General features: G+C 54.0%; 3 protein-coding genes and 1 pseudogene across 7 annotated transcripts in view; 2 read left to right on the top strand and 2 right to left on the bottom strand.

Annotated features, from left to right (window-relative positions):
- Positions 1-55,281, top strand: part of FAM222A (family with sequence similarity 222 member A) — a 60,782-nt gene extending 5,501 nt beyond the window's left edge. For 2 of the 5 annotated variants that reach the window (XM_070475424.1, XM_070475426.1), the window contains 2 exons: positions 25,342-25,469; positions 52,694-55,281. In XM_070475424.1, the coding sequence (XP_070331525.1) occupies positions 25,388-25,469; positions 52,694-54,012 (1,401 nt within the window). In that variant the 5' untranslated portion in view covers positions 25,342-25,387 and the 3' untranslated portion in view covers positions 54,013-55,281. Of the gene's footprint in view, positions 1-25,341; positions 25,470-50,160; positions 50,238-50,591; positions 50,731-52,693 lie in introns of those variants that run through there. The other 3 variants (XM_070475428.1, XM_070475427.1, XM_070475429.1) reach the window with 3 other exon arrangements.
- Positions 45,940-46,498, top strand: LOC139037806 (10 kDa heat shock protein, mitochondrial pseudogene; annotated as a pseudogene).
- Positions 55,282-66,254: 10,973 nt separating the features above from the next.
- TRPV4 (transient receptor potential cation channel subfamily V member 4) lies at positions 66,255-122,448 on the bottom strand. The gene is given in 18 exon segments (XM_070475423.1): positions 66,255-66,934; positions 67,595-67,716; positions 69,923-70,050; positions 71,353-71,669; positions 73,460-73,526; positions 73,766-73,931; positions 75,036-75,109; positions 75,368-75,460; positions 75,683-75,841; positions 77,256-77,435; positions 78,269-78,567; positions 79,190-79,330; positions 80,067-80,148; positions 80,150-80,220; positions 84,513-84,685; positions 87,860-88,277; positions 107,699-107,913; positions 122,360-122,448. Coding segments are annotated over 17 exon segments (2,799 nt in total). The 5' UTR covers positions 107,850-107,913; positions 122,360-122,448; the 3' UTR covers positions 66,255-66,776.
- GLTP (glycolipid transfer protein) lies at positions 118,920-140,662 on the bottom strand. Its single transcript, XM_020907085.2, has 5 exons — positions 140,437-140,662; positions 126,421-126,479; positions 125,328-125,461; positions 122,360-122,510; positions 118,920-120,095 (listed from the first exon to the last, which is right to left on the bottom strand). Exons 1-5 carry the CDS (start codon positions 140,537-140,539, stop codon positions 119,913-119,915), a joined length of 630 nt encoding a protein of 209 aa, XP_020762744.1. The 5' UTR covers positions 140,540-140,662; the 3' UTR covers positions 118,920-119,912.
- Positions 140,663-141,094: the final 432 nt, after the last annotated feature.

The following is a 141,094-nucleotide window of genomic DNA, read 5'->3' as shown; positions in this document are numbered from 1 at the left end:
GGGAAACTGCAGCTGGTCGTGGAGGGCTTTCTGATGGAAGAGGCTTCTGCTCTGGGCCCGGAGGACTGGCTGGATCTGCCCATTGTGGAGCAAATGGGGATGTCATTGGGAGGGAGTTGGAGAATGCATGGGCATGACCAGAAGGGCAGGGAGAGCTTGTAGGGGGGTGGAGGTTAAAAGGAATTAAGCTACCAGAGTGAGCAGGGCCTCAAGTGTTGAGCTAAGTACCTGGTTTGTCCAGAGGAGCAGCCAGAAGCCGGTGAAGGTGCCTGGCGGGGAGGGGTGCAGTGTGATCTGGGTGCCCTTAGGCCAGTCTGCCAGCCTTGTTGGGCTTCGCAGACTGAGATGAACCCTGGCTCCATTTTCATTGGCTATGTGTCCTCAGACAAATCACCTCACCTCTCTGGGCCTCACTTGCTTCATCAAGGGCGTAATAGCAATTTTCTCACCGGCTTGTGGGTGGGATGAAGCTGAGTGTGTGGAAAGCTTGGGGGAGCTCAGACTGAGCCTTTCAGGGCTAGGGCTAGGTGGGCTCAGGCCCAGGCCCCAGGCAGTCCTCCTGGCCCCACAGCAAACCAGCACCCCGTCCGCAGCAGCTGTTTGGGGCCCTGGGAGCCCCTGCCATTGTGCAGAGGGCACTGGGGACAAAGGCCCGGGGGGTCAGGGGGTAAGGCCGGGGCTGGCTGTGAACAGGCTCCTGCGGATGCGGACTTAATGACTCAGGACTTAATGACCTGGAGTCTGTGGGGCGGGGCCTCCCTTGGAGGAGGAGGAGGGAGATCCAGCCACCAGCTGTCGGCTTCAGGATTCGCTGCCAAGGCAGGGGCAGCTGCCCCGCAGAGTCCAGGCCTGAGCTTGCAACTGGGAGAAGCCGAGGTGGCAGGGCCTCCTGGCTTGCAGTCCTCAGGCCTGAACTGGCGGCTCGGCTTTCCCCGTCAGCTCCCACATGACCTCAGTCTCCTCATCTGTCAGGTGGGCCAGAGGTCCACTTCGGAGGACAGCTGTGCGGCTTGGCAGGAACCGACAGCAAGTGGGCAGTAAACAGGAACTGCTATTTTGGCTTTTTACTCATCCGTTCATTCAGGGAGATTCACTGCTCTGTGCTAGGCTGCCTGCCAGGAGCTGGGGATGCACAGATGAAAAAGCCTAGTTGCCTTGAAAGGTGGTGAGGTCTCAGACACACACCATCCCAGTACAGTGGGTGGATCGCCATAATACAGGAATTCATGGTGTGCAGGCACTGTGCCAGGAGCAAGGTGACAACAGAGAACAAGGCAGATAGAGCCCCTGCCCTCTGGGGCCCTCAGCCTTCCAAAGCCCACTAGGAAATGAGAGATGGAAATAACTACTTCCAGCTTTAGTAGCCAGGGAGGCTCCCTGGAGGAGGAGGTACTCTCTGTTGCTAGCTTCGGGGACTTCTGTCTAAACACTTCACCGATTACGGGGATCATAGGACCCTGCTGGCCATCTGTTTGCCAGACAGAGCTTTCCACTTTGGCATTTTAATCCTCTTATGGTTCCAGGAAGGGTGTTTTGGTCCCTGGGTGTGTAGGTGAAGGCGCTGAGGCTCAGCAAGGTGAAGCAACCTCCCAGGACCACATGGCAGGTCAACAGACTCCCCTTCGTTAGCCACACAAGCTTTTTTATTTGTATTAAGTCTATTTTGGGGGGAAACTGCTCTGGATCCTCCTTGCTGTGTGCGTGCTTTCCCTGGTTGCGGCAAGCAGGGACTGCTTTCTGTTGCGGTGTGCAGGCTTTTCACTGTGGTGGTTTCTCTTGTTGTGGAGCATGGGCTCTACAGTGTGCAGGCTTGAATAGTTGTGGCACCTGGGCTGAGTTGCCTTATGGCATGTGAAATCTTCCCAGACCAGGGATCGAACCTGTGTCCCCTGCATAGACAGGCGGATTCTTATCCACTGGACCGTAAGGGAAGTCAGGTCGGCACAAGCTTTTACTAGTCCCCTGCTTGTGAGGGCCCTGGGCTGAGTGGGGCTGTCATGAGAGGGTCCTTGGGATCCTATTGGATCCCTTGGAAATGCAGTTCCGGGCCAGCTGTTGCTTTTATGGGCTCATGACCTTGAGCAAGTGACCTTCCAGCCTGGCCTCAGCTGTGTCCTCTGTAAAATGTCAAGGATGGCAGGTCCGTGGCAGGTCTGGCTTGCCTTAGACTGCTGTGCCCTTGGCAGACATCGCCAATCAATTGCTGCCCTCTTTCCCCCCACTGAGTTCTTCCCCTGACCTTGGGTTCTTGCCAAGGCTCAGGGCAGGCTGCACCAGTCAATCAGCAGGGGCCTATGAGCTGAATGAAGGCCGCTTGCCTGCCTGGCCTCCGTGAGCTCGAGGGGTCCCTTCCACCCATCTCTGCAGGGTTGAGAGGACCAGGGTATCAGAGCGAGGGATTTCTGGGGGAGTCTCCTGAGGATGTGGGTGGTTCTGCAACCATGAGGGCTGTGGAGGTGTGAGTCTGTCTCTTCAGCTTCCAGAGAGACCCACGTCCCTGTCTGCACATCCCAGCACACGCTCAGCGTGGAGTGTTCGAGCAGATTCAGGATGCTTTCAGTCTGGATAATAATAATGGCATTTATTGAGCTCTTCCCGAGAGTCAGGTCCTTCCTGGGCATCCTCTCATTCATCATTCCTCAGAAGCACCCACAGCGTACCTCTCAGCAGTCTTAGGAAGAAGTCTTAACCCATTTTAGACATGCAGAAACCGAGATGAAGAGCCAGTGAGTAGAGTAGGGTTATGCACCTGCTGAGTGGCTGAGCTGGCATCATCCTGATCCAGGTCTGGAAGTCCACAGCCTGGTGCTGACCAGGCAGCCTTCCTGGAGGAGGTGTCGTGAAAGGCCAGAGCCTTAAAGGTCAGTGGACTTCTGACTGGCAGAGCTAGGCCTTCTGGGCAAGGGAAGGGGTCTTTTGGGGTGGAGAGAACAGCATGAGAAGCAGCTCAGAGGCTACAGGCAGGAGTGTTTAGGTTGCGGGACTAGGTTATGGCTGGAGGTGACTGGAATGTCCGTGGGGAGGGGACTGTGGTGGCCTTGGCATTTAGACTTGGCCCTCCCATAGTCAGGAACGATGGCAACTCTTGGAGCAGAGGAAATGACCCAGTCCTAAGTTTATTTATTTAGCACCTCCACGAACCCTGGGTGAGGTCAGCCGGTGCTTGGGGCTACCTCTGGTCAGCTGGAAACTTTAGCCTAGATCGTTGCCTGGCACATAGTAGGGAGGCATCCAAGAAATGTCTGTTGAATGAATCAATGAATGAAAATGCTTGCCGTATGGAAACACTCATAGCTAGCCTCCCCAGCTGCAAGGGGGAGAGAGGCCAAGTCCCTCTCTCCAGGAAAAGCTGAACACCAGGTCTGGGGGCAAGTACCTGGGGTGGGGGCTTCCTATCCTCCCCGACCCTGCTGCCTGTCCCCAGAGCCCTCTGAGACCTTCCCGCCTGGCTGTCCGCTCTTTTCACCGCCAGGCGTGGCAGGCAGCCCGGACCCAGCGCTTATGGGGGGATAAAAGATGAAGGTTCATGACCATTTTTTAACTCAATAAAGGGAGAGACAAGCTGCAGGCTGCAGGCCGGAGATATAATTAGTTCGCAGCAGTGGCGCTTTCTTGATTTAGCTTCTAAGAGAACAAGACAAGGATGTTATACCCAATTAGCAGTAACATCCAGTCGGAGCCTCAATAGGTGAGATAACAAGCTATTTTTATGACTTTTCTTTTCCAGCTTGGATGGGGCGGGGAGGTGGGGGAAAGGGGGTATTGGGGCCTTACTTCTTTTCATCAGGGAACAATTATGAGTGAATGCAGGATTTCCCCAAGCCAAATGATGCATTTGTTAACCCAAATAAGCAGGCATGCTGGCGAGGCAGCTGGGACAGCAGGCTGGCATTTGGAGGCCGGCACTGGTGGAAGGGGTGCAGGCCCCTTACCCCCATTTTGGAAGCCCCTGGAAGAAGCTCTGCATGCAGAGAGCCCCTAGGTGTGTCAAGGGGGAGCACAGGCCCTGGAGATGTTCTGAGTGACTGCCTTGATTTTCCTACCTGCTTCAAAGAGGTACAAGAAGCCGGCACCAGGTCCCCTGGGGGTGAGGATGGAGCCAGTTCTGGCCCTTGGCACCTCTTCCTGGCACCACTCGAGACCCTCTCTGCCAACTGGGCCAGAGGTCCTGGCTCCTCAGCCTTGAACCTGGCGTTGCATTCTGCCCGCTAGACCTCCATTACGGCTTGCACTACCCGACCACCCTCCCACCTGTCCTGGGTCCCAGCCCCAGTGTCTGGCAGGGTCTTGAGGGATAATTACCTGCACTGTCTCCATCCTCATTACCCCCGCAGCCGGGGCACCCAGCACTGGCCAAATCTCTGCTGGGCAGGGAGTCCCTGCCAAGCCCCACCCCGGTTTCCTGGCCACACTCCGGCTCCTGGCGAGGGCTGGGGGATGCCCAGAGAGGGAGCTGGCATGGCCGTCTCAACACCCCGTCAGCTCGGGCCTCAAGCCCAGAGCAGGTTCCCGGGCCTCCGCGCTGTCTTGCAGAATGTGGCCCCGCCCCTGCCCCAAGTCCCATCTCCCCGGCAGTGTGGAGCCCCACGCTCGTGGCTCACACAACTGACAAATCCAGCCATGCAAAGTGGGAGTTTAATTGCAAACAGTTTTTATGGATCATGGGCCCATCTGTGCCACCATATGCAAAAGGAGAGAAAAAAAAAAAAAATCCCTGTTTAAAAAAAAAAGTGTTTCTCCCTGTCCCATCCCCCAAACAGACTCCGAAAGAAACAGTCGCTAGGGTTTTTCTGGCTGCAGGCAAGCATGGAACTGGGACCCACTGTGGGCCTGGCAAAGTCAGGGGTTGGGGCAGGGCAGGGGTGAGCTGACCCCTGGGGCCTGACTGCTAAGAGGAGGCCGCAGTGTAGGGGGGTCCTCAGTAAACTGCCGGAAGTTCCTGAACCCACTGGGTTTTCTCTGGGCGCTGGGCCTTTGCATGTGCCATGGAGCTGTCCAAGTATCTACTGTTCTTTTTCCAGCCACCCCGAGAATGCTACTTGCAGAGCAGGACTTGGCACAGAGTGGGCTGTATGTAGTGTCGATATAAATGTGGGCCTGAGTGGGGCTTATGGATGAGGCACCTCTTCTTCCATTTCTCGCCCAGGAGATATAGCTGCAGGAATTCATTTCCCCCAGGTCGCCCAGGCCTCACAGACTTCCCCTCTTCCCAGTGGTCCCGGTTTCCTGGCCTCCTGCCCTGGTACCCAGCCTGGCTGGGCAGATGAGGCCTCTCCAGGGAGTCAGCAGACCTCAGGAAAGGCTGGGTGGGCTTGGTCGTCTGAGGGCATTCGCCCCTGGGGCAGCCTGCCAGGGTCCTATCACTGCACCACCTCATCCCAACTAGGGGACATCAGATTGTTGCTTCTTCCTCTCTGTGCCTCAGTTTTCCCGTCTGTAAAATGGGAGTAAGAAATGGATGCGATACTGCATATGAAAAGCCTCTATATCTGTCATCTCTCTTGACCCAGGGAGGGTCTTTGTTCACTGATGTATTCCCAAGTTCCTAAGCAGGACACTCGACATTTAGTCAGTGAGTGAATGAGTCAGTGAATGAATGAACGCATGTGTGAGCAAGATATTTGGAAGACTCTCTGGGGGAGGGAAAGAAACACAGGCTCCCGGCCTGCCAGAAACTTAAGGGTTTTTACACCCTTTTTTTGACATCTAGAAACCACTCTGCAAACTATGGGGGTGATGAGTTCCATTCTACTGTTGGGGAAAACTGAGGCTCAGAGCGAGCCAGGGACTCTCCCAAGGTTATGCAGCTGAAAAGAGGCCTGAGGGGGAACCAGAACCCTGATCTGACCATGTCTTGGACTTTCACATTGTAGGTAAGGACGCTTAAGCCCAGAGTGGGCAAGGAGTTCAGCCAAGGCCACACAGCAAACAGCAGGCAGTGTTTGTGGGGTCCTGCCTAGTCCCTTGTAAGCTGAGGCAACTCAGCCTTTCTAGCCTCAGACCTAGAGGAGCCCTCGTGCCCCTCCCTTCCCCCCTGCCCCCCCATCTCCTGGGTCTGCCCTGGCAGCTCCAGGCCTCATGCTGGGGCGCTGATGCCCAAGGCCTCATGCTTGGTGCAGCCCTCCTGCAACAGGTGATGGGGAAAGTGGGACCTCGTGGGCAAGCATGGATCAGCCAGGCCCCTGGCAGGAGCCCAGGCCAGACACCAGGCAGCCCAGTCCCCGCCCAGCAGTGATCACCAGCTCCCGTTGTAATCATTAAAACTATTAGAAGGAAACGTTCGCTTGAAGCAAATGTCAGGCGCCGAGTTGTGCTTTGTAAACGCTCACAATTAATGCCAATCAGGCCCGGAAAAAAGCCGGCCCGGAATCCTGTCTGTTTCGTCTCATTTGTCAGCTGGTGCCGCTCAGTGTTGCACATTTTCATACAATTGCTATAAACATAAAAGGGAAACTCCACAGTGTTCCCGGGCGCCCGGATGGTGCGCGCTGGCTTAATTACTTGGGACTCGGCTGTTCACTTGGCTGCCCTGCGCTGGTGGGAGGGAGAAGGGGGAACTTTGTGCATTAGGGTGAGGGCTCCAGGGGGTCAGCCAGGGAGTTGGGTCCGGCTCCAGGCCCGGGTCTCCGGCCCTGCCCTCCACAGGCAGAGAATGACTGTGAAGCAAGAAGAAAAAAAAAAAAATCCTGCTAAAATTGATGTGCAAAGTCCTCAAGAAGAAAAGAGGGGCTCAGTGCCCACCCCACTTTGGCTGGGAGCCCCGATTCCACCTCCTAGGATGATGTGTCAGGTATAACGTTCATTGCCCGCCCACAGCATGCCAGGCCCTGAGCCACTTGCCAACTGGGCCTCAGTTTCCCTATCTGATTTGGGAGTCATAGCCCAGTAGGTCAGGATTTCAAGCTTGCTGGGGCCAGGCTATGGTCTGTAGGCACGAAGCAGGCTTTTTTTTTGGTGGGGGTGGGGGTTGGAATGGGCTACTCTGGGTCTTAGTTGTGGCATTGTGGCATCTTTAGTTGTGGAATATGGGATTTAGTTCCCTGACCAGGGATTGAACCTGACCCCCCTGCATTGGGAGCACAGAGTTTAGCCACTGGCCCACCAGGGAGGTCCCAAAGCAGGCTTTTTCTCGTTTAGTTCTTGCTGTTCAGTCGTTTAGTCATGTCCAACTGTTTGTGACCCCAGGGACTGAAGCATGCCAGGCTTCCCTGTCCTTCACTATCTTTCACAGTTTACTCAAACTCATGTCCATTGAGTCAATGACATCATCACAGGAACCTCTTGAGGGCAGGCAGCTCTTAGCAACAGGAAGCATGAGGCTCAGAGTCTCGCAGCCAGGGTCACTGGCCTGTGGAGCCCACCCTGGTATGCCCTTCCAGAATAGCTGGAGGGTCAAAAAGAGATGATGGAACTAAAAGTCCCAGCACACAGTAGTTGTTTTCATAAGCAGTGGCTGTTGTTATTCTGCTGCCTGAAGATGGGCCAGAGGCAGTCAGGGATTCCGGCTGGAGCCTGAGGGTCAGCACCAACACACGTGGACCTTTGCTGGGAGGAGAGGAGAGGAGGGGAGTGGTCTATGGGGAGGGGGAAGCTGCCTGCTCCCCCCACCCCTAATTGCCTCTAATCTGTGTCTGAGGTGCTGGGTCCACGCCAGGCTCGCATTCCTAACCAAACCCTCCACCCCCAAGACGGTGGGTGGGTTGTCGTCATTGCCCCCATTGTACAGATGAGAAAACCGAGGACCAAACTGATGTAGAGCTGCAGAGCAAGAAGGTGGGGAAGCTGGAGCCACATTCAGGTTCAGTTGCTCCAAAGCCATTTTCCTCCTGTCTAGCCCCATCCTCGCTGTGGCCTGGATGGAGGCCTGGCCAGCTCTACAAATCCACCCTTTTGAGCTTTCTAGTTCTCTGTGGATGGGGTCTTCTGAGGCCAGGCTGGCTTCACAAGGACACGCCGGCCTTTGTGTCCGGCTCGGGCCAGGCGGAGCAACCAGGGGAGTGGGGCGAGGGCGGTGCAGCCCAGCCGGCCAGGGACAAATGTTTAGAGCAGGAACAGAGGCCCCTTTGTGCGGAACTCAGTGGGGGCGGGGGTGCTGCCAGCTGCCACCCTGTGTGACCAGGGAGGCCTGAGCCCTCCACAGAGGCCTGCAGCCACCCCAGCGGACTGGCCGGGGAGCCTGCCATCTCCCTGCCACCTCCTTCTGCCATTATTTGCCTTCCTCTTGTTTCCTGGGAACCCCTGGCTGCTAGAGAAGCCAAGGTCAGCCACTAACCTGGTTTGCCATGGGCCAGTATGTGCCAGCAACAGGCAAGACAGTCCACCAGTCCTGCAGGTCAAGGGCAGTAGTCCCAGGTTACAGGTGAAGACACTGGGGCTCAGGATAGGCGACTCGCCTTAGTCACACAGCTGGTCCTGGGGCCAGTATTGGGCTGACTTCAATGCCTTGTCTTCCCCTGGAGTTGCCCTGTGTGCCCTGGGTCCAGGGCTGCAATTTGAGATGTTGCCTCAGTTGCCAGGGTGGCCTGAGAAAGGCTGCCGGCTGTCTCTGTTGCCTGGGCAACAGGGTACCAGGCATCCATCCATCTCTCCATCCTGGCCAGGGTCTGGGTTAGTGGCTGCAGCTTTAAGTGGAGACCAAGCCCAGGAACCTGTTGAGTGTTGTCCTACCCATTAAACCTTCTCTGAGCTTCCCTTCCCTTAGCTTAAAAATGAGAATGAAATAGAATCTAGCCTCGGGAGCATCAGGGATCTGGGCCGGGGAGGGGGCAGCTAACATGCTGAGCTCAGTTACCTGCATGCACCAGGCTGCACAGAGGTGGCCTGGGGTCTCTGGGCATCCTTTACCACCTCCTGGGAGAGGTGAGAGGGCAAGGGAGTGGGTGGGCGACAGGGATGTGAGGGTAACTCTTAGGAACACAAGCACGTGACGGGTTAGCTCACTGGGTCCCTGCCGTAGCCCCATTTTGCAGGTGAGCAAACTGAGGCTCAGATCACTCTGAAGTGGCCAGTCAAGGGTCCCAGGGCCCTAAGGAGCCCAGGAACACAGGGAAGGTGGCTTCCCAGAAACCCCAACTCTTAGTGGCTTCCTGGCCTCCCCCCAGCCTGCTGGACAGGTGCCCACTGCAGCCACTGAGCAAGTCCTGTCTGCCAGCCCAGCCTGTGGGAGGCCCAGCCACCCTCAAGGCCACGTGGCTTCCCTTGGCACATTCCAGGAACCTGGGACCAGCTCGCACCCGCCAGGCCACACCCTGCTCTGTGCCTTTGCTCAGACTCGGGTGCCTACGTCGAGCACCTTCCCCACCCCACGTTCATGTGGGCAGTCACGCGCCTTCTCTGCATGAGTGACTCCAACTCTTCTCTCCCCTAGAGGGACTTCGAGTCCCTCCCCTGGGCCCTGTACCCGACTCACCGATGCCAGAGCCCCGAACCTCTTTCTCTTCACTCTTGATCCACAGTGTGGCGCATAGTAGGCCTTCAGTGACGTCTAAACAGACGCAGCCCTGGCCGTCAGGCTCCGGGCCCCTGCCTGGCCTCGTGGCAGAAACAGATACAAGCAGATGGATGACGAGGCTGCGTTTCTGAGGCTGGGGTCAAGTGCAGGACACCCGGGGATCAGGCAGGGCTCACCCCAGGTCTCCCTCCTCCACCCAGGGGAGCGAACACTTCTGAGCTCTTGCGATGCTTCCTCCTGAAAGCTCAGCCACCTCGGTTTAATCCTCCCAGGGGAAGACAGGGAGTTTATGGATGAGACAGGAGGCTCCAGGCTCCAGAAGCAGGTGCGGGCTGAGGTCACACACCTTCTGTGGGCAGAGCCTCTGTTATAGCCTTGGACCATCCGACCCCAAACCCGGTGCCCTCCCCAGCCCCCCACTGGGTGGAAAACTCCGGTGCCCGCGGGGGCCAGCCAGGTGACACAATGAGCAAAGCAGCCACCACTGGGTCTTGTGGGAATGTGGGCTCCAGAGCTGCCAGTTCTCGTTAGTTTTCAAGAGAAACCAGACGACAGGAATTTTGGGTGGAATTTTAGTTCTTCTTTTCAATATTGGCAACCACATCACAGTTTCCTTTTACTGCAGCCAACAGGGCAAAGAAAAAGATGTTTGTGGGTGGCATTTACACCCTTCAGTGATACAATGTCATCTGGGTGGGGGGCTGATGGGGGTCCTAGGGTGTTCCGTACTCCCTATCCACACCCCTGCCCAGCAAGAGCCCCCCCAGAACCCAGCGGCAGCTCCACGTGCCCCTGAAGACACCCCCAGCTGCCGCCTTCACCGCCAGAGGCAGGAGGCAGGGCCCCAGCCCCACGAGGGCACCACCCAAATAGCTATAATCAGCAGCCTCGCCAAGACTTCAAACTCACCCAATTATCCTGCGAGGGAAAAAAAAACACAAAATGAAAACAAATTAACATGTTTGCATAGAAGCTGCTGCAGCAACACACACAGCCGTGCACACACACATGCTGGCGCCTGCCCCAGCGAGGCTGGGAGACGCTGCCCCTCCCCAGGCCCGGCACCCACCTGGCTGGGCTGGACTGGGCCAGACTGGGCCACTGCCCGGGGCCAACACGTGCCCTTGGCCCGACAACTCGATTGTCCCCAAACCTGGCTGGGCGCTGAGTCCACCAGCTTTCTCTGTCTTTACTTTTTTTCCTCTTTTCCAATTTAATAAACACGTGAAATTCAATGTATGCCAAAATTCAGCCTCATGAAACTTGAAGCCTGTTCTTCAGATGGGGATACTGAAGCAAGAGAGGCTAGCTGACCTGCTCGAGGCTGCACAGCCGGTGAGTGGAAGAGCTGGGCTTTGGACCTAGACCGATCAGCTCTGGCGCCCTTGCTGTAACCAGCACACCTTCTCTGTGGCTTCCTCCTGTCTGCGGGTCACATGTCAGACGCCTCAGCCTGCTGGCCTCCAAGGCCCCACCCTCCCGTCCCTCCAACCTGGGTGCATTTTCCCCTGTGTGCTGTCTCCTGCCGAGGGCTGTGGCTGTGGTGGTCATGATGGCAGAGCCAAATGGATCAATCCCTGATCCATCAGTTTCTTGCTGGATGGCTTTGGCCAAGGGGCTTTCCTGCTCTGTGCCTCAGTTTCCCCTCCTGGAAGATTGGGATGATGATAGTCCCTTCCTCAGGGAGATGAGGAGATTCAGTGAGTGAATGCCTGCAAAGTCCTACCTCTGGCATCTGCCCGTGGGATGGGGTCCCCTCCTGGCCCCACACCATTCATCTGGCTCTTCAGAGGAGCCCCAGTTGGGTGCCTCTGGGCTCCAAGCTAGACGCTGCACCCCCCGAAGCCCACAATCAAGGGGGCCCAGAGGCCTCTCTCTTCTAGGAAGCTGCTCGTCCCGGGAAACAACCCCTCTTGTCTGGGTTCCCTCGAGGCTCTGTCTGATCTGGGGATGGGGTTGCTGGGCACGTGCCTGATCGCTGCTGCTGTTTCTGATTCTTCTCCAGGTCCCTGCAGCCTGGCGCACTGCCAGTGCTCAGGCAGTTTCTGTCAGTGGAAGATTTAGTCCCCTCGACCTGAACCTGTGCACACTGAGCGCTTGTCCCTGGGAGCTGATGGAGAAGCAGTGCTGGAAGGACTTGGGGTTTAAGATCTTGGATCCCAGGGCCCCAAGACCAGGGCTGCGGACGCCTCCCAGCCCCCTCCCCCTGCCCTGCAAGACCGCAGACAGACCCCTTCCCCTCCCCAAGCCCCTTGCGGTCGTCTCTGGCCCATGACTGTGAGAGCTGGGGCTGGACATTGCCACACAGTGGGCTCCCAGTGGGCGGTAGATTTGAAGTTGCTGAGCGGGCAGCAGAGTTACCACTGCCCCCGAGTGAGTGACACGCCGATGACACACACATCACGCGACTTGGTCCTCACCATGACGGGATGAGGAAGGGGAGGTTTTAGCCCCATTTTACAGATGGAGAAACTGAGGCCCCAGGGGGTTCAGTGAGACTCGAGAGAGCCGTCCTGGCAAGTGGCAGAGCTGGGGTTCAAACGGAGCGGCTCTGGGTCGTGCTTTAGACGCCGTGCTGTTTGGTCCCTCCTGGATGCTGCTGGTCTGGAGCTGAAGGGGGATGTGCCTCGCAGGCCTGGACAGTGGGGACCGGCAGGGTGCTGTCCTGGTGGTGGTGGTGGTAGAGGGTTAACTCCATTGGCCTCAGGATGGCCCCTCCGGCATCAGCTTAGGCCTACAGTCAGGGCCAGGGTGCCCCCCCTTCCGGGGGACAGTGACCTAGTGCCCACCCCAGGAATGGCTGGTGCCCACCTGGAATCCCAGCCCTCCCTTGGCACAGCCCCATCACCAGGCTTCACACCCCGACCTTGCCATGTAGCCTTGGAGGAGCCCTCGCCCTCTGTCCCCCTGGGAGAATGGGAGGCATGGCTGCCTCTCAGGATGAAACGTGGCTCCAGCGCATCGTCGCTGCTGGAGGAAGCAGCCCTCCCCTCCATCCAGAGCCTTCCCTTGCACCTCATCCTTGGGACAAGGCTGGCGTGGCCTTCAGCTGATTCTCTGCTTACCCTCCTGCACTGATGAACACCGGCTTAGTTCTGTGGGGGCCTGGGTATTCCAGATGTGTGGAGGGGCCTGTTGGATGGAAGTGGTCAACTCTGCAGTGAAATGATGGTGGGGGAGACTCCTGGGGCCAGAGCAGACGACTGGAGAGGAGCTGGGGGGAGCCGTGAGCCCTGGGTCTGCAAGGAGTGGTCAGGAAAGAAGGGCTGCAGCGTATGGTCTGTCTGTTCAGTGTGGATTTGTTGACTATCTGCTATGTGCCTGACCTCGGAGTGGACTAGAAAGGGGTGTATGAGTCCCCAGTCTTGGCCACCTCCCTGTTGTGCACCTCTGGGCAAGCCAGGCAGTCTCTCTGGACCCAGCTTCCTCGCGGGGGGCTGTGGAGAGGGTCAAGGTAGGGTGACATTCAGCACAAGGTGGGTGAGAGCCAGGGAATCATACATTTGGAGGTCCAGACCCCCACCCCACCTCTTGGGGGTTGGTGGAAGCCACTTCCGTGGCTGTGGCAGGGGGCATAGCCCTTGACCCTGAGGGCAGAAGCCCGGAGCCAGTGGGGTTCACGAAGTGGGGAGAAAGTTTTTTCCTCCCCCACGATAGAAGTAACATCCCTCTTTTAGTCATTTTGTCATTTGGAAATGAGTCTGATGAAGAGAAATTTGACCATCACCCAGCTGCCCAGAGCTGGGGACTTGGTCTCACACTGGGGTGTAACGCCCGTGGGGAGGGCCTGACTTTGCATGGCGTGAATGGCGTCCCAGTCCAGCTGGGCTCACAAGAGTAGGTGCGCAGACACGGCCTCAGCAGTCCTGGGCCCTGCACCGATCAGCACGTTCCGGCCTCCGGCTTCTGGAGCCGCCCGCCTGCCCAGCAGCCCATTGTCTGGTGCTGGGGGGCTCGGAGCAGCCGTTGTTCTGCACACATCTGATCCCGTCTTTTCCACATCAGATCATTTGTAACCGTCACCAGGCAATCGGCCCCGTCGCTGATTCAATCTCGGCTTTGTGCTGTCACAGCCGTTTTTCTGCGCCGGGCTGATTTTGAAAGGAGGCCCATCTTCTGGGCCTGCTTTTCAGAAGCCGGGGGAGGCAGGGAGGGTCTTTGTGTGTGTGTGTGTATGTTCATGCCCCCCCCCACACACACACACAACATGTGCATAAACACACAAACCTCTGCCTCTCATCACTGAGAGTCGGATTTGAAATGAGGTAGGGGGACGAGGGCCCCAGGCTGACCCCCCCACCCCTGCCACCTGCTACCCTGAGCACCTAGTGTGTGCCCCCCTGTGCAAACCCAGAAGAGCCTGTGAACCAGTAGGGGAGACAGATGTTAAAGTATTCATCAATAAGATCATTTCAAAGTGGCCATGGCAGTGAAAGACCTACAGCAGTGACAGGATAGTGGTGGAGCCAGAGCGTTGCCAGCTTAGACCGAGTGGTCAAGGAGGGCCTCTTGGAGGAGGTGACGTTTGAGTTGAGGTTTGAATGAGGGGTTGGAGCTGGTCCAGTGAGTGCCACCCCAGCTGAGCTCTACATGTGAAATCTTCCCCAAATTTCAAAGACATGTTACCAAAAAAACCCATAAAATATCTCATTAGTCAGTTTTGAATATTGGTTATATGTTGAAGTGATACTATTTTGGATATATTGGATTAAAGGCAATATTTTATTGAACATAATTCCCCCTGTGGGTACTCGAAAGTTTATAATGACATATTTCTATTGGAGAGTCTTGGCTCTGGAACAAGGGTCCCCAACCTCCAGGCCACAGATCGGTACTCCCTGTCAGATCAGCGGCAGCATTAGATTAGAAATAAAGTGCACGATAAATATAATGTGCTTGAATCACCCCCCAAACCATCTCCCACAGTCCTTGGGAAAATTGTCTCCCATGAAACTGCACCCTGGTGCCGAAAAGGTTGAGGACCGCTGCTCTAGAGTATTTACATAGAAACTAAATGGTTATTGCAAAGGCCCGGGGGTGAGACCAAGGTTGGCCTCTTAGAGGAACAGGTGAGCCAGGGGAGTGGGGAAGGGGTCCGTGCAGGGCCTCAGAGGATACTGTCAAAGATGCCTTGAGGCCAGTGGGGGAGTTCTGAGTGGGAAAGGCGGTGATGTCCACAGGAAGGCTCCGCCTGGCCCCTGCAGGGCGTAGCGTGGCCTGAGGGGCGGCCTGGAGGTCATGGGCCGCACGGTGGGAGAGGAGTTTCTTTCTGTTTGTTTTTGCTCATAATTGTACTTACTTTGTCTGCGCTGGGTCTCCGTCGCTGTGGGCTTGTCTCCATCTGCTGTGGGCAGGCTTCTCATCGTGGTGGTGTCTCTTGTTGCAGAGCAGGGCTCTGGGGTGCGTGGGCTCCAGTGGCTGTGGCTCCCTGGCTCAGCCGCTCCACGGCATGTGGGATCTTCCCAGATCAGGGGTCGAACCCATGTCTCCTGCATTGCCAGGCGGATTCTTTTACCACTGAGCCACCAGGGAAGCCCAGGGGCTTCTTACAGAAGAGTCGTTGACAGGACCTGCTGGAAGGTTGGCTGGACCAGATATGCTTCCCTGCTTCCCGATGCTAAAGCTTACGGTGTCCGTTTGTCTGTCCCTCCACTCCTGGATTTCAAAGCTTCCGGGCCTTTCTCTCCTCCTGCTTCTCCCCCACCCCACCACCTCTACCCTCCATGGCCACTGCCCCCCTGAGCAGCTGCTCCCTGTCGAGTCTGTGAATTTACAGAGCACCCCAGCTTTGTCTCCAGGTGGTCAGTGGTTGAAATCCCTTTTGAAAATTTTCCTTTTTTAAAAAAAAAAAAAATTATTTGGCTGTGCCAGGTGTTAGTTGTGGCATGTGGGATCTAGTTCCCCGACCTGGGATTGAATGTGGGCCTCCTGCATTTGGGAGCACAGGATCTTAGCCACTGGACCACCAGGGAAGTCCCTGAAAAGTTATTTTAAAAAAAACAGAAATGATGGCCTATTTACCATAGAAAAATGAATGAATACAGGAGAAGCACAAAGAGGAAAAATCAGAGTCCCCGGGGGTGGGGGGGCACTGTGGCACAGCTAGGACTGGAACCCAGGGGGTCTGGTCACTGCACCCCAGCACGAAAATCCAGGCACCCTGTGGCCAGAGGACACGGAGGGAGCTCCCCGACCTGAGCGGGGCTTGGGGACACCGCATGCCCAGCCTCCCTCACAGAGAGGCTGGAATGGGAGACCTGGCCCATATAGGGGTGGGGTTTGCCACTTGGGGGTAATACATTTACGTCTGTGCCCAAGTGCCCTGGCCTGTTTCCCCACCCCTCTCTGGATGGCTGTACTCATCTCTGCCCCAGTCTGACCCCTAGAAGCATCTGTTGATCCTTGGCTTAAAGACTAGCCCTCAATGGCCACGTTTGATTCCCTACCATTCTTCCCCTCCCCCCAGGGTCTAATCCAAATGCCTTCCCCCCCCCCACCCCCCACAGGCCCACCTCTTCCAGCCCCTCCCGAGGAGGCTCGGGCCGCTTACCCTCATGGGTACACAGACCACGCACCAACATAGTCGGCTCTCTCCTGCTCCCGGGCCTGGGGTGGGCTAAATGAGGTGATGTCTGTAAAGTGCTGAGCCCATGGGAACACTAAACTAAAAACAAGCTCCTATTACTGCTCGGCATATTAGACTTTCTCCTTCCCTGTTGCTGGGTTAACCCTGAACTATGGATGCAGGGCCCTGGAGCAAGGGGAGGATGGCTGGGCGCACCCAGCCCATCTTGGCTCTGCACTGGGTCCTCCTCCTTCCAGACCCGTTATCCCTAGAGTCATCTGGTTACCTGTTGCTCCTCCCGGAAGGTTCCATGAGCTCCCCCCACAAAATACTGGGCTGGGGCCTTTCTGCTGGGTTCCCCCATCCCCCATGATAGCATCATAGCACTGATGACATTGGATATTGATTCCCGGCTGCAGGCCCCCCTCCACCTCACCCCACCCCCACTTGCCATTAAAGAGCCAAAGCCAGAGCTAGGAGAGGAACAAATGACTTGTAGAATCGGACCCTGCCCCTGACAACCCCCTCCCCCACTTTGGGATCTGGCTGTCAGGGAAGAGTGCTCTCAGAAAAGTTGGGTAGGGGCTTCTGAGGTTTGAGGTCTTTGTTCTCCCAGCTCAGGCTTCCTGGAGGTTCATTTGCATGAGAATGAGCACCCCCCTTTTCACTTACTGTGGTGGGGGTCTCTGGGAGAAGACTAGCCAGGCTTGTGGCTGGTGGCAGTGAGAGCCCGGCCCAGCCCATCGAGTGGGGGGTGCAACTCTCAAGCTTTTGTGAAACTGCCACTACTCATGCACCCAGCACCCACTCTTAGCCTTCCCTGCCCTAACCCAGCACTTGTCCACAGAAAACAGCTCTCCCCACCTTGAGGTCTGGGGGACCTGCCCCCATCCCCTCTGTCCTGGTGACCTGCCTGGCTGGGCACTGGTGCGATGTCTTGGTCTTCCCAGCAACCCAAAGCTGCCTCAGGTTCTCTACACTCACCAGTTCCCTCAAGTCTCCACACGCTTGCCTGTGCAATTCTCCACTTGGGACCTCCTCTCTTTGCCTTCACTTGGCCCTTTCTTACTTACCTGTTGATAATAATCCCAAACGACACTAGCAACAGCTACCACTTTAGGGAGTTACTACTGTGACCCCAGCACTTTATAGCCTCGGAGAGATGGAGGCATTTGCCCAAGGCCAGACTTAAAAGATGCGAACTGACTCATTGGAAAAGACCCTGATGGTGGGAAAGACTGAAGGCAGGAGGAGAAGGGAATGACAGAGGATGACATGATGGGATGGCATCACCGACTCAATGGACATGAGTTTGAGCAAGCTCCGGGAGTTGGTGATGGACAGGGAAGCCTGGAGTGCTGCAGTCCATGGGGTCTTAAAGAGTCGGATACGACCGAGGGACTGAAGACTTATAATAGATAAAGCTGGGATTTAGTTAAGGAACAAAGCTAAGGCATCTGGCTCTGAAACCCGGGGCACAATATGGTCACCCTCCCTATGAGGGAGTGAGGCTGCCCCTTGTCCCTGGCCTACCTCCCAGGCCAGGTGGGTTGGCTCCATCAAGGGGACACTTGTCTCCCTGCCTCGTAATTGCCCTTCTGACGCACACACCCCTCTCCTGGCATCTGCCTCAGCATCTAGCCCAAGACCTGGCACATAGTAGGTGCCAAATTTGTCAAGTCATCATCTGAAAAGGTTGGAGTGTTCCCCGAGCCAGTTAAGGCATGGTAGTTCCCGTGGCTACTGACTCCCAGGCTCCGCCCCCGCCCTTTCTCCCCGGTGCCTGCACTGGGATCTGGCCGTGGTGCTGAAAGGCCAGCAGCCCACCCCATTCCTCAGCCCTGCGTCCCGTTTGGCTGCTTCCTGAGCCCTGCATAGCCCCAGCTCCCTGGGCCAGCCCATCCTTCCTTCATGAGACGTTTTCCTGAGGGCCTGCTGTGCACAGGCTCCGTAAACCCATGGAGGAGGGATCACGGACAGCCACTTAGGACACTCCAGTGATTCATCAAACATTTATGGGGCATCTTTATGTCTCCAAAAAGCCTTTGAGGATCCTGGGCTTCAGTTGAACACCAAGTAGAATTTCAAGGGCTTCAAGCAGGAGTGACGGCATGGGCTAAGGCCTGCAGGTGTGGGGCGAGAGGCACATCTTGAGGGATGCCCGCCTCTGGACACTACTGTCCACCAACCCAAATTTGTGAGTGGCGATTCTCTCTTTGGCATCCCCTGCAGCCCAGTGGCTCCAGCGCCCTGCCGCCCAGGGTGGGGTCCAGACAAGGTGTTAGGAACTATGAGGACGAAATGGAGGGGTGCCAATCCCTAAGCAGGAGGCTCTGTCCTGGGAACAGAGGGAGCCAGGTCATGTTCTGTGGCCAGATTAGCATTTTAGAGAGACCTCTGGCCTGTGTGGGGCAAGAAGGGATGGATGTAGCAGTAATCCTGGCCATGGATGAGGCCTCCTCTTGAAGGGGCCAAAGCCGTCCCCCTCCCCCAACCTTAAAAAGAGTGAAAATCCCCTTTCTGGTGCTGCTGCAGCCCAAACAGCAGTGGGAAATAATCACTTTTCACAGGCCTCTTATCCACAGCCAAGCCCTGCTCCCGTTTAATCAGCAGTGCCAGTGTGACTTGAAGATTCCTGGGCTTGAGAGATCAGGAGAGGGGTTAAAGAAAATTACCCTCGCCTCCTCCATGCTAATGTAATCTCTAACCAGATCTGCCTAGCCGAAGCTCAAATTGCTTTTTAGATTAACATTTAATTATTAACAGGGTCCCCTGGAAGGCCTCGGGCTCGGGGGCTTGGATCGGGAATGGGGGGGGGGGAGCAGTAGGAGGGGGTGGGGTGGGCTAGTACTCTGGCTGCCTTGCAGAGAGAGTTGGGGGGGTTAGATGGGGAAGGGGCAGGGGAGAGTGGGGTCAGGAAAGGAGTGAGAAAGGAGACAGCAAGGAAGAGAAGCGCCAGGATAGAGGGGCAGAGAGAACAAGCGACAGAGATAGAGACAGGGGAGCAGAAGACAGACAGACAGGGGATCCTCCTGTCATAGGGGAGGGCCTGGGCACCCTTGTGGCACTCTTGGGTGAGGGTCCCTCCACCCTTCTGTCCTGGTCAAGGTCAGGCAGATCCTGCCCCTTCTGGTATAGGGGGGCATTGAGCTTTCTGAGGCTTTGTGCTGGCCCGGCTCGGCTCGTGGTGGTAGGAACCCGTCCAGAGAAGGGAGCCACTCAGGCCACACAGTCAGGCTGCAATCCAGCTCTCCACAGCTTGCAGTCCAGTGCTCACGGCCCCTCCCAGGTCCTGGTCCTCCTGCCTCCACTTCAAATTCTTCCCGGCAGGTGGGGCTGGGCTGGGGGCAGAGAAAGGGTGAAGGAGAGCAAGGCTTCAAGTGCAGTGCAGGGATTGGAGGTGAGAACTGGGGGAGTGGGGAGTGGGCGGGGGAACTCCTGCCCGCACTGAGTGAAGGTCATGAGGTCTGGGGAACAGCAGGCATCTCCTTCACCTGTTATTAGGGAACTTGGAGTCCCGACTGTCCACTTGGCACTTAACATCCTGGGTTTTATCAGCCTCCTGTCTCGACCCCTCTCGACTGCATCTAAACCCCACTGGTGTGGACTCAGCCCTGTGTCTTGCACACAACTAGTGCCCTGGACTGTGCTGGAAAACCACATGGTAACATCTCCTTGTGTCCAGGTTCCAAGGGCCTCCGCTGATCAGCTGGGCCACTTGCCATCAGGATTCTGCAAGGGAAACTGAGACTCAGAGAACGGGTGTGACTTCAGGGTCACTCAGCCAGTTAGAACCCTGGGGCTTGGCCCCCGCCTGGCAGATGCCATCCTAAAGCCTCCAGGGCTGGCCCTCTACTCTGAACTCGTAGTCCCACTGGACGCTGGGAAGGCCTGGCATGACCTCCTCTCAGCCACAACCGGTCTTTGGCCTTGAGTGGAGCCACAGAGGCCAGAAGGGGCAGCTCCTGGAAGGAGGGAAGGCTGGGAGCGGGGCTTCACAGGGTCACAGCCGCCTCCTGCTGTGGAGGCGTGTCCCTGCCTCCCACCCGCTCAGGGCCAGCCCAGCTGGTATGGCAAGGGCAGACTCTGACCTGCAGGATGCCTAGGGGAGAGTTCTGCCCACCTGCCTCTTCAGGGAAATAGCGGAGGCCAAGGGGAGAGGCCAGGGAATTCCACTTCAAGCAGGCCGGCCTTGGGAGCATGCAGTCTGGTTGGATATTCTATCTTGGCAGGACATCCTCACAGATTTCCATCCTCCCAGCACATGGCATGGAGCTGGTCCCCAAAAGATGTTCCAGGAGTGTTTGCTTCCTGAATGAGTGAGTGAATGGCTGGGTAAACAACGGCCGCCTCAGAACGGTTCCCTTCTGGAGGCAGGGCCTTGCTCTAGCCATCTCAGGATTGCTCTGCCCACGTGGGCCTCTTAGATTGTCCTCTGTGAATGTCCATGGGATGAATAAGTGGCCTCCTGGGGGCCCCTTCTTCCTCCTTCCCTGCTTTTTGTCTCTCTCTCCATGATCCTAGAGTGTCCTGGAGTAGAACCAGAGACTGGGAAGAAGCACGACTTTGCTTCTGCTCCTTCCTGCCCAGCTGCCTGCGAGATGGGGGTCGACCCCAGCCCCCAACATGGAGCCAAGGCTGGAGGCCCGAGGTGGTAGACCCTGGCTGGGGTTGATGCCCTCAGGCTCTGCCACCTGAAAGCTGTGTGACCTTGGCCAGATGACGTCCCCTCTCTGTGACCGGTTCCTCATCTGTGAAATGGGCCTAGAGATAGAAGCCACAAGGGAGGCTGCTCGGAGGACACGGTGAGGTGTAACAGACTGGATGCGTGTGGGGCGTGGCCCAGAGGGAGCTTTCCGTAAATGCGCGCTGCTGTTAGTAGCACCAGCATGTATTGTCATTTTCCAGCTCCCCGTTCCCACTGGCAGCATGGGGAGGGGTGGCTCCCCAACACCCCCTGCAGCCAGACAGGCTGGGGGAGATGACAAAAGGCGGGCCGGGCCAAAGGCCCCATTCCCTGTTCTTTTAATAAATATAAAGGCAGCCTCTAGACATCCGTCTGCTCTGCATTGTTCTGCCAAGGCGAGCAGCAGTCTCAATTCCTCCTCGGACTCGGGAAGTTCCTTCCTTTCTTTCCCCTCCCCTGTCACATTTCCTTTATCTAAATCCTCAGCTATGAAAGGGCATATCGACAGCTGGGGGCATTATCTGGTGGAGGGGACCTTTTCCTAGGGGTGCCTCCAAGATAAGGAGTCTTATCAGCCCCCGCGTCAGGGACGGTAGCCAAATCAGTCTAATCATTGAGGCTTGCGACATTTCCCCCTCTCTCCCCCCACCCCACTTTTATATTATTAAAGTCACAAAAGACCTTGGGCTTCTAAACAGCCTGATTTGCAGATAGGGTTTCAAAATGAGCCGCTCTCCCAGGATGGTCCCTGGCTGAGAGAGTAGTCATGAGTTGGGGTGGGGGCTCTGGGCAGCTGGCTTTCTACAGACAGGGGTGATGCCTAGCAGAGAGGGGGCAGGGGAGGTCACAGAAAGATCATGACTGTCTTAGGCACCTGCTCCAGTCCTGTCTCCGGTTTGCTGTGTGACCTTATGCAGGACACTTGGCTTCTCTGAGGCCCCCATCACTTCATCTGACAGTAACTAAATTCATGGATTCGGCCAGTCATTCAACACCTACTTATTAAGCGATTGCTCTCTGCCAGGCATTGGGAAGAAAGAGACAAATAAGACATGGTCGTTGCCCCTGAGAAACTCAACAGTCCAGTGGAGAGAGACAGACACGAAAATTGGCAATTACAACTCTGTGTGATTAGGGCCATGAGCGGGGGTGCCCAGAGGAGGGGACCTGAGTCTGAGTTACAAGGGATCAGATGGCAGTGCTGTGAGTGGACAGACCAGTGCAGGTAAAGGTTTGGGGGCTGGCGGGCTGGAGGGAGCGATGAGAGATGGTGGAGGGTGGGGGGGCAGGTCATAATGGCCTTGAGGGCCAGGCAGAGGGTTAGGCTCTATTCTGGCACCAGAGAGAAGTTTTAGGGCCAGTAAGAAGGTTGTTTTGTCTTGTTTGTAGATAATGTGTGTGCATGTGCTAAGTCACTTCAGTCACGTGCAACTCTTTGCAGCCCCGTGGACCATAGCCCGCCAGGCTCCTCTGTCCATGGGATTCTCCAGGCGAGACTACTGGAGGGGGTTGCCATGCCCTCCTCCAGGGGATCTTCCCGACCCAGGGATCAAACCCAAGTCTCCTGCACTGGCAGGCGGGTTCTTTACCGCTGAGCCACCTGGGAAGCCGTAAATAATGTGGATGATCCCAAACTGGCCTCTGCCCTCCCCCACCGGACCCCACCCCGCACCTGCCCCGGCAGCAGGGCACAGGGTTCCGGGGAGAAGGGGCAGGGGGCTGGGGTGCTGCGGGCCCAGGAAGAAATCCATCTTCTCCACGTGCAGCCGGCCGCTCAGATGGCTGGTCCTCCACGGGCGCGGGACAGACTGAGCCAGGCGGCTGCACCAGGAAAGCTGAGCTGAGGCCTTCCCCTGGACTCCATCTCCCCTGGGGAATCCTCTGTGGGCCCTGAGCTGGGCCTCGTGGTCTCTCACAGCCCCCAGAACTGCCTGGGCGTCCACCGTCTGAGCACCCTGAAACCGGAGCCCCACGGGGAGGGCATTTGCTGGGGTCTGGCGGTAGTTGCCCAGTCGTGTCCGACTCTTTGTGGCCCCATGAACTGTATCCCGTCAGGCTTCTGTGTCCACGGGACTCTCCAGGCGAGAATCCTGGAGTGGGTAGCCGTTCCCTTCTCCAGCAGATCTTCCTGACCCACGGATGGAACCTGGGTCTCCTATGTTGTGGGCAAATTCTTGACTGACTGAGCCACCAGAGGAGAATAGGCGGCCTACCCCTCACCCGATAAGCGCTGCAGCCCCTGGCCTGCCCTTTTCCACTGAAAAGCAGGCTAGGGTGCTTGACCCCTGGGGAAGGGGGGGCTCTGGAGAGGGGCCCTGGGCTTCTGGGCACCTGGTGAATGGCCAGGGGTGGGGAGGACCACCCAAGGTGGGGCTGGGCTGGGCCAGGACCCTGGAGAAGAATGAGCTGGGAGGGATCACGGAGGTGCTTTTACAAGGCCAGCGAGGGGCAGGAACTCCCCGGGGGTGACACAGGCATGGAGGTGGGGTGCTTCTGGGCTTCCAGCCCAGGTTTCCTCTAGGTGCTGACCTCCCTCCTTCGCTGCCCAGCGCCGCCCCAGCCTGTGGGCAGCAGCACAGCCCAGTGGAGAGGAGCCAGGCTCACCCAGTCCCTGGCTGCTGAGTGCCCCGGGGAGGGCCCCGTCCCCCTCTGGGTTTCGTCTTTGGACAGAAAGGGCTTGCTGGGGCCCTAAGGCGGGCTGGCCTCTCCCCTCTGTCCCCCTAAGTCTCCGTCAGAGCAGCGGGAGGTGGCCAGCACTCTGGGCTACAGTGGGGACCCGAGGCCGGGCTGCCAGGGTGCCCCCAGGCCTCTCACCTTCCAGGCGGGCACACGATGGTGTGTGTGTTTCCGTGGATGGCCCGTGAGTGCTGAGAGGTGCCGGAGGGGCGTGTCACTTGGGGTGGGCGAGGGTGTGTCGGGGTGTATCCACCTGCAGGAAAATGGATGTGGCGAGCACCTCTGGGTGTGGGCGGACGCCCAGCACTGCGGGTGTTGCGTCCGAGGGGGCCTGGCTGCCCCCAGGAGTGTGGTGTGTCCCCAAGGGCCCCCGGCGCAGCCCGATGCTGGCTCGCTCACGTCCTGAGTCCCCAGGGAGTGGCGCCTCCTTCCGTAGTCAAGGGCTTTCGTCCCTGCAGTAAGCCCCACTTCATTCCCTTCTTCAACTGTGTAATTTCTGCCTGATTGTAATGGCATATTTTAAAATTACCAGAAATCAAAGCCAGGAAGCGGATACCGAAGCTTTTATCGCGTCGCTGCGTTAAGGCTGGCGATTGGGAGGTTGGGGAGGGGAGGCATTAGACCCACCGACCCTCCCCCATCCACCCCCCATCTCTCTCTCCCTCTGTCTCTCTCTTTTTTTTTCCTGAGACAGTAATAGGAGAAAATTGGTTTTGAAACTGAATAAAAGTCCCTTTCAGAGTAAATCATTTCTTTCAGGGTACCTTTGCTGAAAGTAAAATAGAGCATAATGAAAGGTGGGTACGTGATTGTCTTTCATTTACCGAGGGTCCGGGACAGACAGGAGGCTGCAACCGTCTCGGGGAAATACAAGATTGGAATAATTGCTCGGTAACAAGGAGCTTGTTGTGAAATTAGTATCTTAAGAAAGTAGTGAAAAAAGGCTTTTCCTCATGAATACTTCATTATTAGAAGAAAGCGGCAGAATTTAGGGCTCCAGACACCTGTTTAGTATTAAATAACTTCCCTTTCTTCCCCTTCAACACACCCTCCCCTCCGCTTTCTTCTTTTTTAAAACCAGCCGCCCGCTTGGCAGCTCGGGCCTTGGCAGTGGGGGTGGGGCTGGGGCTGGGGCACCGGGGCTGGGTGGCCATCAGCAGTCTCCAGGGTTGAGCCCACACCTGGGCCTGCCTTTCCCTGGCAGGAAACGTCCCGCCCTCTCCCCATCCATCCAGGGCAGGCCCTGCCCATGTCATCTTGCCCCTCAGAGGCTCCGGGTTCTCGGGGGAAGAGAGGTTTTGTGTAGATAAAAATGCTCGTTTCCATGTGGATCTGGGTCAGTGAGCCCACGTGGCCCTGTCTGGAGCCACGCCTGAGCCACCCTGGGTGGGCCTTGCCCTTTTCCGTTTGGGCTCAGGGACGTGGTCGGGGGCCTGGTGGCCTTTCGGGCCTGGTCTCGGGGCTCAGTCTGAAACCAAGGTCAGGCTCAGCACAGGCCACCCCCGGTTCTCGCGGGGACCCCACCCTGGACATCTCACCCCTCCAGGTGCACTGGGAAAAGTCTCCAGACTGCGGTGGCGGCGGGGAGACCAACACTTCAATGAGTGGGAACCCCGTGTGTCACGGGAAGTTCCCGGACACCCCTCCCCTCCGTGTAGCTTCCCAAGATGACCCTACAGATGGGGGGTCTGTGCCCTTGATGAGCTCAGGGCTGAAGGTGGGGAGCGGGGAGGTGGAGACAGGGGGGTTGGTACAGATTTGCTGGCACGTGGTTATGAGAGAATGGAGCCCACCACCACCCAAAGGAACGTGGAGGGGAGCTGCTGAGAGAGCACGCCTGGGGGTGTCTGGGAAGCCCCCTGGAGCAGGTGTGACCCACACACAGAGTCGGGCCGGGCGGGGAGCTGGGAGGCAGGCCTGGAGTGGCCCGTGTGACCAGCACCTCCTCTCCCCTCCTCACAGGGACCCCGCCGCAGAGCGCGCCCCGCTGCGGGCCCCCAGCTCAGCCATGCTGGCCTGTCTGCAGAGGACCCAGAACGCCCCCGGCCAACACCTGGCCTGCCCGACCAAGAGCCTGGAGCTGCGCAAGTGTGAGTGACGCGCCCTGCCCGCCGCGCCGGCCCCCACCCCCTCCCCTGCCCGCTCCAGGCCCCTGGCGCTGGCATCCTCCGGGGCACACCGAGCTCGCCCCAGCTCGGGCCGTGGCAGGGCAGCCCCCAGGCGGGGAAAGCCGTCCCCACTCCAGCCTGTCCCCCCACCGCCAGCCTGCTCTGGGCGCTCTGTGCCCTCCCAGCCCTTTGGGCGGCTGGGGTCCCTCCCCGACAGTGGCACCCACTCCCTTGGCCTGGCTGACACCCACCGGGCGCGACCTTCCTCCGCAGCAGCCTCCTCCGGCCACTTAGCAGCACCGGGACCCCAAGCCTAGCACTTCCTCCGTGGCCCGCCACATGTCATGTCTGTCTCTGTGTCAGCAGGGGGTAGGATCACAGGAAAGCAAACACGCTTTGCCCTGGAGCAGCGCAGGTTTGAACCGTGTGGGTCCATTTATACACGGATATTTTTCAGTAGTGAACACCACAGTACTCCAGGGTCTGCAGTTGGTGGAGGAACTGAGGATGTGGAGGGCCAACTGTAAATTACGCTCAGATTAACCCCCATATCGTTCAAAAGGCAACTGTTGTCCCAAATGAGATCCCAGCTTGGGGCTTGAATTGCTGTGTGGTCTTGGGCATGTCCTTTCCCCTCTCTGGGCCTTGCCTTTGTCAACGGGTCAAGTTAGGGAGCTGGACGTGGTAACCTCCAAGGGTCTGTCCTCCTTTACCATCCAGGAGAGGGGTCCCAAGCCTTCTGGTCTGATTATTCTTAACCACCATAGATTTGCTGCTGTTATTTTTTCAGTATTTAGAAACATTTAAAAAAATAGGGAGATATTCATAAAAATCTGGATCTAGTGTGTCGTGAATACAAATCAGAGGCTCTGTATCACAGGCCTATGTTCCTCCTGGACTGCAGCTATTGGTTAGAACAGAACGCCTGCATCTTTAAGGGGATGTTCCTCTCCAGTTCACCACAGTCCCCAGTTCCCACCCTTCCCTATTGCCCTCTGTCCTATATCACACAGGATCAGTTACCATTTATCACTGTGTCTATATTGTTGCTTTATTCTTTTTTTAATATGTATTTATCTTTAGACAGGGGCTTCCCTGGTAGCTCAGAGGTAAAGAATCCACCTGCCAATGCGGGAGACATGGGTTCAATTCCTGGTCCGGGAATATCCCTCTGGAGAAGGAAATGACAACCCACTCCAGTCTTCCTGCATGGAGAATCCCATGGACAGAGAAGCCTGGGAGGCTCCAGTCCATGGGGTCTTAAAGAGAGCTGCTGAAAAACAACAATCTTTAGACATGGTAATATACTCATGTAGTCCAGTATTCCAACGGAATAAAGGGGGTAGAGAGACAAAGCCTGCCTCTCCACTCCTGTCTGGTCTCCCAGGTGTTTTATGCACATGCTAGCAAATATGTGTGTCTACACGTATTTTATCCGCTGTCCTATGCCTCACTTTTTTCACTTAGCCATACAAACTACATGTCAGCATCTGAAGAGCTTCCTCATTCTTTTGCCACAAAGTTTCTCATAGCATGGACGATCCATCATTTATTTGGCCAGTCCCCTAAGGAGAACCATACCCAACCTGCCATTACAAGCAGTGCAGGAACAAACTTTGTCTCTGGATATGTGTCACAAAGATGTGAATAAAACCACAGCATAAATTTCTACAAGAGGAAATACGGGGTTGAAGGTATGTGCATTTGTAACTTTGATGGATGTGGTTTGATTTATCTGTTCATCCTCTTGATCTGTTTTTTCCCCACTGGGTTTTGTCCTTATTGATTTATAGGAGCTCTTTGTATATGATGGAATTAGACTTCTGTCTGTCCTATGAACTGCAGATGTTTCCCCTAGATTGTCATTTGTCTTTGATTCTGTCACAGAGGACTTTTTTTTTTTTTTTGATGAAGTGAAATTTGTCAGTGCTTCCTTTTATGGACTTTGGATTTTATGTCATACTTAATGTCCTTTTTCATGCTGAGGCTGTTAAAAAAAAAAATGAGAGGGAGCTTCCCCAGGGTTTCTTCTAGTTCTTCTCTCGTTTAATTTTTAAAATATATAATCTCTGATATGTTTGGTAATTTATCTGGTACAAAGTTGGGGTATGGATACAAGTACATTCAAATATCGGTGCAATGCTGATTTAATTATTGTAGCAGTATAATACATCTTAAAAATTGTAATGGCTTTGTTGAGATATTATTCACGTACCATACAGTCCACCCATCTGAGTGTACTGTCAGTGGTTTAGTATACTTACAGAATTTTTGCATCCACCACCCCAGTCCATTTTAGAGCATTTCTATCAGCTCAGAAGAAATCCCTTTACCCACTCCTTCATCTTCCGTTCTCTATAAATTCCTCTCTTTTTGCCCTTTACTGAGAGGGGACTCATACGGTTTGTGGCCTTTTGTGACTGGCTTCTTGCCCTCTGCACAGCGTTTTCAGGGTTCATCCATGTCGTAGCATGTGTATAATACATTTTAATATTTGATGGTGCTTCCTGCTTGTTATTCATCATTTCTCTTATGCAAAAATTCCTTGGCTGTTCTATTAGTTTTCTGCCTGGACCACAGAATCAACTTATCTAGGTAAGAACAAAATCCTGTTTGGGTTTTCACTGAGATTGCATGCAATTTATAAATTAATTTAGGAAGAAATGACATTTTTATGATGTCTTTCCCTCCAGTAACACGGTCTGTACCTTTCTGTTTGTTCAGACTTTCTTCCCTGTCCCTCAGCAACATTGTTAGTATTTTCTTCATTTAGACCTTTGCACATTTTTAAAGTTTACTGCCTCTGGAATGTTAACCTTTCTTGGCTAATCTTTTCTTCCATAAGTGTTGATATAAAGGCTATTAACTCCTGCCACCTTACTGAATTTTGTTGTTTATAAATCTTTTTCAATTTAGTCTCTTAAGTTTTTCAGTTATACTATCAAATCATTTGTAAGCAATAATTTGACCTCCTACTTTGCAAGTTTTATACCTTGATTTCTTTGTCTTATTAATGGTGCCTACTATCCCTGGAACAATAAAAAATAATAGTGGCAACAATAGACATTCTTGCTTTGTCTCTGACTTTAACCAGAAGCTTCTAGGATTTCCTCATAACACAAAATACTGGTTTAGGGGCAGATACTTTATCAGGTTAAAAGTAAGTGTCTACCTATTCCTGAATCAAGAATGGAATTTGAACTTTTCAGCGTCTGTGAAACTGATCATATGTTCTCCCCCCCCGCCCCGCCTTGGTCTCTTAATATGAATAATAATATAGATTTCTTAATAATGGACCAACCTTGCCTTCCTGGTTGGTTCCCACTTGGTCATGAGAAATATTTCATTCTAATATACCATGGGATTGGATTTTCTATTTAATAGGAGTTTTACTTCAATTTCATCAGTGACATTAGTCTTTAGTTTTCTTTTTTAGGAACAGTTTTTGTTGGGTTTTACCATCAGTGTTACACTTGCTTCACAAAGACCCTTGCTTCCTCCTTCCTCTGTGCTTTATAACATTGCAAGTAGAAATGGATTATCTGTTCTTTAAAGATTGGTTGATCCTCCATGAAGCAGTCTAGGCCAGTGTATTTATTTGGGGCAGGTGGAGGCCTTGGTAGCACTGAGATGTTGGCCATTTGTTCCATAATGATTGGTTTAAATGTTCTTGAATGAATTTAGTAAATTATGTTTCTCTAGAAAAGTACCCATTTTATCCAGATTTTAAAATTTATCTGCCTGAGGCTGCAGAAAATTAATTCTTTTAAATGATTATGTTACCCTTGTTTCTGATATTGTATATTTTGTGCTCCCCCTTTTTGATTAGGTTAGTTAGCTAATGAGGTTATCTACCCCCCTCCTTTCCAAAAAGAAACATCTTTAGGATCCATTTATTAGTAATTACCCTTTTCTGGTTTCTAATTCATTAATTTATGCATTTGTCTTTATTAAAATGCTCCTGCTTTGCTTTAAAAAATTTTTTTTTGAGAGGCTTAGATCTTTATACTGGTAAACAAGAAAAAAAGGAAGATTAAGGCTATGAATTCTCTGAGCACTGCTTTAGATGTATCCTATAGGTTCTAACATGTATTTTTATCAGTACTTTCTAAATACTCTATGAGCTTCCCAGATGGCCCTAGTGCATAAAGAATTCACCCCAATCCAATGCAGGACACATAATAGACTCAGGTTTGATCCCTGGGTTGGGAAGATCCTTGGAGAAGGGAATGACTACCCACTCCAGTATTCTTGCCTGGAGAATCCCAGGGACAGAGGAGCCTGGTGGGCTACAGTCCATGGGGCCACAGAATTTTGGCTTTGATTTCTTCTTTGGCTTCAGGCTCATCTGAGTTCCATCTATGAGTCCAGGTAGTAGGTGCTTTTGTGTTTTGTTATTTCTAGTTCTATTGCATTATAATCAGATAATACTAAGATTTCTACTTTTTTGGACTTCAGTGAAGTTTTCCTTGCCATTTGATCGCTGGGTTTTTTGTGAGTTTTATGACTTTTTATGGGAATTTGAAAAGATGTGGCTTTGTTTTCAGGGCTCAGAGTTTAGTATTTACCAATTATATCTACCCCATTAATTCAGTTCAGTCACTCAGTTGTGTCCAACTCTTTGCAACCCGATGGACTGCAGCATGCCAGGCTTCCCTGTCCATCACCAACTCCCAGAGCCTGCTCAAACTGATGTCCATCAAGTCAGTGATGCCATCCAACCATCTCATCCTCTGTTGTCCCCTTCTCCTCTCGCCTTCAATCTTTCCCAGCATCAGGGTCTTTTCCAATGAGTTGGTTCTTCGCATCAGGTGGTAAAGTATTGGAGTTTCAGCATCAGTTCTTCCAATGAATGTTCAGGACTGATTTCCTTTAGGTTGGATGGTTGGATCTCCTTGCAGTCCAAGGGACTCTCAAGAGTCTTCTCCAGCACCATAGTTCAAAAGCATCAATTCTTTGGCGCTCAGCTTTCCTTATAGTCCAATTCTCACATGCATACATGACTATTGGAAAAACTGTAGCTTTGACTAGAGGCTGATTTGTTGGCAAAGTTGTGTGTCTTTTTAATATGTTGTCTAGGTTTGTTATAGCTTTTCTTCCAAGGAGCAAGCATCTTTTAATTTCATGGCTGCAGTCACCATCTGCAGTGATTTTGGAGCCCAAGAAAAGAAAGTCTATCACTGTTTTCATTGTTTCCCCATCTATTTGCCATGAAGTGATGGGACTGGATGCCATGATCTTTGCTTTCTGAATGTTGAGTCTTAAGCCAGCTTTTTCACTCTCCTCCTCTACTTTCATCAATAGGCTCTTTAGTTCCTCTTTGCTTTCTGCCATAAGGATGGTATCATCTGCATATCTGAGGTTATTGATATTTTTCCTGGCAATCTTGATTCCAGCTTGTGCTTCATCCAGCCCGCCATTTCGCATGTATAATCTGTATAGAAGTTAAATAAGCAGGGTGACAATATACAGTCTTGACGTACTCCTTTCCCAATTTGGAACCAGTCTGTTCCATGTCCGGTTCTGTTGCTTCTTGACCTGCATACAGATTTCTCAGGAGGCAGATAAGGTGGTCTGGTATTCCCATCTCTTTCAGAATTTTCCAGTTTGTTGTGATCCACACAAAGACTTGGGCATAGTCAATAAAGCAGAAGTAGATGTTTTTCTGGAACTCTCTTGCTTTTTCAATAATCCAGCGGATGTTGGCAATTTGACCTCTGGTTCCTCTGCCTTTTCTAAATCCAGCTTGAATATCTGGAAGTTCTCAGTTCACATACTGTTGGAGCCTGGCTTGGAGAATTTTGAGCATTACTTTGCTAGTGTGAGAGATGAGTGCAATTATGCAGTAGTTTGAACATTCTTTGGCATTGCCTTTCTTTGGGATTGGAATGAAAACTGACCTTTTCCAGTCCTGTGGCCACTGCTGAGTTTTCCAAATTTGCTGGCATATTGAGTGCAGCACTTTCCAGCATCATCTTTTAGGGTTTGAAATAGCTCAGCTGGAATTCCATCATCTCCCCTAGTTTCGTTCATAGAGATTCTTCCTAAGACCCACCTGACTTTGCACTCCAGGATGTCTGGCTCTAGGTGAGTGATCACACCATCATGGTTATCTGGGTCATTGATATCTTTTTTTGTATAGTTCTGTGTATTCTTGCCACCTCTTAGTATCTTCTGCTTCTGTTAGGTCCATACCATTTCTGTCCTTTATTGATGCCCATCTTTGCATTAAATGTTCCCTTGGTACCTCTAATTTTCTTAAAGAGATCTCTAGTCTTTCCCATTCTATTGATTTCCTGTTTTTTTTTTTTTTTTTTGCATTGATCACTGAGGAAAGCTTTCTTATCTCTCCTTGCTATTCTTTGGAACTCTGCATTCAGATGGGTATATCTCTCCTTTTCTCCTTTGCTTTTCACTTTTCTTCTTTTCTCAGCTATTTGTAAGGCCTCCTCAGACAGATTTTGCCTTTTTTGCATTTCTTTTTCTTGGGGATGACCCCATTAATTAGGTCTTGTGTATTTGTACTTACCTGTCACAATAGAGAAATGGGTTAGATGCCTACTGGTAATGTGTGCCTGTCTACTATTTCTTGTAGCTCCTAAAGCTTTGGCCTTATAAATGGTGATGCAATGCTATTTAATGCACAGATATTAGTACCTTAAATCTTCATAGTGAATTGCATCCTTCTAGGCTGTATTTAATACTTTTTGGCCTGGATTCAATTTTATCTATTAAGATGGTAACCTCCTATTAAGATGCTTTTTTAATTCAAAGTTTTTCTTGAAACCTTTGCCAGTCCTTTTATTTCAGCCTTTCTGAATTACTTTATTTAGCTGTGACTCATATAATATAGAGTTGAATTAAGCTTTGTGATCCAATCTGAATGCCTTTTAAAAAATATTTAATAGGAGAGTTTAGCCCATTTACATTTATTGATGCGTCAGATGTCTGGTATTAGTTCAGTCATGCTGTGCTTTGTTTTAATTGCTTTGAAAAGTCTTTCCATGTGTGATCTAAGTTCTCTGTGTACCTACTAATCATAGGAAAGGCTGGTATCCTTTTTCCAGCGGTGCAGTGTTAAACAATTCCCTAATTTTATATTTATTTAACACGGCGTCTATTCCATCTACCCTAAAATGAACAAAATGATGAAATCAGTGTATATCCTTCTTCTCTCTATAGCATTTTCTCAGTGTTCACATCATCCTTTTAAACCTCTATTAACTGACTTCAGCTTTAAATATCTTTTGGCCCCAGCTGTTAGAAATTAGGACACCTGTGTATTTATTTATACTTCTGATCCCCTCTCCCCCTTCTTATTGGCACCATTACCTTACTCCCAAGGGCTTGTGACGTTAGCATCCGGTTACATCACCACAGGCCTTTCCCTCTCAGGCTCCTAGACAAATAGGGTCCGTGCTCACCACCAGTTCTCTCGCCTTATATTTTCCATCATCTGAGGCTGCCCTCCCAGTCTACAGCTTAAGGCCTCCTGTGAACCACACTCCTGGAATCCCCACTCGTTCAGCACGGTCTGTAACTTTCTACTTGAATGAGCAAAGAAATCATTCCTGGGTCACTCTGTTTCCTTGAGGATTTTTTTGTAGACCTTGTTCTGTTCTTTTTGACTGTTGAATGTTACCATGGAGAAGTTGAAGCCTGTTCCTTCCTCCTTTAGATTTCATTTTGATCTTTCCGCATCTTTCATGCCGTGACTTTCCTAGCCTGTGTCTTGGGGTTGACCCTTCAGAGTCTGTTTTTTCCTGGAGTCTGTGCCTTTCTACAGGCAGATCCCAGACATGCATTCTGTTATTTCAGTTTCCTTCTTTTGTCTGTGTTCCCTATGTACTCTCCTCTGATTAATGCCTTCCTAACTCTGTCTCCCTTGCATTTTGCTCACTCTTCATCCTGTTTCTCTGCCACCTTTTTTCTCCCTGTGCTCATCCCATTTCTCCTTAAGTTTTTTTTTTATCCTACTCTTTGCATTTTTGCCTTAGAGAAACACTTGCTTACTACATTGTTTGCTTCACAATGAAATATTTAGCCATAACCTTCCTCTCCTCTGTGGCCACATTTTTTCTGATGCGAAGTGGTGGGTTTTTTTTTTTGCCAACCATTATGGCCTTTTCCTTCCCTTTTCTTATATATTTTGATTAGGTCCTATGCTGGTTCAGTTTTGATTACTTGCCTCCGGAGGGTATTTCCAGGAAGACAAGGTGGGGGGCGGGGGGACCTAAGATGTTATATCAACATCCTCAGAACTGAAGGTCCTTGGATGGTGTTCTTTCAGAGATAGGGGTTTAGAGAAATATTTGTCCGCCTCATCAAAAACAGAACAATGACAGATAATCTGGAAGGGCCTTCGGTTTCAAGGAAAAATGTTTTTCATGCACAGCCCCTCTTCCCTCCTTTACACAGCCTCCAGGGAGAACACATTCTCTTTTATAAAATTAGATACTTCACTGAATAGATTGTCCGTGGCACATAATTCAGAAAGCATAAGAATTTACAGTGAAAAATAACTCCCCTTCCCAGAGGAAACCAGCATTAGCAGTTTCTTAAATACCCTCCTGAAAAAATGCATGCATGTAGGAGGGGCAGCAGATACCCTTTATGTAGACATTGACAGCCCGACATGCTTCTCAGCGCCTCGCTGTTTTCTCCTTACTGACGTACCTTGGGGATTATTTCCCACCTGACAGGAAGTGCACCCTTGCTGTCTTCTGCTGCACAGGTGAACATACGTTTTCACCCGGCTATCTGCTGATGGACATTTAGGTTGTTTCTAGTCTCTTGCTCCGCTGAACAGGGCTGCAGTGAATACCACCTTCGTCCATGTATGCATATCTGTGCAAAAATAATATTCCAGGATGGGCTTGCTGGCCCAGACGGTCTGTGCATTTTAACCTCTGATTTTAACCACTGTCCAGGTGCCAGGGTTTCCTGCTTGCCTTCTGCTGCCTGCTGGCTGGAGGCAAGTGCTGGCCATGATGACCCGGGCTGGTCTTCCCTGCTCTAAGGCCGGAACCAGAGAATGTGGTGCGTGTGCGTGCTCAGTCACTTCCGTCTTGTCCGATTCTTTGTGACCCTATAGACCATAACCTGCCAGGCTCCTCTGTCCATGGGATTCTCCAGGCAAGAATACTAGAGGGGGTGGCCGTGCCCTTCTCCAGGGGATCTTCCCAACCCAGAGATGGAACCCAGGTCTCCAGCATTGCAGGCAGATTCCTTTACCATCTGAGCCACCAGGAAAGCCCAAGAATACTGGAGTGGGTAGCCTATCCCTCCCCTCCAGGGGATCTCCCCAACCCAGGGATCGAACCCACATCTCTTATGTCTCCTGCATTGGCAGGCAGGTTCTCTACCACTAGCGCCACCTGGGAAGCCCCATGATGTCCCACTGGCCCTGCCCGCTCAGACGCTTTGACGACAGCTTTGCACTTACTGGAGGAGTTGCTGACTCTGCCTGTAATTGAAGAGCACAGGAAAGAGGGCGGCAGGAAGGGAGACAAGCAGATTGAATCGGGTGCCCAGCTGCCCGGTCAAGGCCTGGACAAGACTCCCGAGCACCCAGGCCTAGGCTGACCCGCTTGTCCCCGTGGCGACCCCCCTTCCCCCAGGCAGAACCCAGACAGGAAGGGCTGGCCCTGAGCCTCGTGGCCAGACCTCAGGCTGTGCTGTTTCTCACTAAGGGACAGAGGTCTTGACTGGGCCACATGCAGTGTGACCCTGGGTGAGCCTGTTGGTCTCGGGGCTGGCATGCTCCCTTCTGTGAAGTGAGGGGCCAGAGCACCTAAGAAGCCACCCCCTGTGATGACGATGGTGTCAGAGACCCAGTCTGAGCCCCCCTTCCACTTCTTCCTGGGTGATGGCATCAGAGCGGCCTGACTGCACAGGGCTGCCCAACACTGACCTCCATGAGCGCCCTGAACGTGCCCAGTGAACCAGAAACGGCTGCAGTTCACCCCTGAGATGCGAGGTCCAGCAGGTGGAGGACCCAGGGGAGGCAGGCAGCCGCGTGTCCAGGAGCCCGGGCGGCTGGCTGCTGTAGCCTGTTCTAGCTGACTGGACAAAGTGACCTGGAGAAAAAAAAGAAAGTGTGGGGGAGAAAACTTGAGGCAGGGAGGCGAAGTCCATCCCCCTTTCCCACCTCAGGCCTGAGACCCAGGGCCGCTCCCAGCTGGGCCGGGGCCCAAACAGGACCCACCCACCCGGGGACCGTCCCTCTACTGAATGTTTGACTTTTTCATCACGGTTTTGATGAGAGAAACTTTGAGTCATGCTCCCCTGAGAGCACGGGCCAGGCAGAGGGCCCCCCGATGGCAGCATGGGGGGCTTGGCTGGTGCAGGGGATGGGGGTGGGGGCCTTACTCAGGGATCCGTTGTCCAAGGGGTGGGGAGGGGCCCAGGCGGCCGCCCGGGAGACGGTGTGCGCTTCCGCCCTCACTCTGCGGGATCTCGGGGGAGGGGTGCAGCCTGTCTGTGCCCCGGCCATCCTCTGTAGATGCGGGTACAGTGACCGCCCCGCCCTCATCCCCCTGAGCCCCCAGGGCACAGGCTCTGAGACCTGATGGTCTGGGGCTCAAATCCTGGCTGGCCCTGAAGGGGATGTGTGTGTGGTCTTGGGCGAGCGAGTGGCCTTCTTGGGGTCTCAGTTTCCTCCGCTGTGATGTGGGAATGAGAAGAAAAGGTGAGAACCCCCAGAGCCTGGCAGCGGACTCAAACCCTCTACCTTGCCCCACCTCCCGCAGAGGCTGGGACCCCTTTCCCCACACCCAGCCCACAGAGGGACCACAGGTTCCCCAGCCTGTCTCCCCAGCTTAAAGGGGAACGCTTCCAAGGGCTGGTGAAGCCAAGAAGGTCCTGGAGCGGCTCTTCTCCCCTGCGCCCACCCCTCCTCACCCGACTCCCCCCCATCACTCCCGACCCCAAAGGCTGGAGCCAGCAGCCCCACGAGTATTCCTGCAGGTACAGCTGCTTCCACTGACACTAATAAAATACGGAAGAAACAAAGCGATTTAAAATTCCAATAAAATGAAAAACCCACCGCTGGCCACGCAGCAAATTCAATTACGTAGCTGTTGCCAAGCGCAGCCTGGGAGATGGAGGGACAGTCCAGGGCCGCCCCCACCCAGAACCGAGCCAGGAGGGGACGGAGGCTCAGAGGTGACAGCCGGGACAGGGCCAGGTGGAGGCAGCCCCCTTTTAAATAAGCTCTCAGCAAACTAGGACAACAGGCAACTACTTCTATTACAGAGGTTTCAACCGCAATCCACCACAGACCAACCCGAGGGCTGATAAAGTCAGAGGAGGACAAAGACCCAAGTCACTGCCTTCCCACACTGTGCGGAGGTGCTGGCCAGCTCAGCAAGACAGAGAAAATAAGTTTTAAGGATTAGAAAATCTCCCTGTAGTGTGGGAGACCCGGGTTCAATCCCTGGGTTGGGAAGATCCCCTGGAGAAGGGAATGGCAACCCATTCCAGTATTCTTGCCTGGGAAATCCAATGGACAGAGGAACCTGGCGGGCTACAGTCCATGCGGTGGCAGAGTTGGACACAACTGAGCAACTAAGGATTAGAAGTTAAATTGCATAGAAGTTCCCAGAGAAGAATTCAGCAAGATTCTCAGAACATCAACTTACAATATAAAGAACTTACTGTATAGCACAGGGAACTGTACTCAGCATCTTATAATAACCTATAATAGAAAAGAATCTAAAAACATATATATAAGTATACCCAAGGATCTGTGCAAATCCTTGTGTATACTTTTTTTTGGCTGCACCACATGGCTTGTGCGATCTTAGTTCCCCAACCAGGGACTGAACCCAGCCTTCAGCAGTGAAAGTATAGAGTCCTAACCACTGGACCACCAGGGAAGTCCCTTGCATATGTTTTAAATCATCTCTAGATTACTTATACCTAGTACAATACTAGGTTCAGTTGAGTTCCGTTGCTTAGTCGTGTCCGACTGTTTGCGACCCCATGGACTGCAGCAGCCAACTCCTGGAGTTTACTCAAATTCATGTCCATTGAGTCGGAGATGCCATCCAACCATCTCATCCTCTGTCGTCCCCTTCTCCTCCTGCCTTCAATCTTTCCCAGCATCAGTCAGTGGCTTTGCCAATGAGTTGGTTCTTCACATCAGGTGGCCAAAATATTGGGGTTTCAGCTTCAGCATCAGCCTTCCAATGAACACCCAGGACTAATCTCCATTAGGATGGACTGGTTGGATCTCCTTGCAGTCCAAGGGACTCTCAAGAGTCTTCTCCAACACCACAGTTCAAAAGCATCGATTCTTCGGTGCTCAGCTTTCTTTGTAGTCCAACTCTCACATCCAAACATGACCACTGGGAAAACCATAGCTTTCAATAGACGGACCTTTGTTAATCTGCCACCGTTTCCACTGTTTCCCCATCTATTTCCCATGAAGTGATGGGACCGTATGCCATGATCTTAGTTTTCTGAATGTTGAGCTTTAAGCCAACTTCTTCACTCTCCTCTTTCACTTTCACGAAGAGGCTCTTTAGTTCTTCGCTTTCTGCCATAAGGGTGGTGTCATCTGCATACCTGAGGTTATTGATATTTCTCCCGGCAATCTTGATTCCAGCTTGTGCTTTATCTAGCCCAGCGTTTCTCATGATGTACTCTGCATATAAGTCAAATAAGCAGGGTGACAATATACAGCCTTGATGTACTCCTTTTCCTATTGGGAACGAGTCTGTTCCATGTCCAGTTCTATCTGTTGCTTCCTAACCTGCATACAGGTTTCTCAAGAGGCAGGTCAGGTGGTCTGGCATTCCCATCTCTTTCAGAATTTTCCACAGTTTGTTGTGATCCACACACTCAAAGGCTTCGGCATAGCCAATAAAGCAGAAATAGATGTTTTTCCGGAACTCTCTTGCTTTTTTGATGATCCAGTGGATGTTGGCAATTTGATCTCTGGCTCCCCTGCCTTTTCTAAAACCAGCTTGAACATATGGAAGTTCACAGCTCACGTATTGTTGAAGCCTGGCTTGGAGAATTTTAAACATTGCTTTACTAGCATGTGAGATGAGTGCAATCGTGCAGTAGTTTGAACATTCTTTGGCATCGCCTTTCTTAGGGATTGGAATGAAAACTGACCTTTTCCAGTCCTCTGGCCACTGCTGAGTTTTCCATATTTGCTGGCATATTGAGTATGCCAGCACTTTCACAGCATCATCTTTTAGGATTTGAAATAGCTCAACTGGAATTCCATCACCTCCACTAGCTTTGTTCGTAGAGATTCTTCCTAAGGCCCACTTGACTTTGCATTCCAGGATGTCTGGCTCTAGGTAAGTGATCACACCATCGTGATTATCTGGGTCGTGAAGATCTTTTTTGTACAGTTCTTCTGTGTATTCTTGCCACCTCTTCTTACTATCTTCTGCTTCTGTTAGGTCCATACCATTTCTGTCCTTTATTGAGCCCATCTTTGCATTAAATGTTCCCTTGGTATCTCTAATTTTCTTAAAGAGATCTCTAGTTTTTCCCATCCTATTGTTTTCCTCTATTTCCTTGCACTGATCACTGAGGAAGGCTTTCTTATCTCTCCTGGCTATTCTTTGGAACTCTGCATTCAAATGGGTATATCTTTCCTTTTCTCCTTTGCTTTTCACTTCTCTTCTTTTCTCAACTATTTGTAAGGCCTCCTCAGACAGCCATTTTAATTTTTTGCATTTCTTTTTCTTGGGGATGGTCTTGATCCCTGTCTCCTGTACAATGTCACGAACCTCTGTCCATAGTTCATCAGGCACTCTGTCTATCAAATCTAGTCCCTTAAATCTATTTCTCACTTGCACTGTATAATCATAAGGAATTTGATTTAGGTCATACCTGAATGGTCTAGTTGTTTTCCCTACTTTCTTCAATTTAAGTCTGAATTTTGCAGTAAGGAGTTCATGATCTGAGCCACAGTCAGCTCCCAGTCTTGTTTTTGCTGACTGTATAGAGCTTCTCCATCTTTGGCTGCAAAGAATATAATCAGTCTGATTTTGGTGTTGACCATCTGGTGATGTCCATGTGTAGAGTCTTCTCTTGTGTTGTTGGAAGAGGGTGTTTGCTATGACCAGTGTGTTCTCTTGGCAAAACTCTATTAGCCTTTACCCTGCTTCATTCCATACTCTAAGGCCAAATTTGCCTGTTACTCCAGGTGCTTCTTGACTTCCTACTTTTGGATTCCAGTCCCCTATAATGAAAAGGACATCTTTTTTGGGTGTTAGTTCTAGAAGGTCTTGTAGGTCTTCACAGAGCCATCAACTTCAGCTTCTTCAGCGTTACTGGTCGGGGCATAGACTTGGATTACCGTGATACTGCATGGTTTGCCTTGGAAATGAACAGAGATCATTCTGTCATTTTTGAGATTGCATCCAAGTACTGCATTTCAGACTCTTTTGTTGACTATAATGGTTACTCCATTTCTTCTAAGCGATTCTTGCCCACAGTAGTAGATATAATGGTCATCTGAGTTAAATTCACCCATTCCAGTCCATTTTAGTTCACTGATTCCTAAAATGTCGACGTTCACTCTTGTCATCTCCTGTTGACCACTTCCAATTTGCCTTGATTCATGGACCTGACATTCCAGGTTCCTATGCAATACTGCTCTTTACAGCATCAGACCTTGCTTCCATCACCAGTCACATCCACAGCTGGGTGTTGTTTTTGCTTTGGCTCCGTCTCTTCATTATTTCTGGAATTATTTCTTCACTGATCTCCAGTAGCATACTGGGCACCTACCAACTTGGGGAGTAAATAGTTGTAAATATAATGTAAATGATATGTAGATAGTTGTAAATATGATGTAAATGCCATGAAAGTAGTTGCTAACGCGCAGCAAATTCACCTTTTGCTTTTTGGAATTTCCAGTCCTCCTTTGAATCCTTGGATACAGAACCTGTGGATACGGAGAGCTGAGTGCATATTTCTAAGGGATATTAGTCTATAGTTTTTTGGTCAGTAGGATCCCCTGGAGGAGGAAATGGCAACCCACTCCAGTATTCTTGCCTGGGGAATCTCATGGACAGAGGAGACTGGTGGGCTACAGTCCATGGGGTCACAAAGAGTCAGACACGACTGAGCAACTAAACAGCAACAACAAATACTAGCCTCACAGAATTAGTTTACAAATGTTCCCTCTGAGTCTCTTTTTTAGAAGAGTTTGTGGGAAAACTGGCATTAATTCTTTAAATGTTCTGTAGAATACACCAGTGAAGCCTTATCTAGGCCTGGGCTTTTCTTTGTGGGTGTTTTGGTTACTAGTTCAATCTCTCTCTTTATTATGGGTCTATAAAGACTTTCTATTTTGTATTAAGTCAGTTTTGGTAGTTTGTATGTATCTAGGAATTGTTCATTTTATCTAAGTTATGATACTATTACATTTACTAAGGAAACTAAATTTATTAAATATTAAGGAATCTGAATTCACAAAACGGTAAATAAATGACCTCTACGGAGAAAAAAATTGTTTATATAATGATAGTTTTTAAAGACCAAAATAGACGTATGTCCTGTGCATGGACAGATATTCAATATGGAGAAGATTTGATCCAGTCCCTCCGTCCTAGCCATCCTGTGCATCACCTGAAGACCTCACGTGGAAGCTGATAAAGAACAGAGGGTCAAGAACAACCAAAGGGCTTCTGATGAAGAAGTTCGGGGCCAGTACTGCTGTGGCTTAAGGCTGAAGCCATGCAGCTAGCAAAGGGAAAGAGGGGACCGGGGGATGGGGCAGAGCGTCTAGAAGTGGGCAAGGCAGGCCTTGCGGATCACGGAGGGTGGGTAGGCATCGCCAGGACTGCTGGTTATCCGGATGGAGTGAATTACACTGGAGCCTTACCCAGCACTACACCAACAGGAACTCTGGGCAGACCGAAAAACCCACACCGTGGGAAGCAGACAGCATTCTTCGAAGAAAATGATAGAACATCACCCTCGGGATAGGAAGGATTTACAAACTGAGAGTGAATAAAAGCACAGGTGCAGGGACAGGTTGGACCATGTTACAATTTAAAACTCAGCAAAATGCACCATGGAAAAGTCAAGATGAACGCCCACCGCACCCCCACCCCCCGACCCGGTCTGGCCCAGAAAGACCTCAACGCAGGCAACCAGCCTTTTCTGAGCACCGCCGGGCACCCAGCCTTCTGACACACATCCTCTCCTTTAATCCTCACTCTGGCCCCTCAGGAGGAACGGAGGCCAGGGAGCTGGGCTCCCCCAGCCTGTACCTGGGGTACCGGGAGTGACACCCGGGTCTGACCTCAAGGCCCACCGGGGCAGTGGGCTGGGGCAGGTCGGGGTGGCTGGCAACCACTCATGGCCTCCCCACCTCCTCCCAGCAGAGAGGCCGGAGAACAGCTGCTCCCCGCCCCCTCCTGGGCGGCCTCGTTAGGGATTCTGCCGGCGCCACCAGCTAATTAGTGTCGCGTTAATTGAGCATTCAGAAGGCTGCCACCTCCAAGGGCAAGAGTGTCGGCTGCAGAGGGGAATGCAGATGTGGGCCGGCTCCTCTGGGTGGGCTGGGGCCAGGCCCTCTGCCCGGGGACCCCCCAACCCCCACCTCAACACAGAGAACAACCGTCCACTTCCCGAGCTTTAGGGAAGCGGCAGCAGGCGAAAACTGGGAGGGCGTGAGAAAGAAACAGCACGCACTGGAGGCCCGCCGTGCTCCGGCGCTGGCACGCCACCCCTCCTCCAGGAAAGCTGCGGTCAGCCCCCGTCACAGTCACAAAGTGTGAGGTCCACCTAGGGGACAGGTTTGCCGGGGGAGGGCGGGGGGTGTCTAGTGGCTCAACCGGAAGCTGCACTCAACTGCCCAAGGACCGGCGTCTGCCCAGTAGGCACCCAGGCTCCTACCGTGAAGCCTGGCGCGTGGGAGCCAGAATCCTGGGCTGGGGTCCTGGCCTGGCCACCCTCCTCCCTCCACCTCCACCGGCCCCCCTTGATGGGCAGGTCCCATGTACCTGCCAGGGCTGAGTACCCCAGATGCGCCCGCACCCTCGGCCTCGTACAGATGAGAAACTGAGGCTCTCACACCCGGCCGCTGCCCAAGGTCACCCCCACGAGGGGCCGAGCGGGGCGTCAGCCAGCCACGGGCCTGCCTCCAGCTGGGGTCCCGCTGCCCACCTCTCCCCGGTCTCAAGCACAGCCCCGCACCCTCCACCCAGGCTCCCCCCACCTCCAACTTCTAGAAGGCAGGCTGCCGCCGAGGTCTCCCTGTAGCCACATTAAACCCCACTCAAAGGGCTGCTTTTAATTGGCTTAATATACTCGTTAATAACTGCGTCTATTTAACACACCTGTAAAAGGCCCATAACATTAACTTAATGGCAGCAACGACTTGCCTGCACTGCCAGCCAGCCAGGCAGCCTTTCAAATTTCCCGACAAGGAGGGGCCACAGCGGGTGGGCCGGCGGGCGGCAGCGGCCCAGGTCACAGAGGGGCCGCCTGTGTTTCTGTACACGGGATCCAGGCTCTGGCTGGTGGCTGCCCCTGCAGGCTCTCTGAGATTCGCTGGAGCCCACACCATCATCGTGCAATGCTCCTGGGGCACCTGCTGTGGTTCCAGGCATTCTCTCAGGCATGAAGGTCCTGAGAAAGAGCAGGGCCTGCCCTCAAAGTCCCCCTAATCCAGCCCAAGAGACAAGCCAACAGCTATAGCAGGTGGTGCAGGGAGCAGGCAGGGAAGGCTGCCTGGAGGAGGGGGCGTCTCGGCTGAGACTAAGAGGGGCAGAGCCAGTAGACCAGGGGGTAGGTGAAGACCAGACCTCTTCTTCCTCCTCCTGGTGCATAATTCAGGCATCTACCATGCACTAGGTACCACATGGAACATTCTACCCCACCCCAGATTTCCCTTCCAGATCAGATCCTGGGGGCACCCGGACATGAGGCACTTCTTCCCAGGGTATGGGGCAGGGGGAGATGGATGCAAGATGAGCAGGGTGTCCGGGCCATCAGCATCAACCTGAGAGAACCCGTCCAACCGTGGCTTCCACAGTGCCCAGTGATTGACAGCAGCAGGGGTCTGAGACATGGATGCCCGGGGCTTGAGTCCTGGCTCACAGGTCCTTTCTCTGCCACCAGAAGTCTCAGACTGGCAGCGCCACGAGCCACAACCCACCCACTGGTGTGTGGTGTGTCCTGCTGGTATCTGAACACTCTCAAAAGTGTTCCCCTCTGGGCATGGCATGCCTCCCCACCCCACCTCAGTCCCTGCCCCTCTGGGGCCTCCAGCTCATTTGCAGTCCATCAGTCCACCAGCAGTCAGCAGAAAAGTGCAGAGATCAGTGTCTGCAACCCCTGTCTGACTCCCTGTTCATGAACATCCCATTCCTCTTCCGAAACGCAGGGCCGACCTCCCAGGGCCTCCACGGGGCTGGCAGAAGGGTGAAGCCCTGGGTGTTTGGAGCGATGCCAGGCCAGAGGTGACCCTCAACAGGTGGGGTGGCCAGTCAGCATGCAGAGGAGACCTGGGGACACCGTGCAGAGGACAGGGGGTGGGGGGCCTGCAGAGGGAGCGCAGGGCCAGCTGGCCTAAATGCCACCCTGAGCAGCTCGGCTTCATGCCAACGGGGGCTCATGGAGGTCTTACAGGGAGAGGCAGTGCGGGTTTTCGTGAATTGCTCACCAACAACCCAGGCACCCCTGCGGGCAGGCACCCTTGACAGTGCTGACAACAGCTCTCCAAGGTCAGCGGTGGCAGTCTCATCCCCATTCTACGCAAGAACAAACCGAGGCTCAGAGAGGGCCGGCGGCCTGCCTGGCCTCACACAGCCAGGTGAGTGTGGCAAGCCAGGATTTGACCACGAGGCCTTCCCAGAAAGCGGCCAACCGCCCTCTGCTCCACCCAGGAGCAGATGCTGGCCGCCGACACAGGTGGAGCAGAGGGCAGTTGGGGAGTCCTGGGCTGCTCAACCCCAACCCCACCCCCTCCAGCATGGCAATTACAGAAAAGCATGGAGAAGTAAAACACCTCCTTCCCAGGCCAGACGCTACTGGCATCCAGGGCTTTTCCCCTTGGTGTCTCGGCCCGACCCCCTTTGAGAGGGAAGGAGGGAGGCAGACAGCCCCCTCTGTGGCCTCTTTCCATGTCCCCACTTCCCGCCTCGTCAAGAGCCCCCCAACACCCCAGCTCGGCGCGCAGCGGGGCTCTCCTGGGTGCTCTGTCTCCCAGGACGGTCGGGCTGCTCCCAGTGTGACCTCTTCTTGTTTCCCACCCAGGAGCCTCTGAGGGGTCGCGTTAAAACCCTCCTCAGCTCACGGCCCTTCCCTGTCCCCAGCCCTCCCACGTGGAGCAAAGCCCGGGTCCTCTCAGTGGCCCCCGCCCCGAGGCCCTCTGTGCGCCCCCTGCCTCTCCGGTCCATCTCCTACGACCTCCCCTGCCGGCTCGGCTGCCCACACGAGCCTGTCCGCTCCCCCTTCAGAGTCACCTCCTTCTGCTCTCCTGATGGGCCACTTAAATCAGGGAAGCCTCACCGCTGACCGCTGTGTCCAGAACAGGCTCCCCCGTCCCGTCCCTCTGCATGCCCCTCGCCCAGCTGTCCCGGCTACTGTCTGCATGGCAGGTCACCCCAAAGCCCAGCGGCCTCCCGCGCCGTCTCATATGCTCAGACTATAGGCAGGGCATGGTGGGGTGGGGTATCTGCGCCGTGATGCCACTGGGGACAGGGTTGAGGGGAGGCAGCCCTGCCGAAGACCCAGGCCCAGGCTGGAATCTTTGGAAGGCCTGTTGTTCAGTTGCTTAGTCATGTCTGACTCTTTGCGACCCCATGGACTGCAGCACGCCGGGTCTCCCTGGCCCTCACCATCTCCCAGAGTTTGCCTAAGTTCATGTCCATTGAGTCGGTGATGCCATCCAACCATCTCATCCTCTGCTCCTCTCTTCTCCTTCTGCCTTCAATCTTTCCCAGCATCGGAAGGCCTGCACCTTCATAAATCGGGTGGTGGATGCTGGCTTTTGGGGCTTTGGGGCACTGAAACCCCCAAATGCGGCTTCTCCACGTGGCCCGAGCTTCCCAGACCAGGAATGGACGTCCTGAGAAGCAGAGATCCACTGGATCTCTGGGTGGAAGCCAAATATACCTTTAGGACTGAGCCACGACACTCACCAGCACCATTTCTGCTACCTTCATTCATTAAAATCGAGTTGCTTAGTTCATGTTTAAGTGGAGGAAAGTTAGGCTCCGCTGCCCCTGGGGAGAAGTGCTGAAGAACTCTGGCCGTGTTTTAAAACCACTGCACCTGGGGACTTCCCTGGCGGCCCCGTGGCTAAGACTCTGCGCTTCCAATGCAAGGGGGCACTGGTTCGATCCCTGGTCAGGGGGGTACTGAGATTCCACATGCCGCTCAGTGTGGCCAAAATAAAATAATAAGAAGAAAAAATAATGTTGTTGAGAAATTGCCTGACTTAAAGAGTCCTGTAGACAGTAGGTCTCTCCTTTTGCCTGTGGCGTGAGTGCAGAGTGCGAACTGCGGCAGCCGGAGTCATGGCAGGACAGGCATTTAGAAAGTTTCTTCCCCTCTTTGACCGAGTATTAGTTGAAAGAAGTGCAGCCAAAACTGTAACCAAAGGAGGCATTATGCTTCCAGAAAAATCACAAGGAAAAGTATTGCAAGCAACGGTGGTAGCTGTTGGATCAGGCTCTAAAGGAAAGGGTGGAGAGATTCAACCAGTTAGTGTGAAAGTTGGAGATAAAGTTCTTCTCCCAGAATATGGAGGCACCAAAGTAGTTCTAGACGACAAGGATTATTTCTTATTTAGAGATGGTGACATTCTTGGGAAATATGTTGACTGAAATAAGTCACTATTGAAATGGCATCACGTGAAGCTGCCCATTCCACTGAAGTTCTGAAATCTTTCATCATGTAAATAATTTCCATGTTTCTCTTTTATAATAAACTAAGGATATCCAAGCTAATGACACCCAGTGTTTAAAATTTAGTTTCACTGTACTGGTATAAACATTTCCAAATAAAAAAATATAAATCAATGGTTAAAAAAAAAATAAATAAAAAATAAAGAGTCCTGTAGAACTTCAGGTTAAACTACCTTTAAAAAAAAAAAAAAAAAAAAAAGCTGACCGCACCTGCAGTCTCCTTCACAGGGCTGTCGCTGCCTCACATATACGTTACTGTCTGTCTCCCTGAACTGGGGCTTCCCAGTGGCTCAGCGGTAAAGAATCCACCTGTCAATGCAGGAGACATGGGTTCCATCCCTGGGTCAGGAAGATCCCCTGGAGAAGGAAATGGCAACTCACTCCAGTGTTCTTGCCTGGGAAATCCCATGGACAGAGGAGCCCGGCGGGCTACGGTCCATGGGGTCGCAGAGGGTGGGACATGACTAAGTGACTAAACCACCACCACTATCCCCGCCTAGCTCCAAAAGGGTAGACACTTCAGCTTTGCCGCTGCTTGTCTCCAGGCCCAGGACGGTGCCTGTGGGCAGGAGGGGCTCAGGAAATAACCGAGGCACTCCGGCCTGGGCGGGGGCTCATCTCCACGGGGCTGTCTGTGGCTTCATTCCTCCCAAGACCCAGCTCTCCCAAGGGTGGAGACTAGTGGGTAACAGGCACTCCCAGGCTGGACAGGTTCCTTCTGGCCAACCACAGCCTCGTCGTGCATTCAGCAAGGCTTCCCTGAACAGTGGACAGGCCAGCTCCGTCTGCTGGGGTAGCAGATGAGCCCAGGGCAGGTGGCATCTAACTGTAGCCACACCAGACAACCACCGAACCTTCGCCGGGGTTCCCTGACCCAGCTCGGGGAACCCAGGAAGGTGAGGCCTGCAGGGCCACAGGGCCCTTCCTCTGCCCCCTCCCCTGGGCAGGTGGTCCCGGGCAGAGCTCCCCTGGACATGTGCTCGCCTTTGGGTGACCCTTCACTGCGTAAAAGCCCACCGCAGACGGCTGGTTTGGCTGGTTGCTCTGGGAGAGGCCTTTTTTGTGCCATATTTGTCAGAATGGGGCTGTGCGATGCCCCTGAACGCTAGCGGCTGGGCTCACCTCCAGGGGAGGGTCTGGAGCCTCTTCCTCGTGGGGCTTGGAGGCCCGGCCTGGCCCAAGTGGCCAGGAACCCGCCCACCCCCAAGCCGCGGCCACTGTCTCTGCTGGGCAAGGCTGCATTTGAGGCCGCGGGTGGCTCTGGAGAAAGCCCTTCAGCAGCAAGGTGTGAAACAAAAGGGGCTGCAGATGCAGGGCTCACAAGGCGCAGTGATCATGCCAGGTGTGGACCAGGGTGGCTGGTCCGTGGTCACCTCAAGGCGAGCACGTGTCCAGGGGAGGTCTGCCTGGGGCCACCTGCCCAGTCACCTGTCCTCGGACGGGACGCCTCCCGCCTCTCTGAGCCTCCAGGCTGACTTGATGGTCCCTCCTCAGTACTTCCTGCCTCCCCAGTCTATGGAAGAAGACCGGGGCGGGGGAGCCTCCTGGGTCTCCCGGCCTCAGCTGGGGCCCATCTTGGGGTACAGGGGGAGGTGATGATGACGTGGAAGCCGAGCCCCAGCTCTGCCCTCGCTGGCTGTGTTTCGGGGAGGTCCAATTTCCTTCCTCTGTAAGATGGGGACCCGGATCAGTTATCTACTTCTGTGTGGCAAGTCGCTCCAGAACTTAGCGGCTTAAAGCAGGGGTCCCCACTCTCTGGGATTTAATGCCTGATGATCAGAGGTGGAGCTGATACTAGAAATGTAGTGCACAGTACATGTAATGAGCTCAAATCCTCCCGAAACCATCCCCGCTCCCAGCCCTGTCCCAGTCTAGGGAAAACTTCTCTTCCACGAAACTGGTCCGTGGTGCCAGAAAGGCCAGGGACCTCTGGCTTTAACGGGTCAGTCATTATATACTGTCTCCTGGTTTCCGTGGATCAGGAGCCCCCTAGCTGGTAGCTCTGGTCCGTGTCTCTCGTGAGGCTGCAGGCAGATGTCGGCAGGGGCTGCAGTCACCCGAAGGCCTGCCCGGGGCTGGAGGACTTGCCTCCCCAGGATGCCTCACGTGGCTGCCGGGCCTCGTCGCAGGCTGCTCCTGTGTCTGCACGGGCGGAACAAGTGATCCTGCCCTGGACGTCTCGCCCCTTCCCTTCCCTGGTATCTCGCAGGCCACCCGGGTCAGCCCCGTTGGAAGTGGAAGGGCATGCACACCGTGAGGCAAGAACCACCGGGGTCTGGGGACAGGTCTTGGAGGCTGCCTGCCAAATGCCACCACTTGTCTGCTGCCTTATCTGTGGACTGGGACCGCCTCCCAACCCCTGGGAGCCGTCAGGTGCTGCGAACAAGAGGCGCGGGGCAAAGCTGTAGGCCTGGAGCCTCGCACATACTAAGCGCTCACAGAGGACAGCCTCTCTTGGGGTACCACCGCCATCAGCTCCCACAAACGCTGGAGGGACCCCGACTGGCTGAGAGCCCTGCTGACCAGCGGAGGGCCAGGCGGGTCCCTTCTGTCCATGAATGGAAACGAGAAACAGGCATTGCCGGTTTTTTTTTCTTCGTTTCCTCCTTCTTCTTAAGGTTTTAAACACCTAATTTATTCCATCCATTAGATAGATTTTGTAGATTTAATCATTTTCACAGTTGGTGGCTCATTGGATACTCAAGATAAACTCCAAATGAAAGTATAATGGTGAGGACAAATGAGTTTTCACACCACAATGGCAGAAACTTGCTTGGGAAGAGAGTTTAAGGGGAACAAAAATACATACAGATATCATTTTTTTCCCCCGGCAGCCGCTTTTGCTGACTATAGTAGGTTACCACAGTTAATTTCACCAGTTTTGTTCATCTGTAAAATTGCATAAAAGTGACATTTTTGTGCTCATTATAGCAACTGCTGATTTATGGCTGGTAAATGAAGAACTGGGCCCTTTTTTGTGGGACTCTCCGAGCGGCGCTAAGTGCCCATGAAATTGCTTGTATAATGTAGTTTAAATCCAATCTCGGAGAAAGATTCCCCCGTTGGCCAAAGTGACATTTCCATTCTCCACACCGAGTTTATTTTAGGCCACTTGTGGGGGGTGGAGGCGGTTGCCCCAGGCAGGGTCAGGATGGGGACCTGGGGTCAGCTCCAGCCGCCCTGCTCTCATCAGGGCCACAGGGATGGGTGGGTACTCTGTCACCAGCCTCCTCCTTCTCCGCTGCCCTGCCCAGCTCAGGGCAGAGGAGCACGGTCCTCCTGATACACGATCTTTCTGCCCTGCCCCTCCCCAGCCGAGAACCTTCCATGGACGCCGAGGCCTTAGCCCAGGGCTCCCGACACAGCACAGCTGACCCCGCATTCAGGCAGTTCCTTGTGGCCGGGTATCTGTCCTGGGCACCGCATCCCTGACCGGTACCCACGAGGGCCATAGGGCCCTCTCCCCACGTTAGGACGACAGAACTCGTCTGCGGACGACAGGGCCAGTGTGCCCTGGGGACAGAACCATCGGGAATTCCTGCCCCACGGTGAAGAGGCCCTGCTCGGGGCTGATGCCCCCCTGAGCGGCCCGGGGTGGCCTTTCCTCCCCGCACGCCTGCCCTGTGCTGCTGTTCCTGCTCTGGTTCAGCATTCCCACAGGGGCAGGCCGCCTCGCCTCTGCACCCTTGCCCATGTGACTTCTGCCTGGAATCCGTTCCTCTCCTCCTTCCTCACCCCTTCAGCCCTGCCCCAGCAGAGATGCTCTTCTCTTCCAGAAAGCTGTCTCTGGAGCTCCCGGGGGTGAGGCTCCCTGTGTCTCCCCATCATAGCACGCGGTTTGCTCAGATTGACTGTGAGTCCTCGGGGGGGTCTGCCTGCCAACGTGGGAGATGTGGGTTCGATCCCTGGGTCGGGAAGATCCCCTGGGAGAAGGGAATGGCAGCCCACTCCAATGTTCTTGCCTGGAGAGTCCCCTGGACATAAGAGCCTGGTGGGCTACAGTCCTTGGGGCCACAAAGAGTCAAGACACAATTTAGCGACTGAGCGCATATGCTCACATCTGGAGGGATTGGGGGTGAGGCTTGGGGAAGGTGGGATGTGGCGGGTGACATTCCCATTGGTGGGGAGGTGGTGGGGCTTGCACTCTGTCCCAGCCATGATGCCAGGCCCACCTGTGCACACACCTGCCCCTTCCTCTCCCGGGAAGATCCTGTTGTGCCAGGCAGATGGGGAGGGTCTAAACACGTGGAGAGACCCACTTCTGCTGAGGCTCCACCACCTGATTTGTTAAACCTCACAGCGGCCAGGGGAGGCAGTGTTAGCAGCAGCATAAACCCATTTTACAGGTGAGGAAACTGAGGCTCAGGGTGGTGAACCCCTCCCTCCCCTCCCTCAGGACTCACTGTTGGGCTCCAGGGGATGCCCTTGGCGGGGTGGGGGCGGGGGAGGCAGTGCGCCATGAAACCTTGTTGGGTCCTCCTCACCCAAGGGCCCAGCCAAGTCTCAGTCTCCCAGCACCTGCTGTCCGCTGCACCCCCAGGGGGCCCCTTGGCACAGACGTTCCCCGAGGCCACCCTACAGACCTGGCACAGTCATCCCCGTTCCATAGGTGGGGAAACTGAGGCCCAACCAGACCAACCACTTGTCCAGGACCACAGAGCCCCACAAGCAGGCAGGACCCCACCCAGGCTGCCAGCTCCAAAGCCCTGGGTCTCTCCACCCGCCTCCTGCAGGCCCTTCACCTCCCTCCCCACCCCAGAGAGGGCCTCAGACAGCACTGAGCAAGGTCTTGGGACCGGGAGGGACTCGGAGGGGGGGGGAGACGGGGGTCTACCCACCAGCCACCTGCTTCTCCCCACTGACAGTGGGGACAGCCGGTCTGTCACACAGAGGACGCCCTTGAGGGAATCCCCTAGTGGTCCACTGGTTAGGACTTGGCGCTTTCACTGCCAAGGGCCTGGGTTCAGTCCCTGGTCACGGAACTAAGACCCCACGTGCAGCACAGCATGGTCCAAAAAATAAATAAAAAATTTAAAAATAGAGTGCATCCTTCAGCTGAGAGGCTGATGGCCCAGATAAAAAGGCAAGGGCTCCCACACTAGTCTAGCAGGTGACAGGTGGTAGACCGGGGAGGGGACGGGCAGCCGTCAGGGCAGAACCCCTGCTCCCTGGCCGCCTGTTGGTTGAATGAGGGACCGTAAGCACCAGGACAAAAGCCAACAGTGGCAGCTCGCCCCACGCCAGGCACGTACTGGGCTGTTCACACAGCAACTCACGGAACCCTCCCTGAGGCTGCGGGTCGTCATCACCCCATTCTATAGACAGCAAAGGGGGGCACTGGAGGAAGGAACACCCACGAGGGGTGTTACGATGAAAGATGGCGCCAGGAGGGTGGGGTGGAGGGGTGGAGCCCCCAGAACACCCAGTGTGGTGGTGGGGGTGGGGGGGTTATGTGCAGAGCCGGCAGGAGATGCGGGTTCGATCCCTGGGTCGGGAAGATCCCCTGGAGGAGGACATGGCAACCCACTCCAGTATTCCTGCCTGAGAAACTCCATGGACAGAGGAGCCTGGTGGGCTACAGTCCATGGGGTCGCAAAGAGCCGGATATGACTGAGCCACTTAGCACGCACGCGCACACACCAGAAATGACCCAAACGCCACCAGCAGTAGGAAGGACGAGCAGAACGTGTCCTGCAGTCACACTGCAACACCCCTTGGCCACAGCTCCCCCATGAACCTAAAAAAGTAACCTTGAGTGGGACAGACGGGAGAGTGTATGATCCCCGCTCACCTGTGCCGACACCAGGAGCAGTCAGGATTTCAGAGGGCCGTCCCCTTGGTTCCCTTGCTGTGGTTCCTGTCTGAAGGCGGGCATAGGGACTGCTCGGGGGACTGGCCACCGCCCCCCCCCTTCCCCGACCTGAGTGCCACACAAGTGTGTTCCATGTGTGAAAGTGCAGCAAGTCTGTGATGTGTGCAGTTTCCTTGATGTACTTTGCGCTGTGATGCAAAGCTTAAAAATTTAGAAAGGAGTACTTTCCCGGAGGTCCAGTGCTTTAAGACTGTGCTTCCAGCTGCAGGATCCCTGGGTTCGATCCCTGGTCGGGGAACTAAGATTCCACATGCCACACTGGTACGGCCCAATTTTTTTGTTTTAATTAAAAAAATTTGAATGAATGAAGGAGCAAGTAAGGGGCTGGAAAAAGCAGAGGAGGGGCGGCTGGGGAGCCCTTCCAGGGAGCCATAGGGGGCGCGGCCTGCAGGCCGGCCCTCACCTGTGCGTCCTCCCCTCCCCATGTGCCCCTGCAGGCGAGACGGTGGCCAGCTCCATGCATTCCTCCCGCTACCCGAGCCCGGCCGAGCTCGACGCCTACGCCGAGAAGGTGGCCAACAGCCCGCTCTCCATCAAGATCTTCCCCACCAACATCCGCGTGCCCCAGCACAAGCACCTCAGCCGCACGGTCAACGGCTATGACACCAGCGGCCAGCGCTACAGCCCCTACCCGCCGCACACGGCCGGCTACCAGGGCCTGCTGGCCATCGTCAAGGCGGCCGTGTCCTCGTCCTCCGGCGCAGCCGCGCCCACCGGGCCCGCCAAGAGCGTGCTCAAGAGCGCCGAAGGCAAGCGGACTAAGCTGTCGCCGGCCGCCGTGCAGGTGGGCGTCGCGCCCTACCCGGCGCCCAGCACGCTGGGGCCCCTGGCCTACCCCAAGCCGCCCGAGGCGCCCGCCCCGCCGCCCGGCCTGCCCGCGGCCGCGGCCCCCGCCGCCGCCGTCATCCCCCTGCCCGGCCGCGGCCTGCCCCTGCCGCCCTCCAACCTGCCCTCCATCCACAGCCTCCTCTACCAGCTCCACCAGCAGTGCCAGGCCCCCGGCGCCGCGCCCGCCACCTGCCAGGCCGTGCCTGGGCCCCCGCCCAGCCCGGCCAAGCACGGCCCGGTGCCCGGCTTCCCCCGCGCGGCCTACTCGGCCACGGCCGGCCCGCCCGAGTGCCGGAAGGGCGCCGAGCTGGGCCAGGGGAGCACGCCGGCCGCCTTGACGTTGGCCGGGGCCGCCAAGCCCGCGGGCTACGCGGACGGCGGCCTGGATTACCTGCTCTGGCCCCAGAAGCCGCCCCCGCCGCCGCCGCCCCCCCAGCCCCTGCGGGCCTACGGCGGTGGCGCGCTGGCCAGCAAGTCCCCCGAGGCCTGCGGGGGGCGGGCATACGAGCGGGCCAGCGGGTCGCCCCTCAACTGCGGCGTGGGGCTGCCCACCAGCTTCACTGTGGGCCAGTACTTCGCCACTCCCTGGAACAGCGTGCTGGTGACCCCCACCAGCGACTGCTACAACCCCGCGGCTGCGGCGGCGGCGGCAGCAGCAGCGGCGGCGGCGGCCGGGACCGAGCTGGGGCCAGGGGTGGCCCGGGAGCTGGCGGGGCCCCCGGCCGAGACCCTCTCGGGCCTGCCCAGCAAGAGCGTGTGCAACACGGCCGTGCTCAGCAGCAGCCTGCAGTCGCTGGAGTATCTCATCAACGACATCCGGCCGCCCTGCATCAAGGAGCGCATGCTGGGCAAAGGCTACGAGACGGTGGCCGTGCCGCGGCTGCTCGACCACCAGCACGCCCACATCCGCCTGCCGGTCTACAGATAAGGGCGGCGGCACCCGCACCGACCGACGGGCCGAGGAGGCAGGGGTGGGCGGGGAGAGGCAGGCCGCAGAACAGGGTGGGCGGCACGCGGGGCGGTGGGGATGGGGACAGCCCGGCCCCGGGTCCGAGTGCCCCCCACCCCGATGTCCACAGGGAAGCCAGGCTGGCGGCCCGCCAGCTGCCGCCGATGGGGAGTTCGCCAGGTGACCTCTCGCTCGCCGACGCCCCTCCTCACCATCCGCTGCCCCGGCCCACCCCCCGGGGAGGCCTAGGGGCAGCCGCCCCCCAGGTCCATACCTCTCTCCATCCAAGCTGGCAGAGGCCGGGAGAGAAAAGAAGCGGTTCTTCCCGGCTGTCCAGGAGAGGGGCTCAGGCCTCAGTGGGGCACAGGAGGAAATGTGATGGTCTGGGGCGGGGGTGGGATCGGAGCAGGCCCCTCTCCCCGGGCTTAGCTCCTCCCTCTTGAGGTCCCAGTCTCCAGGAGAAAGAGCAGCGGGGGCCCACAGCGACCCCCCGCCCCCCCACTGCCTACTCCCAGTGAAGATCAGACTACAAGAGGCTCCAGAGAATGCTGGTCCACCTGCTCCTCCCCTTCTAGACCCTCCTGCCCTCCCCACCATGCCTTCCCCACACAGAATCCCATCTCCATTCTTCAAACCCTGGACCACCACCTTCCCCTTTCCCAACAGGACCTCTTATGGGGGGGCTGCCGGGCACAATTGTGCAGGTTGTGTCCTGCACAAGGGCAAACTCATCCAAGGAGACGTCATTTGCATCCTAGACGTGTATGTTTATGACAGCAAATTTTCTGAATCTCGAGGAAGGGGCAGCATTGATCTGTTCGCACAAAGGCGCCATAGGGGCTAACAGTGTCAGAGGGCTCAGACCCTGCTTCCTTCAGGGGCCCTCCCAGGAGCCAGTGCCAGGGCAACCTGCTGGTTTTAACTGGGAGATCCAATCCACCCCCTTTTCCTGAAGCCTCCCTCCAAGGCCTGCCGCACACCACTTGGGAGGGGGGAATCAGGCAGGCATGGGGGAGCCCCCCATTAAGTCCCTAAGGCCCAATTTCCCCCAAGTCCTGGCCCCTCTGGCACTCTGGAAGCGGTACTGTATCTCTCTCCAAGGCCTGTTCAAGCACTAAGTGCATTTACGAATCTCTGAGAATGTTTTTTTTTATATACTAAAATTGACCATTATATTCTACTGTGAGAAGTACGGTCTGCACTATATTGTTTTAAAAACGAAGAGAAAGAAAAAAAAAGGAAAACACAGATGGTGTCTCAGCTGTGGGATTGTTTCGTTAAGCTCTTGTGTTTGTTCGTTCTTCCTTCCTCCACGGCCCCCAACCCTTCCCCCGCCAGGAGTAAATTGGGCTGTCTTCTTCCCCGACAGGGCTCAGAGCCCTGGGGAGCAGGACGGGAGTCTCCTGGCACCCCCTCTGCTGGGCCACTTTGTAGGCGATATTTCATTTGCTGCCCTAGGTCTTCTGACCCCGTTGACGTGTCAGCCACTCACCAGGGCCAGCGATCAGTCCATAGGGCAGCCGAGACAGAGCCGAGCCTGGGCCCCTCTGGCTCATTCCCTGAGGGGTACGGAGGTGGGCTGGAGTTGGTGCCCCCGGCGTCACTAAACTCCCTCCTCAGTGCCTGGCACCCTCTGTGCTTCCCCGGAGGCAGTGTGACTTGGGGACAGGCCAGAGTGGCTGAGCAGTGGCCATCTCCCTGGCCAGCCCCAGCACATACCCACCCCATTTCCCGGGGGCCTGGCGATGTCCAAGAGACCACCCTTGCCCCGGGATGCTCAGCGTGTATCAGGCGCTTACTGGACATTCTCCTATACACAGCATCCCTTGGGAGCCTCGCCACTGCTTGTAAGGTGTGCTGTGCTAAGTCACTTCAGTGGTGTCTGTCTGTTGTGACCCCATGGTCTGTAGCCCGCCAGGCTCCTCTGTCCATGAGGATTCTCCAGGCAAGAATACTGGAGTGGATGGCCATGCCCTCCTCCAAGGGATCTTCCCCACCCAGGGATGATCCTGCGTCTCTTAAGCCGACTGCGTTGGCAGGCGGGCTCTTTACCACTAGCACCACCTGGGAAGGAAGCTTGTAAGGTAGGGGGTGTTCTAGAGGAAGAAGCTGAGGCTCAGAGATGTGAAGTGATCTGCCTGAGGTCACACAGCAAGTCTGCAGAAAGTTGGGATTCAAACCCCATGGCATAGACTCTTATTCACATCCTGCCTCCCTGACCTGCTGGCCCAATGTCTGAACAGAGGGGATCAGGGGGTGTCCCCAGTCTCATTCAGGCCTGCCCGCTCATGCATGTAGCCCGTTTGGATGCATGGCAGGGTTTGGGGAAGAAGAGGGACAGAGGGGACACCCTGGATGTGACCTTGCAGTGGGGACATCCACCTCCCTAAGGCCAGGCCCCAGAGCCTGGTAGCACATGGAGGCTTCAAGACGAGGCTGTGTCCAGGGCAGGACCCAGGCCCTTCTGAGCTGGGTCAGTGAGCCAGACTTGTCACCAGGGCCTGAAGAGCAGGAGAAGGGGTCTGGCTGGGTGACAGGTTGGGGAGCTATCGCTGCATGAAAGGCCACTGGTGGTGGTTGTTTTAGTCATTATGCCTGACTTTTTCAGACCCTGTGGACCATAGCCCACCAGGCTCCTCTGTCCATGGGATTTCCCAGGCAAGAATACTGGAGCGGGTTGCCATTTCCTTCTCCAGAGGATCTTCCTGAACCAGGGATCAAACCCATGTCTCCAGCATTGGCAGGTGGAGTCTACCACTGAGCCACCAAGGAGCCTTAAGGCGTGATCACAGACAGGATGCAAAGGAGCATGGACCTCATGTAACCGAGTTTCACAACAGCCCTCAGGTCATAATAAGATCATCCCCATTTTACAGATGAGGACACAGAGGATCTGAAAAACAGTCACAAGGAGAATAAGAGGGAGGCGGGTTCTGGCATGAGGCCCCACACTTGGGGCCAGGCTGCCCCCAGACATTCTACCTTCATGCGTCCCTGAAGCTCACCAGGGGCATCGCAGCGCTATCCTGGAGGGAGCTAGCCTCTGGAGGGAGCATGCCCTGGGTACAAATCCATAGGTACTTTAAGTGACCCAGAACCAGTCCATCCCCAAAGAGGGCAACGCCAGAACCAGGGATGGAATTCAAGGAGACCACAGTGTGGGTACTTGGGAGAGGACAGAGCAGGTTCAGCACTGGGGGTGGGCCACCACTGTGGCCACCTCAGCACCAATTCTAGGTAGCCCAGGTCCTGGGCCCACCAGCAGGCCTGCCAAGCAAGGGGCAGAGACTGCAGCCACCGTCCAGGCCAGGTCCCTGACATCCGGAGTGAGGACCCATCCCCTATGAGAGGAAAACCTCCTGTCCCCTCTGCAGGCCGAGTGAAGAAGCAAGCAGGTGGGGCCACGGAGCACAGCCAGTCCAGACCTGACCCCAGGATCCAGCTGGGGTTCTCACTCCGTCCTAGCACCAGCTCCCTGGGTGCCTTGGCCCGGTTTCTTCTCCCTGGGAGCTGAGGGAGCTGAGCTCAAAGGGCCCTCCAGCCTCCTTAAAACCACATAGAGGAGCAGTGCAGGTGATAATGATGTCATCACTTCAATTACCGACAGCCCTGTTACTGCAGGCAGACAGGCCCCAAGTCTCCGCGCTAAGCAGTAGGTAGGTCTCGCCACAGTTCAGGCGTACGTGGTATATTTGAGGCCAACAGACCAGAGAAGGGCGATCACTTTGCCTAACGTCGCACAGTTGAGGATGGAGCTCAGAGAAGGGGGCGGCGCGGGGGCAGAACACCGGCCTTCTGATTCAGAATCGAAGCTCTTAACTGCTATGCAGACTAAAACCACCACCGACCCCGAACAAGGCTTGTGTGGCTCCAGAACGCAGGTCCAGCCTTGGTTCCCGCGCCTTGTGCTGCTGGGACCTCCTGTGGGTGCCGGAGACAGAGAGGAGCCGCCTGCTCCCCTACCAGGGCTGCCCGCCTTCCCTTTTAAGGACACTAGAAGCTTCTCCCTCTCTGGGTAGTTGTCTGGGCTTCATCCCTAGTTACAGCTGAGCTCTCTAGTTCCACAGCCATGCGCTGGAACCACGTATATTACTACCAGTTCCCATCATAACAACAGTTAGAAGATCACTCCATCTTCCAGAGGCCTCACATGCCGGGAGGGCTTCAGCAAACCTTTAAGTGCGGGGGAGTCCATGGCGGGGACACTCACCTTTGCAGGGTGGCTCCATGTCTTCTGGTCTCATCCCAACCTTTAGGTTCTGCCCCTATTTCCATCCCCACCTGGCCTCCAAGCAGCGACTTCGACCTCTCCGCAGCGCTGAGCTGCACCTGGGACTCCACGTGCCCTGCGCCCGGGTTGCCCCTACCTGCGCTGTAGTGCGCATGCGCGTCCCGGGAGTCTTTAAAGGGCCCACGCAGTCGCCACCGGGTCCCCATCCCTGGCCATTGGAAGGTGGGGCCCAGCTACGGTGGGTGGGCAAGCCCGGGGGAACAAAAGGTTTTTTTGTTTAAATCACCACTCGCTCACCAGAGAGTGGCAAGGGGAGAGGAGGAGGCAGGAGGCAGGACTCAATGTGTGGCCCTGGGCCTCGGTCAGGAGTGGTGCTGGCATTTGAAGGGCTGTGACAGCATCAGGTGATGAGTGACCAGGAGGACAGGGCAAATTGGTGCTGTAAGTGGGACCCACCCCCCACCCCTCCACCAGAGCAGTGGGGCCCAGGGGTTCCAGTCCTGAGGCTGCCTCCCACCAGCATGCGGCCTTTGGCGAGTGACTGCCTCTCTTTGAGCCACCTGTTTCTCAAGTGTAAAGTGAGCCTGCTATTACAAAGCATGTGCCACATGGGGCTGAACAGGGGGAAAGGGTCATCAAGTCCGTGGGGCTTCCCTGGCGTCTCAGTGGTAAAGAATCTGCTTGCAATGCAGGAGACCTGGGTTCAATCCCTGGGTCAGGAAGAGGCCCTGGAAGAGGGTATGGCAACCCACTCCAGTGTTCCTGCGTGGAGAATCCCATGGACAGAGGAGCCTGGCGGGCTGCAGTCCACGGGGTCGCAGAGTAAGACAGGGCTGAGTGACAAGCAGCAGCAATCAAGTCCGCTAGGCGGCATAGAGCCTGTTCTGAAGGTGGATTATTCCTGTCATCACCAGAGGCTGATATCACACTGGAAAGTGGGTTTCTAGGTTAAAAGAGTTTGAGAAACCGAGGCCTGGTTCACCCTCCCTCCAGTACCTTGGAGATGTATATTAGCATATTATTTACACATGGATTTAATATGCTAAATCGTATTAGCATATTAAAGGTTCTGAAAAGTCCTGCAGGGGAGATGTGCATGCGTGCGTGCTCAGTCACTTCAGTTGCGGCCCCATGGACTGTAGCCCGCCCATGGGGATTCTCCAGGCAAGAATACTGGAGTGGGTTGCCATACCCTCCTTCAGGGGATCTTCCTAAGCCAGGGATCGAACGCAGGTCTCCTCCACTGCAGGCGGATTCTTCACCATCTGAGCCACTAGCGAAGCCCAAGAATATTGGAATGGGTAGCCTATCCCTTCTCCAGAACTTTCCAACCCAGGGATCAAACCCACATCTCTTAGGTCTCCTGCATTAGCAGGTAGGTTCTTTACAACTAGCGCCACATGGGAAGCCGACAGGGAAGACACCCTTCCAGATTTAGCCCAGCATTTCCCTAACTTTTTCCTATCAGCTAAGTTTTTGTTTGTTTCTGTTAGCATCCCAAGGAACAAACAGGACTTCAGGATATATACTGAGTCCTAATTTGTGTTGCAAGTGGGGAAACTAAATCTCCTCTCCCCACTGGGCCTCAGTTTCCCCATCTGCAACGGGTTTGCGGCAGAGCTGGAACTGGGATCCAGACCTGCCCTGGAGCCGCTGGGCCTCACGTCCTAACTGGTCTTAGTCCACCGCGTTGAGCTGGGCTCCAGAAGGGAAAGACCCCAAAGAGAGAGAGAGAGGCCCTCATTTGAGAAGTTGGGATGATGTCCTTATTTTGGAAATGAGAAAGGTGAGGTTCAGAGGAGGGAGGCGACTTGCCTGAGGGCACAGAGCAGCTAGGTCCTAGACTTCCCAAAGGCAGAGACTCATTTTCCACCTTGTGGGAGTGGTAATGGTGGGGTTTCCTCGGTCTGGAGCTTCAGCCTCACCTCATGGGGAGCTCACACGAGGGGCTCCTCCTGGACCATGGCGCCCGGTTCCAAGTTTCCCCACGGCCTCCTTCTCTGAGGAGGCTCCCGGGTGTGACTACAGCAGCCTCTGGTGGCCAGTCCCCACAACCAGCTGCCCCGTCCTGTAGCAGCCAAAGGCAGATCTATGGGATCCAGTGAGTATATCCTAGACTGTGGGGTTCTCAGATAGAGCAGGAGGCTCTCTGATGTCACCGAGAACCTTGAGATGCAGAGACAACTCTGAGCTCAGATATGGGGACCTGGGTTTGAGTCCCAGCTCCACTTAACCTGTCCTGTTTTCATCTGTTAGAAACCATCAACAGCCTGTGGAAAAAAACAGAAAGTCCTTGTGCTGTGGAAAGGCCAAATAGCTAAGACTGAAGAAAAAAAACACAATCCTGCCACCTCTCAGCAGGGGTCTCTTTCTAAGACAGAGGGTTCAAATGCTGAGTCCACCACATCCAGGCTGTGTGTACTTAAGCAGATGCATTTACTTCATTGAGCCTCACTTTCTTCATCTGTAAAATAGGCAGAAAAGTTTGTTCTTGTGTCTTCATGATTTTGGCAGAGTAATAGGAAACCCTGACTCATTGGTTTAGATGAGGAAAAAAATTGCTGTCTCAATCATAAGAAACCCTAAGGTAGGGTGGCTCCAGAGTTGCTTGATTCAGTAGCACAATGGTGAGATCAAGGACCCATGTCCTTTTCTTCTTCTGCTCCACTAAGCCCCTTCATGGTCACAAAACGGCTGCTACAGTTCCAGGCATCACAACCAGTCCTGATGGGGCCCAGCAAAAAAGAAGACGGTGTTTCTCATATTTCTCTTATTTTCCCCAAATTCCTCCTTCAGCACTTTCTCTTTTGTCTCATGGTCCAGAACTCATTCACATGGCTATTTCTATACCAGTACCCAGTAAAGGAAATAGAATCACAGTGGTGGGTGTGCCTGGGGAAAGCCCGTGATTGTCGAGCAGAGTGGAGAACTCTGAACAAAACGAGGTGCTGTGAATAAGGAAGAGAGTGTGACTTCCAGAGCGGCATCCACACCAATTCATAAGCGCTCACACATAGGTCCTGAGATACGAATGCCAAACACGGAGCACAGCACCTAACACACGGAAGATGCCTTACGTGTGCTCATGTGTCCCCTCCTTTTTGTGTTTCCCTCCAAAGTCACAAGATTCCCAGCCTGGCCTCTCCTGACCCAGCCTCCGGCCCGCCTTCCCTGGGGCCTGGGTCTCTACTGCCCAAGGCTGCTTCTACTCTGTCCTCTGGCTCCATCACCACCACCTCCTTTTGTTTCTGTCCCAAAAGCTTGGGATGAACAAGGATCTCCTCATTGTTCCCCAGGACTTCAGATTCCTAAAAAATAAAAAGCGGGAGGTGCTTGATTCTCATGCAAATGCTTTCACCAAGGAGTCAAAAATTAATAACAGTATGAACAGAGGCCTGGAGTATTTAACCACTCCATCCAAACAACCAAAATGATCTGAATACACCGTTATCCAGGCGAGGTGTAGAAAATTGACTGCCGACTACGACATTATTACATCGGAAATGTCAGGAGCATGTGAAAGCCAGGGGGAGATGAACAGTGTGGTTGAAAATGGCTTTTGACTTAAAAAAAAATTCCCAGCATTCATCTAAAACAATAATAACAGCTAATAATAACAGGGCATGTAATAATGAACTATTCATAGGCATAAGAGGTAATTGTTCAATTAAGATCTGAGAGTTTCTGAGACTGTCTTTTCTGATGGGGTCCCTTTGTTTTTGACTCTGGTAGCACTAATTATTTCCCAGTAGTGCTTTAAACTTGGGATGAAAAAAGCCCTGCTGTCAAATATGACATACAAGTGCTTTATCATTATTAAATACACACACATGCACATAATAAGAAATCCTTGTTGGAATAAAGTTAGGGGTATGTTCAAACTGACAGTCTCCAGGGTTCAGCATTAGCAATAAGAGGCAGCCAGGGTCTTCACCCACAGCAGAAGTGATCTGACCTCACTAACTCTCACCCCTCCAGGGGTCAGAGTGTTTTCTTTGGCATTAGGATTGAATGCCTGGGTTCAAATCCCACCTTCACCACTTACCAGCCAGGTGCCCTGGGCACAAGTCTTCCCCTCTCTGAGCCTCTGTTTCCCCATCTATAACATGGGGTGCAACAGATATTCAGGTTTTTGCAGCCTGACCAGGTTCCAGTTACTCTTTTTTTTTAATTGTCTGTATTCGTTAGCCATTGCCACAAAATTGATGCCTTGTACTTGAACAAAATCACGAAAAGTCACTGGCTTACAAAAAAAAAAGTTTTTGGTCCCACGTCAGTTGGGGGCCCTCTGATTCCTCTGAGGCTTGCCTGGGGTGACACAGCTCTGTTCCACATACCTCTCATCTTCCTGGGTGCTGGCCTCGGCAGGTCTGCTAGCACCCCATTGGTTACAAGTCCTGCTCTGCCCACAGTGGAAAGATAAGGTGATGCTGGAAAGGAATGGCTAAGGGGGAGAGTCAGGGCCACTGCTGCAGTCTAGCACAGGCATCAGCGTTCCAACTTTCCTCGGGATCTCTCTCCTCCCGACCTCAGTCCCTGTGGTCCTGGAGAACTTACATCATCCCTGGTTCTAGCTCTGCCTCTCAGAGATTCTGAGCCTCAGGTTTTTCTCCATAAAAAGAGATTTAAGGCCTGTTAGGAAGGCCTTAAAAGCTCAGAAGCATCAAACAGAGACCACGTCATAATCAGGAGGGATGTTTTCCTCTAAGCAATTCTATGGCCAATGTGTCCCCTGAAAATATTTTGACCTACCACCAGTTCACGCCCTTTGCTTTGAAGGACATTGACAAAGGTCAACATTAGGATCTTACAGGAACAAACAAAATCTCAACAGCTGGAAAATATTTGAAATTCCCCTGAAACAGCTTTTGAAAACTTTTCAGAAAATCAACACCCACACCATCAAATTATTTAGAAAATCACAACTGAAAAAGTTGCTATCTATTTAGCTAAAAATGTTCCCAGAGGAAAAGTCATAGCCTACAATGATTTCATTATTTTAAAAGAATGCATTTTGCATTCACCTCTGTAATTTATGGAATCTTTTTGAGTTAAGAGGGTGTTTTGATTTTGTGGGCCAACCCATCACAAAACTCCTAGAGAAATGACCTCCTTATGGCCCCAGGATAAGTCACAGTCATGTTCTGTGACAACGTTGCCTGCCTTCCAGTGGAAACATGGGGTGGCGGGGAGGGCATCTGGCTGCAAGGCAATAGTGGTTTCCACACCCTCCTTTCCCACAGAACCGAGACCAGGCTGGGGGAACTTCCTTTCTCTATATTGCTTTCTGCTGCTTTAGGACAACTGCTGCTTCCAGCCTGCTGATTGGCTGAAGCATGGGCCACAGGACACAATTCTGGCCAATAACACAAGAGGGAATGTTGGCTGGGGGACTTCAGGGAAAACATCTTCTCATAGAAAGACACGGGAAGTACCATTTCTCTTTCATCTGGATGCCCCTGAACAACAAAACTGTGAGTGGCTCGGTCGTGTCCGACTCTTTGTAACCCCATGGATTCTAGCCTTCCAGGCTCCTCTGTCCATAGAATTCTCCAGGCAAAAATATGGGAATGGGTTGTCATTTCCTTCTCCAGAGGATCTTCCCGACCTACCAATCGAACCTGGGTCTCCTGTATTACAGGTGGACTCTTTACCATCTTAGCCACCAGGGAAGCCCTGGATGCCTCTGAATCTGAGTGGAATGCCTGAAATAGTGGCTCCATCTTGTGCCTTTGATGGAGACCCATGGCTTCTCTGGTGGCTCAGGCAGTAAAGAATCTGCCTCCAATGTGAGAAACCCGGGTTCGATCCCTGGGTTGGGAAGATCCCCTGAAGGAGGGCATGGCAACCTGCTCCAGTATTCTTGCTTGGAGAATCCCCATGGACAGAGGAGCCTGGTGGGCTACAGTCCACGGGGTCGCAAAGAGTCGGACATGCCTGAGCGATTAAGCACAGCACATAGGAGGAAAACGCCAGCACACTTGGTGGGTGGTGACTAGCACCGTGCCTGATAAATGCTTGAAGGAATAAATGAGCTGGCAGAACCTTTAATGAATCACAGAGACTGAATTAACCAGCCTTACTGCCCTCCCTAACTTGGGACATCTTGCTGAGATAATAAATATTCTTTTCTTCAAGCCAACGTAAGTTTTCTGTGACTTGCTGCCCCAAACACGTAAATGTATGAACACCACAGCCACAATTCTCTCTTCTTCGAAAAGCCCAGGGCATCACTTGACCTTCACAAAGTCTGCCCCCATTTTACAGATGAGGACACGGAGTCTCAAGAGTTTCGGACCTACCTACCATTCCCCAGAAGGCTTGGCTCAGCCGGGGAGGGTATCCCATCCCCCAGGATAGGATTGGCGCAGGCATGACACGTGACACAAGTCCATCCAAAGAGAATGGCTCTTGGGACCTCCATTAAGAATGCTGGAGGGATTCCCTGGTGGCTCAGTAGTAAAGAATCCGCCTGCCAGGGCCAGAGACACGGGTTCCATTCCTGTCTGGGAAGATCCCACATGCCACAGAGCAGCTAAGCCCGTGTGCCACAGCTACTGAGCCTGTGCTCTAGGGCCCGCGTGAAGGGCCAACTGCTGAAGCCCAAGTGCCAAAGCCCGTGCTCCACAAGAGAAGCCACTGCAATAAGAAGCCCGTGCGCCGCAACTAGAGTAGCCCCCACTAACCACAACTCGAGAAAAGCCCGTGCAGCCACAAAGGCCCAGCACAGCCGAAGATAAATAAATAAAATTATTTTTTAAAAAAAGAATGCTGGAATGAGGAAGCAAGTGGCCTTGGGAGAAGCTGGGTCATCCGTGGACCCCAAGGGCAGCCCGTCCCCCCGGAAGCCAGCGTAGAGGGAGATGGAAAGAATGGGTGTGTGGGAAGGTTGGCGCCCCCTAGCCACCCTCAGTGGTAATACAAGGAGTCTCCCCTGCATTCTCAGATAGCTGAGCCTACTCCCATCCTTCAAGTAATTGACATCCTTCTAACAGACTGGGAACATGGAGGCCCAGAGGAGTAAAGTGACCTTTTGCCACTGTTTGGGCAGAGGGTGCAAAGCCGGGTCTTCAGACCCCACGCCCTGTGTGTCTCCCACAGCAGCTGTGCTTGGCCAGGTTCTCCAGAGTCCCAAGCTCTTCTCAACTAAACCTTCAGAAGGGTCCTAAGACAGGGTCTGAGCCGGGACCGGGAACCTGGGAGGTCAGAGGGGAACCGGTTGGCTGTGGATTCATCCAGGGTGGAGCAGCAGGATCGGGTATTTTGGGGGCCCCTTCTCATGCCCAGAGGCTTGGAGCTGCCCCGGGGCTGGATCAGCAGTGGAGTGTGACCCTGGGGAGATGGGCGGCCCTCAGAAGGGAAGCGGGTCATCCTTCAGCTCCAGCTCACGTTCACGGCTCCGCTGGTGTGTGGTCCCAACCAAAGGTTCTCTCGACTCCAGTGGGCCCTGCTGTCCTTATTAGGGCTGCTCTCACCCTCACCGTCACCCCACTGGACACCGGATGGCTCACCCACCTCCGTGGCTGTCATCTCTGCCTCTGCTCTGCCCCTCCCAGCTGCTTGCCTACTCCCCCCGAACCCGCATCACTCTGCCATGATGAGCTTTACCATCTTCCCACTGGCATCATTTTTCCCCACCAACGTCATCACCTCTCCCAGCACTTCCAGAGACTTAACTGTCTCCCCACAGCACCATTATGCCTCCACCAGTACCCTCTCCTCCTCACTCCCTTCATCTCTACTTCCCCATCACTCCCTTCATCTCTACCTCCCCATCACACCCCAAGCTCTCCCCCATCTCTCAGTCACCACTGCCCCCCGAGTCCAGCCCCTCCAACCATCACCCTGAACACCGCCTTGGTCGTAACTCCTGCCCCGCCTTCTTATCCCCACCCTACCCCCAACCACAGAGGTATCTCTTCGCTCACCCATCTCCATGCTGTCTTCCCCCCATGCCTGCTACCACTCCCCCATCATCTTCCCCATCGTCTCCACCATCAATGAACATTTATTGAGCACCAACAATCCCAGACCCCCAGACAGAACGCACAGAAGGCGCAGCCCCGCCCCGGGGGCCCAGCTCCTGATCAGAGCCACAGCACTTCAGCCCAGGGAGGCCCGTGCAGCTGGCCCTGCACCTGGGATGGGGTCCTGGGGCCCCAGCCAGGCTCCGGTTCGGGGCAGGGGTTGGGCCACTTTCCTGAGAGCAGAGCAAATAAATAAATGAAGAGGCGGGGGCTGAGTCCCGGTGGGCGGAGACCCTGGTGTCCCTTACTGTGACTCCATGGGAGTGAGACAGGCGACCAGGCGTCCTATGCCCAGGCCAGGGAGGTGGGGCGGGGGGGAGCCTGGGGACCAGAGGGTCCTGGGGCCTCCCCGGCATCCCTGCCCAGCCCTCACCTCTGGGGGTCGAAGGAGGGTATGGGGGGTCACACCCTGGTGGGGGGCACCTCTGAAATGCAGCTGGACTGGAAATGGGCGGCGGAGGAGACCGTGCTCCTGCTCGCAGGGCCTAGAGCGGGGCGTCGTCAGTCCTCCACTTGCGGGGGTAACTCTGCTGGTGGCCATCGCAGCTGGGGTTCCCCACGTTGTCCAGAGGCACCACCACCTCGTTAGGGTTGGAATTCTTGTTCAGTTCCACCACGCGGGGCACCACCGAGGACCAGCGATCTGTAGTGAGTGGGGGAGTGCGGGGTGAGGGTGGCCAGAGAGTGCATAACATATACATTGAGTGCCTTTGGTGTACCAGGCACTCAGCAGTGCTCTAAAGGAAAAGGAAAGTGAAGTCGCTCAGTCGTGTCCGACTCTTTGCAACCCCATGGACTGCAGCCTACCAGGCTCCTCCGTCCATGGGACTTTCCAGGCAAGAGTACTGGAATGGGTTGCTATTTCCTTCTCCAGGGGATCTTCCCGACCCCGGGATCGAACCCAGGTCCCCCGCATTGTAGGCAGACGCTTTACCGTCTGAGCCCCCAGGGAAGTCAGTACTCTAAGGGGAAGGTATATCATCCCCGTTTTACAGAGGTGGTAACGGGCTGGGAGAGGTCATGGGGCCCGCCTCGGAACACAGGAGTAAGATGAAAGAATCAGGACTCAAGCCTGGGTCAGGAGGCCTGCGAGCCCGAGGCTGAGTGGAAGCGAGGGCCCAGGCTGTCACTGGCAGCAGAGGAAGCTCGGCGGCCAGCCCATCGCACCCTCCCATTCTACAGACGGGAATACTGAGTCCCAGGGAGGGACAGGACTGCTCCAAACAAACCGGTGCTGAGGATGACCCGGGCTCCCCCTCTGCGCCCCTCAGTCCCCCCACACCTCCCAAGCACCCCCACTCACCCCTCCGAAGGCGGCCCACGGTGTGTGAGAAGCCGTAGTAATGGTAGCTCTCGTTCTTGCCCGGGTCCTCGTTAATGATGCCCAAGTTCTGGTTCCAATGAGACCAGTTCACCTCGTCCACCCTGGTGGGGCCACAGCAGACAAGGGTCAAGGAGAGCCCCCGGCCCAGAGACAGAACCCCTTCCCCACCCCCAGGCAGCCGCCAAGCTCCAGCCTTCCAGCACACCCTCCTACTTTTTTTATTCTTTTTTTAAATTAAAAAAAAAATGTTATTATTTATTTTTATTTGGCTGCACCAAGTCTTAGTTGCAGCACTTGGGATCTAGTTCCCCAACCAGGGAGTGAACCCATGCTCCCTGCATTGAGAGCGCAGCGTCTTTGCCACTAGACCACCAGGAAAGTCCTTGTTGTTTTTTTTTTTTCTTAATTTCTGATAATATATATAGGCAGATAGATAAAACATAAAATTTGCTGTTTCACTTTTTCTTCTTTTTTTTTTTTTGGCCTCTATACTCAGCTTGCAGGATCTTAGTTTCCTACCCAGGGATGGAACCTGGGACCTAGCAGTGAGAGCTCGGAGTCCTAACCACTGGCCCACCAGGGAAGTCCCTCACCCACTTTAGAGCATACAGTTCAGTGGCATTAAATACATTCCTAAGACTGTGCAGCCATCACCACTACCTAGTTCCAAAATCTTTTCATTTCCCCAAGCAGAAATTCTGTGCCCATTAAGCAGTAGCTCCCCATCCCCCTTCCCACCAGCCCCCGGCAGCCTCTGTTCTACTTTCTGTCTCTATGGATTTATCTATTCTGGACATTTTGTGTTAAATAGAATTGATCAGTATGTGGCCTTTGTGTCTGACTGCTTTCACGTAGCATCAGGTTTTCAAGATCCATCCACGATGTAGCCTGCATCAGTACTGCATTCCTTTTCATGGCTAAATAGTATCCCATTGCCTGCAAAGACCTTATTTGTATGTCTATATATCCATTCATCTGTGGATGGACATCCTCTTTCTTGACAGTCTCACTCTTATTATTGAGACACCCTCATAAAGTCAGTTTATACCCTCTTGGGCCCAAATGGGCTTGAGATAATTTTTACTGTTTTAAAATATTTATTTGACTGTGTTGGGTCTTAGTTGTGGCACGTGGGATATGTGATCTTCATTGCAGCATGCAGGATCTTTAGTTGTGGCATGCAGGATCTTGTTCCTGGACCAGGTATCCAACCCAGGCCCCTGTGTTGGGAATGAGGAGTCTTAGCCACTGGACCACCAGGGAAGTCCCAATTTTTACTTTCTAAAATTAAAATAAGTTATTTTTATTCAATTTCTGTTTTGTGGGGGGCAAGTGCTATGGGTCAGGACCCAGCAAGGAAGATACATCCTTTGCTCCCATTTTACAGATGAGGAAACTGAGGCTGGTTGAACTTTTCGTCCAAGGTCACAAAGCTGATAAATCACAGTCGAGATTTGAACTTTGGATCCAAAACAGGGCTGGGCAGTGGGGGTTGTCATAGTGGAAACTGACTTTGCCTGATTCCAAGCATGATGCTGATGCTCCATGCTGGCAACCACGTTACAAAGAATGAGTCCTCGTAAAAGACAAGATTCACCCAGGGGTTCCCCGGAAGAAGCTGGCATTCCCCGTGCATCTGGGTAACATCCCAAGCCCTGCAAGCTGCTGATAACTCAGTTTCTCCATTTCAATTAAGGCCCTGAGGGGACTTCCCTGGTGGTCCAGTGGCTAAGTCCACACTCCCTATGCAGGGGGCCCAGGTTCGATCCTTCATCAGGGAACTAGATTCCACATGTAGCAACTAAGAGTTCCCATGCCACAACTAAAGATCCTTCAAGCTGTAACTGAGGGATCAAAGATCCCACAGACCACAACTAAGACCCAGGGCAGCCAAATAAATTTTTATTTATATTTATTTTAAAAATGTTTAAATATTTTTTTAAAAATTGAAGCCCTGAAACTCATTCCATTGCATCACCAGTAGAGGGTGGTGCCATGGGATAGGCATTGCCCCTGAGTCTGCTTCCTCCAGCAAAAGAGAGAGCAGTAATACCGGCTGCTTCAGGGTGTCTGCCCCAGTCTGCATGGGGGCTGGCTGGGCACATCTCACACGCCAACCTCTCTAATCCGCACAGCTGGCCATTGTCCCCATTTCACAGATGAAGAAACCGAGGCTGAGAACTGAACCCACAGCATCAGCCAGTGGAACTGAGCTCCGGTCAGGCCCCCGGGGGCCTCAGTGGCTCAGAAGTGGCAATGGGTAGAAAGCATAAGGAGGCCCGGTGGTCTCGCCCAACCCGGCCTCACCTGAAGCACCACCTGCGGTCTGGAGTGCCGTCCGAGCTCTTGCCCACGGTCACCATCTCGCCGGAGCGGAAGGCCTTCCTCAGGAACACGGGGAAGGAGCGCTCGATGTCCAGGATGGTGGTGGCCCACTGCGGGGAGGGAGGGTGGGCGGGCGGCGGGTGAGCCGCGCCCGGCCTCGCCTAACTACTCTCAAGGCAGGAAGGATGCAGGGAACCAGGCTTTCTGCTCCCGCCACCCCTGCATTAAAGACTCAAATACCCACAGGCGCCTGGCCAGAGAAAATGAAAGAAGGGTCAGCAGCCCGTGCCCCAGGGCACTAGGTGTCCCCTCGGTGCTGGGCGCCCCCAGGGAGGGGTGGGCACTGGGGCAGACCAGGGTGGGCAGGAGACCCCCACCCCTGTAAAGGGGGCAGCCATCTCTCATCCACCCAAGAATGTGGGCCCACCTTGCTAGGCTTCCAACTTTTCAAGAAAGGCCAGAAATCTGAATTTTTCTATGAAATCTCTCAATTAAAATTTTTTTGCATTAAGTTTTTAAAAAATATATAGTGATGCAGAAAACAAATAAATCTTTGCTGGTCAAATCCAGTCCATGGGCTGAGAGTTGGTGTGTTACGAGTTACACCCAGCGGGGAAACTGAGGCCCGGGGGTGAAGGAAGCGGTAGGGATAAAGGGTAAGAGCAGGTCCGATGGTCCCCTGAGACCCAGACCTGGGGGGCGGACGTTGTGGAGTTGTTTTTCCTCACTGCGCCATTTCCTGAAAACGTACCAAGTCATAGTAAGTGTGGGGGCTGCCTTCCCGGGCCTCTCGATAAGGCTGCTTATTGGGAACCCCAGTTCTGGAACTGCCTGCAGCCAGGCAGGCTGCGACACCCTGCCCCCAGGACCTCTGCTCCCTTCGCTTGCAAAGAAACCAGCGGGAAACAAAGGCAGCAGCTCCCCAGTGCGTGCACACCAACCACACGTGCTTGGGTCGGGGGGGCAGTGAGAGTGGGGAGCCTGGAAGCCACCCCTGGGCTGGTGGGAGCCCCTCTGATGAGGACGCTGATGCTTCCCGGCTCTGAGGTGGCCTGCTCCCATGCCAGCCTGGTGTCTTGGGCCCGGCAGGGGCACAGAAGCTGCCCCTGGGCTCCATGTGGAACCCCCACTGAAATGTGAGGCTCTCTGAGCATTTCCGGTGCCAAAAGCGCTCCCTCCCTGGAGCTGGGGGAAGCTGACTGCATCCCATGAATGGGACTGCAAGGGAAGCTGAGCTGCTGGTCACGCAAGAAGCCACCTGGAAACAGACCTGCAGGCTTCGTCCGTGCCCATTAAACAGACAGGGAAGTGGAGGCGGAACCGGGAGGCGCAGCTCACGCAGAGCACCAGGCTGAGGAGGCGCAGCAGGTCCGGTGACCCCAGGGGCAGAGCAGCCGGCAGGGCGGGCTCACCTGCAGCTTCCAGATGTGCTTGCTCTCCTTGGACACCTGCCCCACCGTCTCCCCCATGAGGGCGATGAGCATGTTAAGGAGCAGCACGAACGTGAGGATGATGTACGTGACCAGCAGGATGATGAAGACCACGGGGTACTTGGTGCTGCTCAGCATCTCCAGGTCGCCCATGCCGATGGTGAGCTTGAAGAGGTCCAGGAGGAAGGTGCTGAAGGTCTCGCTGTCGCGGCATGAGGGGTAGGTGGGCACAGTGCAGTTGGCGTGGTCCTTGTCGCACACCTTCAAGTTGGCACATGGGTTCAGGAGTGAGACCAGGGCTGCGGGAGGGACGGCAGTGACAGTCACGGAGGGTGAGAGGTGGGGAGGCCCCTTCCCATTTGATGGAGGGGAACACTGAGGCCCGCGGAGGGCGGGGAGGCTGGCCCAAGGTCACCCAGAGTGGAAGCCAAGCCAGTGGTTGAACCTGGGTCCCCCCGCATGCAAAGCCTTTGCTCTTTCCACAAACTCTCCTTAACAAGGAAGAGGGTCCCAGGACTCAGTCTAGTGGTTCTCAACCGGGGATAACTTGTCCCCCAGGGCACCTTTGGCAAGTTTAGAAACATTTTTGGTCTCACAAGTGGAGGAGGGACACTTCAGGGCACCTACTGGGTCAAGACCAGGGATGCTGCCAAACATGCTGCCGTGCAGAGGACAGTCCCCACCGCGGGGAACCGTCTGAGCCCACATGTCAGAGCCAGGCTGAGAGCTGACTGTTCTTAGAGGCCCTGGGAGTCTGGGATGCCAGCATTCCAGGGGCAGACTCACGCTCGTGTTCCTGTTTCCCAGCTCACAGCAGCACAGAAAGGAAGGGAGGAAGGTGAGACTAGGTACCAGCCTTGACTGCCCCCAGAGCTATGCTCACTAAGGCCATCACCCCCTCCAGACGTCAGCTAACTGTGGTGCTCATCCCTTCCCATGAAGCCCAGATGAAACCTCTGAGTCCTGCTCCCTTTTGGATCCTGGGCGTCGGATGGCCAGTCACCACCCTTTGGGGACCAGCTCAACAGCTTGATTACCTTCCCCAACCCTGGTCCCGCCCCCATGGCCTCTGCCACTGAGGTCCCAAGGCATCGTGACATCAAGGAGATGGCCTAGTAGAGGCTTTGTAGCTCCTGCCACCAAGAGGATAGAATCTATTTCCACACTCTTTGATTTTTACTCTTTTATTTTTTAGCTGTTTGCACGATATATGGGATCCTAGTTCCCAGACCAGGGGTTGAAGCCATGCCCCATGCAGTGGAAGAGTCTTAACCACTGGACCACCAGGGGATCCCCATTTCCCCACTCTCTGAGTCAGGCTGAGCCTTGTTTTGGCCAACAAGGTGAGACAGATAGTGACACTGTGCCAAGCAGTGACCTCAAACACCTCCGCTCACATATGGGAACCCTCAGGCCACCATGTGACCAAGTCCACGCTAGCTGGCTAGAGATGAGTGACCCGAGGAAGACAGCAAAGTCACCCACAGTGGAGGCCACCCCTAACTACACTAGTCAGCTGCAGCCAATCCGCCAACTGAGCACAGACACGGGAGCCCAAATCTGGTCCAGGTCAGCACAAGCACCCAGGAGACCCATGGACTTGAGCATAATAACATATGGTAGTTGTTTGGGGGAGTTCCCTGGCGGTTAAGACTCCATGTTTCCACTTTAGGGGGCACCAGTTTGATCCCTAGTTGGGGAACTAAGATCCCACATGTTGTAGGACATAGCCAAAAATAAAAATGGTGGTTGTTTAAAGTCATTAAGTGTTTGGGTGGCTTCTTTTGCCACAATAGCTAAGATGACAGTTTTACTGTTTCCTAGCTTTTGAACTTGGGCGTGTTATTTAACCTTACTTAAGCTAAGCCTCAGTTTACTTAACTGTAAAAAGTCATAAGAAACGCACTTCCCTTACAGGCTTGTTGGGAGGCTTGTTGTAAATGAGGCAGGGATGAGAGAGGACTTAGCTCAACGCCAGGCACACGATAAGAACCCTACAAACGCTGGATATTCTCCTCCACACACCATGGCGGCTGCTCCAGCCCCGGTACCACCCCGCCAGGCCCACCTGGGCCCCCCGGGGGCTCACCTGACGCGTAGCCAATCATGAAGAGCACGTAGACCAGCAGGAAGCGGAAAAGGTCTTTGAAGAGGATCTGGAGACCCCGGTGGGAATACAGAGGCAGAGATGAGACACGTGGTTTCTCGCTTTCCCAACTCCTCATCCCACACCTTCTCTCCAGCTCCACCCTGCCCCGCCCCATGTCCAGGCCCTGCCCGCTGCCCCCACACCGCCCCGCAGCCTCAGGGCCGGCGGCACTGTCTGTGCATATGTGGTGTGTGCAGCTCCCTCCAAGGACACACAAAAGTCCAGGAGCAACCGCCCGTCCTGTACCTTCTGGATCATGATGCTATAGGTCCCCGTCAGCTTCAGCCCGCGGGTGAAGTAAAGGGCGTTCATCCAGCCCAGGACCAAGGCAAAGACCATGACAGCCAGGTACGCCTCGATCCCCGCCAGGTAGAGAGCCGCTGAGACAATCACCAGCACGGAGTAGATGAAGCTACAGGGCAGCAGAGACCACGAGAGGAGCCAGAGGGGAGACGGGCAAGTGAGACCCTGGACGGGGGGCAGGCCCCCAACCCTTCTAGGCACTAGGACGTCCTGACGCCACCCAGAAGAGAGACCATGAGACCATGTGGCTTCACGGGGTTCCCAGCATCCTGTTAACCAGACTTGTCAGTTAACTGGCAACTGGGCTTCCCTGGTGGTCCAGTGTTAAGAAGCCGCTGGCCAATGCAAAGGACATGGGTTCAATCCCTGGTCCGGGAAGATGCCACAGGGCAACTAGGCCTGTGTGCCACAACTTCTAGCCCATGCTCCACAACAAGAGAAGCCACCACAAGGAGAAGCCCGCACACCACAAGTAGCCCCTGCTCGCCACAACCAGAGAAAGTCTGCATGCAGCAACAAAGACCCAGTGCAGCCAAAAAAAATTAATAATTATTTAAAAAAATTAACTGGCAACCAATGTGTGTGTAATTGCCCTGGGGCCCTACCAGAACCCAAAGTGATGTCCTTTGGAGTTGCTAGAGGAAGATTCAGTGGTGCTCAGAGGAGATTTTGAGGCTTAGTGAAATTTTTTTTGGGGGCCCTAACATGTGACATGTGAGATCCTAGTTCCCTGGCCAGGGATCAAACCTGTGCCCCCTGCAGTGGAAGCATGGAGTCCTACCCCCCAGAATTTTCAATGTTCTCTAAGAAAAAGGGAAAATATGTAACACACATGCAGCAATTCATCCTGTGCCCCAGGCAGACATCACTAATCAACCCCAGCACTCTTTCCCACTGAACACAGACACAGCCTTAAGATCCTTAACATGGGCATGCCTGGCAGACATTAGCAATCAATCACAAGCATAGGAGGTTAAATTTATTTCTATCCATGGTGCATATACTGATAACGCTCTAGCAACCAGAATCTTGCTTTAACCAGAGGACTCTTTTACTTGACAATGGCCTGACTTTGGGCTACAGTAGCTGATCAGGCTGGGTGAGTTCACTCCTAATAAGAGTCACACACACCCCCACCACCAAACCTCGAGGATGTCCCTCCCAACCCCACCTTCCTCACCCAGAAGCTGCCACCCCAGGGACCTCTACTCACTAGAGCAGCTGGAAGGAGCCGTCGATGAAGAGAGAGTTCACTCCAGGGCATTTCTTCATGAACAAGTCTTTGATCTGGAGGAGGGGAGGGGGCGGGTGAGAGAGGTGGAGCCAGCAGAAGGGTGGAGCGGACAGTGGAGGGAAGAGAGGTGGAGGGGGCCTTCCCTGAAGGTCCAGTGGTTAAGACTCAGCGTTCCCAATGCAGGGGGCATGGGTCTGAGCCCTGGCTGGGGAAGTTCAAAGTGCCATGGGGTGTGGCCAAACATTAAACAAATTAAAGAGGTGGAGAGAGAGGAGGGTCCAGGCAGGGTGAGGCTGGGGCCAAGCGCTCACGTTGGTGAAAAAGAACAGGATCCCAGTGAAGAGCGTGATGATCTCGCCGGCCAGCCTCAGGTAGTCCACCGTGGTGCGGTAAGGGTATGGCGGCTGGTGGGGGGCGGGCAAGGGTCATGTAAGTCCTCACCCAGCCCCTCCAAATCCAGATGTTCCCCAACAGCCCAAACCTCTGGGTTCCGTGGAGCCTCCTCCCTCACCCCTCCTCCCCCTGGGTGTGGGGGGCACCTTCCCACCCTGTTCCAAACCTTCTCCAGTACCTCCCACAGGGGACCCAGCTGTGCCCCAGCTCCTGCCGCGCTCACAGTCACTCACAGTGCCCTCCAGAGGCTGGTAGTAGGCAGTGAGGGTAAAGATGATCATGGCGCACAGATAGGAGACCACGTTGATGTAGAAGGAGACGGCCCCGAACTTCCGCCACTTGTCCCGCAGTAGTTCGTTGATGGGCTCCACGGCCAGCATCTCATGGCGGTTCTGTTGGGGAGCAGGGTAGGCAGGGGGTGGACAGGCTGACTCCAATACGCCTTCCCCCACCCTCTGCCCCGAGAGCGCTTTCTCCTCCTGACCTGTTCTTCAGTGACACCCAGACTTCTGGGCTCAGCATTTGAGGCTCTGCCCAGTTCTGTCCCAACTTACCTTTCTAGCCTGTTCTAGACTCATAGAACCTAGAGCTAGAAAGCTCCTGAAAGAACATCTATTCCTGTGGTCCACAAATTCTAATCAGTGGATGTTGCCAAGTTGCTGGCACCAAAATCACCTATGGAGCTTGTTAAAACACATAAATCCCTGGGGACTTTCCTGGCAGTCCAGTGGTTTAGACTCTGCAGTACCAAGGCAGGGGGCACGAATTAGATTCCCTGGTCAGGGAACTAAGTTCCTGCATGCTGCAGCCAAAAAATTTTTAGTGAAAATAAATAAATAAACCCCTGGGTTTCAACCTCAGACATTCTGATTCAGGAAGTGGGAACTGGGAAATTTAGCCCCAGGATGATAAATACTTGACTCACCACAATTTTCCAAGTCTGAACCCAGGACAGACAGCAATAATTGAGTCCCACACAATAGTTCTCTATACAGTTTCCTGGGCAGACACTACCAATCAATCAGAGTTTGCAGCAGAGATGCTAAAACCTACCACCACCCCCAGTTTAAATCAGGTTGGTCACTGACTTGAAAGATGAGGGAAGTGAGCTCCGGTATGAGAAGGCATCTGTCCAAACTCACAGAGCCAGGGCTAAAAGGAATACCTTCTGTACGCAGGCCCCAGGGCTTTCTGCCCCATTTGTGCAGCATCCTGTCTCTTTAAGGATTTGAGTTTCTTTATCATCAAGGATATGTGCAATGATGTAGTCACAGAGATGCCACTGCAATGTTATTCCTGATAGTTAAGTGCAGAAACAAACTCAAACGACCAAGAATAGAGGAATGGTTAATTAGAATGTGGTACTTTTCCACGCAGCAATGATACTGCAGAAGAATATTTAATGGTGCAGAACGATGTTCATAAAAAATACTGCTAAGTTAAAAAGAGAGCTTTTAAAAACTTCATATAACAAATGCTAATGATAATAGCTGACACATAATGTTTACCCTGCGCCTGGCTGTTCATTTGGTCCTCCCAGCAACCCAATGGGAAAGGCTCTGTTTTTATCCGCATGGTACCAAAGAGGAAGCTGGGACTCAGAGAGGTTGGGGAGTTTGTGCTGAGTCACACAGCATGACAGTTACAGCGCCAGGACCCTGAACAGTCCCGCGTGCCCCTGAAGTCTGACCCTCACAGTCCTGCCATTCCCCCCATGCCAGATGCCGTCCTGGGCACTCGGCTGGCCTCTCCTGTCGCACCCGGCCCACAGACCCTCCGCTCCGGCCCCTCCTGCCCCGCGCCCACCTCGATCTTGCTGTTGTACACCAGGATCTCCAGCACGGAGGTCTCCTCCCCGCACGTGTCCAGCGAGGAGAGGTCGTACAGTGAGGAGTACACCGGCCCGTAGGCCCAGTCCTTGAACTTGCGGGACAGGTGCCTGGTGTCCTCATCTGTCACCTCCCGACGGATGATGTGTTGGAAGATCTGCGTGGGAGGAGGAGGATCGGGGGTTGGGGGTGGGGTATGGGCAGGGGTACTGCCGCTGGGCCACTCACATGGGAGGGACCCCAGCAAATAGCGCCTCCCCAGAGAGCAGGACGGACGAGGGAAGACATTTACTGAGCACTTGCTGGATGCTTTCCTCACATCACCTGGTTGAATTCTTACCCTCACCATCCTGTTTGACAGATGAGCAAAGAGCATGTGTGTTTCCGACTCTTTGTGACCCCATGGACTGCAGCCCGCCAGGCTCCTCTGTCCATGGGATTCTCCAGGCAAGAATACTGGAGCGGGTTGCCATTTCCTGCTCCAGGGGATCTTCCTGACCCAGGGATTGAACTTGTGTCTCCTGAGTCTCCTGCACTGCAGGTGGATTCTTTACCACCAAGCGATTGGGGAAGCCCCCATGAGCAAACAGAGGTTCAGAGAAAAGGAGGATGTTCCCTGAGGCCACACAGCAGGTCAGGGGCTGAGCCAGAACCCCGGCCACGAAGGGCAGAGGAGGTCTGCAGGGCTGCAGCTCTGGGGCGCAGCCCTCTGTCAGTGGCGGGCCCTGGCTGGCGGGAGTGGGGCAGTGAGCATCCAGCAGGGTGGGATGAGCAGAGAGGCGCTGCGATGAAGCTGAACGGCCTTGCTGGACAATAGGGAGCCGCAGCAAGCTCTTGAGCTGGAGCATCTGCACTCCCGGGTGGGCCGGATGGGAGGCGGACGTGCACACCAATAACACATGCCAGCAGCAGCCGCCCCGCACTCCAGGCACACACGTGTGCGTGCGTGTGTGTGTGTGTGTGTGTGTGGTGACCCAGCCCCGCACTCACCCCGATCTTGCCCGTCTTGGCGGCCATCATGAGCGGCGAGAGGCCGTCGTTGTTGAGCACGGCCTCCAGGTTGCTGTCGGGGAAGAGGCGGGCGCACTTGAGCAGCAGCAGGTCGTACATCTTGGTGACGAACTTGGTGTTCTCGCGGGTGTTGTCGGCGATGGCCACCAGCGCGTGCAGCACGGTGTTGCCGCGAGAGTCCTGGCGCCGCATGTCCGCCTTCTTGTGTGGGTTCTCCGTCAGGTATTTGACGATGTGGGGCTGGTTGGTGCAGGCGGCCAGCGACAGGGGCAGCTCACCTGCAGGGCAGGGGGTCGGGGCGCCGGGTCAGCGACGGGGCCCCACCCCCGGGAGACGCCGTGACAGCAGACACGGCGCCCACGGTCAGTGTGAACAAGCCCTGGCCGACTGCAGCTGTCTGGGGGCGATGTCCCCGGGGAGACGGACGTGGCTACTTGAGGTACGGCCACATCGGAGGCCATGAGAGACTCTGATGGACTTTGTTTCTGAACCCCGAATAATATGTGTCTAAGCGGGGGTAGAAATTGAAAATCTTTCATGGGTCCAACTGGGCCATGGCAGTGATGCCATCTGGACCCTGCATCTGACCATCAGTGCCAGCTTAAGTCAGACCAGAGGATGCAAGTGATAAGGTGTTGGGGGGGAGGGGAGAGCCCACCACAGCCCTCTGATCCCATCACGATGCCCACTGCACAGACGGGACAGCTGAGGCTCAGGCAAGCGAGGTGATGCTCCACTCCTCAAAAGTGAGACCTCAGTGACCAAGACCAATGAGGCAGCCTGTGGTCAGCACGGCCCTGGGTGTCTCGGGTGGTGTCAGGGCTGCCAGCACCACCGTGTAACCCCCGCGGCCCCCAGCTGCTGCCCCGTGTGCCCCAGCCCCCACCAGCCCCTCCTCACCGAAGTAGAAGTAGCCGCCCTCGTCCTTGGGCTGGAAGAAGCGGCCCCGCGCCTGGGCATGGACGTCGGCTCCTTGGGCCACCAGCAGCTCCACATAGTGTTTGCAGCGGCGTTCGATGGCGATGTGCAGGGCAGTCTGGCCTGGGAGGAGGTGGGGGACAGTCACCAGGGGCCAGGGGGGGTGCAGAGCTCAGACCAGGTGTGGGGGGTGCTGGGGCACAGAAGGTGGAGATCCACCCCAGGGCAACAAGGGGACCTTCAGACATTCCCGGACGTGGAGTCTCTGAGGCCTGAGGTCCCAGACCTGCTGCATCACACCCACAGGAGCTTAGGCTCAAGGGATATCCAACTTGGAGGACCCCAAATGTGGGGACTTTGCAGACTTGTAAGAGCCTTTCACACCAGAGGAAACAAAGCATCGTGGTCTCACAGGATTTGGGATGCAAAATTCACAGCCTCTGAATCTGACATCCAGGAATCCGAAACGTCAAGGTGGATTCAAGGATCTCAGAATTTAGATCCAGGGAGCTGGGCCTGGTGACACCTCTGCCTTTTCGAGCTGTTGGCTCACAGGACTATTATCACAAAGCCTCAGAGTCTCCAAAACCAGATCATCTTGGGTCCAGGTTTCCAGGTTCACGGCCCCTTCGGCTCATTGCATGTGAGAACCATGGAACCCTTGATTTTGGAGCTCAAAATTTTAAAGTTGGAAGGGGTAGTTATTGTTGTTCTTCAGTCCATTTGTTCATTCATTCGACAACTAGTTCCAGGACATGCTGGTGCTCGCGGCCCAGGCTGAAGTGAGGTGTTGCTGGGGGTGAGGAGGGGTTGGACAAGTGAGGAGGGAGCCCCCCTCCCGCCCAGCCCAGGGCCCCACCTCGGTAGTAGATGTCTCGGAAGGGCGAGTTGATGAATTCCCGCATGTTGCCCGTGCGCTCGGCGATGTCCAGAAGCACGGGGAATGGTGTCATTGCGGCCGTTGCTCAGATTCAGCAGGGCCTTGGGCAGGCAGGTCTTCCCGGTGGACGGCTCTGCGGGGAGACACGTGCAAGAAGAGGAGTGCTCGGCCCGAGGCCCAAACTGCTGGGCAGCGGGGGACAGGGCACGGGGCAGGGAGCCAGAGGTCCTGGCCGCGTTCTCCTTTCTGAGCCTGGCCCCCATCTGCTCCCCGACCCCACCCCAGGATACTGAGAAGGTCAAAGAAACTCAGAGGAGCAGAAGGTCTTTAAAACGTGGGAAGCTGCAGCCTGTAGAGAGACGGTACCTACCAAAGCATATTTGGAAGGACTTTTTTTTTTAATATGGACCATTAAAAAAAAAAATTATTTGTCTGCATTGGTTTATTTGCAGCAAGCAGGATTTAGTTTCCTGACCAAGGATTAAATCCAGGCCCCCTTCTTTAGAAGGCCAAGTCTTAACCACTGGACCACCAGGGAAGTCCCTGGAGGGGACTTTAAAAAAAAATCAGATGAAAAGGGGGAATGCTGGGTTAATCAATGCTAACCACCGCCATTTCTTCACTACAGGACTTCTCAGAGCCTTTAATCTGCTAATGAGGACTGGGAACCTCTAAAAACAGACCCAGGAGGCAGCCTTTGCTTGAACACAGATCCTTTACCCATGAAGTGGTTGCACTAGCGCCCCTAGAGGGGAGCAGAGCGAGTGCAGAGTTACCCGCAGTGGGGGCTGTGAGCCATAATAGACGGGAAACTATCTTAGAGGATTTGGGGGCTCCTGCAGAGGCAGCAAATAAAAACAGCAAATGCCCAGGTGTGCAAGGTGTCAGCCCCTTGTCAAGCCTCTCCTGTGAAGTCAGTCTCCGTTCGGTACTAAGGGGTCTTTAACACCTCCTCCTAACGCTTGCTAATACCTCTTTGCGATTTTCTTTCCCTTGTATTAATTTTTATGGTGACATGAGTGGATTTATATCTTTAAAAGAGAGAGTCAATGAAAAGAGGACTGGCTTTTAACCAGGCACAGGGCAATACAGCCCGATGCAGGAGGGGGCCCGGAACGGGACAGGGGATGGGAGAGGCAGGAGTGGGCTGAGGGGCTCACTCTGGAGACTGGACCCCTGGGGCTCAAATCAGGCTTTGCTCCCCACTTCTGATTTGTGTGTGACCTTTTCTCCGCTTCCATTTCCTGTCTCACTACATTGAGCCCACAAAGAGAAATCATAAGCTAATAGATATCTGTTGATGAGCCCAGCACCAGGTAGACAGGCATTCTCAGTAACTAATACTGTTGCAGTTATTGTTCTACCAGAAATGCTTTTGAGACTCTCCTTAGATGCCAGGAATCAGTGGGGAGAATGGGAAAGACCCGCAGACTCACAGAGACCTGAATTCCAGTCCCACCGCCCCTAGGAGTGAAGTTGCTCAGACAAGCCTCATTCTGGCTATTTCTTGCTACATCCCTGGGACCCAGCCCAGTGTCGACAGCAGGTAACTATGTAGTGAATAAGAACAGGCTTCAGCTTTCCATCTGCATAAGGTGGGGGTGCCGAATGCTGGCCGCGGCACCTAGGGAGTCTGCTCAGACCCACGAGCCTTGAGGTGGATCAGTCTGTTTCCTAACTGACAGGGAATTAGAAAATTAGAATTGTCACAACTCTCCATGCTGACCTCTTCATCTTTCATTCCCCAAACCCCAACCCAGGCTCCTTGTGTCCCCTTCTTAGACACTGATGTCCCTAGCCAGCCAAAACCTCTGTCACTCGTCTTCATCCTACCTTCTCCCACACCCTCTCCCCCAGTGAGTCCCCACCAGGTTTACCTGTTTCTCCAAGCCCTCCACCACTCTCCATCTCCATTGCCACCAACCTGGCCCAGCCAGCATCTCTCTCACATGCCCAGGACACCTGCCTGGTTTTCACCAGCCTCTCTGGACATCCTTAAATCTACTTTCCACATAGCAACTGAGTTCACTCTGGTCATGATCAGCCACAGGGCCTTTGCACATGCCTCTTTTTAACCTTCTTTCTAATCCTTCCCCCACCTGGTTAACTGCAGTTCACTCAGACTCTGCTCACGTGTCACCTCCTCCCGGAAGCTCTCCCAGATTTTCCTGATCAAGTCAAATCCTCCAACACAGCTTCTTTGTGGACACACAGTTACAGGTTGTAATTGTGTATTTGTTTCTGTGATGGCTTGATCAATGTAGGTCTCACACCTGAGACTGACAGAAACTTGAGGACAGGGTCAAGTCTGCTTTGTTCATCATTTTTTGCCCCAGGTCAGCACCGCACCTGCTGCTTGGTAGGTGCCCAATAACCACTTGTTGAGTAAATACACATTCAGTGAAGGGGCAAGCTGTGCACTGCAAGGAATTCCAAACCATAAGGGCTCAAGCGGTTTATGTAGGATGTGGGACCACACCGTTGATTTGGACTTCCGCAACCCCAGACCCAGGCTGTAGCAGGGTATGGGGCTGCCAACCTGGGTCCTGAGATAAGAAGCCGAGAACAGGCTCAGCCAGAAATCCGGAGTGGTTGCAGTCACAGGACTCCACCACCAGGTGGCGAAGTGGCTTTGCCCACTGGGGAGGCTGGAGCCAGGGGCCCTAAATAAACTAACTGTTCAGTTGGAGGTTGTCAAACTTTTGAGGGGGTGGTCACTGACTCCCTTAAGAATCAATGAGCTCATGAACCTCTGGTTAGAAAAACGTGAAGGGGTGGAGCCAGCGTTTGCGGAGCTCGAGACATGCAATTTGGGGATCCTGTTTATGAAAATAAACACACAATTACAAATTCCAAGTTAGGTCCACGGATGTACCGGGGGCCAGAGCAAGAGAGAGTCCTGAAGCCTAAGCAGTGGGCCTCACAGTAAATCCGCCTCTACACCTGCCCTATTCTGTACAATGTCAGGAACCTCCCCCAGCAGGCCTTAGAGCCCCCAACCCAGGCTCATGCAGACCCACCTACCCGAACTCAGCCTGCGCTCAGAGACCCAGCCCTGAACTCAGGAGAAACGAGAAGTCTTGGCAAGTCCAGGCTGGCACTGCTCTGCCAGCCAAAGGCAAAGCACCACGATTTCTTTTTCACGGGGGCTCCCTCCACTCCAAGGCTCCCCACTTTTGCCTGATGAACTTGGGGGACTAGGTGGGGCCATTTGGCCATGGCTTATATGTGGTTGATCTCCAAATGAGATTCGCAGCATCAAGGAGACCTTCTGAGGAGAGAGGGGGACCCCATCCCCCCCCACAACTCTAAGCTCATGCCCCAAACAAGGCCATACCGTCTGCGCCCTGGGTGGGCGCCAGGAATGAATGCTTTTTGTAAGTCCAGTAATTCTCTTCTGATGGACACAGGGATACAGCATAGTATCATTTTGGCATTCAGAGAGTTTGGCTGGTAAAGGTAAGTGTGACAAACACACTGCAGACCCGGTCAGCCTATTTAGGTGCTTAATTTGCTTGAAATGCCTAAAGTCTCCAAATATCTGATCTCCCTGGAGCTTTGTCAGCCCTGTTACTGTGGCCGGCCCACCTGAGACAGGCCCTCCTTCCTGGCAGGCGCCACAATTCTCGACATTTTATACTGATTTGTGGGGTCACTTGGCCAATTAATGACAGCTCACCTGGTCCCTGGCACATAGCACGGGGCTGACTAGGGCGGAGGGGTTCACAGGCTACGCTCCCTGATGTGCAGAGAGGCCGGGGCAGCAGAGGGAGCCAGCGCCCTGGGCAGATGTTTGAGCCTGGACGAGGCTGCAGGGAGCTGTCTGGGCTACGTCCCAGAGCAGTGGTGACGGGGTTCCAGCCTACAGTGGGGAGCCAGAGAACTGGGCAGGGGCGGGGCTCGAACGTGGATAGCAGAAGGAGAAATACCCTGCTCTCCCCTCCAGAGCTCCCCCAGACAGGACAGGGGCTTCTGGGCCCCTGGCTGCTGTGCTCAGCACTATGGGATCCTCTGTCCGCAGAGGCCAGGGCTACGCTGTGACCACTCCCCACGGCACAGATGAGGAAACTGAGGCTCAGAGAGGCCAAGGATCCCTTAAGTGGTAGAGGTGCTATCTGAGCCCCGCTGTGTAGGCTCTGGGCTTCCTTGGTGGCTCAGATGGTAAACAAACAGCCTATAATGGGACCTGGCTTACCTATGACACTTTCCATAAATAAAAGCTGAATGAATGCAGAAAGGCAGCCAAGGCCCAGAGAGGTTAAGTAATATGGGAAAGGACACACAGGGCTAGACTCCCTGTCCAGTGCTCTTCCTGGCTAGTGCAGCCCCCTGACCCAAGAGAAGATGCTGACGGGAAAGGGGGCCCCCAATGCCAGGCCTCCCCCAACCTCCAGCGGGCCCGCCTGCTATTCCTGAGCGGCTCACCCCGGAACTCCTCGTCCGTGAGGCGCTTCTTGTGGGTCAGCAAGAAGGGGAGCAGCCCATCCAGGTCAGCGGTGGAGCCCCGGGACACGATGTCAAAGAGGATAGGCCGGTTGAAGACTTTGAGGATGGGAGGCGGCTGGGGTGCGGGAGCTTTGGGGCTCTGTGGCTGCTTCCTGAAGAGGGAGGAAGCGGGGTGATAGGAGGGCTCATCCCCTGCCCTCCCTCACGGTCTCCAGCCTCAGAGGCCGGAGGATTGTAGGGGAGGGCAGATGGAGCCCTAGGGAGGGGCCAGGCTGAGAGGGGAGAGACATCTGGAGACACAGAAGAATGTTTTACCCCAACACTCTACCTTGCACCTACTGTGTGCTGGGTGGAAACAGACAGAAAGAAGCTCACAAGGTCCCCACCCATCTATCCATCTACCTATACATCCATCCACCCACCCATTTATACATCCAACCATCCACCCGTTCACTCACCCATCCATCTGCTCACACTCCCACTCCTCTACCCATCCACTTACCCAACCATCTATCCATCCACCCACCCACTCATCCATCCCCCCACCCACCCACCCATCCATTCCTCCATCCCCCCCGACCCATTCACCCACACCCACCCACCCATCCATCCATCCATTTGTCATTTATTAAGTGCTTAATAAGCCAGAGACTGGAAGAGAAAAAGACACTAAGGACAGAAAGGAACACCAGACTAAAAGATAAAGCAACTCTATCATTTATTCAAATCATTCTGCTTGATTTATTCATTCAACAAACATTTGAGACAAATGAGGCCATGAACACAGATGCTTAGTTCAAGGCCCCACCACAGTCAACACTGATAAACGTTAGCTGCTGTTCCTGTCATTATTTAGTGCTACTGGGTGTCCGGAGCCTGTATGTGTGGAAGAAATGCTGAGCTACAGAGGCGGGTGGAGAAAGAAAAAGGTGGGGAGGGCTGGGGGAGGAGAAGTGATGGAGAAGGAAAGAAGGGCAAAAACAGACAGTCATTCAGCCATTCAATAAGCATTCACTGGGCACCTACTGTGCGCCAGGTTTTGAGAGACAAAGAGCTGGCACAGAGCTGGCCCCGGGGCACCATGTGGGCAGGGACACTCTGTGTCACATCCTCACCCACCCAGCGCCCAGCATATGGGGGGGGGGGGGGCAGGAGGAGCCTGTGAAATGAAGACAGGACGGACAGGAGAGGGGGAGATGGGGAGTGCGAAGGGGAGAGTGGAGGGGAGCAGAGAGGGAACCAGAGGCGGCGGGGCCGAAGGGCGAGGGGTCACCGAGCTGTCCAGACCTTGCACCCCAGGACGGGGCCTCCAGCGATGAGGCACCAGGGAAGGGAGAAGAGGTGCTTCTGGACATCAGAGTTGGGGGGCACATAAGCTAGGGCAGCCCCCATTTCATCTGCTCCTGAACCGTGACCTTTGAGCCAAAAAATGAAAAGCACACCCTCGCCCCGTCCCGTCCTCGCTGAGGCAGCCTTCGGGGTCTCCGAAGACCTCAGCTGCTCAGCCGCAGCCCCTCCAAAGCCATCAGCCCTGGCTGTCTGAGGTAGTGGTGGGGACGAGGGCCTGAGGAGGGGGAAAGGGAGCCGAAGAGCCCACCAGCTTCCAGTGCGACCTTCCAAAGGGATCGGGCACCCGGACACCTTACTGCCCTGGGCCTGTCTCCACTTGAGTGGAGGTTACAATTTCATCCTGCAGCTCGCGGACTGTGCTCCTTGGAGACCTCGAGCCCCTCCAGCCTCCACCTGGAATGTTGTTCATCGTGTCTAACTCTTTTCGACCCCATGGACTGCAGCACACCAGGCTTCCCTGTCCTTTACCATCTCCCAGGGTTTGCTCAAACTCACGTCCATTGAGTCGATGAGATCCAGCCATCTCATTCTCTGTCATCCCCCTCTCCTTCTGCCCTCGATCTTTCCCAGCATCAGGAGCTTTTCCAATGAATCCCCTGTGTGGCTGCCATTTCTCACCCCTCAGAGTTGGGCTTAAATGTCAGCTCCTCCAGGAAGTCCACCTGGATTATGTTTCCTGTATCAGCTCCCTCTCACCTCAGCACCTCCCCCAGGGTGAACTATTTCTTTTTTTTTTTCAGTTCTACCAGTTTATTGCTACCAACCCATCTCCCTCCACCCTCCTCATGCATGCAGGCTGTCATGTAATCCCATGGACTGCAGCCCACCAGGCTCCTCTGTCCATGGACTTTTCCAGGCAAGAATACTGGAATGGGTTGCCATTTCCTTCTTCTAGGGTGAACTCTTTCTTTCTTTTTTTTTGACCAAGCAGCATGCGTGACCTTCCCTGAGCAGGCTGAACCCATACTCCCTTCATTGGGAGCATGGAGTCTTAACCACTTGACCACCAGATAAGTCCAAAGTGAACTGTCTACTCACTTGCTTTTTAAGTGTTCTGCCCTCCAAACTGAAGGTGCCAGTGACAGCTACTCAGTATCTAAGCTAAGCAGGGGCAGCATCTGGCCTGGCTCATTCCTGGAGCCCCAGGGCCAACCCCTTCCCTAACCTGGCATGTGGTGGGTGGTCCAAAAACATTCACTGAACAAACCAGTGACTCAGTGAATAAACAAAGGAGACAGACAGCTCCTGACCAAGCAGGGGCTCAGAAGGTGGGTGGGCTTCATCCAAGGGCATGAATGAGTCTGTGATCAACATGGGGGGACAGAGGAGGGCCAGAGGACAACAGGACACATGCAGACTTCAAGACTGTCCTCCAGACACGCACAGAGGCCCGAGAGGGTTCTAGGGGATGTCATGCAGAGATGGCTACACAGAGAGATGGCAGATGAACAGATGGGTTGATAGGTATCCGAATGAGTGATGACGGAGGATAAACTGGACAAGCGGATGGACAGGTGGAAAGGCGGGTAGCTGATAAGAGAGAAGGAGAGAAGGAAAGAGAAATAACAAAAGAGAGATATGGAAATGGAATGAATGAATGAATGATGAATAGTTTGATAGCTGACTGGCTGGATGAATAGAAACAGTGAGTAGATAGGAGAATGGGTGGATGTTTGGGGAGAATACGGTGGATAAATGGAAGGCTGGTTGTATGAGAGGATGACTGGATAGATAGATGGATAGATGGGTAGACAGATAGTTGAGTGAGCAGGTGATGGACACGTGGATGGGGAGATGGATGGACTGGACAAGTGGATGGCTAGATGGAAAGACAGGTAGCTGGATGAATAAATGAGTAGATAATAGGTGGGTGGGTGGGTGGGTGGATGGATGGATGGATGGATGGATGGGTGGATGGGTGAATGGGTGAATTCAATACAGAGGAGACCCTTGGCCAGGCAGCCAGCAATACTCACTCTATGACCTTCCTCCTCCACCGCTTGTTGTCACTGGGGTGGTGACGATACGTGCCGTAGTCAAAGAGTGAGTCCATGGGCGCCTTCTTGGGCCCGGGCACCACCGAGGACTCGTACAGGGTGGACTCCAGCAGGTCGATGGGGTTGGGCACCCCCTTGCGGAAGGCGCCCTGGAACTTCATGCGCAGGTTTGGGCGCCCGTCGCCTGGGCCGGCGGGGCGACCACCATCAGCTGGCGAGAGCGACGGGGAGCCGTCCTCCCCCTCGAACAGGTTGGCCAGAGACGACAGAGGGAAGGCCTCCCCACCGGGGGGGCCGCTCTCATCCCCGGGGAACTCGGTCGCCTCCCCGGGGCTCCCATGGGGGCCTTCGCGGGGATCCGCCATGCTGCCCCGGGTACCCGTCCACACGGCTTGGCCTGCAAGGGAACAGGAGGAGCGTCAGGCCGGCTCCAGGAAGCCCCCCTCCCACGTGGGCAAACAGCACTGCTGCCAGCTGCTTCAAAGCCACCCTTGTAATGACAGGGGTGCAGGGTGGCCACTCCCAGATGTGGTTGGCCGCCAGCCCCCGGCAGGAGCTGCAACAGGAGCCCCATTCAGGGACCTGGAAACACGAGTCCTCCTTGGGTCCAGCTACCCTGGACATCAGCTGGAGAGGGAAGGGCCTGAGAATCACACCAGGTCCCCAAACATAGAGCCTGGGGCTTACTCCTGGCCAACCAAACCAGCTTTGGAGCACCCAGAGCAGGGTTTGAATCCAAGTTCTGCATTTAGCCACCATGTGACAGGAAAGCTGATGGTTCACAGCCTCGGTTTCCTCATCTGTGAAATGGGGACAAAGCAGAACGCATGTGATCCAGTGGCCTGTGCTGTGCCTGCCACACAGAAAGCACCTACTAAAACAGAACCATGGAATGCATGCTGCGGGCACACTAGGTGCTCAGGAAATACACATGAACTCACTGCAGGAGTCAGGACCCCTCAACTTCCCAGTGCCATCATTATGACCCCATTTCACAGAACAGGAAACTGAGGTTCCAAGGGTTTAGTCAGCCATGCCCAAACTCTGCTCCCCAGTGCCAAGCGCTGACCCCTTCCCTCCCCTCTTTGCCTGGTTAGCTCCTGCCCACCTGTGTTCCCAGTTCATGTCGCTTCCTCTGGGAAGCGCTCCCCGACCATCTGTTCGTGGGATTAGTTAATTCCCGGGCTGTGAATACCGGAGGGTAGGGAAGGCCTCTATCTTGTCCACACCTGCATCCCCCACACCTTGAGGGGTGCCACACGGACACACGACCTGATGACAAAGGTATTATTTATTCTCATTTGTCAGGTGAGGAAAATGGAGCTTGAAGAGGGCAAGTCACACAGCTTGTAAGGAGAAGAGCTGGACCTGAACCAGGTTTCTCTGGCTCCCAGGCCCAATGTTTAGCTAGGAGAAGGGCAAGGGAGGGACGGCCTGCTGGCTGTCAGCCCCCTGCCCTCTGCAGCACGCCACGGGGTGGGCTGGACACCAAGGATGAGTTTCCTGGAACTCCTCACATCCCGCCCAGGCTGCAGAGAAATGTCTGAAAAGCTCTCTTTTCTACATCTCTCCCTCCGCGCACGTTAGCAGAAGAACAAATAAAGATTGGTCCCCACCTTGTTTGTTTTTGGTTGCCAGGAGACAAGGCGAGGGCCCCTGGAAGAGGCCTCTCGTGGCAGGCACACACGGCACACGGAGGGTCAGAGCTCCTGCCTCGGACGGGCCCCACTCTGGGCACAAATGGGGAGGCAGAGCCTGGACTTCAGACTCTTCCAGGCCTGGGTTCTAATCCCAGCTAAGCTATTTCCATGTAGCATGACCTTGAGAGAGTGTCCCAAGCCTCAGTCTTCTCATCTATAAAATGGGTACAACAGTAGTAGCTTTCTCACACATTTGCAGGAAGAATTAAATGAGATCGGGCATGTCCAGTGTTGACCCTGGGGTTAAGCTGGGGGCTGTCGTTGAGCACAATCAGAGAGGGAAGGAAGGGCTAGGTGCACAGGTGCTGAAATCACTTTTACCCGGTTCCCCTCAGTTCAGTTCAGTCGCTCAGTCGTGTCCGACTCTTTGCGACCCCATGAACCACAGCATGCCAGGACTCCCTGTCCATCACCAACTCCTGGAGTTTACCCAAACCCATGTCCATTGAGTCGATGATGCCACCCAACCGCCTCATCCTCTGTCGTCCCCTTCTCCTCCTGCCCTCAATCCCTCCCAGCATCAGGGTTTTTCCAATGAGTCAGCTCTTCACATCAGGTAGACAAAGTATTGGAGTTTTAGGTTCAACATCAGCCCTTCCAATGGACACCCAGGACTGATCTCCTTTAGGATGGACTGATTGGATCTCCTTGCAGTCCAAGGGACTCTCAAGAGTCTTCTCCAACACCACTGTTCAAAAGCATCAATTCTTCAGTGCTCAGCTTTCTTTATAGTCCAACTCTCACATCCATACATGACCATTGGAAAAACCATAGCCTTGACTAGACGGACATTTGTTGGCAAAGTAATGTCTCTGCTTTTTCATATGCTGTCTACATTGGTCATAACTTTCCTTCCAAGGAGTAAGCGTCTTTTAATTTCATGGCTGCAATCACCATCTGCAGTGACTTTGAACCCCAGAAAAACAAAGTCAGCCACTGTTTCCACTGTTTCCCCATCTATCTGCCATGAAGTGATGGGACTGGATGCCATGATCTTAGTTTTCTGAATGTTGAGCTTTAAGCCAACTTTTTCACTCTCCTCTTTCACTTTCATCAAGAAGCTCTTTAGTTCTTCTTCACTTTCTGCCATAAGGGTGGTGTCATCTGCATACCTGAGGTTATTGATATTTCTCCTGGCAATCTTGATTCCAGCTTGTGCTTCCTCCAGACCAGCGTTTCTCATGATGTACTCTGCATATAAGTCAAATAAGCAGGGTGACAATATACAAGCTTGACGTACTCCTTTTCCTATTTGGAACCAGTCTGTTGTTCCATGTCCAGTTCTAACTGTTGCTTCCTGACCTGGATACAGGTTTCTCAAGAGGCAGGTCAGGTGGTCTCATATGCCCATCTCTTTCAGAATTTTCCACAGTTTATTGTGACCCACACTGTCAAAGGCTTTGGCATAGTCAATAAAGCAGAAATAGATGTTTTTCTGGAACTCTCTTGCTTTTTTGATGACCCAGCGGATGTTGGCAATTTGATCTCTGGTTCCCTTGCCTTTTCTAAAACCAGCTTGAACATATGGAAGTTCACAGTTCACGTATTGCTGAAGCCTGGCTTGGAGAATTTTAAGCATTACTTTACTAGCGTGTGAGATGAGTGCAATTGTGTGGTAGTTTGAGCATTCTTTGGCATTGCCTTTCTTAGGGATTGGAATGAAAACTGACCTTTTCCAGTCCTGTGGCCACTGCTGAGTTTTCCATATTTGCTGGCATATTGAGTGCATCACTTTCACAGCATCATCTTTCAGGATTTGAAATAGCTCAAATGGAATTCCATCACCTCCACTAGCTTTGTTTGTAGTGATGCTTCCTAAGGCCCACTTGACTTCACATTCCAGGATGTCTGGCTCTAGGTGAGTGATCACAGCATCATGATTATCTGGGTCGTGAAGATCCTTTTTGTACAGTTGTGTGTATTCTTGCCACCTCTTCTTAATATCTTCTGCTTCTGTTAGGTCCATACCATTTTTGTCCTTTATCAAACCCATCTTTGCATGAAATGTTCCCTTGGTATCTCTAATTTTCTTGAAGAGATCTCTAGTCTTTCCCATTCTATTGTTTTCCTCTATTTCTTTGCATTGATTGCTGAGGAAGGCTTTCTTATCTCCCCTTGCTAGTCTTTGGAACTCTGCATTCAAATGGGAACATCTTTCGTTTTCTCCTTTGCTTTTTGCTTCCTGTCTTTTCACAGCTATTTGTAAGGCCTCCTCAGACAGCCATTTTGCTTTTTTTGCATTTCTTTTTCTTGATTCCTGTCTTCTGTACAATGTCACGAACCTCCATCCATAGTTCATCAGGCTCTCTGTCTATCAGATCTAGTCCCTTAAATCTATTTCTCACTTCCACTGTATAGTCATAAGGGATTTGATTTAGGTCATACCTGAATGGTCTAGTGGTTTTCTCCACTTTCTTCAGTTTAAGTCTGAATTTGGCAATAAGGAGTTCATGATTCAAGCCACAGTCAGCTCCCCGTCTTGTTTTTGCTGACTGTGTAGAGCTTCTCCATCTTTGGTTGCAAAGAATATAATCAGTCTGATTTCACTGTCAACAATCTGGTGATGTCCATGTGTAGAGTCTTCTCTTGTGTCGTTGGAAGAGGGTGTTTGCTACAACCAGTGCGTTCTCTTGGCAGAACTCTATTAGCCTTTGCCCTGCTTCATTCTGTACTTCAAGGCCAAATTTGCCTGTTACTCCAGGTGTTTCTTGACTTCCTACTTTTGGATTCCAGTCCCCTATAATGAAAAGGACATCTTTTTTGGGTGTTAGTTCTAGAAGATCTTGTGGGTCTTCATAGAACTGTTCAGCTTCTTCGGCATTAGTGGTCGGAGCATAGACTTGAATTACCATGATATTGAATGGTTTGCCTTGGAAACGAACAGAGATCATTCTGTCATTTTTGAAATTGCATCCAAGTACTGCATTTCAGACTCTTTTGTTGACTATGATGGCTACTCCATTTCTTCTAAGGGATTCCTGCCCACATAGTAGATACAATGGTCATCTGAGTTAAATTCACCCATTCCAGTCCATCTTAGTTCACTAATTCCTAGAATGTTGATGTTCACTCTTGTCATCTCCTGTTTGATCACTTCCAATTCGCCTTGATTCATGGACCTAACATTCCAGGTTCCCATGCAATATTGCTCTTTACAGCATTGAATCTTGCTTCTATCACCAGTCCCGTTCACAACTGGGTGTTGTTTTTCCTTTGGCTCTATTCCTTCATTCTTTCTGGAGTTATTTCTCCATTGATCTCCAGTAGTATACTGGGCACCTACTGACCTGGGAAGTTCATCTTTCAGTGTCCTATCTTTTTGCTGTTTCATACTGTTCATGGGGTTCTCAAGAAGACTGAAGTGGTTTGCCATTCCCTTCTCCAGCGGACCACATTCTGTCAGACCTCTCCACCATGATCCGTCCGTCTTGGGTGGCCCCACACGGCATGGCTTAGTTTCACTGAGTTAAACAAGGCTGTGGTCCTGTGATCAGATTGGCTAGTTGTCCATGACTGTAGTTTCAGTCTGTCTGCCCCCTCATCCCCTCTCGCAGTGCCTGCCGTCTTACCTGGGTTTCTCTTGCCAGAGGTTCCCCTCTGGGCCCTGGTTAGTCAGCAGCTGTGAGATCTTGGACAAATCGCTTCCTCTCTCTGGCCCTCGGTTTCCCCATCTGTAAAACCAGAGCAACCACACCACCCCTAACGCTCCTGGGAGATGCCAAGTGTCTTCAAGAATCTGAAGCACCCACTGGGTGCCGGCACCTAGTATGAGTCAGGAGACATTAGTTCCAGTCCACCTGCCAGGTGGGTAACAGAGACCCCCTAGGGGCTGCCCCCCGGGTCCCGGCTCTGTGACGCAGGAGTGGGGGTCTGTGGAGGCAGGGAGGGCTGTCCACCGGGCTGTGGAAACTGAGGGGAAGATCAGACTTCCCCAGGCACAGTCCTGCTCACCTCAGTGGGGACCCCAGGGCCAGGGGAAGAGAAGGAGTTTGGGCACATACTTCTTAATTACTGCACCCCCTCCCAGGTCCCCACGGGGTTCCAGACACCCTCCACCCAAGGTGGGGGCCAGATGAGGCAGCCCCTCCAGCCCCCACCATGCCTGTATCCCCTCCCCTAAGAAATCTCAGCCCAGACAGCATCCAGGGTTTCTGGGGCTCCACAACAGGGGGTCTGGAGTCAGCCAGCCCCAGGTTCAAATCCCCGCTCGGTCACTCACCCACTCACTGCCAGGAGCCTTGACAAGGCAAACAGGGATCAATGTCAGTGTATTAATTATGGTGAAGCGATAATTATGAACTAAACCCCCATCATCACCGTGATCGTGGGGCTCTTGGGGGCCCAAGTGCTTCACACACACGCTTTCACCTGGTCCTCCCTGGGACCCTAGACAGTGGTTCTCAGCCGGGGGGCCCCTTGGCTCCCCAGGGACGCTGGGCAATACCCAGAAGCATTCTTGGCTGTCACTGTGCAGAGGAGAGAGGGCTAATGGCATCTAGTGAGTCAAGGCCAGGGGTAGCGCCAGACACCCTACAAGGCATAGGACCGTGCCCGCCACAAGAAACTACCCAGCCGGAAAAGTCAGCAGTGCTGACGTTGAGAAATCCCACTCTGGAGGTAGGTACTGCTGTCATTCTCCTTTCACAGATGAGGAAAACTGAGGCTCAGAGAGGTTAAGTGACTTGCCTGAGGGCACACAACAGGTGAGTGACAGAAAAAATGAAAGTGAAAAGTAAAAGTGTTAGTCACTGGGTCATGTCTGACTCTTTGTGACCCCACGGACTGTAGCCCGCCAGGCTCCTCTGTCCATGGAATTCTCCAGGCAAGAATACTGCAGTGAGTAGCCATTCCTTCTCCAAGGGAATCTTCCCAACTCAAGGACTGAACCTGGATCTCCCGCACTGCAGGGCTTCCCTGGTAGCTCAGCTGGTTAAGAATCTGCCTGCAACGCAGCAGACCCCGGTTCGATTCCTGGGTTGGGAAGTTCCCCTGGAGGCTCAGATGGTAAAGCATCCGCCTGCAGCGTGGGAGACCTGGGTTCGATCCCTGGGTTGGGAAGATCCCCTGGAGGAGGGCATGGCAGGCCACTGCAGTATTCTCTGGTATTCTTGCCTGGAGAATCCCCATGGCCAGGGGAGCCCTGGTGGGCTACAGCCCATGGGGTCGCAAAGAGTTGGACATGATGGAGCAACCAAGCACAGCGTAGCACTCCTGCATTGCAGGCAGGTTCGAAGCCCTTAGTGACGAAGCCAGGACTCAAACCCAGGCAGCTGGCTGTGGAGGCTGGGCTACCCTAACCCCTCAGTTGACAGCATGGCCTGGGGGCCAGGTGCCACACCAAACCCTTAAAGTATCTTGTTCAAGGTGCACAACGGCCCCCGAGAGAAGGACTGTTACCGTCAGCCCATGCTAACCTGAGCCTCAGTTTCCCTGCATACAAAATGAGGGCTGCAAAACAACTTCTATCCTATAGGGCTGTCCTATAGGGCTGTTAACGGGCAGGGCAGGTGTCTCTTGGGCCCCTAATAAGCACCTGACAAATGCTTTTTGTTTTTTTGTCTATTTTCTGGCCACACTGTGCAGCATGCAGGATCTTAGTTCCCCAACCAGGGATCGAACCTCTGCCCACTGCAGTGGAAGCACCCGGTTAAGCATCTTAACCAGGGAGGTCCCTTGACAAATACTTGAATCATCATCGCCATTACGATACAATCCCAGTATACCCACCCTCCCCAGGTACACACACGGGGTGGTCCTACAGCCGGGTGTTCACAGTCCTTATTAACATTCACCAAGTCCTCCCAGCCTTTCCCTCAGTTAATCCGCCATGGCCTGGTGAGCAAAGTTGCAATGCTCCCATTTCACAGCTGAGAAAACTGGGGCCTCTGAGATGACGCCACACAGAGTGAGTGACCTTGAAGAACTGGACTCTGGACTCCCAACCTTGGACTCCCTCCACACCGCACAACCTGTGTGTACAGACACCAGCGTGCACGTACACGCCTGTTAGCACGCGGACACACACAGCCTGCTCTGTGGCAATCCCCTCCCCAAACACTGCCCTGTTCTCTGTGGTTGGGGATCGCGTCCCCTCCCTGTTCTCATTTGCCCTGTAGGCTGTTATTACACATTCCAAATCCGTGCCAGACTGAGGGGGAAGGGGGGGTGCCGGCCGGGAAGAGAGGCTGAGAGTCCTCCTGCCTCTCCTCTGCGTGTAAATACCGTGTCTGTTTCCTCTTCTCCCCCCTGTGTTCACGCACATGCGTGTGCCAAGTGTGAGCCCCCGGGCATGCCTCTGCAGGGGGCAGCGCCCAGAGGCACCAGGAGCATATCGGGGGCTCAACGGAGGACATTTATGCCGAGTGTGGACGTCCCCACATGCTCTGTGACCACTGCATTTGTTTAACGTGGCGGATTTCAAACATTTTTAAGCATCCAAACCCTATATATATATGTATGTGTGTGTGTATGTACACACACACACACACACACACACACACAGGCTTCCCAGGTATTTCAGACGGTAAAGAATTCATCTGCAATGCAGGAAACCTGGGTTCAATCCCTGTGTTGGGAAGATCCCCTGGAGAAGAGAATGGCAACCCGCTCCAGCATTCTTGCCTGGAGAATCCCACAGACAGAGGAGCTTGGTGGGCGGCTGTCCACAGGGTCACAAAGAGTCGGACACAACTGAGCCGCTAACACACACCCCCACATCATAATATATACTAGGCAGCAGTCCACACACAGACAGTAATTGTGGCAGGATGGACGGGTCTGAATCCCAGGGCCCAAAGAACAGGATTGGAAGCCATTCACCCATGTATTTACTCAACAAATGTTTCCTGAGCATCTATTGTGTGCCAGGTCTTGGGGACACAGATGTGAGCAAAACAAAGAACTCCTGCCCCCCTGGGGCTGACCTGGTGAGAAAACAGAGCAAACAGCCAGACAGAGCAAGAAGCTGAGGCATGTCTGGGGAACAGAGCTGGTTAGACAGGAAGGGCTTGGGAGCGGTGAGTTCACGGGTGCAGGGCGAGGAGATACAGGGCTGAGCTGGGGTCCCCCAGGTCTTCCTCTCTGCCCGGGTCAGACCCCAAGGTCTCCAGAAACATGGCTGAAGGTCATGCATTCAGCTCTGACGGCCCTGGGGACTCGGTCAGGGCAGCAAAACCCACGCTCCCTGGCCCGACCGAGGAGGGGGCCCCTGGTGGGAGCTGGTGGGTCAGGGAAGGAACGCGCATGCTGACGGCAGACCCATCGGGGTTGGTGCCCAGACCCTACTGCTCAGTAACCAGGTGAGCCTGAGCAAGCCACTTGGCCTCTCTGAGCCTCGCAGGCCTCACCTGCCTCTGAGGGACTTAGCTGGGTCATCGTGAGGATCACAGGAATTGAGTCAAGCGCCTGGCACAGAGTACGCCCTCAACAGCAAACCGCAAGACTGCGTGAATGGCAGGTGCCTTCTGCCTGACAATCCTGGGGTCAGCAGGGGTGGGCTGGAGGCCTCTGGCTCCGTACCCCACATCCTTCTTCTGGCAGAAGAAGGGGCCCACCCTCGCCGTTACCCCGGGGCTTTGCCTGATCTCATGGAAACCCTGGCACGTCCTTGCCAAATCCCGTCCTCCTGATTGCGTGAGCGAGGAAAGCTGCTTAGATCTGGGGGCAAGTTCAGGCGTGCAGGGGCTGCTCCGCCCCAGGGGGAGGAATTCCAGGGAGCTGGGACCCATGCACACCAACAGGCATCTGCTGAGGGCCAACTGCGTGTGGGGCGCCGGGGAAGCAGAGGAGGGTGGGCACTCGGGGAGCTCGGTCTAGGAAGGGACCAGACGGCTGACCCGCTCCGGGCCTTTGCCTGGGCTGGTCTTCCTCCACTGGCTCCCTTTCTCTGGGTTAACCAGCGCTTCCTCTGAGAAGCCTTCCTTCCCACCCCACCCCATTCTAAACCAGCTCCTTGTGTTCACTCTTAGAGCAAGCTGGGCCTCCCTTTACAGCACTTCTCATGATTAAGACTTTGACCTTTATTTATATCATCCTTTCATTCATTTTCTCTCTTGTCCTCTAGAGTGTGAGCTCCATGAAGGAGGGACTGTTCTGTGTTGGCTGTCTCCCCAGCATTCAGCATCATGCCAAGGCATCAGTAAATATCTGCTTGCTTAAACAGTCAGGCAAGGTCCGCTGAAGTTCTGGAAGGAGACAGGCAGGAGGAAGCAGCACTGATTGAGCCTGACAGCCCGAGAAGAGGCTGCCAGGAGGAGGGCTTGACACTTGGGACAGATAAAAGAGCAGAGGAGACAGCAAGGCCAGGGTGTGGGGCTGGGAAACAGCAGGGCGCGCTAAAAGGCATCCGGAGAAGACAGGAATGAAGAGAGAAAAGATGGGTGAGTGGGTGGGCAGACCGGGAGGTGGGGGGAGGCAGGCAGATCAGGTGGAGGTTCTGGGCTCCCAGACAGACTCCTCCCTCCATCCTGGGGCTCTCTGCCCCATCTGGGGGGGTCCCCCAGTTCCTGCAGTAACCTGGACTAGCCTATCATTCTAGATCAGTCCTGAGGGATGGTTCTCTTATTCACAGCTTAAATGGATGGGGAAGGGACTAGGAGGATAGATCCCAAGGCTTGCTGGTGCTGAGAGGGAAAACGCCAGCTCTATCCAACCCCTCACCTGCCAGGTAAGAAAACAGAGGCTCAGAGAGGTAGTCACTCTTACAGGGCTGCCCAGCTCCGTAGATATGGAAGCAGGTCTAGGACTCACATGGCCCCAGGACCTGCGCCTTTAGCGGATACTTTATTATTTGGGGGGGTGGGGGGTGGGGGGGCACACTGCGGGGCATGTGGGATCTTAGTTCACTGACCAGGGATCAAACCCATGCCCCACACACTGCAAGCGTGGAGTCCTGACCACTGGACCGCCAGGAAAGACCCCTCAGTGAATATTTTACCAGGACCAGGGGACTTGAGAAGAAAAGGATGGATGATGGGGGTGGAGGGAGAGTGGTTCAGGGCGGGTGGTGGGGACCACGGGCCCCAGAGGCAAACTGCCCACTCACCAGCTGTGTGACCCTGGGCAAGTCACCCGGCCTTCCTGTGCCTCTGTCTTCTCACCTGTAAATGGTGATGACCACAGCACCTGCCCTGGGATGGCTGAGAGGGTCAAATAAGATAGTGTGTAGAGCACTGAGTCTAGCACCAGGAGGGAGTGCTGTGCTTAGTCACTCAGTCGTGTCCGACTCTGTGCGACCCCATGGACTGCAGCCCGCCAGGCTCCTCTGTCCATGGGGATTCTCCAGGCAAGAGTACCAGAGTGGGTTGCCATGTCCTTCTCCAGGGGACCTTCCCAAGCCAGGGATCAAACCCAGGTCTCCCGCATTGCAGGCAGATTCTTGAACCATCTGAGCCACCAGCAAAGCCCAAGAATACTGGAGTGGGTAGCCTATCCCTTCTCCAGGGGATCTTCCCGACCCAGGACAGGTGGATTCTTTACCAGCTGAGCAACCAGGGAAGGCAAGGAGTACACGTCCAGTAGAAGAGGGCTGTTGTCGGCATCATCAGTGTCACTGTAGTATCTTTATTAGAAGGTAGATGGACAGACAGACTGAGAATCAAGGAAGCTGACAGCCAGGGAGGGCCGAGCGGCTGGGCCCAGAGCCTGGGACTCTGGCAGCCGCCTCAGAGCAGCCGCCACTGGGAGCTTGGCCCTTTGGCCAGGTTGCCCGAGGCTCCCCTGGCCTGGTGGGCAGCAGCAGCAGGGGGCATCACGCCACGCCGGGCACCTTCCCCAGCCAGCCCATATTTACCCAGCAGGTCTTGGCCCTGCCCGCTTCCTGTCTGCTGCATAGTGGTTGCTTGTCCAGGGTGGACAGAGCCCCAGTGTCCCATCAGGTCCCCCCCACCCAGGAGGGGCAGGGCTGGGGTGACTCACCGGGCCCCGCAGAGGGCAAGGCTGATGTGACCACGACCTCACTCGGTCATTCTGCAAGTCCTGGGCCGGAGAGATTCCGACAGGACACACAAGGATCCTTCCAAGCTCTCGGGGCCACCCATTCGCTTCCAAGGTCCCCCGCCCCAGGGTGGGAGGCACCGGGAGGCGGTGCGGCGGAATGGGTTTACAGCACACTCTGAGCAAGACAGAAGGTGACGTATGATAGGATTCCACGTACATGAAATGTCCAGAACAGGCACGTCCATAGAAACGAAGTGGAGGGGTGGCTGCCAGAAGCCGGGAGGAGTAGGGGGTGGGGGGGACAGTGACTGCTAATGGGGATGGGGTTCATTTTGGGGGTGATGAAAATGTACTGGGGTTAGACGTGGTGATGTCTCTATAACCCTGAACATTCTACAAAACCACCAAACTGCACACACTGAAAGGGTGAGTTGCATGTGAATTACATCTCAAAAACCCTTTGCAGCTTGATGACCTCGGGAAAGTCACCTCCCCTCCCCAGCCTCGGTTTCCTTGTTGCCACAAGGGGATGTTGTGAGCTTCGATGCTCATAGAGGGGGCAGCACAGGACTGGTGCACAGTGGGGGCTCGAGGACATGAAGGTCCTGTCCCAGGAGGCTCCGGCTCATTTTCCCGAGGCCTCGCCCCCTCCCATCCCTCTAACTCAGCCCTGCTCAGAGCGCGATGCTACCCAGCTCCAGACAAGGAATATGGAAGCCCCTTCTCTCTGGCCCAGCCCCTCTACCAGGGGGACAGTCACAGCCACAGAGACTACACCCCCCCCCCCCCCACACCCGGCCCAGGGAGGATTCTGTAGCCTTAGAAACCATCCCACCTGTGTTCTCCTCCCCACCTGCCACTTCCTGACAGGGCGGCCGGGAGCAAGTCACTTCTCTCTGGGCCTCAGTTTCCTCATCTGTAAAATGTGGGAAATAATTACTGCCACCTGGAAAGGATAAACTCACATATTTGCTTTATCGTTACTGGTTGGACTCTACATTCATGCTTTGAATGAAAAAATAAAATGATAGCTCTTACCAAAAGGCTGTCATGAGGACTGAATGATCATGGAAGATAATGGATTGAAGTGATGATTCACGAGTTTCAGACAGTGCCTGGTGCATGGTAAGTGTTGACAATGGCAGCTGCCTTTTCATTGTTAATGTTCCTTCAATTAACAGCTAGGGAGACAGAGCCCAGAGAGGGCAGGGTGGAGGCTGCACTGGGACCCAGACATCCCAGGTTCAAGGCCAAAACATGATTCTGCTCAGAGACCTTGCCTTCTGAAAGGCTTTTCTCCCCTCCTCATCTCCATCTCTCCTGCATCACTGCCCCGTTTCCCAGCTGGGAGACTGAGGCCCCGAGGAGGCAGGACACCCATCCATGCAGACCAACACCCACCCCTCCAACTCACACCCATGGGCAAAAGCCAGAGAAGAGAGCAGACACCCGTGGAATGGATGGGCCAGGCAGGAGCCAGGGAAGGGTGCCCCAGGCAGCAGAAAACCAGTTAGAGATCCTCTCTCTGCCCAGGCCCGCCTTACCTGCAGCCTACGCCAACAGGAGGCTGGGTCTCTAGCTAACTGCTTGAATGCTCACGTTAGCAGTGCCCACACCCCACTGGTACTTGTCACATACACCTTCTGTTTTAATCCAAGAAATAACTCTAGAAGTTGTCATCATTTCCATTCTCAAAGGAATAAACTATGACTGGGGAGAATGGAGGGGAGGGGCTGACATTTATCCAACACCCATCGTGTGCTGAGCACGCTTGCACTGACCTCTCGCTCCCATTTCACAGATGAGCAAACTGAGGCTCAGAGAGACCAGGAGACCCAGCTGAGATCACAGCTCAACAGGAAGGGAATGTGGCCGGGATTCCAACCACCTGCTTTTAAGCCCATTTGAGTTCATGCCTTTAGTGTACGATGCCCTCTCCTTGGGCTCCCCTTTTTAAACGCCACGCCCCCTGGAAGTCACCGGGTGGGCCAGAACAGACTTGTAGTTTTGATTGTGCCTTTGCTGCTTAGTAGCTGTGTGACCCCAGACAGATTATATCACCTCTCTGAGCCTCCGTTTCCTTATTTCTAATTTTTTTTTTTTTTTTTTTGCTGCATGGCACAGCATGTGGGAATCTTAGTTCCCAGACCAGGGATCGAACCCATGACCCCCCTGCATTGGAAGGGCAGAGTCTTAGCCACTGTACCAGCAGAGAAGTCTCCTTACTTCTAAGAGGGAGCTAATCACAGCACCCACCGCTGGGTTGCCTGGGGCTGTGGGTGTCAAGAGCGAGGCTCATAAAACGCTGTGCCAGATGATGGAAACTTGGACGCCAGCTCCAGGAGGGTGGGGGCCTCTTCTGTTCCAGTCACCCCTGAGTTCCCAGGGCCTAGAACAGGGCCTGGGATGTCGCAGCTGCCCAAGACTTACTTGCCAAATGAATGACCGAATGACTGAATGAATGAACGCAGAGATAGAAATGAAAGGAATCGCACATAAGTCCTTCTCCACAGGACAGACAGACCTTCACAGTTGCACCTCTGCCCAACCAACCAGCTGGACAAGCCCTCCTTCCCATCCTTGAACAGATAATGTACTGAGCACCTACTGTGTGCTGAGCTCTCTGACCTACAACATTCAACAACCTCCTGTGATGGTGACAGCTACCATGTGTCCATTTTGCAGATGAGGAGACTGAGGCTCAGACAGGCCAGGACCCTTGCCTGAGCCCCTGTCTGAATCTGAGCAGGCAGGTTTTCCTGATGCCCCCACCTGGCTGACCCGTCTGTTGAGTCACTCAGCCCTTCCTTGCTTCATCCGTCCGCTCTGTCCACAGGTATTCCCGAGTCCCTCCTCTCTGCCAGGGGGCACAGGAATAGGAGTGAACCGGGCCATCTGGTCCCCATCCGAGATCTGTGGGCCCCTTGGCCGCCGGGGTCTCCCCTGAACCTGGGGGGGCCCATCGGGGACACACGTTGGGCGTGCCTGCTCCATACACACCCTTGACGAGCTGTCCCAGAAGGTGGTCAGCCTTCCCGGTCAGTCGGGTGGAAGCCAGGCCACTCCACCCTCGGGGAAAAGCTGGCGTCCGGTGAGACTGAGGAGCTCTTTGTGCCACGGTGGGCAGGGCGGGGGCAAGAGGGATGGCCGTTACTCACCACCCAAAGAAAAATAAGCGTACTCCCGTTTGGTCAATGGCCCTCCTGTCTGCCCCCCACGCCACCACCTCCTTCCTGAGCCTTTCCCGCCCTCTGATCTCATCTGGAGCAGACCTGTGGGGGCCTCCGATGCCCCTGGTGTGCCGTCTGGGACTGTCACTGATGAGGAAACAGGCTCAGAGAGATGGCGTGACCGGCCTGAGGTCACACAGCCAAAAGGGCAGAAGGGGGAAGCCGATGACCAGGACGGGGCTCAGAACGGGGGGGCCCCGCAACGGGGCTTCCCATTGCGGGAAGGCAATGGGAGTCACAGTGAAAGCGAGGGCCTGGCCTCCCTTCCTCATTCCTCAAGGGGACTCCAGGGCACCTGAGGCAGGGGGAGCCCAGGCCAGGGCAGGAGTGGGCAGCCAGAAGGATCCAAATCCCCCTCAACTGGTCTGCTGTGACCTCTTGCAAACCCCGGGGGTGGCAGCCCAAGGAACAGAGAGGTTAAGCCACTTCCTGAAGTCACACAGCAGCAAGTGGCCGAGCTGGGATGTGAACGGAAGTGGGTCAGACTCCAAGAAGGGACAGTCCCAGTGGCTTTCTGGGAAGGAAGCTGCGCCAGCCACTGGGCTTTTCAGGGACCCTAGGGGTCACTGGGACCTGGCTTTCAAGTCCAGCTCTTCCATAAGCCGGCGGGGCATCCCTTGGCAAATTGCTCTTCTCTCTGAGCCTCGGTTTCCTCTGCTGTAAAATGGGACTAGCATTCCTGCCCTGCCCAATTCCAGTGGGGGTGACGCTGCGACCCCATCAAGGCAATAGACTACATCAGGCAATAGACACTGGTTACACACTGAGCAGTCGGTGCTGCTCTGGAGACTGTCCACAACCACCCCCACAAAGCCTGCACAGTCATCACCCCACTTCACAGGTGAGGAAACCAAGGCCCCGGGAGTGAGGGAACTTCCTGAGACTTGGGGTGTGAACCAGGTAGCCAGGCTCCAGCCCTGTGGGTGAGCACTAAATCAGGAAAGTAGGAAACTTTGACGGCTCCTGGCGCTCAGTCAAGGCCTGTAAGTATTTCCGAGCTGCAAAGGCAGCGTCTCTTGTCCAAGTGCAAGTCCAGCTTTGCCCCTGCTTCCTTCCTCCCGCCCTCCTGGCACAGAGGGGCTCTCGGAGGGATGAGCAGGAGGAAAACGCGCCCTGGTCAGGCTGGGGGACAGGATGAGGAAGCAGACAGTGCTTGGAAGCCCCTCCGTGTGCTTTGGACTGTCCTTGCAGAGAGGGAGGGGACTGACAGCCCCATCTGACAGATGAGGAAACTGAGATCAGAGAGATGCGATGACGTGCCTGAGCTCCCCTGGGGAGAAGGCAGCAGGCATAGGAGTTAAGTCCGGGCCTGTCTAAACAGTTCAGATTCTTACCTCTAAACTGAAGACTATCTTCCCATGACCCCAGATCTAGACAGATGGAGACAGGCCACCTTGGAAGTTAAGGGACATGGAGTTTGTATTTATCTGTTTTTTATTGATTTGGCTGCACTATGCCTCAGTGGCGGCATTTGGGATCTAGTTCCCTGACCAGGAATCAGACTTAGTCAGATAAGTGAATGGAGTTCAGATTTTAATTCTGGCCCTTCCCAGCTGGGCCAGCAACTTCACCATCCTGACCTCAATTCCTCCCTCTCAAAAATGGGCACCATCCTAGCTTTGCATCCAAATGTACTGAGCCATGGGCTCAGTGTCTGGCACACAGTAAGTGCTCAATAGATGCTCGCTATCATCATAATGACCGCTAGCGCAGCCTATGCTTGGCTGAAGCCAGGCAGAACCTTGCACCCAGAGTTCAGAGCGGCAGCTGCAGGTCCCAGGACCACAGGCATCTTAAGAGGTCTGAATTAATCTTTAACAGGTGAATTCCGCCCCAACCTGGCGACACGGAGCATTCCAGAGGGCCTGCTGGCAAGAAATGTTCCCTTGGCTCCCCAGATCCTGCGTGAGTCAGGAGGAGCTGGTCCTTGGGTTCCCCTGTGAACTGGGGAGGGGCCTGGAGTGTTTTTCCTAGAGTCAAATGGGGGAAACTGAGGCACACAGCAGGTCGAGGGCTTGGGAGGTGTAGAGCCGCCCGCTCTCCATGTGGCCCCCTCCCTCCCAGGGACACACGAACAACCTCAAAGGACTCTGGCCCTCTCAAAACGCTGTGTTCAGGCACTCAACCGTGCAACTGGGGTTTATTGCACACCACGTGCCGGGCGCCCTGAGATCAAGTCTTGCAAAGTGCTTTCTCTCCCACATCTTCCAGCCGCCTACCAGGGGTGCCAGCCCCTACCTGGGGCCTCACACCTCTGGCTGGATGACGTCCCTGCCTGGGGACTGGCCTCCCCACCCAGCCCCGACTCCACGGGCTTTTCCAGACCACACATCCGGCGTGGTCCTCCCAGGCTGGACTTGCAGGGCTTCTGGGTCTGACCCAGCCCGCTGCCTGTCTGATCCCTTGCCCTTCCTGTTTGTGTCACACTCCAGACAAACGGGACAACATCTGAGCGCTGCTAGTTTCACCATCTGGTGACAAGCAGAAGTCAGGTCTTTACCTGCATACCCTTCCCCGGCGTCTGCATTTACTCCTCCAGGTGAGCCTCTAAGGTCACCCTGATCAAGCCCTTCCGGGCACCCGTTCGTCACAATCCCACCCACAGTGCACTCCCCTGGGCCCCAGCCATCCGGGGCACACACGCTCCCTGGCTGGGTGCTCTTGGGGCTGGTGTGGGTGCTGCCTGGGGGCAATGCCAGGATCAGGTAGGCAGCTGCCGGGGAGGAGGCAGCCCTCCTTCCCATCCCACCGGCTCTCTTGGACCATCCAGTTCATGCCCCCACCCCAGGCTGGGCTACGCGGGGGTCCAATGCCTCAGTGCCCAGTCGAGGGCTGGCCCAGGGCAGCTTTGCAAGAGGGTTTTGATGGACAAAGGAGGAAATGGCTGAGGCCCAGCTCACACCTGCACAGCTGATGAGGTGGGAGGGGAGGCCACAGCCCCGGCCTGGATAGAAGGCGTCTGGTCTGGATTTCGCTTGGGGGATTCGAGGCGTCTTCACTAGTCTCTCACATACTTCCTTCCTCAGGCGCCCATTCTTTAAACCTGGGGAAACTCCACTTGGAAATGATCCCACCCTGCTTCTATTAATACAAGTGTGAACCTGACCGGCCCAGGACTGTCATTTGTCGTTTGTCTTAGGAGCCCCTCCCCGCTCTGGTTTACCAATAAAAGTGGGGAAAGGGGTCCCCGGCCTTTCTTGCTGCCACCACTGTTCAAACAGAATAATCTAGATAAACGTGGAAATGGCCAATTACCTTTTTCCACCCCCTCCACTGGGCTTCCCTGGTGGCTCAGCTGGTAAAGAATCTGCCTGTGATGTGGGAGACCTGGGTTCAATCCCTGGGTTGGGAAGATCCCCTGAAGAAGGGAATGGCTACTCACTCCACTATTCTGGCCTGGAGAAACCCAAGGACAGAGGAGACTGGCGACCTACAGTCTATAGGGTCCCAGAGAGTCGGACACAATTGAGTGACTTTCACACTTCACATTTCACCCCCTCCGTTAAGAAGACGTTGGGGGCAACAACCGCCAGTGCAAACATCATATCCTTAGGCTGGGGCTCCAGACCCAGTGTGGGGCCCCTCACAGGTCGGCTGTCCTCGCTCCAGCCCAGGGGCGCCCTCAGCCCACCCCCATTTTATAGATGAGCTGTCTGTCCCTCAGACAGCTAAAGAAGTAGCCCAAGGTCACACAGTAGTAGGTGGCAAAGTGAGGGTTCAGACCCACACAGGCCCCACTTTCAACCTCATAGATGATCCAGGCTTGACCCTCGTACCTGACCTCTTAGGAAGAGGCCACCTCCTCACCCAGTGACCCCATTCTTGCCCCCTATGATAAAGGGGCAAAGCTCAAGCCCTCCAGAGGGTCTCAGTGTCTGAGATCGCGCCTCACCCCCACCCCTCAGCAGAAGTCCTTGGTTCTAGACACTCAGCGGCAATAAGTCCACCCCCTCCTCGGCAGCTTCCACGACAGCTCCCGGGCTCCAGGCAGGGAGAACATTGGAGTTGGACAGCCCTGGCTCTAAATTCCACTTGGCTGTATCCCTGACCTGGGCCTCAGTTTCTTCATCTGCAAAATGGGGAGAAAGGATGGAGGAAACCGGCTGGTGCTGGGCCAGACAGGGGAGTCGGTGGTTGGAAACCGCCAGGCATGTGGGAGGGGAAGCAGTCTCTCCCAGTTCTCAGAGACCTCCCAGGGTGTCCAGGCAGAGCTGGAGGGGAGATTAGAGATCTTCCTGCCTCCTGAGAGAAGAGCCCTCTCTCTGGGGCTCAGTAAGGAAGAAGTGATCTTTGGAAGCTTTAGACTCCCAACCCTCCAGGAGGTTGAAGGCAAACCCCCAGGCACCCAACTCCCTCTTCCAAGCCCACCAGAAAGGAGGTGGCCGCGAGGTGGGCTGCAGGGCCTCCTGTGTTCGGTTCCTGGGCTTGGATCTCCGGGGGAGTGGGTACCTCCTTCCGCCAGACCTGCATTCCCGGGAGCCGGGAGCCGAGAGCCCGGAGCCGAGGTTAGCGCCCACTTCGCAAGTGGGGAAAGGGAAGCCCAGAGAGGTGGTGCCCGGCCCAAGGGACCCCCACGGATCCCGCGCCCCAGGCTGGCACTCCGCAGCCTCCAAGACGTACCCGGGGGCGCGCGGGGTCCTTGGCTGTGCCGTCCCTCCCGGGGGTCCCCGCCCCGAAGGCCCAGACCCCACTCACCTCCGAGAGGGCTCGGCGGGCGCCGGCGGCCGGGAGCGCAGCGCTTCCTGAATCCCGGCAGCCCGCCCCGCGCCCGCCCGCAGCTGCAGCGTCCCTCCTCCCGGGGCTCAGGTTCCACCGCGCGCGCCGCCCTCGGGCTGCACCCCGCCCACGCCGCCCGCCCCGGAGGCGAGGCACCGAGCCTAGCCCGCGCCCGGGACCCGCGCCCCCGCGGGAAGGGCGGGGAGGGGGCGGAGGCGGGGCCTCAGTTTCCTCACCTGGAAAACGGGCGTCATCACCCCAGGTACAGGGGCGGGGGGGGGGTGCTGGAATCCTGAGACCACGGACTTCTGAATTCGTCAGCCGGGGACTGCTTCCCCATCTGTGAGTGGTCTTGTCGCCGATTCCTCCACGCTTCCGCTTATACATTCATTCAGCAGTCAGTTGAGACAGGTGTGCGCTCGGCCCCGGCCCTCGGGGAGCTCCAGACATCCTGCAGGGGAGGCGCCCGTGTTACAGACAGCACCGTCCAGGACTGAACCAACGCGAGCGCCTCTGAACTTCACCTCTTCACCCGGCGCCCAGCACGGAGCCTGGCGCTGAGCAGGCCACCAGTCAGCGTTCTCTTATGGCGAGGGTGAGCCTCACCGTGCAGCCCCGCTTCTACCCGACACTAGAATACCCTCATGGACAGGCAGCTCACTTCTGCCAGGACTGGCTGGAATCCTCCAGCCAGACTCCTGGAGCCCAAGCCCTGGTTCTGCGACTCACCAGCTGAGCAGCCGGTCCCTACTATGTGCCTCAGTTTCCCCTCACCTCACACTGAAGAGGCTGAGGGCACCAGGTCCGTGCAGAGACCGAAGAACAGCCTTAACCCTTTTTATTGTTATTCTTTTCTCTAAACTGAGCTGACTCCCACATTGGGAAGACAGTGGGGTGGGTCCTTACTCAACAGCTTGCAAGCAGAAATAGCTGCCAGGGTGCGCTGGTTCAGCAGCCAGAGAGTGGAATTTGAGGCGTGTTGGAGAACCTTAATAGAAGTGTTGTGCTCAAACCACCAGCTGAGGATTTCCACCGGTTGAGGACGTCCCTGGTGGTCCACTGGTTAAGACCCTGTGCTTCCACTGCAGGGGGCACGGGTTCAGTCCCTGGTTGGGCATATGTGCTTCAGTCAGGTATGACTCTTTGAGATCCTATGGACTGTAGCCTGACCAGCTCCTCTGTCCATGGAATTCTCCAGACAAGAATACTGGAGTGGGTTGCCACTTACTCCTCCAAGGGATCTTCCCAACCCAGGATTGAACCCGAGTCTCTCGTGTCTCCTGCATTGGCAGGCGGGTTCTTTACCACTAGTGCCACGTGGGAAGCCCCTGGTCAGGGAACTAAAATCCTGCATGCCTCGCAGCCAAAACAAACAAAAAATAAAATAAAATGCAAACTGCCAGTCTGAAACAATTACCAAAAAAGAAACCTTAATAATGAACTCACTGAGCAAGAGGTGGGTGTGGGGGTGGAGGGTGTCAAGTAAACCTTCCTTTGCTGCACCTGTTTTACAGATGGGAGAGTCTTGGAAGGAACTGTGGCCTCTCCAAAGCTCTCTCCAGGAGGATTTGTGAGAGGAATTTCTCCTCTGGGTTTCCAGGATCTTAAACAGAGCAGACAGACAGGCAGTTATCTGGCAGTGAGGAATGTAAACAGAGACAGCCCTTGTACCTCCCTGAGGAGGAAAAGTCCTTCTACTGGGGGCCTTCCGGGCTGGGGGTGGGTCAGGGCGGGACACAGAGGAGTCCTGGGCATATCTAGTCTGGAGCCCATTTTGGAGAAAGTCTCTTCTTAAAAGAAAGAAAAAGAGGGACTTCCCTAGTGGTCCGATAGCTAAGCCTCTGCATTCCCAATGCAGGGAGCCAGGTTCAATCCCTGGTCGGGGAACTAGATCCCATGTGCCACAACTGGGACCTGGCACAGTCAAATAAATAGACAAATTAAAAAAAAAAAATAAGGACAATTCAGTAGAAGGATGCTGGAGGATGCTGGGGGCTTCCCTGGTGGCTCAGATGGTAAAGAATCTGCCTGCAATGCAGGAGACCTGGGTTCTATGCCTGGGTGGGGAAGATCCCCTGGAGAAGGGCATGGCTACCCACTCCAGTGTTCTTGCCTGGAGAATTCCATGGACAGAGGAGCCTGGCGGGGTTAGGAGGATGCTGGAGGGAACTGAAGGAGATAGGATCAGGGATGATGTTTGCTCTTCTTCAGAGTGAGGGGGAAGAGGCAGGAGCCCTCAGCATCAGTATGGCTAACCCTACTCCCTCCTGACCCCCATTTCACAGACTGGCCCACTGAGGCCCTATTCAAGGAAGTGACTCATCTTGGGCTAGGAGGCTGGATCTTGGCCCCCTGTGCCCACTGTGAGTTCAAACTCTGCTTTGCTGCTGATGAGGTAGGGGCCTGGAGCAAGAGCCTCTCCCTCTTAGGGCCTTGGTCTTCTCATCTGAACAATGGGTATCAGTTCCCACGAGGCACGGACCACGTCTGTCTTGTTTGTTGGACCAGCCCCTGGTACTTAGTAGGTGCTTTTAAGATATTGGTTGGTTGAGCTGGAGGGGGTGGGAGTTTAATGGGTACAGACTTTCAGTTTTGCAAGATGGCAAGAGTTCTGGAGATGGATGGTGGTGATGTTAGGGGCACCACTGACTGAAACTGCAAGGCACCGCAGTAACTACCCGCGTGAGTTATCTTACGACAGGAGGTCCTGGTAGGGAACATGGAACTGACAAGCCGCCACCAACCAGAAGAGCTCAGGAAAGGTCAAAAGGAGAGAGGAGACTCTGGTCCATCTGTCCTGCCGACCTCCCAGAATCCTTCCCACTGCATTCCACTCTACACTTGATCTCAGTCAAACGGCCAAGAAGCGATACAATCCATTCTAGCTAAGCTCTGCGTGCACCACCAGGAAAGACCCTGAGTCAGAGTGATTGGCCAAAGACAACCTGGAAACTAGCCCCATCACCATAAAACCCAAGACCGCGAGCCGAGGGGCAGAGCAGTCCTCCTGGGTTCTCTTACCCTGCGGCTCTCCGCCTGGGAGCCCCTCCCCAATAAAGTCTCTTGCTTCATCAGCACGTATGTCTCCTCAGACAATTCATTGCTGAGAGCTAAGCGAGAGCCCACCCTCGGGTCCTGGAAGGGGTCCCCCCCTTCCTGCAACAGTGATGTTGGTACAACAGCATGAATGTTCTTCATGCCACTGAACTGTACATACAAATGGCTTAGGACAGCACACTCCATTACGTGTGCTTTACCACAATAAAAGAAAAACTGGGGGAAAAGGACTGGCTGATTGAAAGCCTGCAGGCCTGCCTTGCAGGGAAACGGGGATAGGAAGAGAAAGTGGGGTGCTCAGGGCACCCAGCAAACGCTCGCTGGTTTGACTAAATACAAACAAGAGTCACTGCGAGGATGTAACGGCAGTGGTGGTCACTGTTTTTGTCGCTGGCAAAACTGTCCCGCCTCTGCTTTGAGAGGACGAGAGATTCTCGACAGAAAGCACTTTTCCTCTTAGGGAAGGAAGAGATTTCAAAGCCACTAAAGCAGGCAGAGAGTCCTGTAGAGGCTGCAGGGTGGCCCAGCGCCTTGTCCCACCCGGGTCTCAGGGTCCCTGGGCGGGCGGGGGTGGAGGGGCTCGGCCACTCCCACTGAGGGTCTACACTTAGCAAGCGCCTGCTGTATGCCAGAATCAGTGCCAGTGTTGGGGAGAGACTGTGAACTGGGTGGGTTGCATCTCAGGAACTTTATACAGACTGCACCTGCCCTGGATTATAAAAACAAGACATCTGTACCTCACTGTACAGTTAGCATAGCCCTGATTCTGCTGGTTCACCTCCTGACAGCCGGGAAGGAGGGATTCTTTTTTTCTTTAACTTTTTATTTTCATTGGGGTATAGCTGATTGACAATGCTGTGATAGCTTCAGGTGGACAAGGAAGGGACTCATCCACACACATACATGTATCCATTCCCCCCCACACTCCCTCACATCCAGGCTGCCACATAACAGTGAGCAGAGTTCCCTGTGCTCTACATTAGGTTCTTGTTGATATAAAATTGAGATTCTTATGTCATTCCTATGAAAGGACACAGAGAGCCCGTGTGCCCAGCAGACTACAGCTGGTAGCGTTTGAACCTGAACCCGGCAGACTCTAGTGCAGCAGAGTCAATGAGAGTACAGTCTCAAAAAAGGAGACCATAACATGCTTTAGCAAAGAAGTAGGAAAGCTGGGACCCTCACACATGGCTGGTGGGAATACGAAATGGTGCAATCACTGTGGAAAAGTCTGGCAGTTCCTCAAAAAGTTAAATATAGAGTTACCATATGACCCAGCATTTCCACTCCGTGGGAGACAGCCAAAACAAATGAAAATAGATGAACACAAAAAAACTTGTATACAAATGTTCACACAACATCACTCATACTAGCCAAAACCTAAACAATCAAATGATGAACAGATAAATGAAATGTGGTATATCTATACTGTTGAATATTATGCAACAATAAAAAGAATGAAGTAATTCCCTGGTGATCCAGTGGTTAGGACTCTGAGCTTCCACTGCAGTGAGTCTGGGTTCAATCCCTGGTCAGGGAATGAGCATCCTGCATGCCAAAGAGCAGGCTTCCCAGGTGGCTCAGTGGGAAAAGAACCTGCCTGCAATGCAGAAGACGCAGGAGTTGCGGATTCGAACCCTGGGTCAGGGAGATCTCCTGGAGGAGGGCTTGGCAACCCACTCCAGTATTCTTGCCTGGAAAATCCCTGGTAGGCTACAGTCCATAGGGTTGCAAAGAGTTGGACACAAAGTGATTGAGCACACATGCACACATGCCATAAAGCTAGGCAAAAAAAAGAAAAGAACAAAGTATTGATATATGCTACAATGTGAATGAACATTATGCTGAGTGAAAAAAGCCACCTTGAAAACATTATGCTGAGTTAAAAAAGTCAGACATCAAAGGCCATATATCATATGATTCCCTCTACATGAAATGTCCAGGAGAGGCAAATCCACCGAGACAGAACTTAGACTAGTGTTTTCAAGGGGCTGGAGAGGCTTGGAGGGGTGATGGTTAAAGGGTATGGGTGTTTTTTTTAGGATGATGAGAATGTACTAAAATTGCTGTGGTAAGAAGTACATCTATCTGTGAATATATAACAACCACTGAATAATACACATCAAATGAGTGCACTGCATGGTTTGCAAACTGTATTTCAACACAGTTGTTACAAGAGATTAAAAAAAAAAAAAGAACGTGATCTCTGAAGTCAAAAGGATCTGAGGACCTGGGTGGGGCTGTGTGACCTCGGGCAGGCGCCCCTGCTTATCTGAGCTTCACCCCTTCATCCATAACGTGGGGACAGTAACCGCTCCTACCTCACACAGTTGGGAAGGTTAAACATGATGATGCTCGTGAGGGCCGGGCAATGCCAGGACAGAGCAATGCTCAGTAAATACTCCTGTGGGGGCACCGTGGGGTCCTCACCAAGACTAGTGTCCCCCTCCGAGCACTCCCATGTTTACCCAGCACTCTCCTTTATGTATCTTCCTTCCCAGTAATCTGGTAAGGTTGGCATCAGCGTCTCCATTTTACAGATGAGAACTACTGAGTCCAGCAGACAACAGGCCTCCCTGGCAGAGTGGCTTCCTCTGACACCCCCAGGCAGCAACATTTCTCCTCTCCCTCCCCACACCCCGTGTGGCTCTGTCCCTGCCTCTTCCCCCCTCCCCCCTCCTCTCCCCCCCTCCTCTCCCCTCCCCCACCCCTCCTCTCCCCTTCCTCCTCTCCCCCGCTCCTCCTTTCCACCCCGCCCCCCCAGGCACCTCATAGCTCAGCTGGTGCTCTCACAGCTCCAGAGCTCAGTTTAGGCCAAGAGTTGGTGTGTAGGTACCTGGGGGCTTGAAATGGTTCTCAGACTCAGGGGTGCAGCCAAAAACCATCACCTGCAGACCTGGGCCATCTCATCCCCTCCTCCCTACAACCCTCAGAGGGGTAGGTCTTTTTCAGCCCTTTTTGCAGATGGACAAACTGAGGCCCCACACAGTGACAAGCCCTCTGCCAGAGGCAGCGCTGGTGTTGCAGGCAGGATCTGAAACAGGACCGTCTGAATTCAAACGCCCACTCACCAGCTCCTCGAGCAGCCACACTGCCCCCTGGACCTCAGTCCCCTCACCTCTGATGTGGGAAGCCCTGCTCGCATCCACCGGGCTGAGACTGTGGAGCACGGGGTTGTGGGGATGAGCAATTCTGATTGGCCTTTTAGCTCTTTCTCTGAGTGCCAGGGACGGGCTCAAGTGGTGAGAAACAATGGGGGGGGGGTGTGCATTTATGCAGCACCTGCTGTTTCATAAGGCTTGATCCTCACTGGTCCCCGTCCAGCTACGAGAGAGGAAGGCACTCAGAGAGGTGAGGGAACCTGCCCAGGTCACACAGCCAGGAGGGTGTGGGGTCTGATGGTCTTCCTCTGGGAGCCGGCCCCAGGGGGGAGCAGGCCCCCTATGAGATCACATCCCCCACATTCCCCCAGAAGCCGTGACAGGATACCCAGAGACTGGGGACAATCAGCTGGCCTATCTATCTAGGGCCTACAAAGAGCTGGCTTTGGCCCAAGGATCGGAGGCCTTGCCTTGCCAGGGACCGTCAATGGGGCTCTTCTGGAATTCTCCCTGGGGCAGAAACCTGAGGCCAGGTGGCGAGGAAGCCCGTGCCCTCAGACGCCTGTTGCCATGGACACAGCCACTCTCCTCTCTCGGCCCCTGGCTGAGGTTCCAGTCTGCTGGGCAGCAGGCCTGGTGGCCTGTGGGTGCAGTCGCCCGGCCACAGCTGGCCACGGGCATTTCAAAGTTAGCTTCATCTGGAGCTGCGGCCTCGAGGGGGCGGGGCGGGGGACCTGCGTGCCAATGGATCTGAATAATTCTGACCTTCCCAAATGGGGTCCTTGGGTGGGCCATGGGGGATCCTGGGCGGCCCCTGGAGTGGTGACTGAGATTGTGAAGGGGCCTGAACACTTTCCTGCGAGGCCCAGGACTTTCGCGGAGGTCTGGGACCCAGCCCCCACATAGGTGATGAAGGCTCAACCTTCCCAACCAGGAAGAGGCGGAGGGTGGGACGAGAGAAGGATCCCAGCTGACAGCTTTTTAAGCTGAGAACTGGCTTTGTCACCCTCCACTCACAGAGGCTTATGATTTCCTTTGTTCTGAAACAAAAACCAAAGTCACATTGACCTCGACATTGCTAGGTTTCCTCCCTCACTGTCCTCCGCCCTGGATTATCAGGCTCCAGACACTTTGGTCTCTCTCTCTATTCTAAGAACACAGTGCGCTCTCTTCTGCCTCAGGGCCTTTGCACCAGCAGCTGTTGTTCAGTGGCCAAGTCGTGTCAAACCCTTTTCGACCCCATGGACTGCAGCAGGTAAGGCTTCCCTGTCTCTCACCATCTCCCAAGGTTTGCTCAAAAGTCATGTCCATTGAGTCGGTGATGCCATCCAACCCATCTCACCCTCTGTCACCCCCTTCTCCTCCTGCCCTCAGTCCTTCCCAGCATCAGGGTCTTTTCCAGTGAAAAGACCAGCTGTAGCCAGCTTCTTTTCATGGTCTGCTCTTTCTCCCCCTTCAGATCTCAGCTCAAATGTCACCTCCTCAGAAAGGCTTTCCCTGTCCCCTCCTCCCCATCTAAATCTCTTGCCTTGGGCCATGAGCCCCTTGGAAGGTGCAGGCTTATCTAACTTGGGGCTCACATAGAGTGAGCTCAGCAAACAGGAGCTGAATGACTGGCCTTCCAGACACCTCTTGGGGCTAGGTGGAGAGCTGATTAAGTGTTCATCATCATAGCTGCCCTTTATCTAGCACCTTCTAGGGGCCAGGTGCTGTGCTAAGTACTCTGCACATGCGGTCCCATTAGATGTCACAAAGAGAAACCCATGTGCCCACTTATGGATGGAAAGATTTCCCTGGAATTATGAATACAAACAGGGACTGCTGCAGTGACAATCCTCTGTAGATCGACAGAGCTAGGAGGGCACTGGCAACTGTCCAATCTCCTGACTTTATAGAGGGGGAAACTGAGGCCCAGAGGGGCGAAGGCGCTCGTCCAGTTCACACAGCTGATTAGGGCAGAGTGAGGAATCACAGCCAGAGTGCCTTTTTCTGGGGTGTTCCTGGTGATGTGCAGCTCTGTGCCCTGCCACTCTCTTTCAAACCAAGGAGTAAGTGAACATGGTACGGTTTAACTGCACTAGGGGGCCGGCTGCCCCTCAGGAACCCCTGGCAGGCGACAATGTCATAATAAATTAGCATGTCAATAAATGGATTTACTGAACATCTTTCTGGGGCAGGCACTTCACACACATCACCTTGTATAATCCTGCAAGGTAGAGGTGCTCCTGTCCCATTTTACAGACGCAGAGACTGAGGCTCCGAGTGGTGAACTGGACTTCCCAGGATTACATGGGCTACAGTTACAGAACCTGGATTTGAACCCTAAGTCGTGCGGCGATGATGGCGATGGTACCACCAGCAGGAACAGTGGTGGCAGCAGCCTTAACAGTAGTGACGGTCGTAGCAGCCGCAGAAGGCAGGCGACAGTGGTGACGGCGGCAGTGGCAGCAGCTGCGGCAGAGGGAAAAGCAGCAGCCGTGGGAGCAGCAGAGGCGGTGCTCTGTCACTCGCCCTAGCAGCAGCCGCAGAAGCAGCAGGGCATATCTTTGACCCAGTAGCAGCAGCAGTCGCCCTCATCCTAGTAGTAGAACTATCAGGACATACCTTTGACCCAGCGGCTGACAGGCAGAATCCCAAAGCCCCCACTTACGAGACTTCAGACTATTCCAGCAGTGTTCAAATAGGGCTGCTCACGTAGCCATTGGAAGCCACCCCGAACACGTCAGTGGGGCACGCCTTGGGCGCGGGCTGGAGTTCTAGAAGGTGCAGACAGGCGTGGGGGACACGCCGCTCCAGGGCAGCGGCTCACTGCTCACAGCGCCACCTACCGCGACCCGCGGGACCTGCAGGAGGTCGGCGCGCAGGCGCAGCGGCGGTGGGTCGCGCAAAGCCGCGACTCTGAACCAAAGGAACCCGTCAATCAACCAACTAAACCCAGGAAATGGAATCGTCCTCCGTTCTCCTATAAGCTTCTGTAGAGGATGATCAATGGGTCAACACTGAACAATTAGCAGCCAAGCGCTTGCCTGGGCGGTTTCATTGATTCTCAGTGAACTAAGAACTGTTAGTATCCCCGTTGTACAGACAAGGAAACTGAGGCTCAGAGAGGTGCGGCGATTTGCCCAAGGTCACTCAGCTGATAACTAACAGAGCCAGACTCCAACACTTGATCACGTTACCATACACATCACAAACCAAAATATTCGTACAACTTAACACTAAGACAGCTTACTTCATGTTTCTAATTGCTTTACAAATAGTATTTATTTATTCATTCATCCGTTTATTTTTCTGTGGTTCCACTGTGCAGTTTGCGGAATCTCAGTTCCTGACTAGAAATTGAACAGAGGCCCTGGAAAGTGAGCGCTGGGAGTCCTAATCACTGGGCCGCCTGGGGATTCCCTACAGTATTTAATGTAAGCCTCACAACCTGTGAGAATGGGTACTGGCGGGAGCCCCTTGGTACAGAAAAGGAAACGGAGGCTTTTTATGGAGAAGTGAGCTTCATTTCCTTGTCTATAATAGAGAATTTGAATCACAGTTCAGTGAAGTTTAACTAAATGCAGCAATGAGTAAAGAGGTTTTTTTTTTTTTTTTTTTAATATACTTTATTTTTAGAGTCTTATTTATTTGGCCACACCACATGGCATGCAGGCCTTACCCAACCAGGGATGCAAACAGTGCCCCCTGCAGTGGAAGCTCGGAGTCTTAACCACTGGACCACCAGGGAAGTCCCAAGAGTCAGTCTCTATCAAACTTTTGGGCTCACTCCGTCCACTGGCACCCAAACGGGCAAGACTCAGGGGAGATATGGAGTCAGATGAGAGCCCAGGTGCCCCCAGACCTGGCAGGATCACCCTGGCTGAGTCCTCTTGCCCCATCCCTGGGGTGTTCAGTCTCTTAATCTGATAAACGCAGCTTTTGATGCCCACATCAGGGCACTTGTGATATGATGTGTACAAAGTATCGCGCAGGGCCTGGTATATAGCTGGGGCTCAGTGTGTGTTCCTTCCTCCCTGCCCCAGGCAGAAGTGAGTCCCACTCTAACAAGGATGACATGAGAAGGCATAGATGCACTGCTGACTTCATCCCTGGGGTCACAATCCCAAAGTGCTCCTGGGGCCAGGCAGGTACCAGGAATAAAGAAGGCTGTCCTGGGAAAATTCTGACCTTCCACAGAGAAACTGCCTTCCTGGTGTCACTATATTATGTTGGAAACATGCAGAAAAACCAATCTGTTACAATACTGCTTCTGTTTTATGTTTTGGTTTTTTCGCCGTGAGGTATGAGGGACCTTAGGATCGAACCTGCACTCCCTGCATTAGAGAGCGAGGTCTTAACCACTGGACTGCCAGGGAAGTCCCAAAAAGCTCTTTGTAAAATACATATATACACTCAGAATTTTTAAAATTTGTTGGCAGAATTTTATATTCAAAGGGAAAAATCCTAAAAAACAGTTGGAGCATAGAAAGATCAGTGGCATTCTTCCTATCAGCAATGTTAGGAAACATCATGAAATCAGAGACAGCAAAAAGCTTAGTTTAGACTTCTAACCCTTGGCCACATCAGAGGGAACCCTCCAAACTGGATATCCGACTGACTGTGCACAAGACCTCTGAAGGTGTTTCACAGTTTTCAGAGTCAAGCTCAAATTCCTCAGCGGCATGATCTCTCACACAGACAGCCTGCTCTGGGTCAAGCCAAAAGGACATTGCCTATGAACTGGAGTGTCCCTTCTTCCTCCTCTACTGGGATCCTCGCAACCCAAACTTTTCCATCGAGGTTCAGTGTGTGCCCCAATCTGTGGAGTCAGGCTCCCTCTGGGTGCTGGCCACTCTATATTACCTCTGCTGGTTTACTGGTCCATCTTGCCCACTAGACTGTATGTAATGCAGGAGCAGGAATGAAGTAAAATATTTTCCTCCACATTTAACCCTAGTACCAGAAAAAGCACCCGCCCATGATAAAGTATAAATAACCAATGGTTACAGGGTTGGGGAGGCAACAGGGATTGGTGGAGACTGGGGCAAAGTGAAAGTATATCCACCCAATCGCCCCATCCAGCCAAGGGGGCAGTCATCTCTCACTTCCAGCCAGGCAGTTTGATTTGTCTAAGAAGCTAGAAATAAAGATTTTTCTGGGACATGTCAGTTTCTTAACGTGGCAGCTAGTTCCATTTTTCAAAACCAGAAAACAGGACCCAGACAAAAAAGAAAGTCCTTGGCTGGTCCCCAGTTGTATCCTTTGATCCAGAAAAAACAAGGAAAAAAAAGAATCAAGAATCAAAACAGCACACCAATGTGATTCCAAAATAGAGATTTATTAAGGATTATTTAGTTTCTGCATAAAAATCACCAATTGTTCCTCATTGGGTTTTTAAACATACATCAATTCTTTGTGGGTTGCTTTGGTCATCCCGACACTTTAAAAAGACAATTCTTTTTAGAGCCAGGAAGGACAGTAAGGCAGTAAGGCGTGTTCGTGGGTTCATCCTCTCCCCCTCAAAAGAATACACGTGGTAGGTAGTTGCTTAGGTTGGAAAGGCTGTCCCTGAAGAAGGTAATTATGCAGAAGAATGCAAATACAGTCATCTATGGTCGATTATTTGTGCCTGATAGCTTTAAAATAAGCCTCCCCTTGGTCATCAAAGGCTTGCTGGTTGGTTTCAGCTATAAAAAACACTGTCTGGCAAAAGACAGTAAGAGAGGACTCTAATGACAGTGCTGGGAGGTTCGGCTGTGCAAACCACATGAGAACACACACCAGTTTGCTTTAAAAAGAAAAAAAGTCCCACAAGAGGGGCCCTGTATAATTTCAGATCAAACCCCCTCATGGTCCTTAAAATACTCAAAACATCAGTCAGCCAGCTCCTCAGAAAGACACGTGCCTATTTTCAAAGTGACGGATCTAACACCACTTCCCCCAGAGTCATGCTCCGAGTGGGGGTTGGAGGGGACCAAAAAACCCTAGGACTTGATTTATTAGAAATATTAATTGATTTTTACCACACTGAAATGAAGGCAGAGTCAGTCTGTGCTGTCATGAAATTCAAAGGAGATTCGGAAGTATGATGGTTATTTATTGCTCCAGGAGGACAGATCCCAAACGTGACTTTTAAAAGACCAGGGCCGGCCCCCTGCGGACCCTGGCCTGACTCTAGGCTGCTCTGGGGGCGCGCCACGGGCAGGGGGCAGCTGGCCAGTGAGATTCACAGTGATTCGGGTTTGCCTGTTCCTGCAAGTGGTCTGCGGTCCGGGGGTGTGCCGTCCGGAGTACCCGCCGTGGACCTGGCCTACACCTTGTAGTTGAGCTCGGCGTTCATCCTGGTGTACATCTCGTAGATGACGTCGATGGTGGCTGTGTAATTGACCAGGAAGAGGCGGATCTTCTCCAGGCATTCCTCCTCTGTCACATTCTGGCCCTTGGAGAGCGCTTTGAGGAAGTCGGACTTATAGGGGGCCGCGTACAGTGCTGCCTTAAGACGGGTGACAGGGGGTGGCACAGTGTTAGAGGAGGGGGAGCCCCAGCCACTGGGAAGGTTCTGGGAGGGAACACCCCCAAGGTTCGCGCTGGGCAGGAGGTCTGTGTTATCCATGGCATTGGACGGGAAAGGCCAAGGGAGGGGGGTTTGTGTGTGTGTGTGTCCCCTCCTACCGGGTGAGGGACAGCAGGAAGCTTTGGCGACAGCCAGAGCTGGCTTCAAATTCCAGCTTGTACTGCTGACTAGTGGTGAGCCTTGAGCAAGTACTTAGCCTCTCTGAGCCTCAGTTTCCTTATCTGTAAAATGGGGATAACAATGGCACCCACCCAACTGGGTTGCTCTTGTCAGGATTAAGGAGGTCATGCCAAGTGCTGAGCACAGTATCAGGCACACAGTAGGTGCTCTGCGAGGATGGGCCTCTTCCCTCCGGTGGGTTCCCTGCTCTGGAGAAGGTGAACAGCTTCCTCCTGAGACCCACTATCTGAGGGGCGGGGCGGGGCAAGGATGGCGGATCTGTGCTGTTCCTTTTTTGACCTTCAGGGGGCGACATTTCCCTCAATTTCAGGGCTTCCCTGACAACTTGAATAGCCCAGAGAACCAGAAATGCACAGAATTTCCAAACCAGAAGGAAAACAATACAACTGGATAAAAAGGCTTAGGCTACAAGTTTGAGAAGGTGAGGAAATTACAAATAATAACATCATCATTAAGAATCAAAATGGGGGGGGGGGGGGAGGGAGGCAGGCTCAAGAGGGAGGGTATATATGTATGCTTATAACTGATTTGGCTTCCCTGATAGCTCAGTTGGTAAAGAATCCACCTGCAATGCAGGAGACCCCAATTCAATTCCTGGGTCAGGAAGATCTGCTGGAGAAGGGATAGGCTACCCACTCCAATATTCTTGGGCTTTCCTTGTGGCTCAGCTGGTAAAGAATCCACCTGCAATGCGGGAGACCTGGGTTCGGTCCCTGGGTTGGGAGGGTCCCCTGGAGAAAGCAAAGGCTACCCACTCCAATACTCTGGCCTGGAGAATTCCATGGACTGTATAGTCCATGGGGTCGCAAAGAGTCGGTCACAATTGAACAACTTTCACTTTCATGTCTGATTCACCTTGTACAGCAGAAACCAACACACCATTGTAAAGCAATTATCCTCCAATTAAAAAAAAAAAAGAAGAATCAAAATAGAAATAGCTTCAACATGCCAAGCACTGTATACAGAATAATACATAGACTCTTCACAATGAGCCTGTGAGGCAGGGCCTATTTTATGTCTATTTGCAAGATGAGTATACTGAAGTTCACGATTCCTGGCTCAGAATTTCTTACTGTGTAACCTCTAGCAAGATACTTAACGTCTCTGGGCATCAGTTGCCTCATTTGTGAAATGAAGGCAAGAACAGGGCCTCTCGTGAAAGTGACCCTCCACGGGCAGCCTGCCTTGAGCTAGGCACCCAGGGCCCCCAGTTATGGTGGTGGTCCTGAGACCTTCACAGGCGGCAAGGCTCTGTGGGCCGCGGGGGGGCAGGGCTCTTGCAGTCCGTGCCCCGGATGGGTGCTGTCCCCAGCCTTGCCAGGGCGGTTGGCTCACAGGTGCCATATTTCCTGCCTGGATTCAGCTGACGCCTGCCCCTGCCTGCCCCTGACCTGTACCTCGCGGGACAGAGACCCGCTCTCAGAGCTCCATTCTCTCCACAGAGAGGATGGGCGGGCAGTGAGTGCTGTAGGAGAAAGGGGGGCCAGGGCAGTGTGCAGTGCACCCGTGGGCTCTCGACGCCTCTCCAGTGGGCTTCTCCCATAGCCGGGCTGGTGCCGAAGGCCTGTGGTCACCATCACCCCAAGTCACCAAGAGCCTCGTGAGCAGATGTCCCTTCAGCGGACAACCCCGTGGGTGGGCACAGGGGCCCGTCTTCCCCTCCCTGTTCCCCCCAGTGCCAGGGTCCCAGCTGGATCCAAGGGGCCAGTGAGGTCAGCCCACTGGCAACCTGAGGGCCTCGTTTCTGCCCTGGTTCTTCCCATGGTCTCCCAATCCAGCCCCTCGTCAGAACCGCCACAAAGCACCTAGGAAAATGTCCACCGCGAAGCAAAGGCCCCTCATTGCACCAGCCTCACCCCAGAGAGACGGGGGAGAGCCCTTCCTGAGCTCGGGGTGGGCGGTGCAAACACAGACACGGGACAGGGGGGCCACCGCGAGGGCGCGTGGGGCGGAGGGCGAACCCCACAACCCAGGGGTCCCTCTGCGCCCGCGGGGCGGCTCACCTGGAAGATCTTCTGCACAATCCAGCCGTGGTACTTTTTGAGGGCCATCTCGTAGGCCTTGGTGGCGTTGACGCGGATGAGGTTCGGGTGGTTCTCGTCCCGCTCGCCGTCGCAGATGCTCTGGAGGAAGACCTGGATGAAGCGCAGGCCTCTGCAGCGGGGAAGGAGAGTGCGTCAGGGCCCGGCACACTGCCGCCGGCCCCGCCCACCCACTACACAGAGGCCCGGATGGACCCTGACCCGGATGGACCCTGAAAAAGGCACTTCCCCTGACCCCAGAATACCAAAGCAGGCAGTCGCTCAGCTGTCATGTCTACACGTGCTTTCGTGTAACGTGACCCTCCCAGGGGATCACCTCACGTGTCCCAAGTGCCTCGTCTATACCAGGCCTGGGGCTGACCCCGGCCATGGCTGTGAAGTCTACAGAGGGCAGGGTCTGGATGCGCTTTGCCCATTTCTATGGCCACGTGGCCATCTGTGCTTGAGGGACGAAGCCAGTCAGTACAGGTTGAAGCCCCAGTTCTGGTCCTGAAAGGGCTCAGGGATCACAGACCAAGGACATGCTGAGAACACGAGCGAGTCTGATCCATCCCTGCCTGTGCCGTGGTCCGCATCCTCCAGTGGCCACTTGAGCCCTTCCTCTGGGGTGGATGATGCTCCAAGAACCAGGAGAAGGGTGTGAGTCATGGCAGGGCCACCGAGTTGAGAATCAGATCAGTGCCAGCCCTTTATTCCACATCATCTCGCCTGCTCCCTTCACTCCTTCCCGTGAGACGAGCTCAGCACAATCTGCCCACTTCACAGAAGGGAATGCAGAGGTACTCCAAAAGCCTCAGTCAAAGGCTGAGATATGAGTTCATATCTCAGTCTCATATCTTAGACGTGAGAGCCTGTCTCACTCCCTAACTGGGCTCCTCTGCTCCCTCTTCTGCAAGGGGGTGGGGATCAGTTTGGGGGGTTCTTGGGGCAGAAACGCTGGGCCCGAGGACTGAAAGGATAAAGTTCAGCTTTATCACCTGTGAGGTGAAGGAACTCCTCCATGCTTGGATCACAACTCTCAATCACTGGGGATCAGCCTGGAGTGTGAACCACGCTCAAGGTATAGTCCCAGCCCCGCCCTGACTGGCCACCTTGCCTGGCCTGAGCCCCTGCTTCTCCCAGCCTTTACAATCCCCCTGCTGCCCAGAGCTGGGGTCTTTGTCAAGCCCCACTTTACCCTGTTGCTGATGAGTTTCATGCCCCTCCGTGGCTTCCCAGGACCCCCGAGGAGGCTGGAATTCATCCTTGCCCAATCCCACCACATCTTTCCCTGCTCCTGCCTTGCATCCAGGGCCCTGGCTGGACCAGATCCTCCTGGAGGGGCAGATACTCTGCACCTCTCCTGCCCTCCCACCCCTGCAAGGCCTCTTCCTTCTGGGACCCTGCTGCTCAGTCTTGGAGATGCTAATTGGCAACCCTCCTCCAGGAAGCCCTCCCTGATTTCTCTCTGTTCCGGGTTCTGATATCCTGCTGTCATGATCCACCCCGCAGCCTGACCCCCTGCCTGGGCTGGGCTGTGATACCCTAAGAGGGGCCACGCCTCTCCAAGCAGCATCCCATGCATCCAGCACCAGGCACAGCACACAGCAGGTGCTTATTATGTGCTCGACTTGTTGACATCCACCAGGATCTGCTCTCCCAGTCACTGGGCTCTGCCTACGTCTCCTCTGGACACAAACAACCTACTTCCTGACCTGAACATCACTCTCTGCCTGGCTCTTCCTGAGAAACCTACAGAACCTGCCAGCGGATGGACCCGGGGCATTCCTCATTCCAGGTGTGTGACTTTCCAGCTGACAGACAACAGTAGGGCAGCTTGGCGTGGACAAGTCATAAAATAGGCCATAAGGGTGTTATTTATAGCCCACCTACGCCCTGATGCCCACACTGGCCACATCCTCCAGGGGAGCAGAACTCTTCCTGTTCCATTTCACCAAAGAAGTGCACAGAGAGTGTGGGGTGAGGGTTAGCTTCTGGGGATGGGGAGCCAGGGAAAGAGCAACTTTCCTGGCTCCTGACTCCAGGCCCCAGAGAAGGGGCAATGTTGGGAACATCCGTGGGACAAAAATGGGCCCCTGGCTTTGTAGCTGCTGCCAGGGACTGTGGAGTCTGCACAGCTAAGGGAATTCGGGAGCTGGCATAGAGCAGCGTGAGCTCGGCAAGCGAGCTGCCTGGCCTCTCTGAGCCTCAGTGGCTTCATCTGTAAGATGGAATGACTATACACTGTTCCAAGTATGTGCTACGAGGACAATATGTAACATGGTCGCAAGCACTGTCAACTCTAGGGTGAGACTATCTGAGTTCAAATCCCATATTGGGGCACCCTGCCCCCAGCCCACAGGTCAAATTTATGTGAACTAGAGTTCTTTTTCCTCTAGATGTTGTCGTTCTGTCAATAAGCTGTCATAATATACAAATCTGCCATGTGCGTGATGTGACTGGCTGGCTGTAGACAGGACATCTTTGTGCAGTGCACGACCTGCACAACTGTAGAGCTCAACCACTCTGCCCCAGCACTGTCCCTGTGCCCTGGGCCCAGGAATTGGCCCCCAGAAGCCACCAGCAGCCTCCTCTAGGACATGAGGATCCATGGGGATGATCATACCTAACTCACAGCACATAAAATATGATCAGGTGTCTAAAGAGCTTAGCACAGCGGCCGGAGTATCTGTAGGTTTGTTACGCCTCTGGTGAGACTGGAACCAGCAAGGAAGTGTCACCATCAGGCAGAACTTGGCCCCCAGGGTGCTTTTTCTCTGTCACTAAGTAGCACTGCACAAGAAGGGCGCCTACATGGAAGATGGAAGTGCCCATTCGCCCCGTCAGAGCAGACACCCTGGGGCAGTGGTGGGGTTGGCTGCCCCTCCTCTGCAGGGCAGGTCCCCTGGCCCCCCGGTCACACACACAGCCCGCCACCCAAGCCCATCACCTCTTCAGCCACATGAGTGCCAGCGTGGCCCCCACTTTGGGCCATTCAGCCCCGTACATTTCCTTCTCCACCTCCAGGATGTTCTGCAGGGTCCGGAACTTGGTCGGGTTGGTGTCATAGACAGCTTTGATTTTCTGAAACAGAGCACACAGGGGTTCCCCCTGGGGAAGGCTGCCTCCACAGATGCCGCCCCGCCAGAGCCTCGCTCTCCTGCCCACAGGCACCAGGACCAGCAGTGGGGGCTGGTCGCGACAGTCATAATCCCAGGACCATCTGCATGCACTGGATGCACATGGCGCTTTAGAGCCATAGCCTTCTCTAATCCCCATGGCAACCTGATGTGCCTGCCATCGTCCCGATTTACAGATAAGGAAGCAGGCTCAGAGAGGCGAAGCGATGCGCTTAGGGTCACAGAGCCGGTGCAGGTGGGAATGGGTTCCAGCCCTGACCAGACCCCAGAGTCCACGTTCTCCAACCACTACTGACAGCACCCTGAACCTCAAGTATCTGAAGTTTGCTTCTGTGGACAAACACAAGGAGGTCCTTAGGATTCAGAGATGTCTAACAGGAAGAAGCCTCCTGAGTCAGAGGCAGGAAGTTTGGATGTGAATCCCATCTCTGCCACTTCCTTGCTGTGAGTCCCTCAATAGCTCTGGGCCTCAGTTTCCCTGCCTGTAAAATGGGGATAATGACAGCACCAGCCTCATGGTGGGTCCTTGCCGGGGGAGGGTCAGTGGTTGGGGGATGCCGTCAGGAGCTCTAAGGATTCAGGAAGGGAAGGGCTGGGTCAGTGCAACTGTGGACCTTGGAGTTTACTTTTTATTTGGTGGAGTGAATCCAAGTACCAGCCAGTTCCTTCTCAGGTCAACCCTCCAGACTGTGAATCATAGTTTGGCTGTGACTGGATGGCATGACTGCAAGGAGGACCAAGAACTTGGAGCCTTGAGTCAGAGGAGCTGGGGGCCAGGCCTGTTTTCCACGTCTCCTTCTGTTCTTTAGCCTGGGGAGCTTGCAGTGGGGAGCAGGGCAGTGGTAACCCGGGTGGGATTAGAGTCCCAATCTGGGTACCGGGGCTGCCAGGCCAAGTACATACGGTGATGTTGCCACTTATGTCCGCCTTGATGGGAGTAAACACTGGGGAGCCGAGGCAATCTGGGGACAAAACAAGAAAAGAGATGTTAGAATCCCAACAAGGCTGATATTCAGGACCGCCATGGGACAGGAGGAAAGGTCACTCGATGTGTTTAAGGAAAGAACTGTTTGTAGGTGTTAAAACGGTTCATGGCAAGTAAATTTGGAGTCCTGGGCTCCAAGTAAGACTGGTTTCTTACTGCAGGACTTGTCAGAGCCTTTAAAAATACAACAGATTCTCTAAGGGGCAAGTGCTTTTGTCCATAGCACACTTTCATCCTAGGATAAAGTTTTATCCCTGCACCATCTAATATGGGCCACATGTGACTGCTGAGCACTTCAAATGTGGTGTGATCAAGGCACTCAATTTGTAATTTTAGTAACTTTCATTCATTTAAATGTAATAGCCACATGTGGCCAGTGGCTACCATATTGGACAGTACATTGTAGAGCATCTCACAAAACTAACACTCTGAGAAACTATCTTGGCCGACAAGGCAGATGGCCACTAACAAACCAGCTGGCCAGGAAGCAGCTCAAGGAATCTTAGCCCATGGGAAAAGATGGGCCAGATTTATGAAAGATAACCTTCTCATTCACCAGCTTCTAAGGCAGAAGTGAGCGGGCGACCCAGAGGCCACATGGTCCTGAGACTCTGCGTAGGAGCCTAGGAGAAGCCACCAGCAGGGGGACCCCCGTCACTTAACAGAGCTTCATGAACTGGGGCTGCACCCCTGCTCTGCAGACACTGGCAGTCGGGGCTTGGGAGTGTCCCTTCTGCTCCCCGAGCCTCAGTTTTCCCACCTCGCAAGTGGGCCAGCAGAAGTGGTCGGAGCTGCTACGAGGATGACTTGAAACCACCCACTTCCGAGACACATACTTTGTTCATCTCTGACATCCAAATGCTCTCCCTCGGAGGCAGTGTTCCTTTCTCGGTGGTTCATGAAACAACAGAGCACCTTAAAATAGGTGGCACCTCGGAGTTGATGAAATGTGGACCAAGAAATTGGCAGTGCCTGGAACTCAGGGCTCCCTGGCAAATATAAGCAGCCTATGGCCTGTTTCTCTTCCTTTCCCGCCTCTGTGACCCCTCCAGCAGGCCGTCACGGGGACCAGAGACAGCCCACGGGTCAGAGCTGCCTGCTGAGGGCTGGGCGAGGAGGGAACAGACAGGGAAGGGAGGCTCTCTCCTGACTTCAGCCTCAGAGCCTGAATTCAGCTGTGCTTCCCCGCCACCTCTGAGCATCCTCGATACACAGCCCAGGGGGCAAAGACACCTGAGCAGGCCACAAGTGGGGACCAAAACCCCTGGCAGGGAACCAGCCCCCACCAGCGTCCCCTTGTCCGCAGGCCAGGCAGGGGCTTCGGGCGCGCACCAGCTGGCTGCGCAGGGGCAGAGGACTGGAGGAGGGCCACCTGTGGGCTGAATTCCACCCAAGGTGACCTAGCACACCTGGCCAGCCATCTGGAACACTCTAACCGCAGCTGTTGAGAGAGGTGCATTTAGGAAACAGCACTGGACGTTATACGTGAAAAAGCCCCAAGCCCCAGAGAGAGGAGGTCAGGTAGGAATCCAGACAGACTGGGTTTGAATCCAGGTGAGCAAGTCTCCTGCCTGGGCTCCGCGCACCTTAGTTTCCTCACATGGTAAATGGGGCCGCACATGTACCTGCTAAGTCGCTTCGGTCGTGTCCGACTCTTTGCAACCCTATGGACTGTAGCCTACCAGGGGTTCTTCAGGCAAGAATACTGGAGTGGGCTGCCATGCCCTCCTGCAGGGGACCTTCCTGACCCAGGGATGGAGCCTGCGTCTCTTACGTCTCCTGCACTGGCAGGTGGGCTCTTCACCACCAGTGCCACCTGTACTTATTCCACAGGGTTGTGGTGGGGATTGAAATCCATTCACTAAACACATTTAGCAGAGTGCCCGGCGCAGCAACCCTCAGTAAATGAACTCTGACCCTCTTTATGACTTTGTGACATGACTAGGGCAGGCTCCATGCTCCAGCAAACGTCAGTCAGGCTTGGAAACCACGAGGTCCTCCAGGACCTCCGCTGAGTGGGAGCACAGGGCCTGCGCCCCTGGTCACCTCTACTCTCCTGATTCCCAACTGAGGCCCCCTGGGGCCCAGGCAGCCGCCTTGCCCAACTGCAGGCTCCCGGATACAAGAGCCTCAGCCTGAACGGAAAAACCCTCCTCTCAGCTTGCCAGCCTCTCTCCACCCCTGTGGGGTCACATCTCCCTTCCCGGGTGGCTGCAGGAGCTGCTCTGAGGTGCCAGGCGGGGGTGCAGGCATCCTGTCTCACCAGATCCTCGCAAGGGCCTTAATGAGGTAATGAGTCCACCCACCTTTTCATCCTCCCTGATGTATTGCTGACCTCATCCTGCGAGGCCAACCTGGGAAGCCTGAGCAGTTTGCCAGTCCTGCACCGTGTCCTCCACCGGGACACTTACCACGACTCTCCCGAAGCATGACGATGTGCAGTAATAATGCAGAGAGCTCCCTATGGTCCAGTGGCTAGGACTCTGTGCTTTCACTGCCCAGGGCTCGGGTTCAATCCCTGGTCGGGGAACAAAGATCCCACATGCCAAGCGGAGTGGCCAAAAAATAAAAGAAACCTCCTTAAGAAAAAAAAAATGCAAGACAGTCAAGACTCCACCACTAGTGACTCTTCCCTCTTGACTTGCAGCCAAGAGTCGCCAATTCCGAGTCTCACAGGGGCCAGGCAGGTGCCATGCATGGGCTGTGTAGGGACTGGCAAAACCCTTCTAAAGGCATGACCATGGTTTCACCTCCTTATCTTTCAAAAATATATGCTGTCCAAAGACATGAGGCGGGTTGACAGATGGACAGAGAGGTGGACAGACAGGTTCAGTCAGATATTAATGGTAGAATCTAGATGGCAGGTATGTGAATAGCTGCTGTAAAATTCTTCCAATTTCATCATATGTTTGAAATTTTTCATATAAAATACTGGAAGAGAATGTCAGGCTTTTTTTTTTTTCCTGCTTATAAAAGTCAGACTTCTTCCTTCCACTTTTTCTCCAAGTTCACTGCATTGCTACTGTCCCTGTGGTTCCATGTGTAAATCTGTTTTCTGTCCACCTCCCCCTGAGCTCTGAGAGGGCGGAAACCAGGGGGGCTTTGTCCCCGGCTCTGCTCCCCACTCCCACACCTGGCATGAAGCCGGACCCCAGAAAGTGGCATGAACGAGGGGCAGATGGGGGGAAACGTGAATCTAGAGGCACCCCTACCAGGTTCTTTTTCTAGCCACATTCCTGTAGGGCAGACTGACCCAACACACGGGTCTGAGGACTCACATGACTACGATGGCAGAGGCTATGGGAAGGGGCTTGGCCTCGGTTTCCCTGTCCGCAAAGGGACCGTCCCCGTGTGGTTGCTGTGATGGGGGAGTGGGGGGTGGCAGAGGCATTGTGCACGCCAAGTCAGGGCTCAGAGCCTGGCCGTGATTTGCTTACCACTGTGGCCTGATTTTCGAGTAACGCCATCCCGCGTGGAGGGGCAGAACCAGGGTTTGGTGATCATCAGCCCCCGTGGGTGGCTCACCAGCTTCTGGCAGTGACTCAGGTCAGTCAACAGGCATTTTAGAGATGCAGAGAGTAACATTCGGCTTCCCTGGCTCTGGAAATGGCTTCTGTGTAGTTCTGAGTGTCACCCCCCCCCCCCCACCCCCCAGATGGCGGGGAGAAAGGCTTTCTGTCTCACCTTCCCCCGACAGCACGCCACGTGGGGCCCGAGGCCGTCGTGATCGGCAGGAGCCGGCCCCAAGGCAGCCGTTCTCGCAGGTCATGGCCGCCGTGCAGAGACCAGGCTTCTGCTTAACGTGGGGTGGGATGTGGGGCCTGGATGGACTTCTGGAGCCGGGAAGGGAGCAGGAGGGGCGAGGTGGGGCTGGGAGACGGCCCCCGGGAGAGGCAGGTGGTGTGTACACATAGAAGCACACACAGCAGATGGGTCGGCAGCGTCTGGACCGCCTGTGATCAGAGGAGGAGCAGGGTAGAGCTGCGCAGCCTCGGTCCTGAGTTCAGATCTCAGCTCTGGCGTCACTCTGGACAGGTGACTTAACTGCTCGGGGCTCAGGCCCCTCCCTTCCCGGACAAACAGGAGGCACTCCAGGTGAAGCCGGCCTCCACACGCCTTGGGGACGGCTCTGGGCTGCTGTTTGCTTTGGCTCAGCCTGACGCCACCAGGCCCTGAAGAGCCACGTGACTGGTGCGGGGTCACCCGGTGAGAGTCAGGCAGTCACATACAATTCCAGACCCAAGGCTGGTACCACCATCCCCTCTAGCCTTTCTTTCTAGAACGTTTCCATCCATGTGTGTGTGTGTGTGTGTGTGTGTGTGTGTGTGTGTGTGAGCTCGGCAAAAGTGAGAGGTCTCTGACCGGAAAAACCGAAAATGATTTTGACCCCTGAGCACACAGTGGCCTAAGAGCTGAAACTCACGCTGGCCCCGCCTCTGGACACGATGCGTTTCTTGTCAGGTTACCCAGTTTTACCTTTCATACAGAATATAGTCCTGCCTCAAAATTACCTTTCTAGTTTTACCTGTTTTGCAGTTATCCCAAACTTGTTTTTCATTATTGTCAGCCAATGGGCTCTTTAAACGGCACCCAGAACCTGCCAGAGGGAGGGAGGGGGCTTGGGTGGCTTTCTACTTTATCGTCTCACATCCAGAGTAAAAAGAAGTCATCTCAAAAACAAAGAAAAATCAAGTATGATCCCACTAAATGGTCACGGATTCTAAACACGGTCAAGCCTTGGTCACCCGAACACGTGGCAAATGGCCCCTTCTGTTCAGACTTTTCCTAAGCGTGCCACTCAACCCCAAAGGCATAACGAAAAGGCCGATAAGTCTGATTACAAACCAAAACCTTCTATATGGGATGGGGTGGGCATGGGAGGAAATCCCATCACCAATCAAAGCCAAACAGCAAACTGATTAGGACAGGGGGTGACCCATGTAACAAATATCATAGACCAAAGACTATTATCCCTAATATGTAAAGATTTCTAACAAATTAATAAGAAATAACCTCCTTATAGAAAAATGTACAAGTAAAAGACATTTAATCTCAATAATGAAAAAAAAAAGCAGTGAAATATTTTCCATCTGCCAAATTTGATGAATGCACTGACTTTCTCTCTAGTTCAGCCATCCTGGATGGAACTTATCCAAATGTAAGTCAAACATCCCTGCGTTTGTACAGCAAGCCATTTGCTGTGTACTAAACAGGGCCATCATCAAAAATAGGAATTATGATAAAGGTGTGACCCAGTGATATCACAGGGCCCGCCCCTCAACTGTTTCCTAAACAGGTCTACATGGTATGTTTCCAGGGTTTTAGGACAGCATTGTGTAGTTGTTTTTACCTGTATCCTGCGGTGTGTGAGATCTTAGTTCCCTGACCACGGGTGGGACCCATGCCCGCTGCAGTGGCAGTGGGGTCCTAGCCACAGGACTGCCAGGGAAGTCCCCAGCTTTGTGTGGTTTTTTAAAAATTCCTCTTGCTTTCTTGGCAGTGCTTTGATTCTGCGAGATCCTGGGAGAACAAACAGCCAACTCTGTCAGCATCACCGACAAAATAAGAGGAAGCAGACACCCAGCAACATTTTGTGACCTCTGTGACAGTTCTGCCCAGGTCTCTGCCATAGTTCAGACAGTTGAGGTTGTCTGGAGAGCAGAACTCCCCAAAAGCCAGCAGTCCCCATATGCCGCATGGAATCATATTCATTTCCTGTTTTTCTGGCCTCCATGTAGTTGGAAAGCACCTGCTGTCATGCTCCGAGCAAGCCCCCAGCACATATTTGGAAATTTCCATCCAAGCTGCCCCCTCTACGCCTGCCTCTCCAGGCAACCATCTCTTCCAGTAGGTGATGCCCCCAACACTGGGCCACAAGGTGACCGAATCGCCCCTACCCTCTCGTTTCATCTCAGGAATAATTTTCACTCAAGAACAAAAAGCATTCTGCTTTTAAAATGCACACCTTCACTTTCAGCCTGTGTGGTTCAGGGTGGGAAATCGGGGCCCAACCTGTACATATTCATTTGAAAAAGGAAGAACAGGGTGCCTTTGTCAGGATGCTAGGGGCCTGGTTTGGGGAGGTTCTATTTCAAATTCAATTTTTTTTTTTTTCAATAGCTGGATAGTAAGGTTTCACTGTTAATCACATGGGGCAGATTAACTTTACAGATCCTAGGTTACAAGGATCATAATGGGAGGCACTCAAATTACAGTTGATGGAAATGAATCATTTATTAATCTGATGGTATGTGGGGTGTGCATGTGTGATGGCTCAGTCAGGAATTAGGCCTATTTTGAAGCATAAGAGCCCGAGAATGCCCGCCTTTCAAAAACTAGTTCCCACTCTAAATTCTATCTAAGAGGAAAGAATGTTTGCCAAATGGTACTTTTAAAAATCACCCTGGGCCCCCTTGGTGGTCCAATGGCTAAGACTCTGTGCTCCCAATACAGAGGGCCCAGGTTCGACCCTTGGTCAGAGAACTAGATCCTGCATGCTGCAACTAAGACCGAGTGCAGCCAAATAAAGAAATTTTAAAGTAATTTTTAAAATTAAAAAAATAAAAATAAATAAAAATCACCCCCATGACATGCCAACTCTCTTTTTTTTGATGCCAACTCTCTTTATCCACAATTGTCCCCTTTGGCAAAAACCAGCCAGCAATTGGGAATGCAAATGGGAAAATGAGTTCTCTTACTTGCTGTGTGGCCTGGGAAAAATAGTTAGCCTCTCTGAGCTGCAGCTTCCACATTTGTAAAATGAGGTTAATAATAGACCCCATCTCATAGAGCTGTTGCAAGGCTTAAATGAGGTTGTAGAAATAAAGGGGTTAGCATAATCTCTGGCTCAATTTTTTTAAAGTTATTCTTTATGATTATAATAATTATTATCATACGTTATAGCATCATTCTTTAGGAACGAATGATTCCAATAATTAAGATGTCAAAAAAGGGAATTCCCTAGTGGTCCAGTGGTTGGGATTCTGTGCTTTCACTCCTGAGGGCCTGGGTTCAATCCCTAGCTGGGGAACTAAGATCCCACAGGCACGACATAAAAAAAGAGGGAGAGAGAGAAAGAGATGAAGGCAGGGAGGAGGGAGAGGCAGAGAAAGGTGTGGATATGGGTAAAATCAGCAGGAACTTTCCAGTTATAAACTAAGGACCATGCACTCTTGACCCTTACAGTCTGAGATCTCAGCAGAGAGAGGTGAAAGGAAGGTGGTGAAACAGCAGTGCAGAAAATGAATCATTTCTTAGCCAGAGGAAGTGAGCTGGCAGACAGAAAGAAGAGGTTTTATTGGACCCTGGGGAGCGCTGATCCATTGTAAGGACTTGTAAAGGCTCAGATACAGTTAACACAATAACAATTTGGAAATTAAAAAAAAAAAGCCCTGATATGAGTAACATGGTAAGAATGTAACACAAGCAGTTAACATCCATACAGGCCCTTTGAAAACTGAAACAATGCAACCTAAGACTAGAACTCAACATTGCCATTCTAACAAGCTCATTGAAATAAGCACACAGTCAATGCCAGATGGGAACTTCCAGCATTTCCCCTCCCTGAAAACAGTTCAAAAAGGTCCTTTCTGCTCTGAAAGACTTGTTTGCAGGGCTGGCCCCCTACAAAGCCCTTCCTCGTTGTGTGATTGGTCACATCCCTTCACCACTCTGAACCTTGGTCTCCTCTTCTGTAAAGTGGTGCCCATTCCTCCTAATTCATAAGGTCGTGAGGAGGAGGAATGGAAATGAGAGATTGGCTTATTCAATGCTGAAGCACATGGAAGTCACTCAAAACACGGGTTACGCTAGCTATGAGGTCAGGCATTATACCTTACAAAGCTGCTATCATGCATTCTTTCCATTCCCTTTCAAGTTACCCATTGGCTGGGCACCGATGCTCTGCCAGGCACGTTGCTGGGGCCTGGGACACGATTCACAATGGGGCATTGTTCCTGCAACTAGCCCTATGCAGCAGACACCCAGCAGATGAGAAACGAGGTGGGGGCTGGACGAGCTCGCAGGGGACAGAGCGGACATCTGGGTCTTTTCCCTCAGGCTTCTCCATCTTCTTCCCTCCAGAAGCAGAGGCCAGACCTCCATCCCTGACCTCAGGGCCGGACTTTTCTGAACCCAGAAGATCAAGAAGATCTCCTTATCACTAGAAGAACAAAGGTGGTGGACATCACTGGTCCATGCTCTGCGCTGGCCTTTGGATGTTATAAATGAGAGTTGTTCTAGCAGCCAGGCCGCTCAGCTGGCCCCTAGTCCTGGCAGCTGGTCACCAAGAGCCCGAGGCAGCTTCTTTTTGCAAGAACCTTGTTGCCCAAGGGCAGTGTGGCAAGAGGGGTAGGTTCTCAGGCTTTCGGAGGCTGTCTGCCCCACCTATGCAAAAAGGTGGAGAGATTCTCACATTGGACGCCAACATCATTTGGGGGACGGCCACCTCCACTGGCCCCCCTGGGAGGCCTAGCTTCCCCCTTTTACAGTCAGGGCTGCAGGTTCAGAGAGGGGAAGCTCCTGGGTGAGGACACACAGCTGGGACACCGTGGAACTGGCATTCAAGCTCAGGTTGGCTTTGCTTGATACCAATTTCCATCTATCTAGAGACTCCAATTCAGGGACTTCAATAAACCAACAATAAATAACTTCAGTAAGCCAACAGTAAACCCGGGTTCAAAGCAACTTCTCTCTAAGCCGCCCAAGCAGCCAACAGACGAAGAGGTTAACACAGCGGGGCCAGCGGCCGCCCTGTGCTCAGGTGTTGCCAGGCTCTAACTGGGCCAGGTGAGCTCACGAGTGGGTCTCACCAACACACAGGAGATGCTTCTCAAAGTTATTAAGACCTCACTCCCTACTTGCAAAGGCACCTCCAATGGATGAGAGGAGCTGGCAGGCTGGTTCAGTTCAAAGTTGCAAAACCGGGGTTGGGATGAGTGGGGGAAGTGGGGGAGTGAGAGAGAGGTCGGGAGAGGATATGTCCACACACACAGCCGATTCACTTCGTTGTGCAGCAGAAACTAACACATCATCATAAAGCAACTATGCTGTGGTTCAGTGGCTCAGTTACGGCTGACTCTCTTGCAGCCCTCTGGACCCTGCCAGGCTCCTCTGTCTATGGCATTTCTCAGGCAAGAACTACTGGAGTGGAGTGGGTTGCCATTTCCTTCTCCCGGGTCTTCCTGATCCAGGGATGGAACCTGTGTCTCCTGCATTGCAGGCAGATTCCTTACCACTGAACCACCTGGGAAGCAACTATTCCTCAATAAAATTTTTTTTTTATAAAATTGCAAAACCCATTGCCATAAGCGACTTTAGTATAAGTGGAACCCATCCAGGTGAAAGGAAGGTGATGGGCCGGAGAGAAATGGTACCCCAGGCCGTGAGACTCTGATGCAGGTATAGAGCCAGAAGCGAGTGATATCACAGTACCATCTCTGGGGCTGCAAGCCATTCAGAAAGGCTACAGCATGGATTTCAAGGTGGGGTAATAGGGAGCCACTGAAGCTTCTAGACAGAGAGTGACAAAACTAAATGACAACTAGGTCTCTCCCTTCGCTTCTCTCCCCCTCCATTCCCCACCCTTCAATTGCTAATGCTCTGGAACAGTTGTGTAATCGACCGCAAAAGCTGAGAGAGAAGGGCCTCACAGAAGTCAACTGCAAACTGATCAGAGGTGAGATCCAATTACTGGGTCAAGGTGGAGAAAGAAGACGGACAAAGGGTTGTTGACCTCTAGATGGACACAGCAAAACCTATCCGGCTTGGGAGACTCAGACCAGAGATATGAAAGAATGAGCCGAGGGTACAGGTGCTCTGAATCACATGACCTGCATCTCAAAAGAATCAGCATTCATCAAGCCCAACCAATTCTGTCCCAAACCACACCCAATGAAGCATTAAGAAATGTGATTGCGCTAAACACGTGTAAAGCCTTCACCTGCTTCTACCCAGTAATTTCCCTTCAAAAAATTAGAAATAACCAAAGAAGTATGCAAAGAAATAAACATAAGAATGTTCACTGTAGCACGGTTTACTAGAGAAAAATAAAAGAAACAATGTAAATATCCAACATCAGGGGGCTGGTTAAATAGTTTATGGCTACATTCAAACAACAAAATTCTAAGTAGCTCTGAAAAATGATGGTTGACACGGAAAGCTGGTTATGCTATATGGGTGGGTTAAAAAAAAAAAAAAAAAAAAAGCAGTTATACTTTTCTCCTTAAAGACAGATAAAGAGACAAATGGGTCTGAAAGGAAAATAGTCTGAAATGTCACCACTGATTTATCTTTAAAAAAAAACAACAGGACTTTCCTGATGGTCAGGTGGTTTCCTGGTGGTCCAGTGGATAAGAATCCCGTGGCTCAGCTGGTAAAGAATCTGCCTGCAATGCAGGAGATCTGGGTTCGATCCCTGGGTTGGGAAGATTCCCCTGGAGGAGGGCATGGCAACCCACCCAGTATTCTGGCCTGCAGAATTCCATGGACCATATAGTCCATGGGGTCACAAAGAGCTGAACACAACTGAGTGACTTTGACTATATATTGAATGCAGAAGATGCAGATTCAATCCCTGGTCCTGGAACTAAAGTCCCCTAGGCCGAGAAGCAACTAAGCACACATGCCCAATGCAGCCAAATAAATAAAGGGTTTTTTTTTAAAAAATAACAACAAAAAATTCCGCCTCAAAAAGCCATGAAAGGATTAAGTGAACTCATCTACATAGACTACTTAGCACGGAGTAAAGCTCAATAAAAAATGGCAGGGAGATTTTTAATTTATCATTTCTTCTTGCTCAATTTTTCCTCTGAGAAACATCTTCCTTGAAGAAATAAATATTTTTAAAAAACACTGCTCTTAGCTCTCTGCTCTATTCACATCAAGAGCAGAAGCTCTCAACTGGGGGGTGACTCTGTCTCTCTGCAGGTATTTTTGGTTGTTACAACTTGGGGAGATGGGATGCTGCTGGCATCTGGCAGAGAGGCCAGGGATGCCACTGAACATCTTACAAAGCACGGGACAGCACCCCCACTCCAAAGAATGGCCCAGTCCCGAATGTCAGCAGTGTCATGGTGAAGAAACCCTGCTTTGGAAGGAACTGCCACAATGCCACTCAGACTTCTTGAGTTCAGACTTCAGACCTGCTCCATGCCAGAGACACAGCACCCAGATCACAGATCACCCAAAGGACCAGACATTCCCAAGACACGGACAAAGCCCATGTGTCAGAGCAGATGGGCCGATCTCCATCAACCCCCGCATGCCAGGGGAAAGCCATTGCTGGGAGCATCCTCCCCAAACTTCAACCCTTGGGAGGAACCCTCTCCGGAGAAAAACCTTAATGCTTCAGAACGGATCATCACCTTTTTCAAACAGTGCTAAGAATTATCCTCTGTGGGCTGACCCACTGAGGCTTCTGTATAAATGGCAGCTCTGTCAACAGATGTGACGGCCCATGGCACCCAGTTCGCAGCAAACACAAGGGTCTTTTGAGATCGGGGAAGGGGGCAGGGGACGTTCTCCTACCCAGGCACCAACTCCCCGCAGGCTCCAGCCACCACCATCCCCTTTCCTGTAAAACTGGTCCGACACTCGCATCAAGTGAAGGTGCCCCTGAACGCAGAACTGACGGACAACCTTGCTGTAGGTGCAGGAGGAAAAGGCCACAGAGCTTACCTCGGGGGTTTCTCCACCTTGAGAGACAGCTAACATTTGGGGCTGACTCAATTCTTTGTGGTTGGGGACTGTGCTGTGCCCTGGAGGGTGTTTACCAGCATCCCAGACTTCCAGCTGCCAGTACCACCGCCCTGTGCCCCTCCCACCCCCAGGGTGTGACAACCAAAAATGTCTCCAGATACTGCCCGTTGTCCCCTGAGGGGGTGAAATTGTTCTGAGTTGAGAAGGACTAGCTTAAACAGCACCCCACTCTAGTACTCTTGCCTGGAAAATCCCGTGGACGGAGGACCCTGGGTAGGCTGCAGTCCATGGGGTCGCTGCGAGTTGGACACGCCTGAGCAACTTCACTTTCACTTTTCACTTTCATGCATTGGAGAAGGAAATGGCAACCCACTCCCGTGTTCTTGCCTGGAGAATCCCAGGGACGGGGGAGCCTGGTGGGTTGCCGTCTATGGGGTCGCACAGAGTCGGACATGACTGAAGTGACTTAGCACCAGCAGCAGCAGCAGCTTAAACAGATTCTGAATCCTTCTTCAGGGCAAATGTTTGTAGAACTAAAAGAGGAGGGAAAAACCCATCACAAAAACCAACAGCTCCTCAATGCTGAAATCAGACAGTTCCCAAGCTCCTGCCTGGAGATGCATTATCTCAACATGGAGATATGGATATTAAGAATATTCTGTACATTTAAGTGCTGACTGAGCACCTACTGTGCACCAGGCATTGTTCTGGGGAAGCAACAGGGATGCAACAGTAGATGTAAAAGACCCAGGTCTGAGAATCGTACAAACCAGCCAATGGCACTCACTCAAACACTCATTAATCAATCATCTACGCTATGAAGGAACCAAAACTGAACTCAGGAACTTGTATAACAACCACGCCCCCAATAGTAAGATGTGTTTGGCATTTAAAGGCTTCGGAACCTTATCACTCCACCTATTTAGTCCTTGCCGCTAGCCTCGGAGATCAGCATGCCCATTTCACAGATGGGGATGCTGAGGCTCAAAGGGTGGAGGAAGATAACAGGGGTGTGACTTCATGTAGCTACAACCACCCCAGAGCCCACGGCACTGTAGCGACTACTGCCCACTGGGAGCCCTGATCACCCTCCGGGGCAAAGGTGTGACCGCCTTGGGTGCCACCATTCCTTTAGTCCAAGTGAGTGTCAGGCTCTGTCAGCCTGCAGGTCTCTGCTGGACTCTGCCCTGGGGACTGGTCTCTCCAGCAAAACCACCAAGTAAACCAGCAGGGCGGGGTTTCGGGGAAAGCCCACATGAAGAGGAGAGAGCAGAGCTCAGGTTGCATTCTTCACTGGAGACCAACCAGCAAGGCAAAGGGCAGGGCCCTAGTCTGTTTCCCATTTTCCATCCAGGGTGTGGGCTGGGTTGGAGGACGGGAGAAACGAGGGTCTGCAACCACCCTAGGGCCACCTCCCAGGGCATGACAAATGGGGGGAGGGGACTTTTTCTTTTGGACTCCAATCCAAGCACCCAGTGTCTGATGTCACCCCACAAAGCAGGTCCCCTGGTCCCGACCCCTGCTCCAAACAGAGGGGAAAGTTTAGGTGGTTCTCCCCAGGAAGGGGGCCCGAGAGTTTTGTGACTCCATCTCCAAAAACTCCCTCCTCACTTTGCCAGGCTTTCTGCCCCTGGAGTGGGGGTGGGGGGTGGGGATCTTGGATTTGGAATTCTGAGGAAAAGAAGGGTTCACACTGTCCCACGAGGGAGAGGATGGGAGAATTTATAGAAAAGAGGGGGTTTATCAAATGAGGGGTTCATTTTAAAGGGAGAGAATTGGGAGCCATTCAAAAGGGGAAGAACAGAAGGATGGGGTGACGCATAAAAGACCTGGGCGGTGGGGGACGGTGGGATGCTTTGGGGGAGACGGAGGACTGCAGAACTGGGGATCTGTTAGAGTAGGGGTGTTTGTGGGGAGATGGACGTTTGGGGCGCACAAGCGGGTGGAAAACCGCAGGCATCTGACGGATGAAGTGTCTGGGGAGACGGAGGATTTGGGAATGTCCGGGAAGAGATAAGGATATGACTGTTCTGGGGAGAGGATCTGGGAGCGGTCTGAGATAGGGGAAATCTGGGGTGCCTGCAGAAAAAGGGGATCTTTGGTGCCTGGGGAAGTAGGATTTGGGGTGTCCATGGAAGGGCTGGTTTGGGGATGTTTGGGAGAAGGAGGAAGCGGGTGCATCTGGGAGCTCCCTGGGGCAGGGCTCCCGGCCAGTTCCCCCTTTCTCCCCGGCTCACCGAAGAAGGGCGGCAGGTGGGACACCGCCTCCAGGAAGGGCCCCGTCTCGATCTGCTTGTCCGCAGGCAGGGGCCTCAGCAGGTGCTCCGCCAGCAGCGCCATTTCGGGGTCGAGGCCCGCGGTGATGCCCCAGCCGGCGCCGCGGGCGTCCACGCCGCCCCCCGGGCCGCCGCCGTCAGCGCCGGGGCCGTCACTGCCGCCCTCCGCAGCCTCCTGGGACGCCAGCGTCGCCACTTCCGCCCGCGCTGCGCCCGCGTAGCCGAGCGCTCAGCGCCGCCCGCAGGCCGAACGCCTAAACTGCTTGCCGCCCCGCCCCGCCCCCGCCTGCCCGCGCCCAATCCGCGCCCGCCGCCGCGCCTGCCCGCCCAATCCTCGCCCACGGCCCTGGACCTCCGCCCCGCCATTGGTTGGGGGGCGGGGCCAGCCCGCCCGGCGCGGAAGCGCGCCGACTCCAACATCAGGTACGCCCAGGTGAGCCGCTCCCAGGTGACCCGTCCCCACGTGTTTCCTGCCACCCCCGGCGTGGCACCCCGCAACCAGGCGAGCTGGCTCAGGCCGCGTCCTCGCCTGATGGGCAAGGTCACAATTCACAACCCATCCACCAGCCCAGGTTACGGCCCAATCCTCCCAGCATCCTTCAGGACATTTGCTACCCCA

The sequence above is a fragment of the Odocoileus virginianus genome, chromosome 12 (assembly GCF_023699985.2).
Source record: "Odocoileus virginianus isolate 20LAN1187 ecotype Illinois chromosome 12, Ovbor_1.2, whole genome shotgun sequence".
In the NCBI taxonomy this organism is placed as follows: domain Eukaryota; kingdom Metazoa; phylum Chordata; class Mammalia; order Artiodactyla; family Cervidae; genus Odocoileus; species Odocoileus virginianus.
The sequence above is the reverse complement of the archived record's forward strand: the minus strand, read 5'-3'. Positions and strand labels throughout refer to the sequence as shown.

Bases quoted from the DNA above. Each gene is read 5' to 3' on its own strand.
- GLTP (XM_020907085.2), bottom strand. From the start codon at position 140,539: ATGGCGCTGCTGGCGGAGCACCTGCTGAGGCCCCTGCCTGCGGACAAG. The intron at 125,462-126,420 runs GTATGTACTTGG...GCTCTGTTTCAG, and splicing joins ACATAAGTGGCAACATCACC to AAAATCAAAGCTGTCTATGA. The intron at 120,096-122,359 runs GTGAGCCGCCCC...ACCCGTCTTAAG, and splicing joins TTGTGCAGAAGATCTTCCAG to GCAGCACTGTACGCGGCCCC.